The following is a 113,072-nucleotide window of genomic DNA, read 5'->3' on the forward strand; positions in this document are numbered from 1 at the left end:
TAAACTTTTAACAGCAGCGGGACAGGAGGAACGCAAAGATAAATGGGCGAAATGCACCCCCAGGCCTTCTGACATTTCGTGCTTTAGGCATGCTCTGTCTTCCTGAGCGTTTTCCTCTAAACTCCAAACAGCAATAGAGCGGCAGGCTGCAGTCTTGGGGAGCGTCCCCGGCTGTGTCCTGGGCTGCGGCTCCTGTGGGCAGGGCCGGCCCCGAGCGCTGGGCTGTGCGAGCCCGGGGCCGCCTCTTCGGAGCCTGCTCTTGGTCTTCAGCCTCGCCGATTCTTTCTGTAGGCACACAGGGCTTTCTGCTATACTGCTGTGAAAAATGCGTATTTTATAATCGGCTTTTCACAAATATAAGGATGAATATTATATGCGTTATGTTTGATAGTTATGTTGTGTTAAATTTTTTAGTAGTGTGTTAAATATAGTTTTAGGTTATAACATAATGCTAAAATAGAAACTATGTACGCGGGATATTTTTTTAAAGAAAGGAATTAGGTACTCGCACCAGATAGCAGCCACAGGGCACCTAATCTTTCAGAGAAAGAGAATTTATTGCTCCATTATCAGAAGAAATGAACTTCTTCCCACCTTGCTCAGCTCTGAAGATGCCTTCAGGATTAAGAGGAAGAGTTGACACTGACCAGACAGAATCCTTTGTTTGAATGGAATTTATGCATCATGTATGAGGTGTATGAACATGCAACAGGCTGTTGCTTTTAAGGGTTAATCCTCTGTTAACGTGTGTCCTTTTTCAGGCTTATTTTGCCCAGAAAAAGGTACCCGGACCCTCTGTAACTCTTTGTTTTTATTGTCTCATATTGTCCTAATCCAAATTGTCCAAATTTTTCTTCCTCGTAATTATATTGCTATTTTTATAATCATTTTATTACTATTAAATTTTTAAAATTTTAAAAACAAGTGATTGGCATTTTTCACTTTGCCGCCATTTTTCCTGGACTTTGGTTTAGCAAGTTACAAATATCAGCGTCTAACTGATTGTCCTCAGACTCAAATCTTCATTAACATTGATAAGCTAATGTGCTAGAATATGGAAGGATCTGTACTTGTGCCTTTCTAAACCACAGCATCACATTCAGCCCCTTTGATATCTTTAGTAGGAAAATACTATTAAAGGGGTTTGGGGTTTTTGTCCAGTTTACCTGCATATTTATGGTCTTACAGGACTACAGAGTAATGATGGTCTGTTGTTGGATCATGGAAATTTATTTTTGGCTCCTATGTGCTAAAAATATAATCCATTACTGACAGCAGCATTGAGTTTGTGGTTTGATCATGAAGTACAAGCTTGAGTGTTTGTGTGAAATCCTTTTGCAGTCTATGTGAAGGCTGTTGGGACCTTAAGGTTCTCCACCAATATAAAACTGTAAGAATTAAAACAGGGAAAATTGTCAGCAGTTAGACTTTGCATAACTTCCTTATTAGATGCTGGAACAACACAATATTCCAGTTATAAAAGTTTTTATTAATAGCTAATCAGTCCTGAACACGCAGATTAAATATAATAGTTTTATTCAAATACAAATTCTGATTTTGAATTTTGTAAATTTTGCCATTCAAAACTAGTAAAGCCAAACACTGCTAAAAGTTTCAAGAAATTTCATTCTCTAGGAAAATAGGAGAAAAGGGCTTACAATCCAGTGATCACATTAATCAATAATGAGAGAGGTCAGGGAAAATCTCCCTCACTCAAGGGAGAGAAAAACTGCTGGGTACATGCTTTGGACAGGTTTTAACTCAAATTCTTGATCTCTGTCAGATATTCTGAAGTTCACAGACTCGTAGAATATCCTGAGTTGGAAGGGACCTGCACAGTGATTCAAAGGAATGTACTCCACAGCAGGTACTGTAAAGCACAGCACACCTTTACTGGTGCCCAGAGAACCTGCAGGGGTTAGCGCTCCATGAGCACGTCTGACTGGGGTTCACTTTGCACAGGCTTTTATACTTTACAGTTCTGGCATCCACCCTTGTTTGTTTCCTTATCTAAAAGCTGCAGCTTTAAGGGTTGGGGTCTTACATAACGTGTGCTTTCTTTATCCTAGGGCTACAAACACAGCCCACAGTTCCTATCTAACACATTCATCACAGTCACCTAACTGCTGTTATGCTTTTCTATAACTGTGCTTTATTGATTACATCCTTCTATCTATCCTATGACTTTGCATTTTTCCAGCCTTTTGTGACAGCCAACATGCCTCTCCTTTCTTACCACCTTAGCCTGCCAGGGCTAGGCCTCTGCCTGCAAAAGTGGTTACAGTCAGACACAGCAGATACACTTAAATCTTTTGCTAATTCATATTTATGCTAAAGTGCTGATGTCACTTATGTCAATTGTTTCAACAGGACACCCCAAGGGTCACACCATGTGCCTGAGCACCCTGTCCAAATGCTCCTTGAGCTCTGTCAGGCTGGTGCTGTGACCACTCCCTGGGGAGCCTGTTCCAGTGCCCAAACACCCTCTGGGTGAAGAACCTTTTACTAATGTCCAACCTAAACCTCCCCTGACACAGCTTCAGGCCATTCCCTCAGGTCTGTCACTGCTCACCATAGAGAGCAGATCAGTGCTGCCCCTCCTCTTCCCCTCACAAGGAAGCTGCAGGCTGCAATGACATCTCCCCCCAGTCTCCTCCTCTCCAGACTGAACACACCTCAGCTGCTCCTCATAAGGCTCTTCACCATCCCTGTGGCCCTCCTTGGATGCTCTCTAATAGTTTATTGTCTTTCCTGCATGGTGGCACCCTGAACTGCACTTGGGACTCAAGGTGAGGCCACACCATCTCAAAGAAGAGCAGCACAACCCCCCCCCCCTCAGGCAGAGAACATTGTGAGAGACAGTTTTGAAAGCTTTACTGAAATACAAATAAATTACATCAGCTGGCTTCCCTTGATCAACTAGATGGGTTACCTTGTCATAAAAAGAAACTAAGTTTGCCAAGCAGGACTTTCTCCTCATGAGCCTGAGCTGGCTGTGATTGCTGACTGCATTGTCCCATTTTCTGGGGGTGGGTGGGTGTGTGAGCAGAGAGTACTTTTATGCCAAAACCACTGCTAATGCAGAAACAACCAACCAAAACCAAGAACCACAATATTTAGGTATATATTGACTTCATGTGCCCTTTGATCTGTTATCTACCTGACCAAAATGCACCTATTACCATTATAGAGTTGCCAGTTCCATCAGGTGTATAGTGTATACAGACATGGGTAAAATTGCGTCTCATAGTGTTGATTTTCCAGGTTTTAATAAAAAACCCAAATTCAAATGGATTATGATGCTCTCTCTCCTTGACTAACTACTTATTTTATAACTAGTAATTTATGTTATTCCACAGTAGCCATCTGATTTCCTTTTTCCTGCTCTGCAGAAACAATGCATACATTGAAAATCAAATAGGTCAGAGAGTAAGAAAATAAACGTATTCCTTAAATGTAGAGTAGGTAACATGCTCTCAGTCTCAGCCTAAAATTATCTCAGGGTAATGTGTTTTGTTGGAGGTTTTTTTTATCTGAAACCTTATCCTAATCATCTCCTTTCAACTTGGCCCTTGATACATTAATCAAACCATAATCTTATATCAGATTGTCAAGTGCTGATGTCAGTGCCATTTAAACATTTCCTCTGCATTGTCACTGTCTCTTGATTTATTCTTTCTCTGCACTACAGCAGAATCTTTCTGCAGGGTTGGTGAAAGGTTTTATTGACCTTTCAAAGGCTTTGGCACAATTCGACCAATAATTTTAAAGCCAGAAGGACCTATTGGGTAATTAAGTTATTTGGGTTTAGTCTAAGAAAATTTTCTATTAAATGTTTCCCCATTTGTACATACATAGGGCAGAAAAATGTGAATTAGGAAATGAACACAAGTACTTCAAATAGCATCTGCTTTCCCTTTTTTTTTTTTTTCCCCAGTCCTTAGTGTAGGTTTATTTACAGAAGGATAGAAGCTTAATCAGAATTTGCAGTCTATGTGAAGCTCTCATTAAGATAGAGAAAAAGCATTTTTGTTCCAAAGGGCCTCTCCAAGAGAGAGGGAAGTTTAACATCAGATGTTTTTGCAAAGCACAAGAACTGTGTTCCTTTCACGTTACCTTTGAACAAGAAGTTTCTGATTTCTTCCTCCTCCTCCTGCAAGTGCAGGATGAATTTAGAGGGGTCGAGTATTCTGGAGTGTCAGCTCTGTCCAGTTATCTCAGAAATAAAATTACTTGGCCTCAGGTCACAGTGGAAAATTTGCATCACCAAGTAGCCTTTTCAGAAATATAAACAAAGTCTTTCCCAGTGACACTGATCCAAACCCTCTGGATGTGATATGGACACAGTGCACTGGGATCCAAACATTCCTTGGTGAAAAAATTTATGACTTGAGTGTTTTGTTTTACAAGCATGTGTTCTCTTCACACTAGTTACTGTAGCATTAGCAGGATGTCTGCATTAGCGTGGCTTGGAGCAGTAAGGCAGTTTTCAGCCAAATCAAGATCTGCCTAAGGTTGATTAAGTTCTCAGAGCAGTTTTGAAGCATAGCTCTGAATGCCTTTCAGAGCAAATTAAACTGTGCCCTGTGCTTCAAATAAGCTTAATGGGGGCATTGTTTTTGGCTTTGTTCTGTCGGAACCCACCCAGTCATGAGACCAGCTAGCTTGCACTTAAGACTTATTTACTACTGATGGGCTCTGAAACCCTAGAAAGCCCCATGACATGCTGAGGAGCTCATATGCTATATAAAGAGGTCAGTGCTCTGTGCAGTGTGCTCATTTACACAGCGTTTATCATTCTTTTAAAATCAGCTTTTAAAATAACCTTGTACTCATAAGTGTCCAGGAAAACAAATAGACCTTGATAATATATTTTAATCACTTAAGCCAAATACTGACATTTCGTTGTCATAAATTCTACTCCTGTTTAAATGAAACTTTCCCAGTCTCCCATATCTTAGCATAGTTTGTCACGAATTCACACAGCCAATTTTCATTCAAGTTGTTTTACAGATGATTTAGATTGACACTGCTGAGAAGAGCAGCACTCCTACTTCCATCTCTCCCCTGCCTCAGCCTTACTTCCACTGCCAGAGGTGAATTCTATCAGAAGAAAGACCTGGATTAATACTGTCCTCTCGGGTCTGGGGGTTTTGTTGTAGTTGAGGCATGTGTTGTGTGTTTTCTGCACTGGGTTTAGTCTGGATCAGTTTTTCAATTTTTTTTTTCAGATGTTGTGCAGTGGGGTTTTTGTTTGGTTTTTTTTTTTTTTTTTAATATATTTTCAGATTATAAATCATGCGGAAACATGAAATGAAATTTACATTCTTGAAAAAGAGTTATTTTATAATGGTTCTGTGTGAAAGGCGAACTGAAGGCGAGGTTGTTTCAGTCCAATTTAAGGTAATTCCACATTGCTAACAGCATGTATTAGCAGCAAGAGATTAGGAAAAGAGTTTGCACTTAGTTCAAGCCATGATTTTACTGAAAATGTAGGTCACGCTAAATTTTCCACGTAATTAAACAAAATGAAAAAAAACTGCTTAAGATATGTTCCAAGTAGCTTTGAATAACATGCTGATAAAATGGGATTTGTTTTGGAACTCCCTGGAATTGCAAGAATATGAGAGACTACTTAGGTGGGTATTGGGAAAACAAGATTTCTCAGCCAAAAATAAAAATCTTTTCTCTTTTAACAGAACAGAAATGGCAGTCTTTGCAAACTGTGTGTTCTTTATTAAAATAAAATTCTTGCCTATTCAGGAGAAGAACAAGTTGAAAGCATCCATAAAGGAAAATGGTAGAGCAGTTAATTTTGTGCTGAATAACAAAGGTAAGTGCTATACTTATCTCTGAGATTTCAGAAGGAAAATACCAAGTGGTGCAAGTGTTGTAGAATTTTGCCTTCACATAGAGAAACAAGAACTGTAGAGATTGTATCTTGATTCAATGTTTAAATTAAAATATTCCATTTACACTTTTAAAGCATGTGATGCTGTAGTAGTGAAATGTTATATAAAGAAATTAAGAACAATGTTCTCTCTCCACAAAAGAAACAGGGAGGGTTTTTTCCCCTGGCTAAAATTGCCATGCTGTTGTTCTCTCATTGTTGGAGAGGGGAAACTGAATAAAAACCACATCACTGAATTGGGTTTTAGTTATGTTATAGTTAATGTAAGAACTTGGGGTCTGCAGAAACTGGTGGGGAAGTGCTCAGCCTGCTGGGGAGGACTGGCAGTGGCTCTGGTCGGGCAGGACCCAGACAGGAAAGTCAGAGCAGGTGGCCGTCACTGCTGGTGACAGCAGCCACCGTCAATCTCTTTGGCCTCCTCATGGTGGCTCGTCTGCAGGTCCAGATCAAACCAGGAACTTGAATCCATGAGGATCTGGGACAGAACCAGGGAGGTGCAAGGCTGGATGCAGATGTATTGGCAACATGGTTCAGCTAAGAGACCATGGGTAAGAGCCCAAGCTCAAAGGCACATGAACAAAGGAGAGGCAGGTGTTTTCAGTCTCCTCACAGCAATCTTTCAAGGCTCCACAGCTGTGCTGACAAGGCTGGCACTGAGCCCAAGCCACCAGGCCCTCTGGAGAGGTGACAGTCAGAACTCTAACAGCTACATCATTCTTGTAAGTACAGAGGAAACAGAAATTTCCCTCTTTTAATGCAATTACAATATAAACTCCATAGATCCTGCCAGAGAATTTATTTTTGGCAAAGGATATCCAGAAGTCTTGCCTTGCTGACAATCAAATAAAATCATTTCAGTCTACAATTGGAATGGAACTAGTCCAAGAGAGCAATGACACAGAGCCATTGTCGTTTTACATTTACAATGTCATTTACAGTATGCAAGTAAGAATTTTTTTGTTTGTATATTGACTTGCCCCTTAAGTTTCATAAATGCTTCTCATTACCCTTTTTTGAGTACTTGTTTGAAGCTAACATAAGAAAAAGTAATTTGTCATTTGTTTGCAGATGCTACCAAATCACTGGTTACCATGTGACATCTGTGTAGCATCTGATTAACAGAGTTCCTACAGGCATAATTACCAACAGCAGTTGCAATCCTGCCACAGTACATTTCAAGAGAAGCAAAGGAGGTACTTCTACAGAAATCATCAAATGGTCTTTAAATAATTCAAATATGAGGTTCTAAACAAAGACCTTGTAAAGCTTAAAGAGCTATCCTGAACTCATGATCCCTTAGATGGACAGCCTACAACAGTGCACAACACAGAAACGGAGTGTTACCTTTGTGTTCTGAACCTCATAAATAAATGTGGGCCATTGATATAGGATTAGTTTCAATCATTCTTCCCAAGTGTATATTTCAAAAAATAGGTTTTTAATCTTTCATAACTCTTTATTTTGCCTATGCATTACCAAGTGCAAATCTTTCAAATCCTGTATATCCTGTAAATACTTCAGGACAGAGTGGGAAATGCATTCCCTCTGGAAAGTGTTTATTTTATGGCAAGGATAATAGGCTTTGTAGCCCAGGTAGAGTATGCTATTTATTGTCCTTTTCCATAACTCAGCCCTGAAAAAATAATCTATTTGTTAAGCAAGTTTTTTGTAAAAATGCTATTTAGTATTCAGTTAAATAAAAATTAAAAAAAAAAAGGGGGATGCAATTGCAATTCAATCTGAATGAAGACAGGTACTGAAACTGAGTAGAAATAGTTTTTATTCTTAGAGATGTATAGTCAAACAAATACATTAAATTCTTTGGTCAGTGAAAGGTTTGGCACTATTTTTAAGTCTCTCTTCTGCCTGTGTGTAATCAAGTGACTGTTGTCAAGAAGCTTTCTGCAGTAGCATAACATTCTGTCCTCTTTGAAAGATCTTGGCTGAACTGTAAACCATGAGGAATACCTAGGATGATAAAAGGTTTCTGGAAATGTATTTGTGTTTTGATTTTGGCTTTGATTGGACAACCTAAGTTAGCTGTTACAAGTAAAACATCAATCACTCCAGAATAAGTTGCTATTCTAACCTGAAAAAAAGCTAATAAAAGTTAGCCAAGCAGGCAAACTTGTTTACAAGTCTTTTCCAATCCTGCAACATAACTCCACAATCTTTTCCCTTTCAACTACATCCTGCCCTAAGCAGTCTCATCATGCTGGTGCTGTGGCGTCACCAAATCTGTCACATGTGTCTCTGCACAAGGATCTCTATTCAAGGGGTTTCAGTGCCAAAGGAGCCTCATAAAAGCACATAATGGTTTTTGTATATTATAGACATACTGCAGCAGTGACTTTTGCAGGCAATAGCTTGACACCTCCAGCTCTGCCAGTGTATCAAATGACTATTAGAAGGCCATGCTTTCCTCTTCTTCTGGAAGAGATTTGATCAATGATTTAGAGATTAAAATTCTACAGCTCCTTATATATTTCTGGAGATGATTATTTTTCAAGCACTGATGAATATTGTACCTTCATTTCTAACGTATAAACTGAAGTTCTAATTGTGGCATGCTGCTTGACATTTTGTAGTGAAAAGCAGCATTACACTGAAAGTGTTGATGTTTTTATCACAACTTAATATTGCACAAAAAATACTCATTTCAGGTAGTGATGTTACAGCCTTACAGCAATTAAAACTGTAAATCAATTGAAGCTAAATATATCTTTCCTTTGGAGGATAAAGCTGTTGTTCATGGATTTGACGTTTTTATCAATGGAAAACTCATCACTGGAGAGATAAAATATTATTGTACTTTGCCTTCGATGTAGTTCCTTCAATCTCAAGATCTGAAACCACTTAATTAGTAATGAAGATGTACAATGCTAATCTTAGTTTCATGTTGTTGCCACTTAGTTCTTTTGTTGTTGCCACTTAGCAGTATTTCAATGTAGTCATGTTATTTAAGAGAATATTGGCTAAGTTTTCTGTCTATAGAGATTAAATTATTTATTTTGGAAAAATCTTTCATAGGTTAAAGAAAAGAGTGGTGAATCAAAAGAACAGGTAATATCAAAAAGCTATTAGACAGGGTGATGGAGCTTAGCAAATGGACCAAGATGCACCAGTATGTTCAATATCATGGCTTAGTGCCTACCAGAAAATTTACAATTGTCCAGTTATAGATTCCTTGCTGAGTCATGTCTTTATTGGGAAGAGGACTTATTTGATACCATTCATCGGGTTTTGCCAGAAATGAAGGAATTATGAAAAGTTTGACATTTCATATTATTCTTATCAATCCATTATCAATTCAACACTTCTTCAAACACAAATTTTAATTTCTGGTTTAGCTTTTAGTTTCAGTGCCTCTAAACACTAATTAGATTATTGTTTTGGAAAACATCGCCTTTAATGAGATATTAAATCTTGTTTCTTGTTTTTCTTTTGGGGTTTTCTTAGGATATTTTTGTAATAAGTGTTGGAAGTTAATTTTCATGTTCTACAGTTGTGATCTAACCACCTATGTCCCTGCACTGAGTTTTCAGAATGGCTGCAGCTCCTTTCATGTGCCAGCTTCTGTGTCACTATGGCAACAGGACAAAGCATTGAATGAAAACATGCAGGTTTGTTAAAACACAGTCTTAACATACCCTCTTGTTAAGAAGCAAAAGTTCCATGCCTGGAGGAATACAGTTGCACAAGAGACTTAAATAAGCTTATTATTGTTTTCCTTTCAATTTCTCCTCTTTTGTCTGAGGATAATTGTTTGTAATCAATCTTGTCATAAAGCAACTAAACCATAAATTTAGGCTTGCTGTGATTGGTAGAAGGCCTTGTAACTGTCTCTGAGGTTGTATTTGCTCCTGTAGGACTTGGAAAGTTCATTTGTGTTGGCACAACTCTTTTGAGCTAGCTGCTGTTTCTCCTTTGGCTTCCACCTCTGTCTGCAAAATGGGAGGTGACCCTACAACATCAAGTGGTATCTTGGGTCTTTTTGTATCTTGAGTGTATTATTAAACCTAGCAAATTGATTTTTGTAATGCTATTGTGAAAGTAAACTAAGAAGCAAGGTCTGCAAATTAAAGCTAAAAAAGAAAAAAAAAGACATGCAATTTTACAGTGAGGTTTGGAACAGTTAGCCGGGGAAAATTATGAACTCACCTTTTTTGAAATCCAGTCTGGCTGGCTGTTATAAAGCTTTGCTTTAGAAAATAAATGTAATGTATTATAGAGGAGATCATGCCAAACAACCTCTTGATCCTTTCTAACCTTTCAAGCTATGAATACCCATAATGAATCAATGGGGTTATTCTTTGGGTAGCCTAGGAACAGAAATTTGTCTACCAAGTTTGGTATTCCCCACTTGCATTTAAAGAGTTAAAAAGGACAGAAAACATAGGTCCTTCTCATAGGTATGTCATGGCATGCAGATTAAACATCAACTCTCCTGGAGTCGGTTTTGTTTTTTCTCTTTATTTAGGGAATTTTCCATACCCGTTTCCATACCCATGGATATGGGTATTGACATACCATTCCATATTAAAAATATACATGGTTGTACAGATAAAGGCAAATTCATTTCACTGTAGCCATGCTTCTGCCTTGGAAGTTCTGTTGTGCATCTAAAATGGAAGTTTTATCCTAGGAAACACTTGTGTCTCATCTCTTTGGCTTTACTGTTCATTCTGGAAGCAGCTTGGTTCTCTGTTCTTCTCAGCTGAAAATTTCTGTTGTGCTTGAAGCCTTTCTGGTTTATCTTCTTATCTAAAAACACATTGGGGAAAGTGAGTGATATTTTAAAGAACATAAAATGTAAATGGAAACTGTACCTTGTAGACTTTCTATAACCTCTTTGGGAACAGGCCTTGGGAAATACCTCTGTTAAATCTACTGTTGCCATTCTCTGTCGTAACAAAATAATTAATATTCACTGTCTTGTTATTAAATAAATATTTAAATGGGGTTTCTTTTCCTCTTCTAGAAGACAAACTGCCAGGCTGTAGTTACATTTGTTAATGAGGTTTTGTTCTAAATATCTAGATTTCTCAGGTGTACCTGCCTCAAAAGTGGGTAGAGAAGCATCCCAACAAAATGAGAGATATAATGCATAACTTGTACTGTTAATAATGTAATAATGAATATGCTAAAACATCATAAACATGAACAGCTTCGTTTTGATGAGTATTTTACACCACGGAAGGGAATGCATTTTGATTAATTTTCCTAAGTTGAGCATTCTCCAGAAATTAATTTTCTTTTCAGTCACACAGAATCTTTTGGAGGATTTTATCCTTTGCCTCATACAAGTAAACCGTTTCAACACAGTGTCCAATCATTTCTCTTAAATCATAGTTTTTTCCCAACTGTTGTGCTGCTGTTTGTATTTCCTAGAAATGTGACTACAGTGTTTGATACAGATGTTGCATCTGGAGCAGTGGATATGAACAAACAAGTCACAGCTGAGGCTGGAACTAAGTGGCATCTATGAGTCATGTAATTGCTATACTAATTAAATATAAACAATTTGTTAAACCATGACATTTTTAGGACTGTATTTACAATTTACACACAAATATTTATAGAATCTGTCAGTATTTTATTCTAAGGCATCTGGCCTTCCTTGATTTTGCATTCTGCTGTAGTTGCTGCTGCTGCAGTGATTTTTCTCAAAGGTATTTGAATCTTTTTGACTAAAAAGTGAAAAGGCAATAGGTGGCACTTCTAGCACTCTGAAGCACCCACAAACAGAATCCAGGTATAGCTGTGTTACAGAAAAGCTCATTATCACCACTGGAAAACATTAATAAAAGGTTAGGTAGGAAAAGAAAGATCAATTCAACCCCTCTTACTTTCACTCACAGAAACTCCTTGCCTGAAAAAACCCTTAAAACTCAAGAGAATATCTTAAAATGTGTGATTCCAGGTTATTATTGTCCCACACATTTATGAAGTCCCTAACACTTTTAGTTCTTTTCAGCTCCTTTTTATATATTTTTTCCTTACATAAGATAAAATGCTGCAGAGGTAAAAGGCAAAGTCTTCACATGACTAATCTGTCCATCCGCTATTGAAATTGATTAAAATAAGTAAGATGACGGATGATATTTTCTTTCCATGATGTCTTTTCTTATTCTTCCTTTTCATCAGTGTTGCTTAGTTCAAGTGTATTAGTTTTGGGACTTCTTTCTGATGGCTGCAATAATACAGCATCTCCCTCAAGGAAAGGGGAAAGAAAGTGATTCCTATTTATGCAAACCTTTCCTTCCCTAGTGGAAACACTTTCATTCTTCAGACATTTCATTGTTCCATTTTTGAAAACCTTTGTTCTTTATAGCATCTCTGTTCTTAGCAAGGACAGTATGCACTTCTGATTTACATAGTCTCTTTAATTTTAGTACTTCTCAAAAACTGATGGTGGCAGTGATGACTAAAAGATTATATCTGATTTTTTAAAGATTTAGAATCAGTGCTGCTTGCAGAAGAGTAAATTGGATAAGAACATGAAACAAAAAAATTCCTTTTTCAGTTTTTCATGTGATACCTGGGATATAGGTAAAGGACATGGAATTTTCACTTTTCAGGCATTAGAAGTAAATGACACATATATTTGTTACAACTCTAAAATATAGCTGTATTCTGCTCTTATTCCAAAATAAGAATAATGAAGATGTTTGGGCACACTTGTAATGAAATAATATTTGTCCACTGCCCTGATGATTTTGCTTCTCCTCCTGTAAGCTTGCATGCTTCTGTTTCAAACAGTTTGAAACACTTGAAAAACAGCTGTCCAATGAAATAATTATTTTAATATATTGCTCAAATTTTATGGCAGGCTCAGCTCTACATCAAGCAAAGCCAATTGCTCTACATGTTTTGGAATTTGTTTTTTCAGAGAAAGAATGAATACAGTCAAATTTGGCACAGATGAGTTCCTCTATTTCCTTTTTACCCAAGAGCCAGCTGTTACTTCTTGTCATGGCCTAATTTTATGCACATTGTTATTATCAAACCAGCAAAACACACTGAATCACAACCAGGAATGTGTGGCAGTTTGTAATACTTCTATTCTGATATTCCAGTCATAAATCTTAAGCTTGTGTTTCCATATCATTGTTCCATGCTTAATATTTTAATGGCCTTATAATCAGTCTTTCCTCACAGATTTCACAGAATTTTCTTCATTTTCAATGAACATCATACATGAAAGAATGCTTTTTGTATGGAATGCTTATCATTGCAAGACTCTAACATGCAACTTTTAATATTTTTTTTTCTTTAGGCCAGCTTTTAAGATTTTTCTGTAATTTAGTCTATTTGAAGTAAATTTGCCCTAATAACAAGCACAGTCACATCTGAATATTATTTCCCCCTAAATATATTTTTTGGAATCTTATGCCTCTCATTGCTTGCTCATAGCAGAAATTACTTGCTTTCTTCTGAAATCTGTAATTTGTAACTGAAGGCTGCACTTAGACCAATGAACATTTGGTGAAAAGGAAAATGCTTTTGCCACCAAAGGATCAGATGTAGACTGCTTAAGGCAGGAGGTTTTGGTTAGTGCTGTATTACATCTGTGCCAGAAGTAGATGAGAACTTAAGCAAACACAAACTGCAAAACTCCCAACAGCCCATTACCAAGGTTAGTGTGAAACCCAGGAGCATGTTTGACAAACCCCTAATGTGAATTCTCTCCCTAGTAGTGGTTGCATGGCAAAACAATTAACTGGCATTAGGCAAATGCTGGTTTAAAGGCATTGGCAGAAAGTACCTTTATTGTTGTCAAGAACTCATTTAAACAGTAATGTTGCTTCCCTTTTCTTCTTCCCCAGGTTCCAAGTGGAAAGGAAAAGCTACTGCCATTGATTGCTACTGTTCTTGTGCTACAGTTCATACGATGCACAAAGGAATTAAAAGGGATAGTTTTCAAAACACTAATGAAGTTGGAAGATTCATCTAATTGAAGGTGTGCATTTAAAAAAAAATCTATAAATCCTCCCAACAGACAAAGACTAATATCATAATGGAGATTCAATGGCTATATTAAATAATATTATAAGCAATATATAATAGATTCCTTGTGCCAGAAGAGGAAGAAGTATACACTTCATACTTTACTGGGCATGTAGGAAAAGGATACAGAAACAGTCAGGAGAGGCCTGGAAATCTTCCTTCCTCTTCTGAGGAATTATATTACTCATTCTGCATCAGATTATATTTTATACATGCTGGAACATCATACTATAGAAAATTTTTCTTTAAAATAATTATCATTAGAAGAAATTATTTTTTTCCTGCTCCTTTGGTGGACTTATAGGATTTTATTAAAATGAAACTTCATTTCTACTCACAGTGGTGTTCATTGGGCTTTTGTGTTGATGAAGAAAGCAACAGAGTTGGTAAGAAAGCAATTTCCATCTATTTGCTATCAAGCTGAATTTGGGAAAGACTGGGATTCTGCTACCAAGAAGATAATGGGTATCAAGTTTATCTAACATGAGTTATCCTTCTACATAAAATATTTAATGCCATCATTCTTTAAGATAATAACAGAGTTAGCTTTCCTTGCAGTTCAACATACAATGTTTCAATTAGGACATATGATCTTATATTGTTACTAAATATTAACTTTCACAGTCACACACTTTAAGGTATGGAAACAAAGGGTCTTACAGTTATAAAGTGTTGTTTTTACATATATGTCATGTTTTACTTGCCTGTAACTGTTAAAAATACCTTAATATTTAATTTTTCATGCCAGTTTCTGGTTTGTTGCACATTGTAAAGTACTTTTATAATATCTTTGTTTTGATTTCTGCTAAAATCTCATGTACTTGGATGGCACAGTAAAGAAAGCATAATGTAGCAATTCAGTGAAGTATGGCAGATGTTTTGGCAGTGTCCTGGTTTAGGGCAAATTTGGGAGAGAATCCCCAAAAAGGGCTTCTCCAAAAAAAACAAACCCACACGCCCCTCCCCCAACCGGTTCAGGAAGAATTCCTCGGAGAGAAGTGGAAAGAACCTGTTTATTTTATAAGCACAGCACCCCCCAGCACACACAATGAACAGTACCGGATGACACCACTCTTCCACTGCTCTGACAAAGATGACAAATTCAGAAAAGTCTCTCCTGGGGGTTTGCTCTGTTATCAGTCCCTCCGGCGCTGAGGCAGCTGCTGCAGTCACAAGGTGCAAACTCTCTCTCTCCGTGTTCCAGATCCCAGTCCGGAGCAGTTGACAGGTCCAACGGGGTGGGGGGAACAGTCCAGAAAGGAATTTGGACTGTTTAGCTAAATTAACTAATGGCGGGGGGGGGAAAAAAAGCAAGAGCAAGCAAAGCAGAAGCGAAGCAGAAGCAAGAGCAAAGAGCAAAAGCCGGGGCAAGAAGCAAAAAGCAGCAACATGCACTGGTGCTATCTGGATGTCCCGCCGAGTGGCTGATAAGAGGCCAAAACAAAACCTTCACTCCACCAGTCTTAAAGGCACAGAACATAATATCCAGCATAAATTACACACACACGAATGGGGATAACAGTCACCCTAGGACAGGCAGATACAAGAGTGTGATTAACAAGGAACTAATATCTTTATAACATATCAGTGTTCTTAATTGGGTGGTTTTGTGATTCCTATAGTGTGCCTCGAAATGCAAACAGCAGAACAGATATTTTTCTACTGCACTGCTTTTCTTACTGATCATAGGTTTATTTGTGAATACACAGGTCAGTTTTGTTAGGAGGAAAGAGTTCTCTCTTTCCTTCCTGTTGTTACTCTGTATTCTGATTTTATGCTGATTCATTAATTTTATTTTATACCAGACCAAACACTGTAGCATAATAACAAAACCAGACTAACATTTATTTTAGTTTAATGGGCTTTTCATAGGTGTTTAATGAATACACTACATCTTCTAAATTAAGGAGCTGCACAGAAGAACAACACTTTGGTACCTTGTGATCTGATGAAATGTAGTTGGAGACAGCACAATGGCTTGCACTGAGGGATCAAGTGGTTATGGAGCATATGCCATACTTGTTTGTCCTTTGAGAATATTCAGAAGCAGGGGATTCAACAGTACCATAGGTAATGCCTGATACTGCCCTTGCAAATGAAGAATGCTCCCCAGCAGTTACAGAGAACTAAGAGGTTACTAAGGAAAACTGCAGAACCTTTTCCATAGAGGTTTTCCTGAGAATTTAAGCAAACAGGCTATCCTTAAGCAAACAGGTGGAGTAGATACACTTGACCATGTGGAGGACCTTGCCAGGGGGGATATCCCGATGTCCTTCTGTTTCTAAGGTGCTCTGAATCCTTCCTCTCAAGATGGAAGACACTGGCTCTTTTTATTAAAAATACAAAGGAAATAGTTGTACTACACTATAAGAAGAGCCAGGGTATGGGTTTCTTAAAAACTAGAAGGACTCCTTAATAGAGTCAATGACAAACTAGCTTCCAAATCTGCTGTTCGGTCTTTGCATGGTCAATTGCTCCATTACTAGAGTTACCTTAGAAAGCGAGTGCTGGCAAAAATAGGAAGACTTTTTTCTTCAGTACATCTCTCACTCTTGCAGCAATACATCCCACATGGATATGTGTGTTTGGAAGATACACATTCACTAAAACCTGAGTTTTGGATCAGTGACGTATGTTCCCTAAGGATCTGTTTCTGAGATCCAATATACTAACAGTCTGGCTCTAGCAAAAGGCAGTGCAATAAGCAAATAGGGTGTGATTTATTTGCTTTTTCTTACAAGACTTCTTTTTCCTTCCTCCTACATGTTACATAAAAAAGCTACACTTGCCAAGTGCTTTAACATGCGAAATACCATGAAATTAAAAGCAGTTATTTTTCCTTAGTAAGAAACCCTATCAATGCCACAGCAGGACCTTGTCCTGAGATGTCCATGTACATCTTTCTTGTGCATTTCTCCAAAACCTCATCCAGCTGAGGGCAAAGAATACCTTTGATCCAACAAGGCCAAGTGGAAGACGCTGCATTTGGATTGGGGCAATCCCAAGCGTGGGAGAAGAACTCCTTGAGAGCAGCCCTGCTGAGAATGACTTAGTGATGCTCGTGGAGGAGAGGCTGGCCATGAGCTGTCAGTGTGCTCCCACAGCCCAGAAAGCCAAACTGGGCTGCATCCAGTGGTGGGCAGCAGGGCCAGGGAGGAGATTCTGCCCCTCTGCTCTGCTCAGACCCCACCTGCAGGGCTGCATCAGCTCTGGGGTCCCAGCATAGGGAAGACTTGGTGTTGATGGAGCGAGTACAGAGGAGGGACACCGGCATGATCAGAGGGATGGAGGAAAACAGGCTGAGGGGGCTGGGATTGTTCAGCCTGGAGAAGGCTCCAGTGAGAGCTCGTAGCACCTTCCCGTACCTAAAGGGGGATTATAAAAAAGAGGAAGAGTGACGGGTAGAGAGCGATAGGGCAAGGGGGGGGGGATGCTTTTAAACTACAGAGAAGAGATTTAGATTAGATGTTAGGAAGGAATTCCTCCCTGTGAGGGCGGTGAGGCACTGGCACAGGCTGCCCAAAGAAGCTGTAGATTCCCCATGACTGGCAGTGCCCAAGGCCACAGAGAAGCCGCGGCTGCCTCATGCCCGGACGTGCCCAAGGCCAGGTCGGACGGGACGTGGCTGGGAGCCCGCCGTTCCCGCGGGAGTTGTCCCTAGCCCTGGGCGGAGCTGTCCCTACCCCTGTCCCCAGCCCCGGGCGAGGCCGCACCGGGACGGTCCCTGAGGTCCCTCCCGAGCCCCGCCCGGCGGCGCCCGTGCGGAGGGCACGCGGCCCCGTGCGTCACGGGCTGCGCGCGCGGCCATTGGCTGGGCAGGCCGCTGCCCCGCCCCCTGCGCCCGGCCGCGGATGTCGCAGCCGCTCTGCGCCCTTGTCGTTTGAAACTCGGCCCAAGATGGCGGCGGCGGCCGGGAGCGGAACCGAGGCGGCGGCGGCGGCGGCGGCGGCCAGGCTGGAGGGGGCGGAGGGAGAGGAGGAGACGGCGGCGGCCGCGGCGGCGGAGGATGAGGAGGACGGGGAGGAAGACGGCGGCAGGGCGGGCAAAGCGACGGGCGCTGCGGCAGCAGCCGGCGGGGAGGCTGGCGGAGGCGAGAGCGAGGAGGACGAGGAGGAGGAGGGGGAGGACGTGTTCGAGGTGGAGAAGATCCTTGACGTGAAGAACGAGGGGGTGAGTGCGCGGGTCGCTTACACCGGGCCTCGAGGAGCACGTGAAAAGAGTAATCCCGTTCGAGGTGCGCTGTGCAGGGGGGCTCTCTGTGCCTGGTTCCGGATTCAGTCTCCTCAGCTAAAGATTAGTCTTTACTAAGTTGTTGGGTTTTGTCTGCATTGTTAAACTGCTCTTGGCCCTGAACTGAGGTACTGTTTTGGTGTGAAATGTTCTAGCGCAGAGATGGGCAGGGTTGAATAGAACTGAGAATTTAGAGGTGTTTTCAAGGTGTCTTGCCAGGGACCACGTTCACAGACAAAACGGGCGAAGGCCTCCTGAAGTAAGAAAGTCAATTGAAATAATAAGCTGTAGTCATCTTGCATTGTTTAAAGTGAAATACCAGGCCTTGATTTGTTTTTTTGGAAGGAACCTAGACTGGTTGAAGTTCTTTAAATATTTTTCTAAACCTAAAATAGAAAAAAAAAATTAACAGAGGGGTTTTTAATGATTTTGTGCCTGGAAGATTTTTATTTTATCTAATTGATGTTTTTTATTTTAGGCTTCAGTCAGGTACATGAAATTATAAAAATCTGTCAATTTCATGTAAAAGATCAGAGTCTTGAAACCCTGAGGTTGGAGAGCTTTCAGATCAGCATTTTCTTCGCTATTTTTGATGTTATTAAATTGTACCTTAGCTGAAATATGTTGATGTCTTAAGATTATGTTGTGCTTTCAGGGTAATACAGTATTTATAGAAGTGAAGTGTTGGTCAGCATAAGTCAGGCTTGAAAACAAGAGGATTCCTTTTTTTTTTTTTTTTTTAATTTTTATTTTTATTATTTTTTTTCTGCCCACCCCCAAGTGATGGAACCTGAAATCCATAGGTGGTTGTGGTGGTGAGACATTAAAGAGTACTGGGATACATCATGTACCATCTCTTAAAAATGGCATTGGCACGTGCTGGTAACAGGGTGCCTCTTTTCCCTCCCCTCCAAGCAGCCCGTTCTGCAACACATCCTGAGCTCTGTGTGCCTGAGTTTTCCAGACTGGGTCAGGGCAGTGAGCTCCAGCGTGTGGCTGTAGCCAGCACATGGTGATTGTGGCTTTGTGGCCTGAGCTCCAAGCACATCAGGTGCCCTCTCAGTTGCTCTGCTGCAGGGCATGTGCTTCTGGGCTTCACAAGTGCAGGGCAAGGCAGGAGCTCGTACTCAGGTGTAACTTCCAGAAGGGCTGGGAAGAGCCCTGTGTCACCACAGAGGGAGTCAGCCACTGGGCAGCGTGGCGTGAGGCAGGTCGGGGTGCTGGGTGGCACAGAACAGAAGTGTCACAGCTGGAGAGCCCTGCAGGGAGATGCTTTCCCACACACAGTACTGGTGTCGTTGGGCCTGGCATCCCATCATCCCTAGTGATGGGATGAGAGACAGCACTCCTGGGTTGGGATTGGGCTGGGGAGTTAGAACTGTGCATAAATAAAACATTAATGTGACCTACTTAAGAGAACAAGCAGTGAAAGTTTGGAAATGTAGTCTCTCAGTGTATCTATAAAACTTTTCATACTGCACCTCAGTTATACTACAACAGCAGGCTCTGTGCAAATCGTGATGTTCCCCAGTGGAAAAGGGAAATTTTAACTGTGCTGTTTAATGACATGGTGGTACCCTTTTCCATACAAGGTGGTTCTAGCTCATCACTAGTTCTCACAGAAGCTAGAGCAGTATAAAAATGCTTGGAAGCATTCTATTTTTTCGAAGTGATAACAGAAGGGAAAAAAAAAAAACTATTGAGTGAGGGAGTGCTGATAGCTGAGTGTAAAACTGTTTCTCTTAAGTGTCAGAATCAATCTTCTGCCTTCACTTAAGCTGAATTTTGTAAAACTATACTAAGCTGCATTTTCCTGTCACTCTCCATGTACAGGATACAGTCATTCAGCAGCCAAATAGTTTTGCATTTGCATTAGACTTCATGTAACTTTCTCAATTAATGAAAAAAGGACTTGTAGCTTATTTAATACCTGAGTTACAAGGATGTTCCTAACTGCAGCTAGCAGAAGTCCTGCATCTGAAAGGGAATAACCCTGTGCCACCAGGCAGGTGAGAGTCCAGCTGGCTAGGACACAGATTTGCAGGAAAGGAGCTGGGAGTCCCCACAGGCAAGTAAGGTGAACGTGAGTCAGCAGTTCTTGCAGCAAAGGAGGCCAGCCAGCAGCATCCAAGAGTGTAGCCAGAAGGTCGAGAGATGCTTCGTGCTCTCTTCTCAGACTGCTGAGAAGCATCCCGAGTAGTGTGTGAAGTTCTGAGCTCCCCAGGACAGAAAGACATGTACCTACCAGAGAGAAGGGTAATGAAAACAGTTAGGAAGCTGAGAGCTGGGTTTGGTTTGCCATAAGAAGAGAAGAATCAGGGGAGATCAAAGTAATACATGTATCTGACAGAAGGATGTAGAGAGGACAGAATCAGATCTTTCCTGGGGGTGCACAGGGAAAGGATGAGACAGACAGAGGACACAAGCTGAAAGACAGGGAAACCTGGGCAGATACCTGAGCAGCCTGATGTAGGCAGTCCTGCTCTGAGAGGGCATTTTACTTGTTAGTTCTGGAAATCTTTTATTACCTAGCGCACTTTGTGACTGTAACAAGGAAGTTACTGGTTGCTTATTTTGTAAGTAACCGCAATAAAAGAAAGAGGAGAGGGGAATATGATTTTGGAAACTTAACTCCTAAATCAAGAGAGATGGGTTAAGCTAAATTCTAAGAGAAATGTTAAACTAAGGTGTTTGAATACTGGCTGTTTGTTTATTTATTTATTTAGATGTCTGTGAAGCAGACATTTTGCTTCTGTGAAGCAAAATACAGAAGATTATAAATAGAGTTGGTTAGTTGGTTCCTGAAGTTTAGTGGCATGTTTATACACTTGGTCGAAGCTTAATTATGCTCAGGCAAAAATTTATACATAGACATTTAACAGTAAGTGCCAGTTGGCAATTCTTGAAGTTTTCTTTCTCCAGGCTTGGTTAGTACTGTAAGGTCTTTCAGAGCATTATCAGTTCATGTTTGAAGGTGGGAGGTACTATTTTGCCTCTCCAAAGGTGCTTTCCTAAGTACATTGCTAAAAAAAATTTTTTTAATGGTAAAGAACTTTGTAATTTAGTAGAAAAATCTAGATAGAGACTGCAAGGTGCAATTTTATCCCTCAGTGAAGTTCAATAATGTTGAAACAACAGGTCGCAAATTTTTGTATGTAATCTACCAAAATCTTTGTAATTTGCTCCACTGAGATGCACACACTCAGATTTTTGTCTAGGTTTAACTTGATTTCATTGCTGGTTTTTGTTTTTCCTTATTGTTGGTATTTCAGTTTATTGAAAGTAGGTTTGATTACAAGTATAGCATGAATTCTAAATTTCATTATGAAACTTGGTGAATGGTGGTAATTCATTAGAAATGTTAAGGGTTTATATCAATTTATTCAGCAAAGAGAAGACAGTCAATCTTGAAATTTTTATGGAAGAAATATTAAAACTTGAAAAAAAAATTCATAAGTGTCAGAAAACCCATTTTGATAAACTGGGAATTTATGATACGTACATTGTAGCTGTGGTTCTGAACAAATGTTAGATACTGGAAATATTTTGGATAAAATTATTCCAACTACAGAAATAGTGATTTGTATATACACAAAATTGTATATGCACTGCCATCTTCAAGAACTGACTAGCTGATGCAATACTGTGCTATATTGTGTTAAATGTTGTGGGTTTTTCTTACAGGGTAAAACTCTGTATAAAGTCCGGTGGAAAGGATACACCTCTGATGATGATACCTGGGAACCAGAGGCTCACTTGGAAGACTGCAAAGAAGTGCTTCTTGAATTCAGAAAAAAGATTGTGGATAATAAGCCTAAATCTGTTAAAAAAGAAATACAGGTGTGTTTCAACTTCCAGTATCTTACACTGGAGACATAATCCCAATCTAGACTCTACTAATGAGAAGAGGGGAGAAGGGAAGGCATTTGAAACATGGAATTAAAAAATCTCATCCAAAACGTCTTTGTTTCTTGTGAAACTTAATATTGTTGCTGTTCTCTGGTAGGGATTTTTTTGTTGACAAGCTTGCTTATAGACTGAATCCATCTAAACTTCAGTTTCATTTCTAATGGGAGTATATAAGTAATGTATGGTCATTTTAGTTTGTTTTTAACAACATAAATAACCCCATTTCCCTACCCACATGCATATTGTCTTGTCACTGAAGCAGGGCACAGTGTTCCAATCATCCTCCTGCTTTCTGTAGGAGATCAGTGAGTTTCAACGTGGAATCATTTGGTAAGATACCAGTTTGGTAAGAGAGGAATACAGAAAGATTAGATGCCAGAGGGCAGAATATAGCTTTTTCTTTTCTTTTTAACAGCTCAGTTAGCCTGAAAAGGCAGTATAAGGATCCTTTTTGAAAACTGGTACCCTGCTTCTGGGAAACCTGTAGGTAAATCCTACAAAATCAAATCAGTTGTTTTTGATGTAAAATAGCTCAGATTTGTTCTGTTCTAGAATGTGGTTGTTGGATGTGTAATTGGTTTACTTGAATTGTTTGTGTATTGATTCTCATCCAAGCAGTTAGTAATGTAATTTAGGTAAGTAAGCTAGAATTGTATTATCACATTTTGCAGTTTGGCAATGAGGAATGATCTTGGCAGGGATCAAAAGATTAAAGTGCTTAAAAATTTTTCCCAAGCACAACCACTACCATTTTTGTATGCTTTGTACCAAAGTGATAGTTTATTGGAAAAGAAAAACTTTTAATTTTTTTCCTTTACCTTTTAGAAACCACTTCTAAATGATGATATATTTGAAGCAGAGTCTGACAGCGACTGGCAAAGTGAAACAAAAGATGATGTTTCACCAAAAAAGAAAAAGAAGAAGTCAAAAGAGGGAGAGGATAAAAGTTCAGATGACCTGAGGAAGAAAAAATCCAAGTCTCCAAAAGTCAAGGAAAAACCCAGAACAGAATGTGAAAATTCCTCAGACACTTTGGTTTTAGACTCAAAGCCAAAAAAAAGGACTTTAGAAACTAAGGAGGATTCAAAGGACCCAAAGAAGCAAAGGAAAGAAGATACTAAAGACATCAAGAAAAAGAAGGGAGAAGATTTAAAAATAAAATCTAAAGAAGATTCTAAAGAAAATAAAAAATCACAGAAGGAGAAGCATGGAGATGTTGAGTTGGACTCAGAATCAAGCGCTGTGGATGATTCAATTCCTCAAGGAACTGATAATGAAAATTCAAACATAAATTCTGAAAATAAAGATGAGAAACAAAAGGTAGAAAGTGGAGAAGAGAGATTGGAACAAGAAATTGATGAAAAAGATGCCATTCCTGATAAATATCTTGATGGATCAGCAAGTAATGAAGATGACGGTATTGATACTAGGGCTAAAAGAAAGAAGAAGAAAATTCAGAAAGCAGAAGACTGTAGAGAAGAAGGTGGAAAAGTAGAAATTCAGGATACTCATTTAGAGAAGAAGAGCATGCACAAAAAGCAAACAGGTCAAGAAAAAGTACCAGGAGAGTTGGAGAAAGTGTCACCTACTCCTTCACCAGTGCAGAAGGGTTTGAAATTGAGTGCTGATGAAAGGGTGTGCAAGCCCATGGATTCCCCTGGGGAGGTAAGCACGGTTAGGATGGGGGCTGGGGGTAAGATCAGTCATCTTCAAGGTACACATACCTCAAACCATGACTGTTCATGATGGCAAAGAGAAAAGTACAGATTGGAAAGGTACTGAGCTGCATGAACTTAAAGAAACACCCACTGCACAGTGTATAACAGAGACTGGGAAATTTCTGGATTCTGAACACGCTGAGGGGGGGAATGCTTTAGGAAAGGAGAGCACAAATGTGAAAGGATAAATGTCTCCCATATACTGTGTGTTCTTAGAATGAAATTTCCTGTTCTTGCAAGGCATGCTGTTATTTTTAGCTTTGTTCGTGCCCACCTTCAAGAGTTTCCTCATCTGACTTTTTTCTACTTGTGTAGTAAGGCAGAACAGCGTTGAGCAACACTTGATCTCTCAGACACTGGCCATTCCATCAGGCATTACCTGCGGTGGCACCTACCTGAGAACTGAAATGCTGAAATCACCTCTAAAGCCCAGGTCTCCCAGATAATTGTGTAGCAAGCTTATCTTGTTAGAATTCCTGGAGTGCTTACAGCAAATGCTTAGTTTCACAACGTGGTTTCATATTAAATAGAAATAGAAATGCTGTACCTGTTGTAAGAAATGAGCTGAGCAAATACCAGGATATTTATTGTTCCTTATTTAATTCAGTAGTGCTTTTAGGAAGGCAGTATTGTAAAGGCAAAAGAATAAAATTATGACCAAAAAATTTTTTTTGTAATGTTTCTGGGAATATAATTTCTTTCATCTGCTTCAGCCTGTTCTAATACAGTTTGCAGTTCATAAAACGTTGTCTGCTCAGAGCAGCCATGTTCTGATTTAACAGGATTGCAGCCATAACATGTTGATACTTACTGGACTATATCCCACTTCTGAGACCATAATTCCGTGGTGAAAAGTTACTTCTGCAGGTTCAGCAGTGGTCCTCTGCTTGTGATTGTTCTGTGTATGGAGTAGGTCACCTTAAAGAAGTTATTTTGGGGATAGAGAATTCTATGGCATAATCTCAAAGTAGAGCTACACGGAAGAGTGTGTTTGCAGGATCATAGTGTTGAAAGTTCTGGAAAACAAAGAATTACAGTGAGGCATAGGCCACTTTCAGAAGGCTGTTTAATTAGTGGAAGTGATATGGTCCTTTATTACCCAAATGTTTTACTTACAATTCAAGGCTATAGTGTTTGTGAGAGAGAGACAAGAATAGAAAAAATCTTTGGAATTCTGTTCTATTTACCAGTAGTGTAAAAATCCGCTCACCTTGACCATGAATAAATGAACAGCAGAGGACAGTGGGTTTGCTTGTGGCTCTTCAGGCAGCATTCTCAGTGAGCTGTCTCTATGCTTTTCTCATGGTCATGCTCCAAGGTACCAGCAAAGTATGGAAGGTGTTCTGCTCTCTGCTTCTTTTGAGTGTAGGAGGCTTAAACAGTGTTTCCTGTAACTGGCTATCTGTTCTCTGGAGCAGCTGTGGACTTGCATGGGTAGGTTTGGTGGAGAGTTCTGCAGGGGTTTTTTTGTTCACTAAATTGTTGGCCCAAACAAGGTGATACCTTTCAAAGAAAGTCATCACTTATATTTCAGGTACCTGTCTTTCCTTATGTAACTCTGCTTATGGAGCACCAGCCATGTCAATTTATAACATAAATAAGTATTTTCTGTTTGGGGTCAGTTTGTATGCTGACCCATTCCTTCCATTTCATTTGCCTCCAAAAAAAAAGGGTTTGTTCTGCATCTGATCAGCAGTAGAAATCTGATGTAGAATTCAGGGTTACTGATTTTAACAGCCCCACTGTAGCCCATATCTGGTAGTCCATTTAGTAAGTTATGGATTTCCTCTTAAATACTGAGCATCTGGCAGGATGAGCAGCTGCCTGTGTTAGCATTAATCACGTCAGTGATCAAAAGCCGAGGTTTGTGGAGGGAGGGGGGGTGGTGAGGAAAGCAATTAAATGTCTCAGCTCTGCTAATCCATAATGATACACCAAATTAATCTGGTTTAAATAAGGTTTTTGCTCTGTCACATGGTAGCATATATATAAATTTTTGTGAGGACTTCTTTTGGGGCAGTTTTTCAGAAAGACAATGCTTTTCCCTGTGCCAGGTTAGTGTCAGAGACTGATACAAAGCCATCCCAAGGAGCCTTGTCCAACCTACTCTGCAGTGAATTTGGTGAGTGTGGAGAGAGGATTACAGAAGGAGAAAGGCAAACTTTGGTAGAGAAAGCTGGATTCCATTTTGGCAAATTTGATTGTACATCTACGTCTACAGTAAATTTCTTCTGTGATAGTAGATATACTGCTAAGCGTGGACTTCTGCAGGGATATAATGAGTTTGGGTGGATTTTGCTGAGTGTCTGTTTTTCACAAATAACTGTTGCCATAACATTCTGTTTGTGTGAATTGCAAAACTTGGAACCTTTTCTGTCCAACTGTCAAGTTTTCTCAGTTGAGGTTCAACTCAGTGATATCATAATGGTTCAAATATGGTGCTACAAAATTGTTAAATACTCTGAAATAATTACATTCTATTCAGGTTTACTGTTTGGAACAAACAAAAAGTTTCTAATTTTGAATTTCCTTCAAAATGCTGATTTTGTCATATCTGCAGCTCTTCCATAAGGCAACTTGAATGGCTGGGATGCAGTAGAATTATGAATTGGAGTTACTATGTTCAGGAAATTAGAACAAACTTAACTCCTGACTCATCAGTTTAATTCAGACTTAACTCCTGACTCACCAGTTTCTTAGGAATATCTACAAGTCTGTTGCATACAGGTTTCAGTAGTATTAATTGTAAATATACGTTATTGTTGAAGTGGTGAAAGGAGTTTATTTTCCATTTTTTTTCTCCACCACTAAAATTTGGTCTTTGCTTTCAATTTTAGGAAAAAGAAGTAAAGAAAACTGAAATTAAAGAAAAATCTCAAAAAAAGGAGCCTGAAAAAGAAGAAAAAACCAGAAAAGAACAGAAGGTCCTAAAAAGTAAGTGCTAACTTCTTGAAACAAAGAAGGGAATGACCCTTCAGGGCATTCTCTTCTTATTTCTACAAGGGCAGATATTGTGTAGTTTTGTAACACAGACACACACTAGAAATAAGGAACTCTGTATTTATTTTAGGAAGCAAAAGTCTTGTGGTCTATGGCTTTGCTAATACATGCTTCATGAGAATGTTAATATATGCTTCATGTATGAAGCACAGAAGTAGATAGAAGTCTCTGACATTTTTGTAGGCAAGTCAAGATATTGCTCTTTTTAATTTAAGATTGACAACTGTGCTCCTCTGGCATGTAATAGTAGCTTTTTTTAGAGGAATTCATCCAACTATTGGCTTTTTTCAGAGGTGTTCTGACAATATTATGCGTATATACTTTTTATACTTGGAAAAATTAGTAAGGGTTTCCATCAGACAAACATCTTGCCTCTTGCTTTAGCCTCAGAGACAAGTTATGTTATACAACCTTGGATGATTAGATACACAACCAAAAATGTCTAGGTTCTGTTTCTGTTCTTAATAGTATAATGGATTATTAGTATTACTGCTCTTCATCTCAGAACAGCTCTGGATCACTTTTTTCAGGATAAATTCCTTCACTAGAGAAGCACCTTTTTCTGAAAGTGGCATAGATACTTAGAGTGCTTAAGAAAAATAGTAAGAAACAGAATGATTAATGATTGTTTCTGTGCAGCACTTGTCCTTTGTGTGGTCATCACAGATACTGAACCATACTTCAGAAGTAGTAATTTATGCACAATTCTAAACTGCATTTTTTAAAAGGAAGGTGGTACCATGTGTAAAGCAGCCAGAAATCAGACTTGCCAGGATAGGTTTAGGTGGACTAGCTCTCCCTGACTTTTGTCTTATGCTAAGCTTGCTACTGTGCTCCAATACCTTACAGAAAAAGAACAGATCTCTTTTAAATTGATGCTGGTCATTTACTTAAATTTTGTTATGTAGTAGTCTTTAGTGGCTCAAGTAGTCACTCCTGGTAATTGTCTTAATATTCTAGGCTTTAAGGTCATCAAAAGTGCATTTGAGTTGTTTAATGTAGCTTCAGAAGAAAAAAAACCCTGAATATTATGAGAATAACTGCAAAAGAGAAGAATCTTTGTTAGGATAGAAGTTCATAGAAGAATTAAAAAAGCAAGGTGTACAAGGAAAGGAGAGATATAAGGGATGAAGCAAAGAGATGGACTTGCATTGCTGCAGAAGGTGATTAAGAAATAGTGGATGTGTATCAAATGAGCACTGGTAGTTGAGATTTTCTCCATTCCTCTTTGCATCTCAAGTGCTCCCAGTCTTGTCTCTGCAGGGGGCTGAAATGAAGTTTTCTTTTGAAACTCACTGGTACCTTTTCAGTGTGTTTCCAGTGCTTCTTCTACCGCAGTGATGGAGTGTTCACCTTCCCATAATCACTTCAGCCTTATTTATTACAACAAATTGGCAGTTTCTTTCAAGTAAAAGCTTTTTATGTTTGTTTGTAATACAGCCTTTGCTGTTGAGAACCATTCCATGCTGACTGCCTGGGTTAATTTGAATGAAAAGTAGCAGTAGTCATTTGTTAAGCTGCTGATCATTGAAGCAAGGGCAAGCATTCATTAGCTTGAAAATTTACAATTTATTACTTATTTTGCCTTTTTTTTTCCTTCTACAAAATTAAATACATGATAGATGGCAAGCAGCAAGTCCTGAGTTTGGGTATGGACATGCAGTTAGAATGGCTGACACTAGAAGAATTCCAGAAGCATCTTGATGGAGAAGATGAGAATCACGTATCAACAGAACCAATATCAAGTGGTGAGTATTTTCTGGCAAGAAGGGGTATTTCTTAGCTGACATTTCAAAGGGAAATATCCTATAACAACATTGAATTTATTTTCTAGCTCTCCTGAGAGATGCTGTTAAAAGTGGAGACTACATGACGGTGAAAATGGCGCTTTCTTCAAATGTGGAATATAATTTGGATCAAGAGGTAATTTTTGTACATTAGAAGTATTGGGAGACAGTAGGAGGGCAGAATACAAATTTTGATTTGTTTGAAAAGCTTTCCCCTCTTACGTTGTAGCAGATTTCCATCTCGCCCAAGTGAAAAAGCACAGGGTGTTAAAAAGGAGTACAGACTTGGAAGTTTCCATTTGTATTTGTTATCTGTTTCTTCCAAGAAAAAATGAAGTTTGATAGAACCATCCTATTAGCTTTCCAGCCAACTTGCCCAGTGTACTTAACTGACTAAATGTGGAACTTTGCATGGTATTAGGAACAATAACCATCGGTACAAGTGGCTAAACTGTGTAAAACATTGTATATGGGAAACAAAACTCTGAAAAGCCCCAAAAACCTGCAAGTTGTTTGACACACTGGGACCACTTCACTTCATTAGTTTTCTGCCAGTTTGTTATCAGCTATGTTCTTATTTGGTTTACTTTCAAGGATCTATTTTCCTGTTGAATAAGACTGTAGTTCCATTTTTGAGTTTTAAAATCTCCAGTATTGGTACTTTCACTGGTGATCTTGTGTAGTTGTGTTATGTAGCATTTTGAGAACTCCACATTATGCTAAGTCTTCTGAGGTGTCGTAGGGAAGATGAGAAATAAACTACTGAGGCCAGCATGTGTTCTGTGAGTTGTAAGGTCTGGTGAAAAATGCAGGAATGAGTGAGGAGACTGGCTGGTTAGAGTGTCTTTGTACTTATACTCTGATAAAATCAAAAAGCAGTGTTGTGGGAGCAGCTGGCTTGAGCCATAGTTGTTTTTCTCCGTGGGTGCTGACAGTCCTGCTGTCTTCCCCACCCTCAAATACCTTACAGCCTTTCTTCCTGGTTCATTCTGTTTTTTCTGCTTCTTGTTCTGATCCTCAGATTGTTACGGATTTTGCAGATTATGGAGCTGAGAGTGTGAGACCTGTGGACCAGAGAAGTGGGAGGTGATAGTTTGCTGATATTTGGCAGCCATGTATGTGTGAATTCTTCTGCCAGGGAGGGAAATCTTTGTGAAACATGTTGATGCACTTGAAATTTTTGTCTTGCAGCTTTGATTCATCTTGAAGTATATTTTTATTGTTATTTTTCTGTAATGGAAATGATTTTTTTTTTCCCAGGACCCAAGTGGAATGACCCTGGTAATGCTTGCTGCTGCTGGAGGGCACGACGACCTTCTGCGGGTGCTGATCAGGAAAGGAGCTAAAGTTAATGGTAGACAGAAAAATGGAACAACTGCATTGATACATGCAGCTGAAAAGGTTGGCTTGGTTATTGTTCTGTTTGTGGTTCTGAGCTCTTTTACTTATGTTTAAAGGTGGTACACAATTTTTTACCTTGGAATGAGGCCTAAAAAGTAGTTAGCGAGATACAGCAGGGTGACTAATAATAATTTCAGCAGCTGTGGTTATTGTAGTATAAATAAGTTCTGATCACAAACCCTGCCCTGAGCAGAGAATATCGTAGGAGGAAAAGTGGACGCAGAGGGTATCACTGAATTTTTTTGTCTGAGAGCTGAAGTTCTTGTGGTAGAATTGCTTGTTATGATATCTGGCTACACAGGATCCAAACTGGAGACACTTAGAAAGAAAATCTCTGATTAAACAGGATTTGGTATTTTAAAGCAGTTGGGCAATGTACACAGTGGCAAGCTCTTCCTAAACTAAGACCAGCTAAAGCAGTAAGTTAGAGCAAGTCAGGGTTTCATGGGTGCACTCCTCTGTTCAGGTGGGTCCATGGGCTTTCCCGTGTACAGTAGATGGAAAGCCAGCGGGGAGCCTCATTCCAGTTTGGTGGAGATGCAAATACACTGCTCCCTTCCTGTGATGTTTATTATTGCAGGATTTAGAAAAAGAAATGTAAGAACTGTAAATAATTAGGGCTATCCACTTGCCTAAGTCTGAAATGCTCTTTATTAGCCATGGGAGAGAACAGTGTTAATTGTGCCATGACTCATGTTTTGAATTCTATGGATGAATTTCAAGTAAATGTCATTTTATATTCTGAAACAAAACCAGAATATTTTTTACTTACTTGTGTTGTGGGTTTGGTTTGGCTTTTTTTCCCCAGAATTTTCTCACAACAGTAGCTATTCTTCTGGAAGCTGGAGCATTTGTGAATATGCAGCAGAGCAGTGGTGAGACTGCCTTAATGAAGGTAAATTCTGTGTTTGTCCTTATGTGGTTTATTAGGAATACTTCTGTCAAACTAGTAAAACAGAAAAACCTATTTGTAGAATTCATTTCAGCAACACATATCCTATTTGAAATAAAAATACCATTAATAGTTACTCTAAGCAGAGTTCTAATCCATTTATTTGATGTACTGTAATATCCAAACAAGAAACACAGATGCCTTCAGCATGCAGTGCTAAATGTGGCTCATCATTCTCTTCTGCTGTTTGGCTCAAAGAAATGCAGATGTGGTTTTCCAGCTGAGATAATCAGATTGTCAGCAGGAAGAGAAAAATTCAAATTCCAGAAAGGAAAATCTTTCACTTGGGTGCTGCAGTGATTGGCACTTGCTGTTTTATTGCAGGCCAGAAATAAAATAGCCAATTTACAGTCTGATTCCCAGTGCCTGTTCTGCACCATTATTTGCCCAGTCACAAAGGAAATCTTGATTTTTTTAATTTTTTTTTTTTTTTTGTAATGGGAAAATTTTAATACTCTTAAAACTGTCTGTGGTTTTAATTTATTTTTTTTTTAATGTGGATGAATTTCACCAAAGTACCTCTTTGGATGAAATTGCTGTATTTATGTGTAGGCCGTTTGTGTAGTTTGTTTGCCAAAGAGGTTACAGAAGCTTTCCTGCCCAGACAATGTGGTATTGTTTCTGTTCTGCCCTCTGTGAGGCTTAACAAGTGGGGATTTCACATTTTCTCTGAAGACAACAACTCACTTGTGGTTTCCTCAGCCACTTCAATCCAAAATCTCTTCATAATTTGGCTACTTCAATGAACCTCAGTCTTGACCTTCTTTAAAGTTTTTATTAGTCTTTGATGCACACTGTACAAACCAGTCAGCTGCCTACAGTGACTTATTCCAGGTGTTTGTTTTGCAATGCAGATACAAAGAGTAGGATCTTCATTTCTAGTAACTTACTGGGACAAAGCTAGCCCTCTGTGGATGATCTGTCAGTGTGTTTATCAAGTCACTCTTAGGAGTTTGATCATACTTTTTCTAAAAGGAGAAAAAAAAGATCTTAGCACTCAGTTCCTTTCTGTCAGGTGGTATGAGACTTTTCTTGGTTTTTTGGTTTGAGGAAAGCAGGTGGCTTGTTCTGTTTATGGAAGATGATGGATTGAAGGCACAGATCCGAGTTCAGAGTAGAAAGAAGTTTCAGGAGCTGCCTTTGAAAGGTCTTACAGTGATAAAAATGTTTTATCTCTTGTGCCTTTTTCTAGTTTATCTGAGTGAAGTGTTTGAAAACAAGTGACCAAGAGCATGTGTTTGCTTTTTTCAAAGTAAAACTTTTTTTAGATTTTCCTTTTGTTTGTGCTTTAGTTAAATTTATGGTTGATGTGCCCCGAAATTCTTGCTGTAAGTAACAGTGCACCGCCTTGAACATTTATGCAGAGGATAACAGTGGCTTTCTGACATAGCTACCTACCAGTCTGAGACAAATTCTGTAAATTTATTGCATACCCAACGTACCATTTTAAACTGAGATGCATAGAAAAACAGGCACTTGGAAATGTTACTTCAATAATTTCTGAATAGTTCTACAGAAACATATTTACTCAGGTAAACAGTTGCAAGAAAATTTACAGTTACTGAACTCCAGCAGATCAGATGTTTTCACAGAACTTCTCGGATTTGCTTTCTTTATTTCTTTTTTCTAATTATGTCTGCTTGGTAATCCTGACTGTTGCTGCTTCTGTAGGGTTGGGTCTGTAGTATTGCCTGGATAAAGATAAAATATTTATGGAGTGTGTTTCTGAGTTTCAAGCTATGTTGCCGTTCACAGAGCAAATAATTAAAGTTCTGAATTGTAACTGATTTTGGATTTTAATTCACTTCTGCAGTTCTGCTTACTGTCTTGTATGCTCTGTTCTGAGGGGTTTGTCATTGTTTTCTTTGTCATCTTCTCCCTTCCCACCCAGGCTTGTAAAAGAGGGAATTCTGATATAGTGCGGCTCATGATTGAAAGCGGAGCCGACTGCAACATTTTGTCCAAGCACCACAACAGCGCCATGCATTTTGCTAAACAGTGCAATAACTTACTGGTGTATGAGCAGCTCAGGAGCCACTTGGAAACGTGAGTAAAATGTTCTTGGAAGTTTGTTCTGCTGAAGTTTGCTGTGCTAGGCATGTCATAATTCTGGTTTAAGTCAAGGAAAATGTCAGGAAAGAAAACAGATCTGATTTGGGCAGAAAGCTAACTAGTAAATCATGTGAAATCAAAATTATCTGAGCTAGCAGAATTGGCATACACTAGCACAAACACTGAGTAAAAGCATGGAGAGGAGGAAAAGGTAATTCCTAGAAGAGAAAGTTTCCTTTAACTTAAGATACAGCAGCAATGAAAACTTAGAAGTGTATAAGCACTGGACCATTGAATGTAAGCTCTTAGTAGGGCATGCCAAATAAAATACCTTGCTAGAAAGCATAGGAGAAAATCAAACAAAAGAACACCAAGCAGAAACACCGTGAAAAGTCTGTGCAGGGGTTGTGTTGCTGTGGTGTTTGGACCTTTAAACATCAGCTATGAGCTGAAAGTGCCAGGGATAAAGCTTTCATGCCAATAGGTGATGGAAATCATCATCATTATCATGCAGCAGAATGGCTGAATGACTGAAGAGCAGTGCAGTGTATGTGACATGTAAAGCATTGATGTCATATGGTCATGACAAAATATACTGAGCTAAACTGAGACAAACATACAGAGAAGGAGCAAGCTCTCCAAATATCCATTTGGAGGAGTACTGTAGTTAGTATATATAGGCAGAAAATTGTAACCAGCCATCTCTAAATTTGGGAAAGACTTAGGGAGGCTCGCAGGGCTTCTGCAACAGGTGAGATTTTGCCAGGAATGCATAGTTAGTGCTGGAAGAACACTGTCTCAGTGCAAGATTTTTTTTCTTGTTTCATGATGATGTAGTTGTTGTGATTCATCTGTGTAATCTAAGACAATCTATCAAGTAGTTTGTAATCCAAACTTAACCTCTTCCAGTGTATAGAAAGCCCTGGCTGTTTTTTGCCTCATATCTCTTGTGTTTCCCATCAGCTGACTTTTTAAGTCTGTCTTTACAGAAACTGCCTTGTAATGGTCAATGTGTATCAATCAAAAAACACCTGAAGTGACAGGGTTAAGGGGATGGAGTCAGGTCATTTTTAGTGGTTCCCGGTGACTGTGCAAGGGGCAGTGGGCATAAACTGGAACACAGGAGGCTAAGCATCAGGAAATTTTTCCTTTTGAGGGTGATGCAGCACTGGCACAGGCTGCTCAGAGAGGTTGTCAGGTCCTTGGAAACCTTCTAAAGATATCTGAACATTGTGAGGTTTATGTCAGCCCACTTGTCAAGCCTGTCAAGGTCTCTTGTGGATATCAGAGGCTATCAGCCACTCCTCCCAGTTTTGTCTCATCTGCCACAGTGCTGAGGGTTTGCTGCACCATCCACTGGGTCATTAATGAAGCTGTAGAACAGGACCAGACCCACTGTTGATCTCAGAGTGCACCAGCAGTGATTGGTTTCCGGCTAGATTTTGTGCTACTAATATTTGCTGAAGTAATGTATTTGGATCCAGTTTCATACCAGGAGGAAAGTATTGTGATGCCACTGTTTTTAGTGCCCTGTAAAGTTTGTCCGAAATACTGTAGATCACGAAAGGAAACTTCTGTCCTGAGGAGAGAAAAACTATAAGGAATGTTTTTCTCTTGTAGAATGCGAAAAGAAAAAGAAAAGTGCTAAAAGCATAAAAGGTAATAATTATTTTTCAGAAATTAGAAACCTGTTAAAGTGAGCAGGGGCAGCTGAAGTGGGTGAATGGAGTATGCTGATTCTTGCCTAGGGAAGCAAATCATGACTTTGTTAGTTAAAGTTTTGAATTCAGCAGCAAGCATGCAGGATAAATAAGTGATCTGGTATCTGCTGTTCAGTGTAGTGAGACTTTGTCACTCATTAAGTATTTGATAGCTTTCCAGTTTGTTTCCTATTTGACATCTGCCACCTTCAGTTTTGGCTAATCGAAATAATGAGTTTTGGAAGATCTTGACCATGTGATTTTGCCAGTCAAGTGGCAGTTAAAATTAAATATTGATGATTGCAAAGTCATGTCTGGGGGTATCGCTGCGCTGATGTGAACTGTACGGGGAGTAACACAGCTCTTGCAAATTCAAGAAGCTTTTAGACTCACTACCTGAAAATACCAGTTCAGTGCTTTTTGTCAGTCAGAAAGGAGGACAGTATAGCAGTAGTGAAGCTGAAAATAAAATTAATAAAAGGTCAAAATGTGAAATCAGGAAACAACAAAAAATAACCCACAGCCATGAGACAGATTCTGCAGGCCATCCTACTAAATTATCTAGTGATAGGTTTGAAGTGGAAGAATATTTTTGCACAGCAAAACTGAATCATGGATCTCGTTGCTGCAGAATGCTGTGGTCACAAATACATGGGATTTTAGAAGGGATTAAGCAGACCTAAGGAGATGGGATTTGGCTGCAGTTTCTAGTTTTGGATGGCTCTTAATCAGATTGCTAGAAAATAGGACAGTGTACCAAAAAAGAATTGCTGTTTAATTTCTCATATTTAATATGGCTTTGTCAAGCATCTGGAAAACAGGCTACATGGGCTTTGGGGCTTGCTTAGGCATGGCAGTTCTTGTGGTTTCTTTCCAGTGAAACATCGAAGTTTTAGATCCTGTGGATGATAGTCCCAGTGAGTCCCAGGGTGGGGAAGTGTGTTCTGAATAATAACTGGAAAAGCCATAAAGCTGCCAGAGGTGGGACCTCTGCTGTGCTAAAGCACTTAAAACCCATTTCTGACCAAACAGCAAGAGGATTACTGAGTAATCTGCCTGCAAAGGTGCTAGACACCACTTGGTAATGTGGTCTCTCTTTGAAGGCTGGGCTGCCATTCCACCTGCTTCCCTAAGCCCCCAAAAAAACAAACAAAACCCCCCTTTGCCTGCCTTTTAGTGGTAGAATGGCTACCTTTGCACTGTTTTATTCACAGAGTTTAACTAGGAACTGCATTTTTCTAGTAGTACTGCCAGTAAAATTATACAGGGATGTTCTTCTTTATTTTTACTTGCAGGCAGATTGATAATTCAGTCAGGCTGGGAAAGTGGGGATGTCTGTTTAGCCACCAAGTATATATTGATGTCTCTGGGATTTCTTTCTGTATATAAAGCCTTCAAAATATGTGGCTAGTAAGATCTTTTTTTTTATCTACTGCAGTGTATTTGTATTAACTTTTTTTTTTTTTTTTGACCTGGTAGTTGAATTTCACTAACAGATTGCTGATAAAATATTTTATTAACAAAGTACTGGGATCTGTGGTTTATCTGTGTATAAATGCTAGTGAGGAAGGCATTCACTCCTGAAAATCAGGAATCTAAAAAGGTGATCTAGAATCCTTTTTTTTGCGCTTGTGTGTGTCAGCTCTCACCATGCCTATGTCTGGTAAAATAATTCACTGTGTGAATCACAGGCCTCACTTGTTTGGTCTTTCAGGCTCTCAAAAGTAGCAGAAGATACCATCAGGAATTATTTTGAAACTTACCTTGTTTTGCTGGAGCCAGTGTTCCCAATTGCATGTCATCGTCTCTGTGAAGGGCCAGACTTTTCTTTGGACTTTAACTATAAACCTCCACAAAATGTGCCAGAAGGTAGGGAAGGGTTTGTTGTGGTGGGGGTTTTGTTTGTTTAAATAAGGTAGAACAATATGTTTAAAGTATGTCTTAAATTATTTCCTATGCAAAATTATTTTTGTGTGATTTTGCAGTACATCACATTAAGAATGCTCTGATTGTGGAACATAGGGAGAGCAATTATATTTTGATATATTATGGGTAGGGTTTGTGTGTATTTTTTTAAAGGCTTTTTAATTGCCACGTACAGAGTGTGAACTTCTTTCTGTTCATGGATTACAGTGACATGCATTATAGGAAAGGAATGGTTTACCTTTACCTTCGAATTAATGATTCAGGAAAATCTAGGCTTACTAGATTATCTAGAGAAGATCTGGCAGTGGATTCTTTAGTTTCATGGACAGTAGGTCATGTGCTGAAGGCTTGGAATGTAGTCCCAGAAGTGCCCTGAGACAAATGCAGTCTAGAAATACTAGGAAAAGGAAGCAGCCGCAGTCAACTTTGTTTTGCCCACAAACCCTTTGAAAAAGACAGGAATCAAATTCCCAGTGTATTTGGGAATATTTTGTTATTTTTCCAGGAATTCAGATGCTATTTTCTGCTGCTTGGCTTATCTAAGTCATTTTTGATGAGTATATCAGGGAAATATCTACTGATACTGATTTTTCTTAAAGTGACAAATCAGTGTGACTATTAGAATCCACTTAAACTGAGATTGAAGTTGGGTATGTCTGCTGAGTTTTCTGGTTGATCAGAGTTGTTGGATAAGTCTTCCAGTTCTTATTATAGGTATCCAGTCTTTTAGAATTAAGAAACTTAATGTAAGTTTGTGTATTAAAATGAAACATTTGTGGGTATATTCAATAAGTTGCTGCTTATTGAATTCCAGTGCGGTTCATAAAGATCTATAATGTCTGGGCTCAGTTGTCTGTTCTCTTGACTAGACCCAAACCACACTAAATTCCATAACTCTCTTTGAGTAAACCTGAAACCACAGAAGTGAACTGTGCTGAGGATTGCTGTTTCCATTTTGCATTCCTTTCTAATAGCCACATAAAATTATTTCTGTTGTGAAAAGTCCTTAACTTAATTTGGTGACCAAGCCAGTTGTTTGCTGGATCTACTGGTTTGTGAAATGGGATTTTTGCATGCTGGTTTGTTTATATATATATATGTGTACCATGTGATGGTTTTTATTTATATGTATTTGCACCTGTCTTCAAAGGTCTAGTGTACACAGTTCTAGATAATGGATCTGATTTTAAATTCATGTAACTGAATTGTCTTCCCTTTCAGGATCTGGAATTCTTCTCTTTGTTTTCCATGCAAATTTCTTCGGTAAAGACATTGTTGCTCGGCTCTGTGGACCATGCAGTGTACAAGCTGTGGTTTTAAATGACAAATTCCAGCTTCCTTTATTTTTGGTAAATCTTTTCATATAGCTGATTGACTGTAAAACTACTTCATAGTCTTTATAGAGCAGCCTGGGAAATCTCAGTGCTGTAATTTGAATTTACAGTATTGTGATGAAGCATACTTTTTATCATGATGATGTTTTTCTAAAATGAAACTTAATTTTCTTTGGATATGGAGAGAACGATAATGTTTGCTTGTACTAGGTTCCATAAAAATGTATGATTTAAAAATTAGGGACATAATGCTGGACAACCTGATTCTAGGTGGCCCTGCTTGAGCAGGGGGTTGGATTAGATGCCCTGGAGAGAACTTCTCCAGCCTCCAGCCTTCTGTGATTCTGGGACTGAGGCTTCTTCTCTAATTGACCAAGCCTCTCATATTTTTGACCCAAGTAAGTTCTTAAATATTTTTTAACAACCTACCTCAAAGTTCTAACAAATATTTTCTAGTTTGTTTTTTTTAATCTATTAAATACATCACTGCACAATTTTGAAGTCTTGTTTTCTCAGTCGTTGCATCAAAGGTTCATACACAATGTTCTTTCAAAAAAAGCATAGTGAAAATGTTATATTGTTAGTCCTCTTACACAGCTCTTTCAGCCATAACCTACCATTCACTTTTTCCATTTTCTTTTTCCTTGTAGGATAGTCACTTTATTTATTCCTTCAGCCCTACTGCAGGCCTTAACAAGCTTTTCATACGGTTGGTAGAAGCTCCTGCTGCCAAGGTACAAAATGTTCTCAAAATTAAATGTGTGTGTTCATTTGTTGTACTCTTCCATAGTCTGAATGCTTCTAGCTGTATGTTGCAAGTGTAAAACTTAAAGATTTTCCTCTGTCTCCTCATCCCACTTTCCATCAGTTACAGTTACAATCTGTGAGGTAGCCAGCCCGAACTTGGGAACATTGCCATGTGTTAGTTCTGTTATAATTAAACATTTTTATGTTGCAGTGAGAATAATTCATACTCTAGGATAAACTAGTGTTCCAGCTAAACATCTTCTCCATCTATATTGTGAATTTGATGACTGAAAGATATATGGAGTGGCCACCTTTTTTTTTTTTTGCATATAGATGTTTTTGCTTGTATGTTGGAAATACTTACTGGGATATGCACTCTGCTTTTAAATAGTCTGTTGCATTTTACAGGTGGTTTGGGCAGTATTCCCCACTACATGTTGCAAGATGAATCCTGTTCTGGTAGCATTTATTTTATCCTAGAAAGACATAGAAGTATATTTTCCAGATCCTTAGATTTAAAAGTTGCACTGAAGTTATACTCTTAAATGTTTTATTGTACTTTCTTTTAATTTTTTTTAAGTGGAAAAAGTTGTATTCAGATGGAAGTATATGTTTGTCTGGTTCAGATTTGGGGATGACTTTTTCAAACACCACCTGATGCTGCAGTATTCTACTGGAGTCCTCTAACAAGCCATCCATATCTCAGTAGGGCTACTATAAATTGATTTTATTAAGGACTTTATAATTCCTCTTTTTTCTTTCTTAGTCAGTAGCAATTGCCTTTTCTTGTGCCACATTAGGAGCGCTTAGCACATCAACGCTGGCCACAGATGATTACTATGGAAAACCTTTGTTTTCTTTTACAGGTCAAGCTGCTTATAGGAGCTTACAGAGTGAAGCTGCAGTGACCTCTGAGCATGTTGAGTGGACTGACACTTTTTTGGATATACTTCTGATTCCTCTGTTCAGAGACTGACAAAGCAGTTTGGAACTTTTTGGCACCACATTCAGAAGACTCAGTTCCCAGCTCACCACTTGTTGACAGTCACAGGAAGTGTGTGTTGGAGAGCAGTTGATTACGCTGCACTGGTGGGACAGGGTTGTCAGCTTTTTTTACTTTGTACAGATGTAGATGTAAGTATTTGTGCCAATACATATAACTCTGTTTTTCTTTAACTTGTGGAGTCCAGACTGCATATTTCAGCTTTTCCACAATGTGGAATGGTGCATATAAGAACTATTTAAGGTAATTACATGAAATGTCTTTTTTAAAGATCTTCATTTGTAAACTAAAGTTTTCTACTTACTCTAACATTTCTATGTGAAATGCAGAACTGTCATATTATTGGAGCCATGGGCAGAAATTACACTTTAAAATTACTGCATTAGGTTTAACTTTTAAGTTGCTGAGGGCTGCGTTCTGTTTTAAAACTGCTCCTGTTCCTGTCTCTCAATGAGACACCAGTTATGCTTAGAGTGATTCCCTTTGAACTTACAGAGTTCAGTCTGCTGGCGTGAACAAAGACATCTGAACAGGCTCCATTCACAGAAGGGTTGCAGTCAGGTTCCCAGTTAAATCTCTGCTTTAACCTGCTTTGGTATTAGAGAAGCAACTGGTAGTTTTACAGACATCTTAACTTTTGAGGTCTTAGGTGACATCTGGAAAAACAAACACAAGCTGAAAATAGCAAACCAGAAAACTAATAGCTACCTTCAGTGTCCAGGCAGTGCTCTTTGTAGACAAGAAGATACATAGAGAACTTCAGATGTCCTCAGCCTGACAGATGACAGAACATGTGTTGTCCTTTACTTCAGAAATTCAGTTCCTCAGTGCAAAAAGCTGCTATCTTTTTATTTTATTATTATTGTATTATTATTTTATTTAAATGACCCATTTTATCAGATGACAGCAGTTTTGTAATGGTCCTGTGCTGTAAAATATAAATGTAATACTTCTGCATGGAGTATAGAATATCTTTCTTTGTAAATTAACCAACATCTTGAAATGTAGGAAAAACCAAACCAGATCGTGCCTTTGCTGTTCTAGTTGTCATGTGTAGTTTACATGCCACTATGTGCCTATATTATTAGCAAAACTTGTGCATAAATTCTTGATTTTAACTGCTCACCATCAAAATGGTGCAGCTGTATGAAGTATCCTTTTAAGAACTGTGATTTTTTTAATATAAATTTCAGTTAACTGGTTTTTAATTTTTGGTTCTTGAAGTTTTAAATCTTTCCTATTTAAGAGATGCCAAATGAATAACAAAGGACACAATTGTTGTGGAATGTCACATTAAGCTATATAAAACTAGAACAGCAGCATGACATAGAAATACTCATTTCTGTTTTGATTTAGAATAGTTGCTTATGTTTTTGCACAGTATTGATGAAATCTTAACAAATTTGGGTTTTGAACAGACTTTATACCTCCACCTCTCTGAAATATGTTAAGATACCTCACTTTGCTAAGTGTGAGCACCTGAGATGCATGAAAAGCATGGGCTGAGAATCAGGTATGTCACTGCCAACACTTGGGACTTTGTGTAGCTGAAATTATAGTCACTGTGCATAAGCCTGGATGATGCATAAGGAAAGGGGACACTCGTGTTTCCTTATGCTGCAGTGCCAGGTTTCATCTGTGTGGCTGTCCTTCACAGTCGCTCTGGCGCAGGACGTGTGGCAGCACAGTGTGTCTGGGACGAGCTCTGTACAGCACCTGCCAGTGGGAAATGCTGGAGCTGCTCCAGGTGGGGATAAAAGGTGTTTTGAACAAATGTCCAAATGATAGAGATGCTATTTAGAAACTGTTGTACAGTCTAACCTAAAAATGTCTAGTAATGCTCCAAGAGTTGATAGAACAAGTAGTTTGTCGAAGGCTGTTGATTTGGGAAGTTGTTTTGTTTTTTATCTTGAGGCACTTGGGAGAGAGGGAGTAGTTCTACAGAACATGGAAATGAAATCTGAGTTTCATGATGCTTTTATTAGGGATGGATATTTTGCAGCCATCTTTCTCTTTTAGTTGGCAGTATAAATTCAGAATCCCTATTGAAGATGCATAAGAAGTGTATGAAAAGCTGTTTGAACCTGGGTTTTGTCTGTTTCTATTGTATGGGTTTTGTCCGACTGCTGAAAAAGGTTTTGGTGGACAAAGGAAGAAGAGAACGTAGCTACAATAAAAAACAATTATTTAGGCACTGTGGAGAAATACCTGTGAAGTACTTGCTCAGTTTCTTCTTGCTGCAACCAGCAAGGGCTGCAGCTGCAGTTCCCATGAACTGCAGTGGTAGCAGATGGTTCTGAAGGCTCAGGATTCTTACCTTCGCTGCTCCAGCACCAGTACTGCTGTTCTGGCTTCTTTCACCAGTGCTGAAGGTTGGTGGGTGATGCAGCTGACCATGTCACAGGTCTTCTGTGCTTTCTGCACCCATTTGCAAAAATAAGATGGGTATTGATCAGTCTGAATTTAAGAAAGCTGTGTACTTTTCACCTTCTGAGCATGTCTTTAAATGTTTGAGTGAGGGACAAAGACAAGTTTGGAAAAAACTACCTGAAAAAGACACCACACACTACAAATTTGAGCAGAACTGAGGCAGCAGGAAAAATTAAGCTTTAAAAGGGGTTCTCAAATCTCAGATACCTCAAGTATAGCAGCCAGCAGGAAGGGACCAGGCAGATGGTTCTTTCTGACTTCAGGTCACCTGTTTTTCCACAGCAAACCAGTCATGTGTGGTAGCTACAAATGAATCTTTTTGAATGTCTGTAATACTTCCTCCATGATCTGAAGATTAAGTTCTCTGATCAGTTACTGGTGGGACTGGTGCAGTTATAGTAGAGAGATCAGACCTTCCCATTGTCTCCCTCTGCTGTTGTGCCTCTTGCTCTTAAGGGAAGGCACAGCTCTGCTGCTGACACCCAAACCACGTGTATGGGAACTGAAGACACTGTCACATACCCAGCGAGATGAGGGTCTGTTTCAAAACTGGATTCACTGAATCGGTGTGGGCATGGGCCACCAGAGGTCGAGGGGAGACAGGATTACCCATGTGGTGACATCTGAATCTGTAGCACAGACTCCCACTTCTTGATGAGAAGTCTTGCATCCTGGAGCTGTTACTTGTATGGACTTTCCCTATCCAAGAACAGAGAGATGAATTTGGGAAGAAAGGCAAGAAAGGCCTGTTAGAGCAGCTGCATGTCTTAGACTGAATACGGTCCTCCACTGGGGGAGGGGGGAAGGTGCTGTCCTAGCCCCTCCCACCTGTAAAGGTGTGCTGACAGTTTTTCTCAAAAAGGCTTTACAAGGTTGTGTGGGACAACCCATATGGAAAAGCTTGCACAGGAGACGTAAAAGCTTTGGATGTTCCCTCACCTTTGTAGATCTGTCAGCTCTGCTGTGTCACTATCAGAGTAGTTCTTTCAGTGACTAGCAGGGTTAAGATCCCTGAAACCACAAGTGAACCTCCAGACCAGCTCCCCTGCATCCACCCTTCCTGAAACCAAATGATTCCCAGGAAGCCCCCAATGGTTCCACAGTGCAGGGAGTCCCGGTAAGTACAGCCACACACAGTACAGCCTTGCACTGTTTTTATTAGTGGTATATGCAACATTTCCATGCACTGAAACAACGGTACAAAACTGCCATTCTAGAGTGCACCACTGCCATGAGCCTGGCTCCACCTTCTCTACGCACTTGTCTTACACAGCTGGATTAATAGGATCTCTTAACCACCCCTACCTCCTGTTCTCCAGCTGGAAAAACCCCTGCTGCCTGGCCCCATGGCTCCTGTGCTCCACAGCCTTCTGACTGCCCAAGGGCTTCCATGGGGTTTGTTCCCACATCTTGTCTTCAAGAGCCCAGAACTAGGCACAGTGTTTCAGCTGCAGCCTCAGAAGTGCTGAACAGAGAGATTGCTCTTCTGGCCATGATCTTCTAATGGAGCCCAGCGTGAGGGTGGACACCTTCACCTTCACTTGTCCCTCAGGACCACATCAGCCTCTGCAAAGCTGCTTCGCCACCAGGATCTACAACTGCAGCAGCTTAGTTCAGTTCCCACTGTAGGAATTAACTGCGTGAGGTTCCGGTCAAGTCTTCAATTCATGTCCACTGCATTGCAGATTTCAGGAAATAAAAAACAAACATCCTGTTACTCATTTAATTTAAACCAATTTTACAATAACTATAGAATTTTGAAAAAACCCCTCGTGGTATGTTACACGCCAGTGTTCAAATCATATCACATAAAACTAATTTTTCATTCTTCATGTTTTTTCATCTTTTTATTGAGCTACATTAAGACAGCAGGCATTTGTAGCATAACTTCCTACTCAACAGCACACACAACTTACTGCAGCTGTAATCTCCCCTATGATTAGCATTTCCTTCCAGTTCTTTTCAGCTGTCACTGGCTCATACAGTTTTTTCTCTAGGTAATTAATACTTTCGTATTCTTCTAAACAGCCTCAGCAGAAACACAAACCACGTTACTGCTTTTTCTTTAAACCCTACCACTTCACTATTTTTTTGTTATATATTGTAGGGCTTGAAAATATTTTCTTACTTTTAAAAGGCTTTTTTAAAGTCCAACAGCAATCAGCTAAACCAAGGAGCAGTCATTTAATATATCATTTACTCTTATTCTTGTAGAACACACAAACTTTAATCATTTTACTGACATTCATTTCCCTTACCACTGCTGTTTCTAGGAAGAAAATCTGCTTTTGAGTGCAGTCCTGATGAAAAGGGCATCAGTACCTCAGTTATACATCAAAGTAGTTGAACATCAGCTTTACTATGAAATGCTGGACTGGCACCACCTCGTGTGCCAGAGGGTGAAGGCAGTAACATCACAAAAGCTGTAACTTGTCTCCTCATGTAGGAAGAGGACTTGGAGCTCACAAGCAGATGTATTCACATTCTTCTCATGTCTTTTTCAAGCTGAGGTATTGGTGAGGGACACACCACGTCCAGGCTGTGTGTTCTTTTATGTCATTTCAAACAGCGCTTTTCCCTCAGGTCTGGCCTGCCTGCAAGCAGAGAGAAAACAGCTTAACTGAGAATGATCAGTTTGTCCTTCTTCTACCTTCAGCCCGGTGTGACGGATTTAGTTACTATTTGCCCAAAAGCACTGAGAGATACAAGGAAAAAAAATCATTCATGCATTAAGCACAAAAATAGTACTAACAAACTGAAAACTCAGTACAAAGTATACCATAACAGGAGTTTTAACAAGTGAAACACGATTATATTCTCACCTTGATGGTCCCTGTAACTCCAAGGTGCAGAGCAGCATTTTGCACATCATCACAAAGTAACAGCTTCAGTTCTGAGGGTGGGCAGCCACCAGCGGCTGACAAACATTTCCAAGAAGTAGGATTCAGGCTGAGGAGTTAAAAAAGAAACATGAGTGATAACCTCCTTGCGAGTGTGCTTTTGTCATCAAAGGAGAGCATTTAAGACTCAAATGGCAAATAACAGAGCAACACATCAGCAAATACAGTTGGATAAAGAGCTGAAAAATGCCAGCAATTTTTCAGACAGCCCTGCCCCCACCGAAGCAGCTGGAGCTCCCTCTGTTCAGGAAGCCCATCCTGGCACAATACTTAACACGAATTCATTAGGCCATTATACTTGGTCAGCCAGGTTCACACTGCAATCAGAGGCCCACACACACGTGAGGAGTGGGGGAAGAGGAAGAAGGTTCTTATCACTTCGTTGAGACAAGGAGTTGTTATTTAGCCAGTAAAAGGAACATTTGTATCTCCAAGGAACCTTGACCACCCTTTTTTCCCTCCACAGGAAGGAAACTGTAAGCTGACAGAAAAATTCTGAGATGCCTGGGAAACCTGCCAAACACTGAGGTTCCCAAATGGCTCTTGTGCACAGCAGCACTCTCATATGTAGTGACAAACAAGACTGAATTCCAATGGGTACATGGACAAGACAAAATGTCCTCTGGATAAAAAAAAAAAAAAAAAAAAAATTGAATCAAACTCTGAGAAAATTAGGCATTTTCTGTTTTACTGCTATTTTTCTGACAATGAGCTTTAGCTGCTTGTCTTTTTTAGATGTTGTGAGTAAATGCTTGTAGGTTGCTTATTTCAGTAGTCGATTTTATATTGCAAATTGTTGTGGGATAATTTTTATACTGTGATTTTACTACAACTAGAAGATAATGGGACTCCAGTAAAGGGCAAAAGCAGAACCACAAAAAGAGGTGTGTATCAACTTTCCCACCTCATAAGTGCCCTTCCCAGAACCAAGAACATGACAGGGTCCAGGTTAGGGAACACAAACTGGACAAGTCACACGTGCTGAGCTTGCTAGGATGCTCCCATGAGTGCTGAAGGAGCTGGCTGCTGGCCTCGCAAGGCCACCCTGCATTGCTGACAGAGTGTGACAACTAGGAGAGGTGTGCAAGGATCAGGGGAAAGCACAAATCGCTCCAGTCTTCAAGAATGGCAGAAAAGGGGACCCGGGGAACTACATGCCCTTGGAAGGTGATGGAACAACTACTACAAAAAAACACTTTCAGACCAAGAAGGGCAAGAAGGTAAGTAGCAGCAGTCAGCATGGATTTACAATGAGGTCATTTGCAAATTCTTAAGGATCCCAACTAGAGAGCCTCTCTGGTGAGGCGACCAGTTCAGTGGACATGGGGAGAGCAGTGGATATTGTCTGCCTTGGCTTAGGAAATCTTTTGACACTGCCATAGTATCTCCAGTTATCATTTTGATCCTGTCGTGATACTGACAGACTACTGATGGGCTCAGTGGACCATGAGGTGGACTAAAAACTGGCTCAAGAGATGGGCTTAGAAGGTTGTCAGTGGCATAAAGTCCTCTTGGACGGGAGTAAATAATAGAGTATCCCTGTACTGAGGCCAGTCCTTTTCAGGATGTTCATTTCTGCCCTAGTTGATGGGACGACATGTCCTCAGCAAGTCTGCAGGTGACACAAAGCTGAGAGGAGTGGCTGCTAAGGCCATAGTATCATGCCACCACCCAGTGATCCTTCGACAGGCTGGAGATACGGGCTTACAGGATCTCATGAAATTCAACAGAAGGAAATGCCAAATCCTCCTGGGGAGAAATAATCCCAGACACCAGGACAGGCTGGAGGCCAGCTGGCTGGAGTGCCCCTTTGCAGGTAAGGACATGGTGGCCCTGGTGAACACCAGATCCAAGAACCACCCTGAGCAAAGAGTGTAACCTGGCCACAAAGGCATCCAAATGGCATCCTGCTTTACAAAGAAAGTTGCCAGCACATGGAGAGAGATGATCATCTGGTCTGAACCCCTGCTATGGACAGGGACACCTTTTATATGTGATTATAAAACAGATAAATTGTTCTGATCCTTTATATTTCCGATTCTCTTATTTACTGTTAACACAATTACAGAGACAGCTTGGAGTCCTTTTGCTAAGCCTAACAAATAGAAGAATTAATACAAGTTTCTCTTGCTTTACCAGTAGAATTTGCACATCTTGGTCAAATCCCACCAGTGTTTAAATTTACTTTTATTTTATAAAAATAACTGGTATTTTGGAACTACCAGAACTATTGAACTTAGCCCTTTAAAACCTTCCTATCTGTCAGCCCCATTGAGATGCTGTCCACAGTCAGGGCAGATGGCACTACACACCTGTGTGCACACAGATCAAAGTGTCCCAGGCTTCCCAGAGTGCATAGACACCACCTTCCAGACCACAGCCCTCTGATTAATGCCAAAGACTGTTCAGAATCAGTAACTTCTGTGTTGGTTGTACAAACAATCAGGAGGTGGGGTGCAATATATCAGTAACATCCAGCACCTCAGATATGGCATCATATTAGTGTGGCACTATGGGGTTTGGATGGCTGGCCAGAGCTTGAGTTGTCTGCTAGAGGCTGTGTGCATATGCTTGAAGTCCTTTAAAAACATAACACATGGCAGGAATTATGAAAGGAATTACATTATCTGAAATCAAGTATTAGTTGAAGTGTAGAAACACAACTACATCAAATCACAAATCTGAACAAGAAGTGGGGGATTGACTTCAGTAACTGCTGGATAAAGCCATATACCTTAATACATACCTTGTACTAAAACCTGGTTTAGGATTCTCTTTTGTCTGCATAACATAGCAGAAGGATTCTGCACAAGCCATTCTTCATCTGCATTTTTAGATTTTAATAGTAACCTAAAAAAATAAAGAGACAGTAAATAACTGACATTTCAAGCAAAAAGGAAAACACAGTAGCTTCTCTTTTCAAAAACCCATTATATATGGAGAAATAAACCATAATAAAACTTCCCATTACCAAAAAAAATCCATTTATTCTCTACCCATTCTTACCACTTAGTTGTTTCTCCACAGATTTTATTTAAATTTTTACTACCTCAGCAGTTAAACAACAGCTGTTACAAGAACATTAACAAGTTCCTAGATTTTAATATTCCTGCTTGGAGTATATCAACTGCAGTTCTTATCCAAAGAGCCCCAAATCATTTCCCTTTGGAGGTTTTCTAAAACATATATATTTCATGTGACAGAAGACATTCTAGACATTCTAGGCCTGCCAAGGCACGTGGCAAAAGTGGCATTTCATCCTTCTAATATTAGTGCCACTAAAATGATCGTGATCCTTGCACACAACACTGAGTCATTAGTGACACTTGAGAACTAACAGCTCTCACTGCAGTCTCCTCTTTCTGCAGCATGTTGTTCTACAGACATTAATTAGGGGCAAAGTTATCAAAATAATCTGAACTGAGCGGAGTAAAAAACCATCTCACAACAGAACTGCATACAAGTATCATTAAAATACAGTTTAATACTGCAAGCATCAGAAATTGATGCAAAAGTTTAGGACTTCTGTAATTTTACAACTTCTGCAATCGATTGGCTTCTATTTGCAGTAAGTGGTATCTACCTTGCACAATATCTTCTCATAGAGTACACATGCAAAACAACTATCCAAGGTGTTTAAAATTCAACAGCTCCATGCCCCAGCCATTCAGGCTTCAAAACAGCTAAACGGCTCTCACCTGTAGACATAATCCCTCCTCCCAGAATTAAAATCACCTCCATAAATGTCTCAGACTTAAAGTAAGATGTGAGCACTGCAATGTTTGACAGGCTTAACATAATCCCTTACTCAGCACAGAAAGGTGTTTGCAGAGCCTGAGAGCCCTAAGGAAATGTCTATGGAGAAGACTGCCTGGAAAGGTCCTCATCACAACAGCACAAAGGGGTGAAGAACTCCCCATACTCTCAAGTAAAGACTTAAAAATGATTTTCCAACATCTTGAGGTCCTATTTTGAGAATCACAAAACTTAGCATACCCTGCAAAGCATTTACTAGAGAAAGAATTCCTTTGGAAAGCCACATGCAGGTTGCACCTTTCAGGCTAGCTTCACTTTAGGAGCGGTCCCAAAAAGCAATTCAAGAAGTGACATATGTGTAAATTACAACACACAACCACAAACGTTTACAATAAAGGTAACATTTACCTTATCAGAAACAGCTGAAAACAGGCTGAGATGTGCACCTCAGAATAAATACAATTTTAAAGTTGGCATGATTAATGTCTGAGTCCTATTAAATAAATTCTCCCATTTGGTTCCTTTTTATCTCCCCTCTCACACCATGGTGAAGCTTGCTATCTATCAGATTTCAAAAGTTCAGTTATCTATTCTGTACCAGATATTCAGCAAGATAGATACTTTCTTCATAAAGCACAAATGACAGAGTACAGCCCACTAACCCTTTCTAAATATGTTGATTCTACAATCATTTTGCAAGTCAAATGCAGTAATGTTGTAGGGATGAACTGTCAGTCATAGGGAGTTGGCTGGAACTCTCATCTGGACAAGTGTTAAGTGTCCTGAGACATTACCTCAACATGGTGCAATTAATGTAGCTATTGATAGGTATGTACCCATCTAACAGGAAGGCTAAAATTACAAAACTGCAGAGTTTTCAGTCTATATTTTATTATTAAAAAAACCCAATAATTACTCTCTCCCTTCCCCCCCCCCCCCCCCCCCCCAAGAAAGTTAAAGCACCAAAGGCCTAACAGTCTCTCCAAGTTTCTGTCACTGACAGTGAATATTACTTTCTCTTTCTTGGCCACCCAGATTTACTGATGAGAAAGCAGTGTGTCATATTCTTGGCAACCAGTAGATATTAGTGACAAAGCTGTAGCCAAATAAATACAGTCTATTTTTGATAACAGGCTCTAAAACCACCCAGAAAGACTGCTGGGAGTGTTAAAATGTCTATAGTTTCTACTCGGAATGTGCCTCTGCACAATTTATTCACAATTCTCCCTCTTTTAAGATCATTCCAACTTCTCTACCTATATAAACCCTACCATTTATGATTAGCAGTAATTACTTTGCTAGAGCTGAATGCATCCAAGCAGCCAGTGATGAAAAAAGTGATTTCTAAGAGTAAGCTGGAACACAAGAGAAAGTTGTTTTCAAAATAAGAGACTGAATTTTCATTCATATGATAAAGCTCTTCTTTAAATTAAAGCTCAAAGCAAAATGGTAAGCAAAATGAATCTGAACTAGTCTAAAAGGCTAACAGCATGATAAACATGCCTGGAGAGAAGAGAGGCATCACACACAAACGGAGTGAAACTGTGCATATACTGTGCCATTATGAAGGAAAACTGAAAACCAACTCCTAAGTGCAGCTATCTCAAGTAATGCACACTCAGCTTGGCTGGATATCTGCAGCAGAGACCGGTTGTGCGGGACAAGCTCCAGGCTGCCAGCCCTAATTCGGAGCAGGAACAGCTGTGACACTACAGCACCGAAGGACACTGCACATTCACCTTGCACACAGATGTGTGGCAGCTTCGCCAGCTTGACTGACAGAACAGGTTTTGTGGTTTGGTTCAGGTTTTTTTTTGGTTTTCATTTTTTTAATTAATAGGATTTTTGGTGGCTACTGTAACTAAGAGTAACAAAACCCCCCTAAGTTTCCCCTTTATTTTAGGTCTACTTTAAAAATTACCTAGCAACACACAACAGCAGCATGGGTAAATTTTGACTTCCACTGAAGTGACCATATGGCATTTTGCACCAGCGGGCACAGGTATGATTTTGAGAGTAGCAGAACCACTATCCAGCACACAGAAAGAAGAACTCCAATGCCGAGCTGTTCTCAGGAAAACACACAATCCCTTGTGGCCACTTATTTGGGGTTTCCAAAGGGAACCCGAGATGATCCGTAGAGCTGTGTTCATGTTTGCATTTGTTCAGGCTTACCTATCAAAAGGTAACAGATAACAATGTTGGCTGCTGACATACTAACAGAAGATACAGTGCTAGACATTCTTAAATGGTCAGGCAATCTTATCCTCCCCATTTTTCTCTTAGTTTTAACTTTAGTTTGGCCAAACCTGCTCATCTTAATTATGAGTAGTCCCTGCTGAGGACAATAAAACCATTAGAGACTAAAAGCAATTGTTACCTGGCATCACTGCATAGCTGCCAGGGATTATAGGAGACAAACTGCAACACAATTTTTCCAAATCTTGTGTTTGTCAAATTCTCTCAAGTGCATATTAAGTACTTGCAGAGAAGTAGAAGAAAGCAAGCATTTAAGGGAAAAAAAAATTGCTAAATTAGAGCTCAAAGGAAGAATTAAGTTCCGAGAAACAAAAGGGAAAATACTACTTGAGCTAAGCCAACAAGGCATTAAATTTCCTTTGCAAGATCATTAAAAATATTTTACATCCATTTCACAACTTTAAAGTTACAAGGTGTAGGGTACCTGAAGTTAGCATCTTACACAGAATGAGGAATGTGAATGCAGTAATATTCCTCTTCTGGGATCAGATTTCAAAAAAGGAACAAATGGTGGCAGTTACTAGTGGCCAGGCAATGAACACATGCCAGTGACAATCTGCGATCAAGGGACATTAGTTTCTGTTTTGCTTGGATTGCAGATCTTCACCATATAGAAATTAGATGATTTCTTCAGTATTTAGGGAATGATGAGCATGTCTGAAAGCATTTAAACAGAAGATACAAGTTTTCACCGGTACAGCTTCAGCAAGGTCTGAATTCAAAGACACTAAAATTTGTAAGCACTTCGTAAAATTAATAAAATTGTTCATTTGCAAGGTATTACATTCCTAGATGCAAGACACAATAGCCTCAAGTGGAGTTTTTTTATATATATATATTTATATATAGATATACACATATTACATTTTTTACAAAATTTTATGCATTGTGAGACAGTAGTCCAAATCATTAAAGTCATTCATTGTTGCTATGAAACAGCAACTAAATCCTGTACTTTTTAATACAGCCCCCTCCCCTCTATGATTCTCTCATTTCAAGCTGAGGAACCTGCAGCACCAGAATAGCTGGATCATCACTGATTTTTCATAATTGCCTATTTTACAAATGTTGTCATTAAAGCAGCAGAAATATCTTTCAATATTTAGATTTCTACTTTCAATGACTGTGTTCATGCTGAGCAACTTGGAAAAATATCCAATGGTGTTATTTTCTCCATTCAGAACTCACATAACAGGTTACACAGATGTGAAGTTCTGAGCATTTTGTGATACTTTATAATGAACAGCTAAAAAGTACAAAACTGTTGAAGGAACGAGAATAACCTCTAACCATCATCATCTCTTTCACCTAGAAATAATGATGTATAGGTGCAACTTCACAAAGAAAACTTAAGAAACCTGACAGATTAAAAGCATCTGAAAATGCTGCACTTGGCACTGAAAGCTACAGTTAAAATTTCACGAGACAGTTCTGCCAGGTTCTGGAAACTCTGAGGTCACCTATCACAGACACAGATTTAGAAAAGTCTGCTGTAACAAGATATCATCAAACCAGCACACCTAGCACAGAGTTAAGTAGGATCTCAGTACAGCTCTACTACTTTAAGAGAAGTCAGGATACCATTATGCTACACACAATGCAAACAAATATAAACTTAGGCAAGGAGTTAAGAGAACCACTAAGATTTTAGGGATGTTTAAATAGGCATACCTCTATTAAGACTCATTTTTTTATTTCAAAAATATTTTAAATTGTTTTAAACTAGCAAAAATGTGCAAATGCAAAGCCTAAGAGACAGTTTTCTCATATATTAGTTTTAAGAATACAGAAAATCAGCATAAGCTTTGTATTATAGAATAATTCTTATATATAGTAGTGATGACCTCACTAGTTTGAGGACATTTTCTATCTTCCAAAACCTAAAGGGGCATCTAGTTTCACACAAAACTTCCTATACTGTGCATAGTCCAATTTTCTCCAATTAAAAAAATAAAAAAACAACAACAGTACTCCTAAGGAATTGTGAAACTCACTAATACACAGCTTCTGAAGTGTTTGCAATTCTGCTTTACAGAACTTCACACAATGCTCCCCATTCCCTCCTGTAAGGTTCCTTACCTGTCATTTTTGCAGCAGGTGCCAAGTTAGGCCAGTGTCCTAACCTCCTCTTCCAAAATAATGACAGCAGAACTGATTATCTTTGTGGGGCTAAAATCTCTGAAGCCGTAAGACTGTGCTGGGGGAAGGGCAGGGCAAGACGTGGACACACAGTCTTTATTAACAACTCATTCACTCCAAGAGCTTTCTTCTTTGGCATGCTTCATTTGAAAATGTAAAATTTAACAATACTACCCAGTACATACATCTACATTGAAATGAAACCTAGTAAGGAAGGATTCAAATACCTAAGCATGTAATAGGCTTTAACTGTTAATTCATTTATATAACGTGTAATAAATTCAAAGTTTTACTTAGATGACAGAATCATGGACTTGTTAATGTCCCTTTAATGTCAGAAGGGATCTCTAGAGGTCATCTGGTCCAACTCCTCTGCTCAGGCAGGGCCACCTAGAGCCAGTGCCCAGGACCACATCCAGATGGCTTATAGAATCTCCAAGAATGGAGACTCTGCAACCTCTCTGGGCAGCCTGTGCCAGTGCTTGGTCACCCCTCACAGTAAAAATGTTTCCTGATGCTCAGAACTAATCCCCTGTGTGTATACCCATTGCTTCTGGTCCCATCAAAAGATCTGTGATTCTTTGTGCAATTAAGTAATTTCCTTTCTGTACTAACTCTACTAGGTGACAACTTCCATCACAGATTACTCTCTAACAAATGCAGAATATCAACTTCTGGCTTCCACCATAATAAAATCATAATTGGTAGAAAACAGAAAATCTTACATTAGATTTGAAATACAGGAAATGGAATCTGTATCTCAAGATAAAGACAACAAACGGCATTAATAAACTGCAGGGTATCCTGTAAATGTTCTACCCCATACTGGTATACTGACATAGACTTACCTGTTTCTGAAAAAACCCACAAAGCAATGTGGAATAAAGGAATCATTTCTCTATTTGCTACTCTCTGCCTGGCAAGCTGGGACTCAAACTTGGCTCTTTGTCCTTTCCTTGCACAACTGGACATATTCCTGATGCTGCACTATTAGGATCTATTTCAGCTTTATAGTACCATAGAATGCTGTAAATTCTATGTACAGCATTCCTTATTTTAGTAGAAGTCACTACTACCTGCAAGATAAAGCTATTCTTCCTACCCAAAGTGAAACAGCTTTCTAAGTTAATATCAAACATTTTTAAAAAGCTTTAAGCTCAGCTGTCATACATAGAGCAAAGTGAACACCTTGTGGCAGACGACTGAAAAGCACTATATTAGAAATAATTTCAAGCCTGAATAACAGATCAGGCATCTTAGTGAGTGTCAGGAATACTATTTACCATTCCACCATATACCCCCCATAAAGTCACTCCAGTTGATTACCATTTTCTCCAACTGAGAGCAAAGTAAAGGCCTCAGTGATGACACTCCTTTGCACAGGATTAGGCCAAGACCACAGTGTGAGAAGTCAGGAACTCCCTTTTGATATCATCTTATATACAAAGGCAATAACTTGGCATCATATTCAAAACTAAATATTTTTAATCAAAGAGACTGATTGCTGGTACAGTTTTTCATCATAGCTCATCCAGATTTCAAGATGCAAGCTTGCACTGTAATTCTCACATTAAAAATACTAATTTACAAACAAGCTATCAAAATTATCTTGGGTGCCAAATTTGTAAATATCAACACATTAATGAGAAAATGGTTACACACACAGACTAAAACATAAGAGTTGTAACTTCAGTTACCTGTTTGTGACTTTTGATGTACACAAGTAAAAAACATCCATTCTAATACACTACAAACATTACTTGCAACATCTTGAAAAAGAAACTCCACTTAAGCAAGCAGCAGCTTCTCCAAAGAAGTCTGCATTTCAAACTTAAGTTCTGTATCCTGATGCATCCATTTCTTTGAAAGATTAACAGAACTCGTACTTGTTATCAGATTCTTTTGCGCTACTTTTTACAGACCACCTTCAGAGCAGTTTGCTCTCCTATTCTGTTCAATCTTGTTCTGGTCTTCTCATAACTTTACTTCCATCTTATTCAACAACTTATACACTTACTTTCATTTTGGACTCTGCAAAATCTTGCATCTGATCAGCACCTGACTGATGAGTATGCCCTGACAGGAAATATTTATGCATTAAGTTTGAGGGACACTAGTTTACATCAAACTGTGAAAGCTAAAATAAATGCAGACATCCAAACAGTTTAAAGATGAACCTCAGAAAATAGAACAAAATCCAAGTACCTTTATTACAAACTTAGGGAATCAGAACCATCCACAAGATGAATTTTCTGTAACACATCTAGAATTAAAGGAATTTGTCTCATTGACAGTACAAATGTAACTAATTTGTATTTTCTTTATTTTCTTAAGTCTCTTCTCAAACTTGCTCAGATCAGTACCTCATTGAGAACACAACTTTCATTCATGAAAAGTAGTATTTGGAAGTGCACTGTAATGACTGAACAAGTATAAACTAAGCTGACTGCATCTGGTAGGAGCAAGTGCTGATTTAAGCACCCCATGACAGCACCACTCTCAACCTACAACTGCGGTGGCTGTCACTACCTGTTAGAATTTGCTCAGCAGAAAAGATGACTTTGAAAAGAATCTGTGCAGCCATAAATGAACTTCATTAACTGAGGCACATGAAGCAACTGCTGAAACAACCAAAGGCACTACCATATTCCAAGTCCTGGGAAGGCTGTGACAATCATGCAGCTGTACATATACCAACTCAGCAGATAAAGTTACCTAAGATGCCGACTCTTCAGCCATTCAAATTTATCACTGTGGCAAGACAACTAGGTTCTTAATAAACTTAAATCCTGGTAATCCTATTCTTGGTTTGTCACAATCAAGGCAAAGATGACATTTTCCTGCCATAAGAGCAGGACCAGATTTGGCAGCACCTATTTCTAAGCAGAAGCTCTCTTAAACTTGTGACAGAAGTCCTCTACTGGAAGCACTGATACTTAAGTTACACATATTTGAACTTCAGTCCTTTTCCAGGAAATTTTATTTAGCCTGTATATTTAGCCTTTCCCTGCATGTCAATAATTTCACCTCTATTCCTTTAAGGTTATGTAGTCAAAAAGTAAAGATACGAGAAAATACACCTAACTCCCCAATAACGTTATTCTTCTTAATAAAACACGGGCTTTCAGAATTACTTTTTCCATTAAAGCATGTATTTTATTTGAATGTTTACACTGAATTAGTTTTGTTTATAGCAGAACTCTGAAACAGCATTTAAGAATTTTAGATGAAGTTTATAAGAGTCGTATTTGGGATTTTTAATCCTATGGCAGTTCCCAAATTATTAAAAGCTGAAAAGTGAAAGATGAGATAAAGCCACGTTTTCCTGCTCTTCCACAATAGTATCCCCCTATCTCTAAATCCATTAAGAGGACTTATCTACTTTTACTTTTCTGTATTAGTATTTGCAAACATCTGTGAGTTCAGAAAGAGTAACTATCTATTAAGTTCTCATGTACTCTCTGTCACTTCATTATTGTGTAATTACAGAAAAGAGAAACAATGAAATTAAATTAATCCAGAATGAAATTTTTTGCTCCCTTAGAAAGAGACATAAATCCATTTTAAAGGCACAACAGATTAAGAAAACATACACGATACATACTAACAAAACACATATGAAGAGGTATGTAACAACTTGTCAAATCCTAGTCAAATCCTAGAACTGGTTTTTACTGTGCATCTGACATCTTTCCCTTGCTTTAAACCATCTCCATAAAGTTCAGTGTTAGAACCCCCAAATAAGGTTTCATACAGCTCATATCTTCCATATCATCAGGAAAACATAAAGCCTTTTACAACAAAAGAAAACCTAGAGTACAAAAAAGGAAACAAAATCCTAAAAGGAATAGTTTAGGATAACCAGAGCAGGCTGGTGACAAGCATCAAATATTAATAATTTGGCCCAATCCTACAGTGAGCATGTCACCTTACACCCTCACATCACTTCTAAAGCTTGGCAGAAGCTTGAACAATTTTCAATGTAATTGTAGTGTAAAGGTTAGAGTGAAGTCCTTAGTGTCACACCAGTAAATGATTTAGAGCTCAAGTAAGACCTCCATTGAAACAGTTTTCCCACATTCTTTTAAGATATATCATTTGGCTTCCTTCACACCAGACAGTTTTAAATATACAAGACAGTAAAAAAAAAAAAAAAAAAAGTAGATTTTTAAGCAATCATATAAAGAAGATTCTACAATACCACATAAGACCTCAAAACCAAGCAACACACCATAATCAATCCTTTACCCTCCTTCGTATAACCTGTATTTTTGTGATTATCACAGCAATAAAGCAGAAATGCAAGTTCAGCATCAAGGTTCTGGGCACCCAGTTTTAAGACATTTTATGCTCAGTATGTATCAGCTTTTATTCAGGCTTAAAGGCACAACAACATATCACCAGTAACTACCAACACTTGAATTACCCTATTTCTGATATCTATACTACATGCCATGATCTCCAGTAAAGTAAGTGTGCCTAAACTAACCAATTCTGATTTTTACAATGTAGCAGTGAACTTATAACTGGATGAAATATGATAAATGATATTTCTTTTAAATCTTTGTAACAAATGGGCCCAATGTAAAGAGTAAAAAATGCATGCCCAGGAACATAATGCAACTGAAAACTAGAGTATGATTTCTTCACAAATCTGTGCTTCCTCCACCCTCACTGCACCCCCCCAGGGGACTGGCTAATTCAGTATTTAAAAACTATGAAACTCAAACAAATTATTTTTCCTTATGTTTAATACAACTTGGGGAGTTAAGAGTACTATTCAGAGCAAACATTGAGACACTTGTGTTTAATTTACTGCCTTGTAAACACAGTTAGGATTAAAACCAGACAGAAATTAAACGTTTTGTTTGTAACCTTGAATAATGATCCCTAAGAGTGCTGTAAGCAGGGAAAAGTCTAGAATAATCATGCAGAAAGTATACCAAGTGATTTTATTCTCCTGAATCAGCTGTCATTTTACAAACAGTAAGAAGCATCCAGGATTTTTATTTACTTTCCTAATAACCAATTTTTCATTACTTGCTACTTTTTCGCCACATAAAGTAGAAAACGTTCATTTTGCTCAGAACATCCAGAGTAAACACAAGACAGAAAACAAGCTTATAAATTAAAAACCCTCCTAAACAAGTTACATAATACTAAACAATGTTCTGGTACCCCCCCATCTACAGACAGTTGTATTCATCAGTGTGAATAATATATGAAACTATGCAAGTGTGATGCAAGAAAAATGTCAAACATGCATTAAGTGGTATTACAAAAACTACACAAAGTATAACATGGCAATAATAAACTGACACATAGCCTAAAATAATGTTAGAAGTGCAGCCATCCCTGCTGCCAAGTAGACAATTTTCACTTTTAAACCAGCAATGCAATAGATGACAATTCTTCCATACACTTTCTTTCAAAACTCTTCAAGATTCAGTTTTTGAATTGCAGTAATTGTACTCTTCACACACTAAGGCAAAAACTTTATTTGTATGATTTGTCACAGCTCTGGTTCTGAAAATGTCAGATGTGGAACTGGAACTGGTACAGTGCTAAATTCCAGAAACACAATGTTCCACACTGAAACAAAACTGAAGATGAACTACTGTTTCATTATTACAGGTGTGTCTTCTGAGGAAAGCTTTTTATTTGAAGTTGATTAAAACTGCAGCTGTGGCTTACCTTTCACATGCTCTCTCCCTTAAAAGCAGAACATAATGTATGGAACAACACAGGGTTATCAGGTCAAAAATGAAGAATGTTAGCACTTTAAAAGACTGTTTTTCCCATCTTTGTAATGGCAGTTTTATATTTTCTTCCAAGATAAAGTACATGTGAATAGTCTTGCTTCTTTTTAAAGCAACTGTGTATATAATTTCTCCTGGAGAAATCACGAAGAACACTATTTTCCTTTTTTTTACTGGCTTGCATGTAACCTTCTTGGTAACTGCAGAAAGTGAACAGACAGATCAAGCTCACATAAAATTTGGCTCAACATTTTAGAGGACATTTTTTTCTTCACCACTTGAAATACTTGCCCTCTTGGCCAACTATCACCAAGAATGTAACCATAACCATGTTATTCAGACATCTCAACTCCTTGACACACTTCTTACCCATTTGTTCTAGGCTATGTATTTCTTCCCAACTCACTTAATGAGAACATTTATTGAACTATGCTCTGTGTCTGTAGCACTAAATACCCTATGGATGCACAGGTAGGAAGAGTCTTGCTCTACTGTCCCTTCTTGCTCGTCTTTCCTTCCACACTGAAATGAGCAGAATCAATAATTCTCACAGAGTCTCCTTTACCTGCCTTTACCTGTGTCTCCTGCCTGGGGACACAAAGGGAGCAGGACCAAGCAGCAAGGAGGGCAAAAGGCTATTCCTATCTGCAGTAAGGCATGTACTGGATTATTTTAAATATTTCAAATTTCCATTAACATAAAAATATTTAAAACATTTGTAAGCAGCCTGGAAGATCAATTCAGCTAGCAGTTCAAAGACTTCGTTCTACAGTACTGCAATAGCTGGTTTATGCAGTGTTTTTTAATGCAATTTTACACTATATAAAAATATTGAAAACTCAGTAACAATAAATAAATTTAGTAGAATAAATCCTTTTATAACAAATAATGAACAGTAATGGAACTTTTTTTTTTAAAAAAGCAACACTTGAAAATGACCAGAACATCAAGAGCTAACAGATGCAAAAGAAATTACAGCAAACCCTTTTGGTTTTTACATCTTTTTAGATTTATTTTCTCTTCCACCTTGCTTAAGTATACATTTTTATTTAAAGTGGGAAAACACATTTTGCTTGGGTTTGTGTTGTACACTGAGGTATTTAGGGTTTGGGGATTTCTTTGGGAGAGGCGTTTTGTTGGGGATTTCTTTTTTTCTTTCTTTATCTTTAACGGATAATAAAATTAGTTTCCCTGTCACACACAAAAAAAATTTATTACAGTGAATTAAGGCAAAAAATTAATGAAAATACCTTAATCCCATCCCATTACTAGTAATAGATATGTATTATTTCATTTTCCTTTACCATGGTCTTCTGTTTGGCGCTTCTCTGTCTATGATGCACTCAGGTTTAAGTCTGGATTCTCACTAGCTTGATGAGAGGCTAACAACCTTAAAATTAGCTGTTACATACTTACATGGTGTGTGTATGCTGTATACGGTTGCTGTATTCAGCCACAAAAAACAACACAGAAGAGAAATATCCAACTGCAGTGATCCCACCATACAACCCAAGAATTTTAAAATATTTTTAAAACATTAATTCATTTCAGTTTTTCTGCTATTCTTTGGCCACTTGCACAAAACTAAATTAGTTCCAAAAATCTAAGACATAAATGTAACTGGTATTTCCACATCTTCTATTAAAAATTAGTTGCTTTGTGGTTTTCATGTAGAATAAGACTTAAAAGTTATTTCTGTGAATCAGCTGTAGATATAAAATTAAACCACACTTTTCTCACTTTTATTACGTTACTTTATTCCCTCTCTCCCATTTTTTTTGTTCAAGTTACATACAGGACCCTCCACACTTATTCCTGTTCAAGGATCTATGCAGTTTTTACTTAAAGTCAAGAACAGTATCTTTATTCTCACTGCAATTCTTTCAAGTCAAGCACTTAACGTCCCGCATACAGTTAGCATGTAAATTCAATCAAATTATACAGCTATGCTTTACTCTACAGAAATTGAGACATAAAAGCACACTAGTAAATCGAGGAACAATGGAAGTTCTAGACAAATCATTTACCCAACCAAATGGAAAAATCTTATCCACATGCGTATAGTAACACAGTCCAGTTCCTTTTGAATCTCATACTTCTTATTATGAGCATTGTATTCTCCACTCAAGGGACCACATACAAATCACTTGAGTTTTTACCCACATTTACAAAGTTGCTTTTTTTCTTTCAGTGTGATTTGTGTATACAATAATATTTACATTAGAGCAGAGGGTTTTTTAAATAGTTTTACCTGTAAGCATGCTGTGCTTATCTCTGAATGATTTTCCGAATAGCTCCTTCAATTAGGAAAAAAAGGGCTGCTGTTCCAAACAGAAGAAACTTCTCGCACTACTTTTAAGAGTCAAGCTGAGGTCATTAATAAGGATGCCTCCAAATTTCAGTTATATAAACTTTCAGAGTATCTTAAGGAAGTTCAAGATGGAAAAGACCTATTAAAAATCTATCCCACTGAAAATGAACACATTGAGGGTTTGTTTCCATGCATTTAAAAACATAAGAAATACTGTTTTCATGAAAATTTCATGTTCACTTTATTTATTCTACAAGTAACATTTTAGACAATTTTATAACTAGCTCCAGTATTTCATGGATTACTGTGAAAACACACCTGAAATGCCTACAGCTACGATTTTTAAAATACTTTATGGGAAAGCACCTGAAACCATCAACAAAACACATTAAACTGGTGAGATTGCTAAAACTACTTTACAGTATATCTGGAAAGGTAATAAAAGGTAACATAAAAACAATCAAATGGAAAAAATTATACCTGACATTAGGTATTCCAAGTTTTTAGTCAATCCTTTTATTGTTACTAAGTTCTTACATTTCAGTAAGCTAATTTTTAATAAAGTAAATGCTTTCAGGTTACTACAGTTCAACATTTCCCACCAAATTAGCACTGAATAGCCAATAATCTAAAGTAGTAATGTCCAACCTCTGCATTTCTCATAGGACACACTCACTCCCTCCTTACCACTGATTAGTCGGGAAAGTTTGGACAAATATTCCCTCATGCTAGGAGTGAGTTAACAGCCCATGGAAAGCACCAAACTCCAAGATGAGCATCTTAATAACAGCACAGTGCCCGTATTAATCCTTTGAGCGCTCCTGAGAAGACAATTAGATTGCATTGGAAGTGTGCGCTCTCTGAAGTCCCCCACTCCTGGCCACAAGCACAAGCTAATAAAAGATGCTGCATGCAGACTCTAAAACTACTGGATATGCAACACTTCAAGTCTCAGGAATGGGATTTAGAACCCCTTCACATCTGTGGTCCAACATAAACTGATTTTAGTTGCTACCCTGCATTCTGTGCTAATTTAGTAGTTCCAATACGCTTTAGTTTGACTTAGGAAGGGAAAAACCATGACAATAAAATCAACTTCTTATACAAAATAGATAAATTAGGAAGTACACAAAAAAATTTGTTTCTGCAACATACTTAAATAAAATGAACTTCATGCCACCAGTGCACACCAGTTAATTGCTGAACATCTCACCTCCAAGCATATTTTCTCCCTTCAAAAGGCCTACAGGGTTTTGGTTTTCATTTGAGAATCTGCCTTTAGATTGGTTATTTCAGCATTTTTAAGCCAAGTTATCTTAAGGGAGATTGCAACTTGTTTAGCAAGACACAGTTCATCAACGTCATTGTGTTTGTAGTACCTTTCAAAGTATTTGTAATTACAAATTATTCTGTATCTGAAATCAAGAGTGGAAAAGAGGGAAATGAATTTGGTGAATATGGCGGCATACTTTATATCAGAATGATCCTCAATAAATGCATACGATAAAATCCTACTAGCTTATGCTTAAAATTAAATTAATTATTTGGTTCATACTGTCTTCTTGCCATCTATTTTAAATTTTATGCTAGTAAGAATCTCCTGTTTATATATTTATGTACAACTGCATTAAAAAAATGTGGACAACATATGAAACAACTGCACATCAGGAATTTTCTTTCTAGGTAATCCACAGTAGTTAGTGATTTTCTTAGGAAATTAATACAGTAAAGTATATTAGGATCGCCACAAAGTTTCCCAAGACATCAATGTGCTTTATCTAATGAGCACATTGGTCAGAACAATGTATAACTTTAATGGAATAGTAAAGCTTTAAGTACCAAAATGGTATCTCTCTGGAAAATTAGGTAGTTTAGGAATATGAAACTTCAGGAATAATGTAAAAGCTCAGTAAGTACATTGTAAAAGTAAGTGCACTGTAGTTGGCAGATTCACGTATATTCCAAGCCTACTTGTTTTAGCATAGCATATAGCAGAGTGTCAGGACTTCAAACAGTGCAAATGTAGTTGAGTACCACTGTACACAGAAAAAATGATAAACTGCTCCACCAAACGAGGATCAAGAAAAATTAATCACTTTAGCAGAAGGGCAGAACCTTCACGCAAAAACACTGGTTGGCCACATCTACACTTTTTTAAGAAACAATTTGTGACCATTCCTTTTTCAATAAAATTAGGTGTTTATTATATAGCTAGGATCAGTTACTACCACATTTGGCAAAATGAGAAGCACTGCCTTTAGAGTTAAGCCAAGCATCCCAAAGAAAACTTTTAAGAGATGAAAATAGCAGCATGTCATCAGCTACAAAAGGCATTCTTCATTAACTCCTTACAATCTGCCCAAAAATACATTTCAGTATTTATTTGTTAGGACTTGGTTCACAGACATTTAAAAATAGATTATTTTCTGCAGTAAGGACAGCTGACAAATACACTGCTACCATGCAGCAGAGCCATCCAAGTCAGAGATTTACAGGAAGGGCAGGTCACAACTGTGGAACAACAATCACTAATGTTAAATAAAATCTAAAATAATTTTCAAATACACGCGTATCTCCACTTGCTACCAAAACCACAGTGCAACGAACATGCACTTAAAATAGCATAAAGCTGGCACAGAAAGTATTAACAACTTCTGAAGATTCATTCTGAAGTGTATTTAATGTTCTTCTGAAATATATTCAGATATTATAAGGAGGAGGGTTTACATAGCTAAACAAATATACAGGAGCTAGCTAAAACCTCTGAACAACACAGCCTTTTCCTTTGAAGAAAATGAACTAACCTTTTGAATTCAGTTTAATTTGTACTTAAAACATGTTCACTGTTCACAAGTTCACAGCTTTACAGTTGAGACCTACCAATTCACCAATACTTCCTCAATCCCCTAAAAAAAGTCACGTACAAGGGCAGAAAATATTAGGAAAAAAGTAACCTCATATTTAGATGCCTTACTAGATACCAATGTAAAGTGTATTTTCAACTGCGTAAAGAACACTAGAGCAGAGAGTTTAACTAGTTGCCATATGCAAGCACTAGTTTATAGCAGTGAAAAAACAATTTTCCCAAATCTTGAGGTTTAGGACCAGTGTGTAAAGGAAAACCATTTGCAGTTTGGTTGAGGCTTACTTTAAGAATGAATGCTATAATGTGACACATATACCAAGGGGAAAGAGTATTCCAGACTAAAGGTAACTCAGTACTGTATTACAAAGTGTGGCATATGTTAAGTCAAGCAAAAAATGGCAACATTAAAGACAATATAAAGGAAAATGCTTAGCAGATGCAGATGTCCCAAGTGAGGACCTACATACTTAGTTTAACAGAGGTAACTCCTGAATTGCATGAAAACAGTATCTTAAGCCATATACACGGGCACTTTAAGTAACAGTGTATTTCCAAAATGCCAGCAATATGGCAATTTTCTTGTTAACCATTTGCTCAAAATTTAATCCACCAAGCCAATCACTGCCACATTAACAAGTAACACACAAGCCCTCTCAGCTGCTTGTATCCCATGCTGAGCTATGTTCATACCATCTGGATGTTAATAGGGCACCAGGTTATTTCAAATCAGTTTTTAACCAAAAGAGCATCACAATTTATGCAGATAAAATTTAGTTTTGTCTACCTCTGAAAATGCACATGAACTGATAAAAAAGATCACTACTATTTTACAACTATTTTGCACAGGAAAAAGAGTAATAGTAACCAATCAATATCCCTACTTATTTGCCATCACAGGAATAGAACCAATAGGTCTTTTCCATCATCTTCCGAGACTGAAAAAACAAAATCATAATAAGCTTCCTAATAGCTTTACTACCAGTTTTATCTTAAAACTCAATCAGCAAATCTACCCTGAGTTGTGCTCTAAATGGAATTTTCCAAATTCCTTGTTCTGTAAAACCTTTCTGAAGAATACTTGTGTAATCCTTCCAAATGCATATTACTCAACTATAACTGAACATTTATTTTCGCTGGAAAACATGTATTTGCTTCCTAAAATAACAGCTACTCATTGACAACAGACATGTTTTTATTAAAACCAACCACTAGGGAAAATGTATAATTATTAATAATGATGTGCAAACACAGAAGAAAGCTTTTGACCAGCGTGCAGAAATGTCTCCTTGCTAGCAATGGGAAATACTTTAACCATCAGCAGAACACACAGATGTCACAACCAATTTTCTCCTCTATAAATATGGTTTAGGTAAATTCACTCATACTGTTATGAATAAAGCACACATAAAGATTCCTTTTTTTGAATTCCTTTTTTGGTTTTTTCCCTCCCAAGTTAAATTTTCTAATAATTTATCTGACAGATAACCTCTGTTGATAAGCCTACTGTGACTAAGTTTGCAATGGTGGATTGAGATGCAAGGACACACCATCTTTGAGAACACTTTGTATAAAATCTTATGCTCTTTGAAAGTCAAAACAAAAGCAGCTGTGTTTTAAGTTTTCCATAATATGTACTGCACCATGCAGTTCAGCTAAACACTATTAAGAATGGAACTTTCTTGACACATAGTAGAAACTACGTAAAAATGAAAATGATGCCACTTATAATTAAGCATAAAATTATTCTTACTCAGTATTAGTAATAAGATTCCCAAAATCCTTTCCAGTGATTTTTGTTTTATTGTAATCAGATAACTGCACGTTTTACAGCATAGTCACACATTGCATTTTGCTAGTCACAAACACATTGCCTTACATAATGATCCGCATCGTTTCTGCTCTATCCTACAAAGCCTATGACTGAATACAAAAAAAGTTTTACAAAAGAAACTGTTTTAAAGACTACAATAACAATAGAACCGTTTCCAGATAACAGCTAAAATTATAAAGGCATATCACTGTATAATTTTACTGGAATTTCTAAAACAGTAAGGAATGAATTAAGGTTTAGTATCTGCGACGCTTGTTAGGTCCTTCAAAGTTGCCCCCTGGGTTTCCTCTACCAAAGCCACCAGGTCCACCACTCACGGCACCTACACCACTCATTGGCGGCTGAGGAGTCTCAGAGCCCGTTCTACTAACCAGAGGTGAACCCATCTGGGATGGGCCTCCTTGAGGGAATCTCTCATTATGCTAGCACAAGTCCATTTGGAACATGCCAAATGTGAGTTACAACAAAAACCACAAGTGATGTTGTCATGGAGTTCAGCAGATAGTCCAGCAGAATCAGGATCACACATAGAAGGAAGAAAGGAGCAATTCAATTAGTTATTACGGAAAAAGAGCTGGAAATTAAAGAGTGCTAATGTTATGCTCCAACTTTGTAAAGAAAATTAAAAATGAAAAACAATACTTAAGACCAACTCTGGTGCTGAATGTAACTTCATCCTTACAGGCACATCAGAAGCAATACATATTCTCTAGGTAACAGAGGAGACAGCAAACAGTTTTATATCTGAGCCCTACTGTGCCTTACATACCAAAGCTTCTCCTTTAAATAAATTAGACAGAGAAACATTGTCAAACTTGCAGGAGAAGAAATCAGATTTTGTATTTCTAGACACTGCATTTACTCTTTTAATCGCCTTAAGACTTCTATACCCACATATATATGGATAGTTCAAGTCCAGGCTACCTGGAGTTAGCCTTCTGTATGGCACTTAAGAGATCTTTAGTTAAGGCTTTTAAAACTCTGAAATTCCATCTAAACAAAACTACACTAGTGACAAAATGTGTAATTTTGGACTATTCCTAGTTTATAAAAAACTCTGTATGTAACTAAGGCTCATTCTGAAATATCAGTGTGAGATAAAAATCCAATTAATCTTCCATATTTACTTTCCTTGGCTCTATGCTTAATATTAATAAGGGTATATATCCTTATACATATTTATTTCCTTAATTTTTAAGTAAAAGTCCATCTGAGCACTTACAGTTCAGTATTTAAGTGTTTAAAAACAGAATTCCACATGGAGAAATTGCAACTCAAACCATTAAAAGCATAGATACACGGTACAATCAGATGTGGAAATAACTCATCATTCACCAGTTAATGACAGTTATGCTTTCAGAAGAAATTCCTTCTGCACAGAGATCTACATCAATTCCCCAGGTATTCAGAGTTCAATAATGACATTTAAGACTAGTACTTTACTTATATGCCTGAATCAGAAAAGAATTCTTCTGAAAGCCTAACTCCAGTAAGAGCAGTAGAGCTCAGCAGTTCTGGAGTCAGCTAATTCATATATATATATATATATATATATATATATATATATATATATATATGCATACATAACTAAAACCCTAGCATTTTATCTATATAGATAAAAGTACATGCAACCTAGATCATGGTTGTATATATGTGCATCATTTCAAATGTAACACTGTATATGAGAATGGTTACTTCAAGAGCTGCATAAAGATCTACAACTGAGCTAAAGCACCTTTAAATCTGTAGCACTAGGTAAAAACTGTTTTAAAATTATCTTAATGCATGCCAGCTGGCTAGCAATGGATATGAATTTCAACAAGTAAGTTATCACTTACTCCCCTCTTCCCAGTAATTAACTTCCTACACTAGTAAGTGGTGGAAGCTACTTTCAAAATGTTACATTCAAAGACAATTCAGGTTTCAAAAGACTGCAGTGAAACAAAAGGGAGATTGCTACAGCTTTCCCTTCAAGGTAATTAAAAACACTAAATTTGTAATTTATAAAGCATATTCTCCATTTCCCTCAGTGGCAAATAACTGTAACAGTGTTTTAGTAGATAGCCCTCAAAGGATCTTTAAAGTGTCATTCTAACAACAGCAATAATACAATAAGGCTATGCCTTTCTGCAGCGGCCTGACCTTCCAAGTTAAAAACCTTCAAAGACCAAAACGAAGAAAAAACTAAAATCTAATTTGTCCTTCAGAAGCATGCATAAGAAAATGAAAGGCAAAAGAATTTTTTTAAACATGCATTTTCAAGTGTCAGTATATTTCCTACATTTCCATACCTGGAATGACTTTTTGTAGAAAAACAACAGTTTAAGTTAGATGCTGTGATTTATGATACCATGTCCTTTCCCACACACCTCTTTTTCAGTGTCTATATAATCACAAGAGATGGTTCTCAAGGTGACCAGTAACACAGTGGTCTCCAGCAAAAGCATTTCCAAATCCAGTATTTTGTGAATAGCATGCTCTCCACTTTATGAGAAATGACACAACTGATAAAATGAGCTGGCTCATATGATGTGAAATAAGACCCTCTCCTTTTTATCTGGTTAAGACCAGACCCACAATGCATTTTGTGCAAAATCGAAATCTCATTTTCTTCTATGGAACAAAGGATTTTGTTTAAACTTCATTATACAGATTGTTCAATCACAGACAGATATTGTTGAGAAGGTACATCTAAAAAACCACAGCTACAAAATGCTTCTGTGTTCCAATAAAATTGTAACAGACTAATTGTTAATACCATGTATTCCATTATATCACACCACCACTAATCTAGTATCAGAACAGTGCTGAAAGATACGTAAAAGTCAGATTTCAAATTATATAGTTGTTTCTCTACATAAGACATTACAGCTAGGAAAAGTGACTGGCTATGAGAATAAAGCAAGAATGGCTAGTGCTTTAACTGCATCCCAATGGCCTATCTACTCTTGATTAAAAATCCTAGACATATAAAAGACATTCCTTATTACCCGAGGCAATTGGGCAATATTATTTTTCCTGTATTGATATAACAGTTACCAACAGCTGTTGGCTACTGATTTCCTAAGTGGCACAATTACTGTCAATTACATGCATTTAACAGTGTTAGAAAATAAATACAAAGAACACTTAATTATCTTTAAAAAATTAAATTGTTTACACAAAGATATCTTCACACTTTGCACCTTCCAACATTTAACTGTTCATCAAAAACCCCAACAAGCTAATTGACAGAATTTAGTTTTACTAAAGAAAAGAACTGCAAAAGTCCAAACTAACAGATTTTTCTTCCTAAGGGAAATAGGATTTCCACAGTAATATTAAAAAAAAATATTTCTCTTTCTGGTTGTAAATTATTTGGATGAAAAGGTTTTATCAATTACTTTTAACAGATCCAAAACATGTAACAAATTCTTACTCAGCGTGAAAATACCTTTGGTAAGAAAAATGGGCCATAAGACATGACAGCTATTCAAAGGAATTAAATTTGTGATACATTACCACTGTTCCATTATCTGGCATCATTGGTGTTCCCATATTTGCAGCTCCTTCTGGTCCCATGGAAGGACCAGGACCCATTGCAGGGCCAGGTAAAGTTCCTCTGTTGTTCATATTCATACCCATCATTGGAGGAGGGCCTTGGTTACCAGCAGGTGCTGGGCTAAACGCATCTATGCAAAACAATCTATACTTAGAGCTGTCCTATCTTAATTTTACAAAAACAAACAAACAATTTACAATATTTAAAAAGCCAAATGTACAAGACTTCAAATACTTGGAAAAAAATATATTCTTTGAGACTGTACATTTATCTCAATCATCTGCTTTTAAACAGATTTTAAATAATCTCTATTATTCTGCATTACATAATTTGCCTCATGTATTTGAAAATCCCAACTTTTACAGCTAAATATAGCTGTACAATTTCTGTGCAGGAACCAAAACATTCATATTGCATCTATATGGAGGATGCACACCACAAATTTGCAAAAATCTCAAGTGATTTTACAGGTATTGACAGCTATAAGGCAACTTGGCTCTTTAGGGATCTTAACAGATGAAATGTACATTTGCAAGAAGTCTTCTACCAGTAGTATGTTAATTGATATAGTGTACAGTAGTGGTGTAGTCTAAGGCCTAACAGCAATAACAGAGATGGTACTTAACTTCACAACAAATTATTTGCAATATGGAATAAATAAAATCTTGCATTTAGTCGTAATTTCTTACGGTCTGAGTACCAGAAAACTAAGTAGTTTTGTTAGAGCTTGAAATGACAGTACAATCTCCTCCCAAAGTCTGAATCAAAGAAGTAGAAGGAAATCTTGAAAACATATTCTGAGAAGATAATTTAGCTGTAATATTATACTTAGAAGCATCACTCTGCCAGTACCCACTAACCTACTGAACACATAGGTAAAAATGCCTTCATTGTATTTTCACATGTTGCTATAAGAAAACAGACTGATGATCTACCTCACACCTTACTATTATGAAATATCAACTTCAAGGCTGGTGTTGATGCATTCCTCCCATTCCCCACAAAAATCCATCCTCTTCAGCCCAAAGTATGCATTCAAAATTTGGTAATGAAAGAAAGCATACCTTCGGCATTTAATGTACACTTTAAGTATACATTTTCATAATATAAAGAAATATGACACGTTGCTAGACTAATGAGCCTGTTGTTTATATCTTAAAAATAAAATCTCTCACTTCTCACCACAACTACACTTTTTAAATAATGAATAAATAAATACGTATCATTCAAAGAAGGCCACTTCACACAGATTAAGTACTGTGACTATCCGCAGGCATGCACCATTACATCTCAATTATTTGCCTGGAGAACACCATGTCACAGCAGCCAGTGAAACCATGGCATTCAAGATATTGCTGCTAAAATTGAAAACCTGGGTTTGATCACATATACATCAGGCCAATCAAAAACTCCTTAGCAAAAACAATGCATGCTACACAGTAGCACATGAGAAGTGCCAAATAAGTTTACTACAAGTGACAGAAATCCTGTAATTTTGAAAAGCAGAAGTCTTTGAGCTTAGTAATGAAATAACTCCTAGACCTCTCCCTATAACATTAAGTCAAAGGTTGGATGCTTCTTACCTATCCATACACATGGGCAGTTCATGCAGCAGGTAGAAGACTGGGCTACAATTCAATAAAATTACAGGAGCATATGCTCTAAAATGGTTTTTTACTGTCACCCATTGAGTTAGATACAGAAGGAAAAGAAGTCTAGACTGCCAATCTAAGGAGAAACCTTTATTCTCAGAGTCTAGAAGCACTCTGCAGAACTATCATGATGGTAGCAGCACTTAGTGCATGCAGTAGTGCCATTAACTAAATGCTGAATTACTTGCTATTAGTTTGCTTATCAGCCTAATTAAACTGAGCCAGACGGGCACTCACACTGTGTGTCACTTATCTGTCAACTGCCACAAAGTTCTCATGCTCCATACCATACAAACGTAGCCAGGGCGGCAGATAGCAACTCATACTATCAAACCTAGAATTTTGAGCCTGTTTCAGGCAGTCAGATCTGAAAGGAGCAAAACTACAGAGTATAATGCAAGGAGAGATTGGGGCCCTGTATACTTTCAGCAAGAGGCCACTACAATAGATTAGCTGTAACTCAGAGGTCCTCCAAAATCCTCCTATCTCCAAAGCAGACCCTAAGAGACGCTAAGAGCTAACCACTTAATTGTCCTTTCTTTTTGGTGGGACACTGCTGTGAGGAGTTCATTTACAGGACTATGTTCAGCAACAGATGGAAAGCAGTTTTAGTGTTCATGCTACAATGCAGACACTAAAAAAAAGTCCTTTTCTGCAACGTGAAGGTCTGAAAAAGTCCACTCTAAATGTCTGAAATGCACCCCACAAGAAAGTCCCTCAATGCAGAGATGGTTCCCCAAAAAAGCCCCTTTTCTACATATTTAAGTTTATAATCTGCACTGAGCATTACAGAGCCAATTAAATGCTTTGATGAAGTATACATATTCTCTCAGAAATTGTTTGTCACAGAAAGCTGTAAAAATGAGCAGTTCTGCATAAGTCGGCACTTATTAAATCTGTCATAGAGGTACTCTGCTTTCTAAGAAAATTATCATTCAGGTATTTCAGTTATTAGAGATATTCCAACTCCCTCCATCCCACATTCTAAAAAGTTGCAAATGGCACAGGTTAAGTTAAAAATAAATGGCACAGGTAAGTTAAAAATAAAATTACAATCCCAATAGCTAATTATAATCCCAATAGAAATATTAAGAAAGGATGCTACTGTCAACAACTAAAGTTCTACTATTTAAAGGTCTACTGTAAGGTTTTGGGGTCAATCATTTTGGTTGTACTAACGGAGTTAATATGCTGGGAAGAAACCAAAACCTCTATGATGAGTGAACTTAAAATCCAGCCTCTGTAGAAATAAATACTACACTTATTTGCTATGGATATTTTAAAGTAGCAGTTCAGTGTTACTATAACTTTTTTGGGATTATACAATTTATTTCTAAAAGTATTAAGTTTAAAATCAAGTTGTAACACAAAACTTAGAAAGCAAGACCAATAACCACATTTTAAATCTGCACACAGAAAGTGTATTTTGTGGATCTGGACTACTGGCACAGTAGCAATATTTACAAAATCTTCTAACTAAATAAAATTTTCAAGTATGATGCAATCATATGCAAGAGTACAACTATAAAAAAAAAGAAACTACAACTCAATTTATGCTTCAGTTTAATATTTGTAGATAACTTCACAATGTCCTTCAGAATTATTTGTAAATAATTTTCATCATCCCTGAAAGCACAAGCCTATTTCTATTTTTCAGCTATAAATGTGTCTCAGTAAATGCAAGGAAATAATGAATAATGTGTTCAAAATTTGAAGCAGATTTCTTACTCTATAAATTCCCATTACTCAAAAGGTCAACTGAAATTACTGAGTTTCGTATGCACTTTCAATTTTAAAATAGATGAAAAATAGTTTCATTACTTTTCTTTTAATTACCACCTTAATTTATTTTAAACTACCATTAGGAAGCTTCCAATAGATTAACAGTTCACACAGTTTAGTTAGATTTGGTGGTTTTGAAGAAATATTTTAAGTTTCAGTCTTGTTTAAAAGCAGATATTCTGGGTAAGTAAGATTCCAAACTGTTTCAGTCTGCATACATGGAGCAAGCACTAATTATTATACTTTTCTATTACACAGTACTAGTTTTTAGTAGTAGATTACACAGTGATAGATTTTAGCAGTGACATTGTTTTAAGCTGCAAGTGCTAACAGAGAATATTTGCAAATAAGAGACTCAGAGGAAATTGGTAGAACACCAAGCACATTATTCATTTACCACACCAAGTACGTCAAGAAGAACTTGCCAATTTTAACCTCCACTATCGTTTCACGGCATGCAATTACAGTCATAATTTCTTTGAATCTGTAGTCCCTCCAAAATGATGCCAAATATTTTTAAACATAAAATTCCTCTTTTGTATCAGATAACTCCCAGAGCATCACTTGTCTCTGATTTTTGTTTCTCTTAACTTGCACATCATTTTTTTGCCATGTATAGTCAAAGCAGTAAAAGAAAGATACACCGGGGGTAGGGGGGAAAAGCTACATGAAAGCAATATATTTGTTGGGGTTTATTTCCTAATATTGCTTACTCCTTTTTTACCAGTTGTCAGTAATTAATAGTGCTTGAGTAATATGTACAGTCCCAAAGAAAAAAAAAATTACATTACAGAAGCCTTTTTCCTTCAGATCCCTACCTCCCATGTTTATTGCTCCACGAGGACCCATATCACCCATTCTCATTTCCTGTTCTCTCTGAAAGTAAACATAGTTTTCATGGTCAACCTAGCATTCTTAGAACTTAAAACATTCCCATTTACTCCATGAAAATAAAAATGTTAAAGTTTCAAAAGTTTCCATTGATCAAAAACAGTGCAAGGAAAGACATCAATTAGACTCCTGATTTTTAAAACATCAAAGGGATGAATAAGTTCAATGTAACAATGGTGTACATTTTTGCATAATAAAGATTAAATATCCCAAGTTTCATTTATCAGATGCAGCAGTCTAAAGCTCCCAAACAGTTATGTGATCAACCACTAATGAATCCATCTTTATGGAGTGTTTTTATTAATAAATATTTCTATTTTACCTGTAAACAAACAGGTCTTATTATAATACTCGCCTAAAGGCCACGGTTCAATAATAAACTGATTTCATGACTCAAAAATACTTGTGCTGATTGAAAAACAAATTCTGATGTATTATATTGTGGTATATAAATTCAACCTACCAATTCATCATTGTTCAAATAGTTTTGACTTAACTTGCTGGTGGTATATTTTTTTAATGAATTATACTTTGCTATTGATGTTAGTTCAGATACTGACCATCCTTTTAAAACCAGCATAAAACTGTAGTGTCACCAAAAACTGTAACATGCATTTACACTAAACAGACAAATAACACATCAAATTGATCCAGATTCAATTGATGGTCAGTCACCCAACAGCAAAAGATTTCTCACATTACTAAACATGTACCCCAGCCTGCTGTGAAACAATACTCAAAGGATAGTACCCAGAGTGGCAAAAAAAATCATCACTTTTGGGAAAACAAAATACTCCATCAGAGAAAATTCCAAGGGATTTCAGGATTATTGTTTACATCAAAAAGAACAAATTTTCAGTTCAAAAGAAAACAAAATGAAATTTATAAAAAAAATTCTCCCTAATTTTCTACAGGAATATTAAGAAGTGTTCTGCTTTTGAGTAAACAAACACACATGTGCTGAGAATAACAAAATTCAAAAAAACTTTACCTCATTCTGAAAAACCATTCCACTTATGATTCAAGAGCCTAAGTTCAGATACACTTTGAAAAGAAATCCACATACTAGGCAACTAAATCAGTCTATAAGTGACTTTTACATGGAAATACTAGTAAATCAAAATATATTCATCGTATCTGTACAGGTTCACAAAGTCTGGTTTGGTCAAATCATATTTGGGATGCCAAACATGAGTCTTCTATCTTCAGCCACTTGAAGCAGGAGACACTACTATTTGACAGAACAGAACCAACAGTTTATAAAAATATCCTGCTATAGGAAACTGCCATGAGATATATGATAAAGAGCTCTCAAGTCAACAATTTTGTTTGTGGTAACTCATATTAACCTGGAAAAAGTACTTAACATAAGAAGAGTACATACTATTTTCAAAAGAATATGGCTTAATGTGGAGTGGAAAAATAAGGTCTAGTAACTAAAAGACACAGGCAGGTTTTAAAGTCCAGCAAAAAAAAGGCCATTGATGGAACACCAAGGAGGATCTCTTCTTCTGATCCTAGAACCCACATTAAAAATTTATCAGAGAACATGCAGCTACTCTGACAGACCTTTCACAGTAACATCAATTGACATTTTAAGTAAAATCAGCAGCCCCATGGGGACCAACCGTATCCACAAACTGACATGAGTTATTTACAAATCAGCATACAACCATGTTGATTATTAGTCTGCTTGTACACCTCAGTCTTGACATCAGGAAGCAGAAGAGAAAGTGGTGTATCATACCTGGCCCAAAATGATAGGAAAACACTGTGGCTATCAGTTACACTACTCAGATTGTGTGCATCCAAGCACGCCTATATGGTGGTGTGAAAACCAGACAAACCATGAACAGTTGTGACAAGCTTTCACTGCAAAGCAAAGCACCAGACCTGACAGTAGGCACAAACCTTACTTAATTCATCTCAGGTTAAACTGCAAGTTGGTTGATATTTGTTTTTTTCATGTGACAAGTGCCATAAGGCAAAGCTACATACAATAATGGCTAGATAAGGATGTTAAGTACAGAGCTGTAAAGCTGCCCTACTTACTAGAACTTAACTTGTTTTCTTTGTAAAGGACAGAAGCATTTGCAAGCTCTGACCTACACTTCCTTTAAAAAAAGACACTAGTCTTCCTCCTAGCAATTAACCATTTTTTCCCTGTCTTGAAATGCTACCAGCCTCCAGTTAACTGAAGTACAGCAAAGATGGGTAGAATCTACTTTTGTTTAGTCTACTTCAACATTTGTAAGAAAAACCATGAAGTAATTATTTGCCATTTTTTAAGCTTTCACTTTAGTGTTGAATTATTACAGTATAAACAACATTTCAGGTATAGAATCAAGACCCTGATAATAAATAAATGTTCCTTAAGGTCTCTGCTGCCTATTACTTTATCAACACATCTGCAAAATTAGGATGCTGCTGCTGCTTATAATCATTCCTACTGTTGTTGCATGTACAAAACATACCATGTTCCCTTGACTTTTCAGGAAAAATTCTTCCATACTTGTAACACAGAATTAGCAACTTTCTGCTTCCTGTCAGAGAAAATACTCAATTTCAACCATTAACAAGCAGTATATACTATCATTTATGTCATGAGATGTTTGATGTATTCAAAAATTCTATCTGGAGAAGTCCTGGATGGTAGCAAAAATTCAGTCCTGTCACACACAAATCAGGTCCTAGACAGCTCTTTACAATGTGAACATAAACATGTTACTACAGGTAAGTCAAGTCAACTAGTCCATGGGTTTTGCCCAAAATATAACCGAAAGGAATATCAACAGGCAGTTTGACACAACAGCTGAACCACAGCTGGTTGGTAATTCCAGCCCACGTGAGAGGTTCATTTTCAGATACTCAAGCCTTTTGCAGAGCTTAGCAATGATAGTGTTACATTCTCAAAGCTTCTTTTCCTCACTATATGACTTCCCATTCTTCTGTTCAGTAGCAGCCTGCTTCAGACCCTTCTCCAAAGCCACCCACAACAGGGAGTTAAAACTGAGCAGCACGAGAACAGGGCTAAACTCTTAAGAGAGAAATATCTGGGTGATTGAGAACCTCTGAAGTCACCCATACCTGAGAAATCGATCTTAACAGGAAGAGAATAAGAAAAATGGATGACATGCTGTTACAGGGAGAAAAGAAATCCATTCCACAAAAAGTGTGCAGGAAAGCAAAAGTTAAACTTGGCAAAAATCTGAAAAAAACATTATCAAAAAGACTAAGACAGCAAAGAAAAAATGTCCTATTGTAAAAGCACTGTTTACACAACTCAAACTTTTCCAAATTATTTGTTGCCAGGATGTTTTTAAAATACTTCAGAACTCACTAATGCAGACGACCTTCAAAAAGGCCCAATTCATCTGATTAATCTTTTAGAAAAACTGCTATGATGGCAACTATAGGATTATACTTACTAATTACTTTAGACAGAAACATTAAAAATTGTATTTCTCACAATGCCAACCAATTTTAACATCAAATGTAAAAAGTAGATCTAGACCAAAATATTGAATACACTCAGTTTTCAAAATATGTATTTAACATGTAGTATAGTATGGATTCTCTCCTTATTACCAAGTACTTGAAACCAGTTTTCCAAAGTATCTGAGGTGTATCATGTGCTATGTTCTTACACCTCTTATCACACTGATACAGCAGTCTAAATATACAGAGAACAGCCAAGGTGATTCTTCTGAGTTTGTTAAATATATTACACTATTTTTAAATGTTCTACAAAAGCATGAAACTAAATCTTTTGAAAAACACCAAAGAATTGATACAGGTCACTCTGCAACTAAAAATACAAATAGTCATAAACCTGACTTTTTTAACTGACAAACCAGTGCTACTTTTTTCCCTTAAAAATAGGCCTTGCAATTGCAGCAACCCAGCAAAAATTAAGCTTGTCTCCAAGTGATGCAATATTCATGGTAACAAAACTGTCAAAATTATGGTATGAAGAGAATATGGCAAGGAAAATTTTAGAACAGCAAAAAAGGAAGACATCTCAGAAATGTTATGATGGCAGACCATACAGTTTTCAATGGTGGCCAGAAGAACATGCAACTATTTACTTACCTTTCATAGTACAGTAACCACAATAATGCTAAGACATGGCATCTAAAAAATACCTTAGCAAGAAGAGAACACTTTCCCTGTAAACTTGAAAATTAATAGTTTCATCAGCACTTCATCTAGGCTATGTATGTAGAGCAAAATTAACAGTGCTCCTGATTCTCAGTTTTTTTAATTAACATGAAAACTGAATTTTATTTTCTAGCAGACTATACATGTCACGGGTATGACATTTCTGTACCTCTTACTAGAATTTATTACTCTCTTCTAGTCTGGTTTATTTCCTAAAGTTCCTTCTGGAAAAGAAAAATTATTTCCAAAGACCTCTAAATGAAGCATAAACCTTACTTAAATTGCAACTTACTGAAAGACACCTATATTTTAATGGCATAAATCATACAAGTTATTAAAGCTGCTAGTTAGCAATCAAAACTAGAACCTGGGGGATACTTTTGATTATGCATTATTTGTTTTTTTCTCAAAATATTCCACTATTTCACTCCAATTAAAAGAGCACTGGAAGTTAAGTGGCAGTAAGAAGATAAAGAAATAAAAGGTTTCCCTTCCATCCACCCCTTCTTGTCACCCTTCCCTCTTCAGTTTGCTCCTCAATTAAGATCTCTATGTAAGATCCAAAAGTTACAATATCCCTACATAGTCCATATACAATAGCAGTAAGTAATTATACGTGAAAAATACTGATCTTTCAAAATCCAATATTTGTATGTGTTCTTGAGCACTGAAATCAAAATTCATAGTTGATCCCTGCTCTGAGCTGGGCATCATACCAGATGATTCCAAAAATGTCTTCCAGCCTAAACTACTCAAAACTCCAGGAACTGAGTGACAGCGCTCACCCAAGAGTCTAAAAAAATATGAACTCTCTTACTTCACATAAATCTACACAAATACATTAAACTAGATAACAACTATAGTAAATGCAGCTATAAAACACATAGCATGCAGTAAACTATATAGTCTTGTTTTTAAATAGGAATCCTAATGAAAAGAATTTTCATTAGGTTTAGTAACTGTCACAAGGACTCAATCTTTGAAAAAACATACTAAGAAGGCTAGAGGAGATAAAGGCAATTTACTGCTTTCTGACTCAAGTAACGAATAAAGCTGATGGAAATGACTCATTAAGTCCCAACACTAAAAACCCTCAACATTAAAAAAGTATCACACAGGTAAAATCAGGAAATACAGATTGCATGAAATACAATCACACAGACATATTCCAGTAAAGGTTACAAATTGGAAAAACATTCCTAATGGTAGTAAAAACTACAATTACAGAAAAAAAAAATTATTACTAGTCCAGCATATTTCTTCAGTATTCCCATCCCTTCAGTAAGATGGCAAAGGAAGTATCAATTTTATTTGAAGAGGGGAATCTCTTTCAAAACTAACGGCAAAAGTATAGGGATGTATTTGTGAAAAACCTCTATGCACTACATCTTTGTTCTGTTCTTTTAGTTCTGAGAACAAAAAGTCTTCAACTCCTATGGGATCTCATTTTCCTTCTGCATCAGCTGCTAAGGATAGTCCTTTACAGCTAAAACCCACAGAGGAAAAAACACCCAATTAAACAAATGCAATTAAAACTCCTCAAAAGTATTTAGCATTGTAAATTGAAATTATTTAAAATTACTTTTACAGTACACTGTTAAACAGCTGTGAACCTCCCAGAATGTTTTGGTTTTGTCATTCTCTTACAGCTGGATGCAAAACACAATCTGAACTAAAGTTAGCTTCCTTTCAATACATCAATACTCACATGATGTTTAAGTCAGGCCTAAACTGACAGTTTTGAAAAAGAAAGCAGTTTAATTGCACTAACATGACTCTCAATACAAGACCTTTAGGGGATACATCACTAACCAGGAACATTTAATAGTCCTAAATATTAAAGAAAAGGTTAATTCTAAAGGTTAAAGACAATACTATTTAATACACACCAAAGTAACAGCTTTGTTTTACACAAGAACTCATACTTTCAGAATATATTACAGCTCAAAATTCAATTTACAACCTAACTTGTTAACAAGAAAGAAAATAGTCTAAAAGAAGCGAAGATACACCATGGAACCTATTCTGTTGATTATAGAACTTGGTTCCATATTGCAATTTATATCTTTTCTGCTTCATTATTATGTCTTGTAGTTAACTTGCTCCTTCACTGAATTTTAGTATTGCATTCAAGCCACTGCTTTAATATAATTTGTGAGCTTTTCTCCCATCTCTCTTATTTCCATTTGTTAAAATACAGTAAAACATTGTATATACAAGACCTACAAAACTGACAAAAAATTTCATTTTCTCATAACCTGAGATAAAAGTTATTCATCATCTAAAAAAAAAGGCACACAGAGAGCAAAATCAGGCCCTAAACAAACTGCATAATATATACAGTACCTAGGACCAAAATCAAAATATTTTAATTCCATGCTTCCAATCATCATTACATCACCTGTTCAGGTAAAGAAAAATCCTACCATATCCCTTCACTGGATATGAAGCACTCTCTGAGGATGTAACTGCAAAGGATACTTTTTCCAAATGCATTTGCTGTTGATGATTTGAGAGAAAACAAGCACAGAGGTATTCTGGCAAATTTTCCCCTTGATTTAACAACTACAACTCACAAGAGAGGTAAAAATCTGCTTCTCAAAAATTTTAGGCTAAAATTCAGAAATAATTTTCACAAGACAAAGGTGCTTAGAGAAGGTAACCACCTTCAAGAGATTTGGAAATCCTTTGAAAAATGAGATCCCATTATATCAATTCCCTTAATAGCAACTTTTTCAATTCTGCCAATTAATCTGGTTCTGCTGTAGTCAGGAGCCACCTTAGATTCATGGAACCAAAACATAAAAAAACTTCTCCCATTTCTGTTAGCTTCTTTTTTACAGTAACAGTAGAAAAATTAAAAATATAAATTAAATACAGATCAACAGCTGAACATAATACAAATATTTTTTCAAAGGCACTTTACTGTTTACTTACCCACAAAAGTACTTTCTAGAAGAAATATACAGTATATCACCAAGTTAATGACTGAGACACGTAACAATTACACTACATTCACAATATATTCACAACTTCAGAGGCATATTAGAGAATTTAATCTTAGAATTATTCTGGTTTTATACGAGCTGAAGAAATGTCAAAAGAGTGCATAAGTATCAAAATAAACAACCTGGCAGGCTGCAAATGATTTAAGATGCACTCTACTATTTACCATGGTGGGGGTGGACTTGAAGGACTACTTAACTGGTAACAAAGACTGGGCTAACTCTACCTTCATGCAGAAATGCACTAAAATATTAAACTGAAAATCAGGTGTTACAGAACAATGCTGCATTTTAAATTTCCCAAATTGTTATGTTTTCTTTGCACAAATCCCAAATCTATACAAATATTTAACAGAGTGAACACTGGATGAAGTCAAATGAAGAGTTTTCCCCAAATGCAAAATTCAATGATAAGATGAAGTGAAAGTCATCAATGTTTACTTAGAAGAGAAATTAATCAGCCAAGAACACCCTTTATCATGGAATGTTTATGTGAAAATCTACTTCTTAGTTGAAGTGCCAACTATAAGACTGCAAAATCAACTTAAGAGCACCACTAGTTATAGCCACAGTGCACTAAATATGACTCTTTGCCAGACTTCTCTAATATCAATTTTCCCTTACCAAGTAGATACATGTCAAATAAATTATAACATAAAAGCCAGTACAATTGTAGTTGTTAACTCATAATTAATTTGAGTTACCAAGTAAATAGAATATGCAAGTATTTGTTAAAAGGAAGCTGAAAGCCAAGGTCTTTCAATCCTACAAAGAGGTCCTGTAGGAGAAACTTCTAGCACCCATATAGTGTCTTTTATAGATGCTTACAACCAGAATAGTTCAATGTTTAAGACTTCTCCATTTATCTTATGGCCTGTCCACACATACAGCACACTAAATCATAAGAAAATATAAACAGAGAAGCATCAGTGAAACTTTCTGCGAGAAGCCAAGCTCCACAGTTTTTTACACAACTTGTCAGCCATTTCCCATAAAACTGGTGCAACATGAGGCAACTTGAACGAGGAAGATGCTCGCCATTTGCACAAACAAAGTTCTGACTGATGAAAATAATACATTCTTCCAGGCAATTCTAGTATTTCCATCAAAGGTGTAAAAAACTGGTCATCTGAATAAATCTATACAGATTGAGAACATTGCTTTCTAGCTAAATATCCTAACCCAAGCTCACACACTCTTAAGCTACACTGTCTGGTTTCATCAAAAATATCCAACAAAAGCTACTATTTTATTTATGTACAATAGACCCAAAGGTCAGAATTATGATAGGGACTCAATGGGGACCACCCAATCATTAGGGACAAACACAAATAGCTGGTTCTTACCTAAACTCAGAAATTCCCCTATAGTTAAAACAAATGTTTAATGATTCAGAAATGGTGGGGGAAACAAACAGGAAAACTCCATAAGTAAATTACATTTTAAAAGTATTATAAAACCCAGAAGCATGAAGGAAGATAAATAAAACCTGAAGATAAACAAAGCCTAATTTCAACATCATATTGTCTTCTTCTTAGAACAGACAGCTACTACCTACCCTGTCACAAAAAGATAACCCAAACTGCATTTGAGACCTGTAGTAAGAGCTTCATGTCATGTACAGAACAAAACTAATGCAAACATTCTTCCATCCTACACAATTCTAGGACTAAGCTAATGAGCCATTAGCCACTGCAGGAAATCCTAGTGGTGACAAATGTTTTAGTAGGGCCTGTTGTGACAGAACATGGGGTGACAGCCTTAAACTAAGAGTGGGTATTCCAGCTAGGTGAAAGGAATTTAAAAAAAAAACATTTTTACAATGAGAGCAAACAAATACTGGAACAAGCTGCCCAGACAGGTGGTGGATGCCCCATCCCTGGAAACATTAAGGACTGGATGGGGCTCTGAGCTAAGTATCAGATTTAAACTCCATTTTCCTCACAGATGATTTAATAACCCAAAACAAGCAGTACTTTCAGTGAAAAGAAAAAAATACTTTGACAAGGAGGCATGTGAAATATTCATGAGAAAAAAAATAAATATTTTAATTTTTAAAATAACATCCTGGTTTCAATAGACAGGTAACAGCACTAAGTTAATTTATATCTATTTCAATCAGTTTACTGCATTACTACTATTAACATTTTCTGCTCTGTGAGAGCTACTGAAGCAAAATGCTAGAGGCTAATCAAAAGGTCACATTTAAGAAAAAAACCTATGCGGAAGGCACTGGCTTGAGAGACAGACACCAGGTCGCTAAACAGGCTTCTTCACACTATGCAAGAGACCCATCATCAGTAGGTTTTCTCGCATGCAAAAAATACTATTTCTACAGAAATCTCACTTATTGCTTCTTGGGTGTTTTATTCTTTCTTTAAACACAGATCCCTTGAGCAAAGACAAACTGTTCTAAGCAGAGGAACATATTTGGGTTGCAAGTCTCAGTACCACCAAGCAAGACCTCAAGATTTAGAGAGGTGGATGAGTCCAAAATAGGTACCAAGCAGACAACTGAAACTGAGAGTTAGTTTCTTCTTAGTCTGGGTAAATACGTGTACAAACTCCAAGTCAAACTTAACTCCAGTAGCTGAAGAAGAAAAAATGAAAATTATTAAGGCAAACATTAATTTCAGCTTCTTCAAATATATATGGCATTTATCAAACACAACAATAAATAACTTTTTTAAGTTATATATATAATTTCCAAGTAATCTTGCTTGTCAGAATATGAAAAACTGAAGAACTCTGTTTGAGTAACTTGAATAAGATGATTTCATTTATCATTTATCATTTATTTCAAATTGTGAGCAGCAACAATTTCCAGTAATAATAGTAAAATATAGAATACAGACGTATAAAATCTGCTCTTGATTAGATTTTTTCATTTTTATCCATCAAACAGCAAAAGTTAAACACGCAAATGGAGTATTCTATAAACAAGTACAGATGCATTTGAGGTCTTTCTATCAATAACTGAATAAAAATGGCATCTGCTACAGCTGAGGCCTCATGAAACACTGAGACTGACAACGACTAATGTCATTATGCCATTACATAAGCAGCATCTGGACAGTGTTATTTTAGCATCCCGATCATCAGTCTTACTAAGAGAAAGTAAGGTTATAAACAAAACCAGATAATCTAAAGAATACGGACAGAAAATTCTCTATCAATTACTGTAGAAAAGAACAAATTTGGGAAAGCTTAAAAGCAGTACCACAACACCTGAATTCATATTGGAGTTTACTGCACATTTGACAGCACAATAAACTATAAAAATTACTTGTAAATAGTCACTTGTTCTGTTTATAAGTACACATAAAGTACATATTAGTATTTTCCAAAGTAGTTTGTGCAAACGTTAGAGGATGACTGCAACAGAGCAAAAGATTTAGTCTCCTAAATATAACTCAAAAATATCACATTGCCTAAAAACTGTTACTGAAAAATTACTTTAAGTAGCATCCTTAACATACATAAAAACGTGACCTACAAAATCAATTATGAACCGTCCTAAAATGGTCATGAAATACTTACAACCAGAAGAATTTATTCCACAAACACCTTCATTTAATGCATATAAGCACATAATACATTACAAGATACCTGAAGATCTGCATTGATTTCCATGTAATGTCTTTTCATACTAAAAGCAGATATGATAGCTAAAGTTTTTTCTACCTGACAATGCAATTAAGGGCTGAAAATCATTTATTTAGTTGCTGAAAATAATACAAATTCAGTATTTTAAGGTTTGTTATGGAAGTATTCTTCTTGCCCAAAGCAACGAATTTAGTATCTGAAACACCAAGGAACAGAAGAAAGGCATGATTTAAGAATCTGTCTACTGATGTATATCACTCTTGAAAAAATAATTTAGTGCTACTGCCAAAACTAGGACTGCCCACAAAACCACAAACTGAGTATTTACAAAATGCCTGCTTAAAGGCCTGTCCTGTGTTGATTTATGCATAGGAAGAAACTTGACCACTGAAATAAAACCACTGCCAAGAAAAGCAGTATTTTGTCAGGTTGGTGTGTTTCAGTTCTACATTTAATGATTTGTCTTTTCCCAAACTAGTTTTACCTTAAAAAGCCTTCAAGGTGTCACACATGAACTATGTATGCTGGACTGCAGTAAGGATGCAATTCATCTCACCCAATCCCACTCTACAGAAGAGTTTTTATAAAGCAGCAAGAAACTGAGATTTTATTCATATGAACTCACACAACTTCACCACCATTAGCTTCATTCAGTATACGAGGCTGTCAGGATAAAATAACCAATATTAATTGTTAGGAAAGTTATCAAATTTGAAAAGATTCTTAGAAATGTTTCATTATTTTATTATTGGGCATCTGCCTTAGTTTAGAGTTAGTTAAGAAACAATTCACCATCCAGTGAAAATTCTAACTGCTTACATTACTGGAGCTTTTGAGCACAACACTATGAGAAGATAGGATCAAAATACAGTTCTGTTCACCTAAACATGCAAGTGCAAAAATCTAGTCCTGAATTACTGAAGTTCAAGGATATCTGACAGTCTTGTTTAAAACATGTCTAATGCTTAACTTGCAAGTGGACTTAGAAGTGAGGGGTAAGATATGCCTCCATAGGGCTCCAAATAGTAAGAAATGGAAAACTATATATATAGACTACTCCAAAGGACCAAACTCTTAGAACAAAAACTATGTTGTGATGGCATTCCTGAAGCTATAAACATCATTGCTTTTTTGCAATGTGCCTTCTTACTTTCTTGCTCTCATCTGTCTTACAGCTTTTGATCCAAGTCCACTACAATCCCTGCTGTTGAAGCATCTCCCCTGCTTTAGCAGTTGACATTTTATGTTGATAATTACTCAACATACTTAAGAGCAGTGCTTCTGCAAGAAAAACTAAAGGAAAGCAAAACAACATCTAGAAATAATTCCTGAAAAGACTATGAGATTCAAAGGAAAACTATTTAACATTCTAAGTCTTACATTAAAAAACCAGCAAGCATTCAGAAATCGAAACTGATGAATTCTCAGGAAACAGTCCCTTACACATTCAAAAAGGGGTTTTCCTTGGAGGGAAGTGGGAAAGGATGTCCAAAAATCTCAATTCCCTCTTTAAACTACCAATAAGAAGAGAAATAAGTTTAAGGCTGGTATTGCAGCTATTGTTTTACTAAGTACAATAACCACCCAACACTATTTCACAGTGTTACTACATAAGTTAATTCGTCCACCAAAACTAGGACTACAACTCCTACATATTTTTGGTCTCTGTTTTGGACACATAGAAACTATTTTAATGCACTAAATCCAAAACACTAAGTTCATGACACAAATCAAAGCAGGTCTTGGAACAGGAATTACTTTTGTAGAATGCCTCTGACTGAGATTCAACAATGTAAATCGAAGCAAGTCATCCATAACTGGATAATAACCATTGCACATTTGAGTAATTAATGTATTATTGGCACTCATTTTCTATTTTAAAAATATTTGTGCTGTTGCAAAATAAATCATCATCATCAAGCTCCTCTTTCAGCCAGAAGAATGTATGCAAAATAAAAATTAGCAAAATACTACTGGAAAATTAGTTTCCCAATTAAGCTACTGTGAAATCAGAATGCATGTAAATTATTAAGCTATAAAAGCACATTTCAACTAACTAACTTTTAGAAAGGAAGGGAAAAACCCGAACCAATATGAAAGCAGTTATTCATAATTTATCTAGTAGAGATCACACAAATAGATTAATAAATTGTTTAGGCATCATCAGGCTGCCTATCAGATTAACAATCAATGCAATCAAATTTTTAATGTTCATCAAAATGCTTCAGGAAAATAAATCCTGTCACAGAAAATATTTTATCATCTGTAATAAAATCAAGTAACTGCTAGCTGCATTAAACTTGATTACAAGATGTTTTTCAAAAGTAGTTATAATTTTAAAAAATCCAAGTTTATTGACTTAGGGAAAGGACACAGATAGAAACTTTCAAGAGAAAAGCCTAATACTGCAGCCTTACATGAGAGGGTCCAATTCTGGTTGCTATTGCACTTACCATTTATCTTCCTGTTTTAGATTGACCGGTAAAAAGTGATAGGATATAAATGAAGAAAGCTTACTTTTCAAAGCTTTTAAGAAACAAAAATAATGATTAGAAACAATTATTATTGTCCTGCTAAATACACTGTTGACAGAAGAATTTAATATGTTGTAAGTATAATGCCAGAAGAGTTTATCAAGACTTGATACAGGTAAAAAAACTATCCAACAGTATCAAAAAATGCAATTCTCACCAAGAGTCAACTTTTAATTTCTGAAAATAGAGAATAAATTTCTCAGTACATTTACAGTGGTAATCTGAGAGTAGTGCAAGATGGAATCTGTTCACAGTAAACAAGTATTAGTAAGAACAAATAAAAATTAATTAGTTGTATAAGAAATTCTAAGTTGAAATCAGATTTCATGTGTCATTTTGCAATCTCCAGAAAAGGCTTACAGTTTTTCTCTGCTGCAAACTGCAAAGGCTTTTTTAATTCCCATTCACACTATATAACTACAGCTATCTAAAAACATCTTTAAACAAGCATCTATAAAACGCTTAGTCACACAGCTGCCCTGATTAGAAACTGTTGCTAAAGAAAGTAAACTCATCACTCACCAGTTTGTTTCAATTTTTCCTCTTTTAAAGTTTAAAGAGCATTAGAAGTAAAACCTAAATCAAGACATAACCAGAATACTAAAGACTAGTCTTGAGAATACATCTTTTAATGTATTATTGTATATGCCACTTCAATTTCATATGATGATTAAAAAACAACACCTGTACTCTATAGTCCTTCATATTTAAGTTAGAAAGCTTTTGGTAGGGCTGTTACTGCAAAACTACATCTATATATTCTTGCAGTGTATTAATTAGGTCCAGATGAACACACAATTTCAGTAATGCATGAGAGTAGGAAGGCTACACTTTTCTAAAGCAGTCTTCCACCTTTTCCCTCCAAAAAAATTGATGTATAAAAGCCATAAAAATTATGTATAGTGATTGAAGTAGTTTCCATTTGAACCACCCTTCTTCCCTTTTAATCCTACATTTTTGCCAAGTCCAGCACAACAACTTTAACAGTTTCTATTCATGTAGAGTTTGGAATTTAAAAATGTAGACAGGCAACAAGGATGGACAAACTGGTAAGCAATTTAAGCACAGACACTAAATACACTTATCTCAAGACAGATGTAAGAATAAACCAGTAAAGGCTGTGGTGGCCAACATTATCTAGTTTTCCCCACTCCAAGCTGCAGAATACAGGCCACAGCTTCCCAACAGCAATGCAATGTGAGGGATCTACTGCCATTCCAGGGCTGTGGCTTGGCTCCCCAGCTTGCTACTACTGCAGCTCTCTGCAGCAAGAAGCACGGATCTCACAGAGGAGCCAGGAGGTTTTAACAAATAGCTTACAGGGTCAGAAAGTCAGACAACTCCAAAAGATGCTGCATCAGGATATTACAGTGATATGAAATTTCACATTTGGCACTACAGAAGCCATCAATAAGTGCTATTTCTAAATTACATGAGACAACTGTAACATGCTACTTCCCCAATTATGCTTAATAATATTTGGAACACACTAAAGGACAGTATGAGTTCTGAATCCTTGGTCTTCATTTCTCTGAAGAAAAGATGTGCTGAAACCAGTTTTAACAGTGAGAATATATGGAAATAAATTACCATCTACTTTTGGATGTGAGTCCCTCAAGACACAATGAGCAAAAACAAATTAGACCTGTTAACAAAATCAAAGGAACTATTTTCCTTCCTCCCCATCTTTACTAAAAACACTAAGGGGCAGACAAGGGGGAAAATGTCCATTTAGATGCTGATAAGAGGAAATTATTTATTTTCTAACATCGCTCAGGATGTCTCAGAACATATATAATAAATTCTTTGCAACCCTACAGAAAATTTCATGGTATAGAATGTAAACCAGGTTTTTCTTCCTGAAAGAAAGATAACCAGAAACTAGCAGTTCATTTCTCATTGATGTATGAAGTTGCACCTGTGAAGGGGAGCAAAATCCCCTCCTGCAGACTACAGTTGTTTTAATAATATAAAAGAGCATTGCGTGAATTGCTTATTCATTATTTCCTCACTAGGAATAGCTGTTATAGTAAAAGGCATGCTACTCAAGAGAAACGAAAGCATTTGCAACACAGTTTGCATTCACTGAATTGATCTGGTTGGTAGAAAAAAAGTCATACCCTTTGACCAAAAAAATTTAGAATCTGACTCCTCTGATAGCGCCATTTTATTAGTCCTGCAGGACGAGTCTTCAGAGGCAGAGCGTACCTAAATTACTAATATAAATAATATACAGATTATAGCGAGGACAAATTTTCCCTCATGATTATAATCTTTCAGTCTCCTTTAGTAATGATTTGGATGTTCTCCTCATCTAGTTTTACACAGGGTCAAAAGGGAAAGTGATTTTAGGCTCCATACGAAATTATTATTGCCCTTTTTGTTTCTGAAAACTTTCTTAGTAAGTTAAGAATAGATCAAAACCAGTAATTCAAACAGGCCTAGCAGCATTAACTGGCTTAAAATTTAAACCTTCAGGCAGAGTAGGGCACATCAGGATGGGTGATTCCTATCACCTCCCGCTTAGAAAAACTATTTTACTGAAATATTTCAATTCCCAAGTAAAAAAATTAGTATCTGAACACCTTCACTTGATGGAAGTGTTACATCACTAGCTTGTTGGAAAAATAAGAGTGAAGTCATCATACAAAAGAGTAACTACACTATTGAATATGTAGCAATTCACTCAGGGGAACAGTGAAATACTGAAATGAAATCAGCCAACAAGAAGATAGCCGTTCAGTAACTAGTATAAAAATAATGTAATGAAAAAATTCTTTTGCGATTTGGATTTTGACCGTAGAATTGTACTTACATTGTCCATAAAATTTGGCTTAAATCCCCCCTCCTGCTGTCGTCGTAATTCCTCCTGTTCCCTCTGGCGCAGCATCTCTTCTTCCCGACGTCTGTGCTCTTCTTCATGTCTAGAGTATTTTTCAAAATTATGTCAGCTTAGTCTTTTGACCTGTTCAGGCTTGCACTCAGCCTCAGAGGTAAGATCAAGCATATAAACAAAACTAGCCATTATTTATTTTTTACACAGTGCAAGGCACTAATCTACTCAACTTGATGAGTTTGAGTACTTTTAAAGTTTTGGGGATTTTTTTTTTCTGGAATACAAGTAATTTCAATACCAATATATTCTATACCTACTCTTCCAGCTATATATCAGTAAACAGTCTAAAATATTCCAGTTTTTAAGAAGCCACTATGGATTAGAACATTTCAACAGTGCCAAAAGACAAAATTTTTAATTCTGAGATGTGCTTGTGCTGCCTTTTTTATCTTATTGACATTTATTGTGATGTTTGACAAAAAGTATAAATCAATATGATGAGACTATGACTATTTTCTTAAACTTTAGAAGAGGCATTAAAACAATTATTTGCATGAATCAAATTCTAAAAGAAAAATTATTTTCAACATATTAGAATATCAAGTGAAAAAACTTCCAAAATCCCATGTCAGACTATAAGATTGCAATGCTATGATTCTACATGCAGATCGCCTGCCCATAAAATTTGGAAGCATGTTCCTATCTATTACAGCAATGCTTTGGTCATGTTAAAATAAATATGAAACAAAATAAGAAGCTAAGACATTTCTATGCTATTTAGGCATCCCAGAAATTTACAACAAAATTAGCAGACCTAAAATAAGTGAAAAAAAATCAAGCAACATTCAAAAACAATCTCTTATATTGCATTATTATTATCAGAAACATCATACATTATGCTTTTGAGAAGCAACTTTAGCTAACATATCTAAATTCATGCAGACCTACAGTGGCTGCACACCACACCCCTGCACAGTAGAAGACAAAATACCTCAGTTGTATCTGCTTGCGTTTTTGAAGTTCTTGGTTTCGAAGTTCTTCCAAGCGCCTCAATTCTTCCTGACGACGCATGAGATCTAACAGGATTAAAAGTGCATTTAAATATAAAAGCTGTCAATCAACCATGTGGCAACACAAAATTTGTTATTACTGTCAGATTACAGTTCAAATATTCAAGTTTTTAAACCAAATTTTCAATGCATTTAACTCATCTATTTCCATAAAGCTAAGTCTAGTACTTGAAAGAAACAGTGCATCTGTGGCTTACAAACACAGAAAAGTACAAAATGGGCAAAGCCCCCAGAGCAGGTTATAGAAACAGAAGTTTAAGTTCTCAAAGAAAAGGAAAAAAGCCTCTCTCAATCCCTTAAATCACATCCTGGTTTTACATCTAGGACAGCGCATCAATTTTCTCTCAACGTTTTATACTGCTAAAGTCACGCTACTAAGAAAACGAGTACAATATTTATGGACTTTTTTGCTCTCCACTATCTACTGCAGACCCCTGCATGGCACACATCAGAGCAAGAGAAATCATATGAACTTCAGGTGCATGAAGGAAGTCTGAACCTCCATGAAGATCTATCATGACTCTGCTTACTCCAACTTACAAATGACTAGACTTTTAATCCCACAAAAAAGGCACAGCCATAGCCTCCTATGAAGCACTTAAAATGTCCTTAAAAAGCAGGGCATAACTCACAGTAATTACTTTTGCTGACCAGTCACATTATTGATTTCTGCCTGGAAATCTATGCTTTCTTCAATGAATAATAATTTTACCATTTGTTAGAAAGCAGGTTTTTTTTTATTTTTTAACTACATAGGATATTGGCCACATGATACTATTTATAGAAATCACAAGTAACTTTTTTCCATACTATCCATTACATGCCTTTCATGCTTTAGTTCAATTGTTCTGCACATTTTCTCTATGCATTTATTCACTATACTAATTAAAATATCTTTTTAGTTATGCAAATCACTTTCCTCAAACTTGTACACAACACTGTCCACTATGGGAAAATAAGCTTCCTTTTTAGTTCTTTGTTCTTCCAAATCTATACAGCATTCCCTATTTCTTGTGCACACAGGACTATGATTTCCTACTTTCTCTCTACCACTATCATTTACTGTCCTTTGTTCTTAAGGTGCAGCACTCTACTTTTCTCATTGTTCTCCTAATTTTTCTCCACAGCACAGTTTATTGCCTTTCCTGATATTGTGAGTATGTTAAAAGTTCAACATAGCAAATTATGATTCAGTATCATCGGACAAGTGCCGAATCTTGGAAGAAAGCCTTACTAAGCCAGATGAAAACATAGATATAGAGGCTCAAACTCTGCACAAGAGCCATTCATGTTAAAACATCTGTAATGATGGTAATTCTTGATTGACAGGCCCTTTCTCTGAGCAGAAAAAATCTGCATTAAAGCAACTGTGGGAAAAAAAGAAAACAAACAGAGAGCATTGTTATTAGCCTCTGCACTTTCTTGTGCTTATAAGAAGACAAGGGCTTTGTTTTACCTTCAACCTTCTAACATAGCAGAAGGTGAAGGTGTTCTCTCACTTCAGAAGTTAATCCTACAAGCTGGAATATCAACTCCACTAAGACTTTTAAGCAATTTTAACTGCTGGTTTTTCTAAAGATAGAAAATTCTAAAAATGAAAACTAAATGCCAAGCTTCCATATAATTGATACAAAAAATAAGCTTCTGGTTAAATTCAGTCACATCTTCCAGTATTTTCATAATCTATTTAACCATCATTAGAAGAGAATATTTACAATTGTTTGATGCATACCACCAGTACATAGATCAGACACACCATGCAATTTACTTACATAGAAACACGCATTCTGCTTTACAAATTACTTCTGACTCAGTCTGTCAAAATATGACACTTCAAAGCGAAAAACTGCACATATCAAAAGAATTAAATCTACATTCAGAATTAATACCACACCACAAAAACCTGAGTACTCAAACCAACATGTTCTAGAGTTCCAGCCCTACTAGCTCTCATGGAGCAGTTTCAACACAACCTTCACCTGGCTAGAGAATATGGACCAGAAAGCTCATCCTTCCTGTCTTCTTTTTAACTCTTACACAACTAAAACATGACATTTCTATTTTATTTCATATTTCATAATTACTTCAATACATCTTCAAATTTGACTTAATGCACCAGGGATACAAAACTATTAATTCTAGGTTCTGGTGCCTTAAAAACTTCATTGCATCTTTCTACACAATCCTGTGATGTGTGGATGGCATGGGACAGAGAGAGAAATGGCAAGTGTTTCTCACAGCAGCGTGTGAGAACTTCCAGGGAGTTGTAAAGATGTGATAACTTGTTAAGTATAAACAATCTGCAAGTGGTGTTCTTCTACTTCATCTTCCTGTTCTTCTCTAGGGTGGTGTGTGAGGAAGGTGCTTTTGTTAACTAGCCACTCAAATAGAATGTATCGTATCTATATAAACCTTGTGGTTCTCTTGAATAAAGCCTTCTTTTGCTCTTTCTACAATACTGCCTCTCGCCTGTTCCTGTGTCATTCTTGGTGCAAGAATGACAGTGATGCAATCACAGGATTGCAATCCTGTCATGCAATTAATATAATCAATATTCTTGGCACCTTCAGAACAACAAGAGGAAGATATCTTTGAAAATAAATACAACTGAAAAAACCACCTTATTTTCATGCATACTGAAGCTGAAGAATTGAGAAGATTAAAATAGAAGAAATACTCACTAATCTCTAGAGCTTTGAAAATTAAATGTTGGCCGGTAACCAAGAAGAAACCTAACTATCTAACAAAATTCTGGGTTATCTGATACCAAAGAGGTACTCTCCTAACCAAACAGAGAGGGTGAAAGCCCTCCTCCTACACTAAAAGAAACTTATTTTCTCACTGGAATAGTAGCTCCACATGCTTTAATGTTTTAGCAGCTCTCTAATGAAAGGAATAATTCTCTCTTTTTCATATAAAATTGGCATTTAACAAATATTCAAAAAGCAGAATATCTTTTCCTTCATATTGTCCTTAAAAGAAACCCTAATATCCAAAAACATACCAAAGAGGTTTTCCCATGTTTTACCATTTTTTTCTATCTTAATGAAGAGGCCATTGTAATCTTGTCTCAGTTTAACACATAATTAAGACATGAATTTAAGACAAAGTATTCTCTAACCTTGCCCTCAAGTCCAGGCAACAGGTGAATAAATTCAAAGGAAATTAAAGAGAATGAGTTCTAGAACTGGACTATTAGCACTGTTGTATATTAACAATCAGTAAGTCAACAGTAGATTTTTCCAACCTGTATCTTAAGCACTGAAGCACCTTTACAAATCTCAGTCACGCATACACACAAAATTACAATGTGTGTCCAGCTGCCGAGGGAGGGCTGCACTGTGCATTGTCAGCAGCATTCCTGGATCCTATTAACATGCACATTCCTCACCTCTAATATACACCTGTGCTTAGAAGGGAAAGCAATGCTTCAACAGTTTTTCTTGGAAAATAAACCAAGAAACAGTTGTCATTTCAGGTGCTGCAGCAACTATCTGGCATTTCAAAACAGTTTTCTATGTTATTACGCCCTGTATAAGACCTTATGCTTTTCATGTTATTATATAGGCAAGCTTTTATGTTATTATCTTCTGCATAAGACCTTCTGCTCTGTACAAGACCTTACAAAAACAGCACAGCTCCACACTGGAAGCACATGTGCCTGTTCAGGACAAACAGGCTAAGTAAACTTTTTACTGAAGATAAATTTAGGAAGTGAAGAAAACAGACAATCACCTCTTTATTAGATTCTTAATTAATTTTTGCAAATCATCAAGGAATATGCACAGAGAATTATTCCTTCCTTTTTCTCAGTTAAATGCATTTAATTAAATGGTGATCAGCAAAAGGTCCAAGTATACAGCTCAATAGGCTACACAAAAAAAAAAACCATCTGTGACAAAACAAATTCAATATTGGTAGATGATCTGGTTTTACCTTGCCTCATCAGCATTAGCTGATGCTCATGTCTAGCTGCTTCCATTTCTGCCTCAAGTTTCTCTTTGGCTTCTCTAATGTTCCTGTCAACCTGTTCACGCTGCTGCTTTTCCATCTCATCAAGAGCCTTCCACCGTGAAGCATACTCAAACTCAAATGTTCCAGGCTGAGCAAAGCGTGGAGGCTGTTCTCTTTCCCTAATAAAAATTTTGCAGTAAAAACGTACAGGACACATTTAGATCAACAGCTGTAACAGCCACAGAATGTATACACAATCACTTCAAGCGCAGATCTCACTTTTTTATCAACCTGTCCAGATGACTACATTCTAAACCAGACAAAACTTAAATCAGACATTAAGTAAAAAGACACTTTTCCAAAAATTGCCCAAATAAAGATTCAATTTATTTAATTTTAAGATAAAAACTAAGCTGCAACACTAGATTAACAGTGTTCAGCCTTCTAAACCAAGCAGCCAATTCACTAAACCAGTTATTTAAATAAATATCAATGCTTACTAGACAGCCCAGAATATTAGCCGGAATCTGTAACCATTAAAATGAGCCCACATTTCCCGTTCTAACACTAATATCAGACCTAGCGGTGACAAATTTTTAAGAAGTGGTATTCTACAGTTTCAAAATAAACATTTTAGATTCAAGCAACATGAATGGCAAATTACGATATTAAAATTAGTATTTTCAGATTAGGGGACTTCTATCTCATGATTGAGATTCACTTTCTCATGTCATGTTCAAAGTTTTACCTCAGCTGTGGAAGCTGCAAAGATTTACATGCCAGGGAAGCTGCAAACAGTTCAAGGGCTATTCAGAGAACATAAAGATCTGTGGGTATCCAAAATCTCTGTAGGATTAGACCATACCCCTAATCCATAAAAGACAATCGTTTGTTGGCAACAAGCTCCTACTGACTGCAGCGCAGGCCAAGAATGTCTCTACTACACTGAATGCACAGAATGTTAAACTAACAAGCCAAGTCTGAATTTTACCATGATTAGGAAATTTGAGATGGTCTTGTTTAATCCTTTGACACAAAACAGCAGGACATACAAAAGCACTACTTCCTGCTACACAAATTCAAAAGTAAAAATCAGTGTATATTTACAAAGGTAGCTAAGCATGTAAATAATATTTTATAAAAAAAAGGCTAACCACAACTTACTTGTGGTACTGTTGTGTTTTTTGCATTAGCTTCTCAGGGAGTCCATCCTCATCATCAAATTGCTCCATTGGTTCTACAACAACAGGTCGAGGTGTTCTGGAAAACATTTTCAATTTAATAACTGAATCATTAAAGAAGCAGTTATAACTTATTTTAGCATTTTGAAGAACACTCCAGAAAGCTAACACGTAACTCCTGTGTCTTGTCTTAAATCACAGAATTTTAAAAATTACCTTCAGAAAAGAATTGCTTTTATGCTCAAATCCAGCTATTCTGCCTAGAAATCACAACTTACTTGACACAGTTCTGTTTACTTTTTTTAAAATACCAAAGCCATTTACCAATAATTACAAAATATTTAGGAAGCAACTACCTTTCTGTTTCTATCAGTGAGGCACCACAGAGGCCATGATTGTACTGGGAAAGCAACAAACCCAAAAGAGAGCAGCACAAACTATTCATATTTCTACTGACTTCTACAACTTAGTTCTGCAAGTTACTCTAGAACTGAAAACAGCTTGAAAATTTGGTGTTAATATTACAGCAATAATTAGAAAAACATTTCCACTTAAGTTATTTAAAATCCATTCTTTGAACAACCACACACTCACAAATTAGAATCCTGACTGAAAAGCTGAAAACAACTTCCTGGATATGTTGGCAAGCATGAGCCAAAGAGAGCAATGTAAAAACTCTGAATTGTGTAAAAAGCTCTTTGCATCAGTCTTGGGAGCAGAGCTTACAAAACACGGAGCACTAGAGACATGATTTTCAAAACACCAGCACTCGTTTATTGTGTTCCATGCCTTTATTTCACTTTGCAGATCTTCCCCTACTGACCCAGTCCCTAACCAGGAAAACAAAAAAAAAAACCACCAAACAAAACCAATGACCCCCAATATATTTTACTCTGTGCATCAAGTTCACATTAAAAAGATTAAGTCCAGAATCAAAGATCACAACTCAACTGTTTTTTCTGATGCCATCTGCATGGCAATTGCTGTCAGCTCCGCTATTTAAATGCAACTGAACTGTGGTGCTAACAAGTTAAGATGTAAAACACTAATGTTTTGAATGTCTAGTTTTGATACATTTAAACAGGAACTGAAACACATTCTGATGAGGCAGAGTTTTCAGCTAAAAAAGGTAAAACTTTAGACGCTGAAGCAAAACATCAAAGTAGATTAGCAACAGATTCATGCTAATTACCTTACAACTGTGCATTAGAGAACATGGCACCTAAGCAAGAAAACGATTAAGTGTTTTTTATTCACTCAGGACATGGTTAGATGGTCATTTCAATTCAACTGATCTATCCAGCTGGCAAAACAAGAATACCTTCCCCTCATGTCCCAGCTTCTTTTTCCCTGCCACATCTCTTATGCCAAGAATAGCACCAATGTAACACTGAACTATATTACTTCCCTTGTTTGGCTCACCACTCTTCCATTCAGTTACTAATGCCAAGAAAACCCAGGGAACAAGAACAAATTGCTGGCTTCTCCAGGTAACAGTAAAGATGTATTCAGATTAAATTTACTATGTAACCATCAAGTCAGTTCAGTAGCACACAAGATTTGGGAGTTCCAGACCCCTTACTGACAGGCCAACTCCTGGCAACATTCCTCCTGCCTTATTCTCTGCTGGACCTGACACCAGCAAGCACCTTCCTGTGCTTGAGCAGCCTGCAATGGACCCCCATACAAATGAACGCTTTTCTGTTGCTTTAGCAAGCACAAGTGGCTTATGGAAGTGTCATGAAATTCAAGAATAGCACAGCCAGGGCAAGAACTCCAAGCCCAATTCAACGGCAGCAAGTTTTCATGCTGTGAAACCACAGCCTAATTTTCCCAATGAGAATCACAGAAAAAAAAAGAAATCATAAATATGTATCATTTCACACCGTTTTTAAGAAAGCATTTGAAAATGTCACTTGTGACTGTGTAAAGTGCAGCAATTAACAACTCTCTTTGGCAAGTACAGAAATAGGAGACACAGAAGTGCTGCTATTTGCAAGCTTGCTTGTCCTTGAAATAGATTGTTTTCCAAACATCACTAGTATATATATCAACCTCTTCAGAATCTCAGTCTTCATTTTAAAACAGCGAGAAAATCCTGGCCTTACAAGCCACAGATAATTTTTGGGATATAAACACTTTCTTTAATCTACAGAAATATCAGCAATGTCGTGCACTGATTTGTTAAGAAACAAAGGAATATTATTTTGCCACTGTTACTAGGATCAGAAAGAGTGCAACCAATGAAAATAAAGTCTCAACAGAAAATGCCTTATTATATAGAGAAGGAAAACTAGTATTACATATGAACAAGAAAAAACGAGAATTTTGCTCTCAGACTCTCATATGGTAATAAGAAGTCTTATGAACAGTAAGCAGAGAAAGATGGTTTTCTTTAAAAAAAAATCAGGAGTATTTGTGGTATTTATGCAAAACACTTAAATTTCTAATCTCATGGCTTTCAGAATCTGAAAACAAAATAAGAACTACCATGAGTGCAATTTTTGCTCACATCGGGAAGATCTACTCAGAACTTCAAACAAAAACCTGTGAACTTACGTTGTAAGCAAGAATGCCCCATCACTGCATCTTTCTAGAGCTTTCCGTGCTGGAGGTTTTGCAGCAAACTCTACAAAACCTTTCCCTGTAGCTCTGCCACGATCATCTACTACAACAACCGCTCTTTCCACGGGCCCGAATTGCGAGAATGCTTGTTCCAGCAGCTCATTGGAAACCACGGGCGACAGATTCTTCACGGTTAAGGCAGCTCCATGGGTAGCAAATCGAATTCGAAGTGGTCTGCTCTTCAAAATAGTACCATCAAGTTCTGCCTTTGCTATTTCAGCCAAGGTCCTAGATTCCTTTATAGAGATAAAAAATATTTTATACCTTTTCTTTTCAAAGACAGCAAGTATCACTTTTGTGGTGTCCCGTCCCCGTCCCCCCCCCCCCCCCCCCCCCGGAAAAATGGCAAAGTTGTTTTCCTTCACTTGAGCATATTGGCACCAGGATCATTCAACTTGTTTCCTCCAACCAAAAAACCAAGCCAACAACAAACAAATCAACAAAGTCTCTGTCCTCTGACTGAAACAAAAAATGCATTCATTACCCCTTATGGTTTATTCTAAAAACAACACAGATGCAAATTTTTTGTTGCTCATTAGAGGATTTAACAGATTCTCATTATGATGCTACTGCTCTATAAAGGTTTTGAGTAGAGTTGGAAAGTTGATTTCCACGTCTACCTACTCAAATGTTTATATTCTGCATCGATGGCTCCCAGCAGCAGGAAATGGTACTCAAACTTTACACTACAGGATCTAAGGTATTTTGGGTTGGGTTTTTGTTTGCCTTTTAAATAAATGAAAATATCGCACTTGCTCTTAATGGATGTCCAATTCAAATTTCATCAACAAATGGTGAAATTACCTTCTTTGCTCTTCTATTCATTTGTCTCACATTAATGGGCTTTCTGCACCCACACTGTAAATCAACATTGATTTATCCACAGTGTAAATCAACAACTACCTTTTTTCTCACTTTAATAATCTTCACCAGGTTGGATACCTGCAATCTCCGACATTTAAGGAAATTCTTTATATATTTCTTTACACTTCAACTGGCTAGTCAAGCTGTTAAAATATATATATATATATATTCCCTAAATGTAATGGAAAAGGGAAGTTCATGTAAAAACTCCATCTAATTTCTATTACACACAAAAATGAGTAATGAGATGTAAGTATATCTCACTTCCTCCATAAAATTGCTATTTCAGGCCGGGGAATTCTCAGGGTAAAAGATGCATGGCAGAATGCCACAAGTATTTTAAGATGACAACCAAAAAGTAAAAAAACTCTAACCAGTAAAATATATGGAAAAATGAATAGACACCTAAAGCACTCTGAAGCTATTCTCAGAATGATACAAATCTGTGCATTTTAAACAGAGCAATCAAGAAAACTAATCTCGCATACAAAATTACCATTTAAATACAGTATCATAAACTTTTCGAATGATTCGGTTTTTTGCATGCTTAACTCGAGCATGTTTAATCAAATACTGTATTACCCTAAAAATCTAGTCTTTTCTGGGCACAAGTAATTTAAACAACCCGCGGTCCGCAACCTTTTCAATTCCGTGATTTTATGTTCCGTGTTCACGAGGTGCGAGCGGCTGTATTTCGAAACAATCCTGTCCATTATTTAAAATTAACTGTATTAAGTGCCATGGGGCGAGGGGGCTGGGAAGGCTCCTCTGAACGCAGGGGTCTGGCTTGGATGTGTAGAGGCGAACGGGGAGGGGAAAGAAGGAAGAAGAGGCGGGGGGACCTGCGCTAGCAGCGAGGAGGAAGAGAGGCAGATGCTGCCTTTTTTTACACCCGCCGAAATGGAGGGGAAGGGGGCGGGGGGCAAGGGACCGAAGCCTCTCGGTTTCAGAGACAGCCCCAGAGGCCCACCCGGATCCTCACCAGGCGGATGAAGCCGAAGCCACGGTCCCGATTGATGAAGACCTCGCTGGGCTCCCCGTAGCGCTCGAAAAGGCGCTTGAAATCCTCCTCGGTGATATCAGTAGGCAGATTCCCCACGAACAGCCGGCAACGCTGCGTGTAGCTCTTCTCGCCAGGTTTGAGAAAGCTCTTGATATCGATGGTGAACCCAACCTCCTGCTCCTCATCTCCGCCGCCTTCTTTGCTCGGCACCAGAGCCATGGCCGCCGCCGCCTCACTCTCCGCTTCTAGGCCGCGCAATCCTTTCAGATTGCCGCCGCCGCCCCCCACCATGCCCAACGGCACCGCTGGGGAACTGTTTTCGATCCGCACTTGCTTCAAATTCCTATTCGCGGCCATATCCGCTCCTTCCTCGCGGGTTCTCCCTCGGGGGACGCGGAACCCTGCTCAGCAGCCCTCGCCTCCGACCCTCAGCCAATTCAAAATGGCGCCGCCGCCAGCCCCGGCGAGTGGTGCCGTCCCCGCGGGAAGCCCCGCCCCGGCCCCGCTCCCCCTCACGGCCGCGCCGCCGCCCCTCCTCAGCTCCGGCGCACGGCAGAGCCTGCCCCGAACCCTCAGGGAGCCGTCTTTCCCCCACTGGAGACAGATGGGAGTCCGCGGCTGCGCGGCCGTGTTGTGTTAGAGCAGTGGTCTCCTCAGCGCGTCCCCAGGCCGAGGAGCCCCTCGCTGGGGTCTCTTCCGAGGGAAAGGCAGGCGGGCGGGATGCCCTGGGGGTGTCTGGTCGCTGCGGCAGAGGGAGGCAGGCGTGACACAAGAGACGCTGAGGCGGAGGCGAAGGGGACAGCCGAGAGAGTCACAAAAACCACAGAATCAATCAGGTTGGAAAACACCTCTTGAGGTCATCGAATCCAACCTGTGGCTGAACGCCGCCATGTCGACCAGACCACGGCACTGAGTGCCATGTCCAGTCTTTCCTTAAACACCTCCAGGGAAAGAAATTCCTCCACCACGCTGGGCAGCCCATTCCAATGTCTAATTACCCTTTCTGTGAAGAGATTTTTCCTGGTGTCCAACCTAAACCTGTCCTGATGCAGCTCGAGGCTATGTCCTCTTGTCCTATGACCTGTTGCCTGGGAGAAGAGGCCGACGCCAACCTGGTTGCACCCTTGTGTCAGGCAGTTTTAGAGAGTAATGAGGTTTCCCTCGAGATTCTTTTTCTGCAGGCTAAACAACCCCAGCTCCCTCAGCTGCTCCTCACAGGACTGATTCTCCAGACCTTTCTCCAGCAGCGTTGCCCTTCTCTGGACTAGTTCCATCGTCTCAGTGTCATTTCTGAATTGAGAAGCCCAAAACTTGACAGAGCACTCGAGGTGCAGCCTCATGAGTGCGCAGTACAGGGGGACAGCCACTGCCCTGGTCCTGCTGGCCACACCATGGCTGATCCAGGCCGGGAAGGGCTCTCTGGACATTGCTGTGCAGCATGGGAGGACCTGCAGACTGACAGGGCACAAAAAGCATTCACAGAGGCAGATGTGGGAGACAAATCTGAGTGAAGAGAGGCCTTGTTACACTCCTTCCAGGACAACTTCTTACAGAGCAACAGCTTTCATTATAAAAGGGGTGACTTTCTTCTGAGAGGTGTGAGTCAAATGTTTCCTTCCTCGGGCACGCCTTCTAGCAAAGACTGAGGATGTCCCTCATCTGCAGCACCAGACTGGGGTTTGCTCTCCCGCCAGATTTGTAGCTGCTTGGCTTGGTTCCTATGCTTCAATCAGTAGTACAACTAGCGCATGGTTTCTCAGAATTATTTGTTTCCTTAATAGAACTCTAGCACTGAAAAAGTCCAGACCATCTTATGAGGTCAGTACTTACTTCAGCTAGTGTAGTTTGGAAAAAAGCAATATCAAGCATGGTATTCAAGAACAAATTAATTCTACAACAGGCGTGAATGTGTTGCTTGGGGTTCACTTCGTCTATTGTGGAATATTTTAAGTTCCTCTGTTGTACCACTTGAGGTACAACAAAGGTCTGTCCCTTTCTTCCTATCTCTGAGCTTGTTCAAGGACCTTGAGAAGACACAAGTTCACAGCTTTATCAGTCCACTTCTTTCAGAAGCAGACTTGTGTGTGTAGGGCATCAAGCTAAATGCAGGTTTTAAACTCTGAAATTCAGAAAATACAGATGATAGGGGAAGGATATCTACTCCTAGAAAACGCAGGAAGTCAGGCAGTGTAGGAACATGATGGAGGCATTAGAGTAGCAGTTTTGGAGCCATAAAGCCTAATCATCTTGACTGTCCAAAGAACAATGCTTTGAAGTATATTTAGGATTCAATAACAAGTGCTAAGACATAAAAGGAACCAACTTACACCAAACCAATAACTTTATAAATAAAGCATGAAAAGGGAGTGAAATATATGTTAGAAATGATGTGACTATACACTGTAGATGTGTAGTCATCAGTAGATGGAAAAAAGGAGATACAAGGTAGTCTGGCTGTTTTTACCAATACAGTATAATAAAATTGTCATGGTTTTCAGAGATTTCCAAATCAGGTTAGTAGTAAAACTGCATCCATTTAAATTGCAAGCACAATTTCCTGTGTACTATAAAAATGTCAATAGGAAGAGAAAGGAGTGTTTACAAATTCCATACTATTCTTACTTTTCCTTAACTATAGCAATACCTCAATAAAAAAAAAAAGTTCAGTAAAATAGAACAACAAAATTCCACCTTCCAGAAACAAGGAAACATATCTGAAAATATATATATCCTTCATGTGCTCATGGAGCCATACATTATCTTAATTAGTCAGATTCACAGTATAACCATAATGCTTGCCCTTGTTTTAGCTTTTTTGAGAAGGAGCTATTTGCACATGCCCTATGGTCAAACATTTAAAGGTAACATACAGGCAGAACCTTATATCTGCCGTGTTCAGTCACTTCCTCACCTTCATTTACACATCACAATAATTTACTCATTCATCAAAAGAGCCCCAGATAGTTTATCTCCCTAAGTTCCCAGAGTGTTGGTGGCTTGGTGACTTCTACACCTTAGCACTGACATCAGTTAACCAAAAATTATTTTCAAGGGAGAAAAAAGGGTCCCTTTAAGTTCTTGTCCTTTAGCTATAAACATCCACTGAAATCTTTATGGCTTACTAAATCAAATTCATTTAATTGAAAGAGATATCCTAAGCTGTTCCAGCCACTTTCCAGAAGTCTGGTATTGTTATATTTAATGTTTTTAATGTAGTTGAATTACATGAAAGTGATTTCAGAAGAATGGGGGAGAAACAGTTACAATCACATGGTAATTCATTCTGTCATTCTTGAGGGGTTTGATGGAAGCCTGAATATACTCAACTTGGTGTTCAAAAGGCCCCAACAGACAGCCCTGATTTTGCCTAACAAAATTTAGTTTGACTTGGAATTTCTTTAAAGACCTTAAAACAGTCATGACTTCTTAAAGACCTTAGAAAAGTCACGACTTCTTCACTTCATGATAGGAAATGAAATCTTGAGATTTCAATGAAAATCATTTCATGAAGCTTCAGCCCACTTCATTGCACTTCCTTTCTTTCCATTCCACTTAATTGTTTTTACTTAATTTCGGAATTTTTGGTTTTTTCAATTTCATTTTATGTCATATTTCCTTTCCTGTTTTTTTCATTTCCCTTCATTCCTTGAATTCTCATTTAATTTCTTTTCATGAAATGAAAATCCTTCATTTCATGAGAGGAAATATCAACATTTCAAGCAATACCATTCAATGAAGTTCTGGCTCATTTCCCTGCACTTCATTTCATTGTATTCTATTTATTTGTTTTCACTTCATTTCAGAATTTCTTCTTTTTTTCACACAAACATTTAACAAGCTTGAGGCTGCAGCTGAGGTGCCCATCCTTGTGCATGGCCCTAAACTGAAAGGTGTTGATGCAGAAATGTTGGGGCTCTGCCATGATTCTCTTGGCATGTATTTTCCATTCCCAGTGTCCCTGGAGCTGGAGGCCCTTTTCCTCTCTCAACCCTAACTCTAAGCCTGATGGCATCTGGTCGCTGGAGCTGAGATGCCCATCACCGTGGGTTGTCCAGATTAGAAAGATGTAAGAGCAGCAATGGTCTTTGGGCCATGCTGGAACAGGCTTGGCAGAACTTCTCCAGCCCCAGTATTCCTGAAGCTGTAGGCTCTTTTACTCTCTCAATCCTAACCCTAACCCTTATGGCAGCTTGGCACTGTGGCAGAGGTCCTCATCTCCATAGGTGGCACGGACTAAAAAGTGTCGAGTCAGCAATGCTGCCGCCCTGCCCTGATGCTCTTGCACTGCCTTTTTGAGTGTCACTGTCCAAAAGCTGTAGGCTCAGCAGCTCTCTGAGCCCTAACCTGAACCCAGCTTGTGGCTGCTGCTGAGATCCACAGACCGTGGCTGGCCCAGATTCAAAAAGTGAGAGCAATCTTGGGACACTGACGTGTTGAAAATCCTTCATTTCATGAAAATAAATGAAATCTCAAGATTTCAATGACAAATCTTTTTGTGAAGTTTTGTTTCATTCCTGTAATTCCAATTCCGTTTAATTGTTTTCACTTCATTTAGGAATTTTGGGATTTTGCAATTTCATTTCATGTCATTGTATTTCATTTCATTTCATTTCATTTCATTTCATTTCATTTCATTTCATTTCATTTCATTTTTGTCTTTACATGTACTGCCAGACTTTCTTTCCTTACTCATATATTGTTTTGGATTATCATCTCACAGATGGTTTTGTATTTAAATTTACTAGCATATATACAATATTCTGCATATGCATGAGTATCTATGGTACAATCACTATTGCCCTATTGAGAAGAACATTTATTAGCTAAAAAAAAAAAAAAGGGGTGAAAATCAGCAGTACTTTTCATTTTGTCTGCTACAGAGACAGGTTATGTCATATTAGACAGTCAGAAGGAACTGTCCTAGCCTTTAATTTTCTAATAGCATTACTACTTTCCTACCAAATATCAGCATCCTGCTGAATACCAGGAATGCATCAGACCTCTAAAAGGAAGCTCGAGAGCTTTTTATGCTGCAAACTTGAAAATGCTACACACCTTGATCTGCAAATAAAGATCTGACACTATTTGTAGTTATCTTTGCACAACTTCAATGTGATTGCTCAGGTGCCAGCACTCCAGTGATGACAGCTGTGATAGGGCTGAAACTGACTTCTCAAAAGGCAACTGTAGCTTAGTGCTCAATACTTCTCTGGACTCCCAGGTTTATTTCCTTTTACTTCCTAAAATCTGCATTGACTCACAGGATCAGTACTTGTAACTCAAGCTGCAGTGGCAGGCCATGACAGAATGTATCAAGGAGCACTAGAGCTGAGAGGCAAATTAGGGCATGGAACAGGATGCTCTGTTTGACAGGAGAAAGGAAACAAGGGAAAACACAAAATACTGCACTGAAAAAGTAGGGAATGAGAGAGGCAGATAGGTTGACAGCCTGAGTCTGGGATCCTACTCAGAACTGCAAGGCCAGGGAACTGAAGCAAACCTCTGTGCATGACCTGACACAGGTGGGAGCTTCATCTCTTGCCATTAGAGACAGCGTTTGCCTTTAGTATTGCTCATGGCAATATCTGGGCAAATTAACTTTAGGCAGGTATTGGTCTCCTCTACCGAGCTTTTCTTGCCAAGTCCAGTTGGCCAGGAATAATAAAAACTGTCATAGCTGTGCTAGCAGGCCTGATGGGGTAAACACAAGGGAGTGGAGGAGGAGGGGCTTAATGCAATCTGAAATAGCGATGCGTTCTTTGTGATTGCCGGGGGATGACCTCATGGCTCCACGAATGGAGTAGGAGGAGAGGTTACGGGATCATGTCCTTGCAGTGCCATCTGGTGACAAATACTGGAATTATCACTTTAATGGAATAATTCAAGTGGAAATAAACATGACAAACCTACAATAATACCATCTCTCTGGTCCCAGATGGACAGCACGCGTTGGATTTTCTATTTTTAAACTTGATGGGAAGGCTGCCTTTCTCTGTTTTCTTTTCTTAACACTAGCAGAATTCAGCAATGTTCTTTCATTGTTTTTATATGAATTGAAGTGTACGTGGATCACATTTATAAAATCTGTACAACCTAACCTAAAATGGTTAGTAGTCACCTAAATTCATGCCATATCAATAGCTATTTTAATGTGAATGAAGACCTGTATTTTGGAATTATCCGTGTTTGAATAGTCAGTATTATTCTTGGAAACAGCATTGGTCTCAAGGACTGAAAACAGATGAAAATATATTATATAATATATAAAATATATTTTTATATTATTATATAATAATATTATTATATGTGTATAATAAATATTATTTATGTGTCTGTGAAGACACTTGTCAGATGGACATATAGGCTCAACAAACATTACCTGAGTTTTCCAAAGCTACTTTCTCCAGTAATATCATCAATGCATACAATGCACTCCTTTTTTATTATCCTTTCAGCATATTGTCTATATTGTCTTTACCTTTCCTGTAGGAGAGTGACAGTAAAGTATTAAGGCAAGCAGGAACTTAGAGATTTAAGGAAGCATTTCCCAAATATATTCAGCTCTTGATTTATATCTAAACAATCATTTGGTATCCTGTCAGCACATCAGGCAGTAGAGCTTCACTTGGGGATCCAGGAGAATATGGTAGATGGCCAATGGTTGGGGGTTTTGTTCTGTTTTACTCCAAATAATCTCTTTTACAATCTGTAGCAAGATGAATTTATTGCATTTGATTATTTATATCCTCTGTAATTAAGCTAATGTAGTCTGTAAATTTTCTTACATGATTCTTATTTGTTCACTATTTTTTTTCTTTTGGTTTTCCTTTCAAATTGGAGCATAAGACTATTCCTCTGTGAATTGACTTTTTCCACAGTGCCACTGGGACTGAAAATGTTCTGTAATCTGAACAGTGACTGTGATCTGAAAAGGTATAAGACATTTCTCTGTGGTCTCTAGTTCCAGGACTTCCAGGACTGAATTTTGTATTTGTCAAGGGAAGAAATTTAAACTAAATTAGGAATTTGTAAATTCAATTTTCAGGAGTTTATCTAATACTTTTCCCTAAACCTTATTGATTTCACTCATATCTGTCAATCACTCTTACAGCTAGAGAAGAAATAGTATTTACAATCTTTGAGCATTTTTTACAGGTCAAAATATTTTACTATCCTAAAAACTCAAAAACTTGAAAAATTTACCTAACAAAAAATTAGGACATGATGAAAAAATAAATTGGAATATTGTTTTGACACTTTTTTGAATAGTTGACTTTGCTTTTTTTTTAAGATGGAATGTGGTTTGTCTGTAGTGTAGCACACAGAAATTCAGGAACTGCCATATTAGAAAAACCTCAAGGCCTGTCTTATTAATCATATTATTTTTGACAGGTAGTTGATGCCAAATGTTTTAAGGAAAAGTGTTGACCTGTCTAGGAAGTAAATGTAGGAAGTAGCTATACAGTTTTACTGTTTAAAAAAAAATCAACAAAAAATAATGCAAGATATATAATCTCTAAATTGATAAATTAAAATTGATACCACAAAATTAAGTCTAATTTCATCTTATGTAAAAAGGCATTTAGCTGTTTTTAACTTGCTAATAGTTGCTATTCAGTATTTGTGAGTTCAGGTGCATGTGTAAAATTATACCATACATAGATCAGATTTTAAACATTTTTACTTTTTTCCCCTTTTCCCCCCCCAAAACTCTTGGAATCTAATTTTTGTGAGTGTGGCCATGCCCAGCAGCACCACTTACACTGCTCTGTAGAGTGTCTGCTCCATTCTTTCACCTGACATTTCTTATTGTCCCAGTCTTGTTTCTTACTGCAGGGTTTTTTTGACACATTACTCTGCTGCTTATACGGCCACATGTAAATGGGGTGGGGGAACTAATCCAGCTGAAAGAATAGAGGGAGAAGAGGAGCAAGTGAAAAGTTGTTTAAGCAAGCATTGGTGATTAATAAATGTGGTATTACCATTCCAGCCTCATCTCAAACAGCACCTGATAGAGGCTTCCTGTTACCTGTTAGGAAAGAAGCACCCCTTAAAGTACTAGTGCCTTCCACTTCTGGAATTTGGAAGTATCCACCTTCATGAGCGTGACAAAGTCCCTGTAAAAACCTCACCTAAGGCATTTGAGAAGATCCTGCTACAGCTTGAAGTTTTGCTATCCCTATGCCAGCCTTCTTTCAGGTAAGTGTTGCCAGCTATCCAGTCCACTGTTCATTAAAGTGGACTTGAGCTGAAATTGTAGGCTGGAGTAAATGAGACCTGAGCATGTATTTCTTGCTCCCAGCTCATCTTTGAATTAAGGTAAAGTTACCTTGTCAAGGAAATAGCTCAGCCACCAAGGAGGTAGTTGATGAATGTAACATACTGAATCATGATAGTAAAATTAACAAAAAACTTTGAGCAAAAACTTTTAATGTAGACTCACTTTTTTGCCCAAAGTTGTAGTCAAAAGTTGTGTAATATACTCCATTTTATCTCTTTTCAGACCAGAATAAAGAAGGCCACAGCTCCCAGTTAATCTCTCAAGCAAGATCTAATCCCAAAATAAATGCAAGGTCAGTTTAGCTCATTCAGCAAACAAATACAGTAAACTGCTCTACATGCCTGAAGGTCAGGCAGCCTTGCAGTAATAGTGTGACCTCAGAGAAAACCTCTTGCACTTAAAAACAGCTCTCCTGCAGCCAGCCAGCTTCTATTCCTGTTGGAATCCTGTTTAAACTCAGTAGCAGGGAACTGCTCCCTTGAGTGCTTCCCAGCACCAGTGACTGATCAGTTACAGGCTGGAATAAGTTGCTCCCACAGGTCCTGGTGGTGCTTCTCACATTGTGACAGTTCCTGCAAGTCATTAGTTAAATCTGTAGCGCAGCAAGATTGTTTTGTTGCCCAGCAATAAAGAAATCTGTTAGAAGTTGTACTCTCCCATGGAGAAATTTAAGACAACAACAATTTAAGTACATCTTATCAGCTTCTAGATGAGACACATATATGAGGTCCTTTTTGGTTTGGGTTGTGGTGGTTTGTTTTTTGTTTCCAGGTTTGGTTTTTTTTTTTTTTTCTGTTCTAATATTAAGGACTGTAAAGGGAATTTAAGAAGGGCTTCTCTTTGAATGTCAGACCAAAGGCAGATACTTGATGTGAACACATTTAACACATCATTCTGTGATGCAGTGCCATTTATTTAAGTCAGTATTTTCCAAAGCAGGTGACAAAATCTAGAGGCTAAAATCAGTAGAAACCTTAAGTACTTACTACCTTCAAAAATAAGGCCAATTTTTATACAGGTGTCTATGAGATATACAGCCTACAAAGTCTTGATCTTCATAACATCTCAGTTTCTGCACTGGGGAAAATGTTTACTTACTTCACATTGGTAGTGTAATGTAATATGAATTACATTTTAAGCACTGTGAATTCTCAAACGAAGGAAACTCTTCAAGTATAAATTCCCAGCATTACTAGTGTATTATCCCACAGAATCCCAGTTATCCTATGGCAGAAATGTGAGCAGGACATATCCCCAAAGCAAGTGATGTTCATTAGATGTTCCAATTCTGAGAAAAATTGGGACACTGTGGTATTTTTTTTTATAGGGCAAAGGACCAAATGTACTGCTTGTAGGGACAGGACTAGAAAGTCCAACCCAACCTTAAAGCCAGATACCCATACAAATCCTCTGCAAATCTGCTCATATGCTCACCTGGTGCTCACAGAGGCATCATGTACACAGCCTACTTTGCCATGTACAATGTACAAAGCAGACCCTGAGCAAACCCAGCAGCCTACAGTGTTTGCACAGTGGGACCCACGTGCCTGAGCCCAGGGATGAATGCCTCTGTTAGTATATATGGGATAATGACATTTGAAAAAACTATGATGATACAGAAACACCTGGAACCCAGGGTCCTGGGACGTCCTAAGTCCTGTGTCGAGTTCCTCTGGACATAATCAAACCTGGAACTATAAGGTCACAAGAACTCACTAATTCACCTTTTTGCTGATGAACTTACTTGGCAGATACTCAGTGGAGAACTAGCCAGAACACTTGAGATACTTTTTCTCAAACTAGCCCAATCATGACACACTATGCTGAGTGTGATGAATGCAGAATACAGTGAGGAGGGCATCCTCAGACATGTGCACACACTTTCTAAGACATGTCAGGTTTCACTGAAGCCCTAAAATAGAGAGGCCAGTTTGGGGAAGAGAGAATAGACTGGCCGCCGTCCAAGTGTGAAGAGATCTCTGAGCTATCTCTGAGCCTGTGTACAGAAAATAGGCCTGGTGAGAGAAGTTTGCTTATAATATCTCAATAACCTGATTACTTTTGCCTGAGCTCTCTGTGTCAAAAAATGTATTCTTTCTCAGAATTTCTCATGTCTCAAAAAAAAAAAGAAAAAAGGAATAATCACCTCCTTGTGTTTATTTTTACTTTTGCTTTCTTATTTAACCAAGTGGGATCTTTAAATGATTTCATCCTGAACTAGGTCACCTAAACTTGTCTGGCGGCCACACTTACATTGCATTGCAGTGGAATGTGAATGGTTTTGCACTGGAAAGAATTTGAGCACAGGTAAAATTGGCCATACAGACAGTTGCAAGACTGAGTATCAAAAGTGAGACCTGGAGTGCTGTTTATCAATTTTGAGCAATCAAGGTGTATTGTTTCAGGGATTAAACTGATTAGCTTTGATTAGATTTGGTTTTGTAACCAGTTGACTGACTAAAGAACAGATTCCCTCTTTTCAGTTAAGAACAGAAAAAGAAAAATGTAGATTATGTTTAAATTAAGAGAAGATAATGCAAAGGAGATTTTCTGCTATAGTAGGAGAAAGGACCTGATATTATGGACACATGATTAGGCATTTGATGAGTACAACCATCACTTTATTACACTGAAGAATAGCAACCTTTCCAAGCTGCGTTGTCATATGGGTGATGTAAGGAGGCTACAGATACAGGTCAATAATAGGAACAAAAAGGCCAAATCTAGAATACAGATGATAGAAAACCAAATGCAACAAAATCTATGAGGAACTAGGATGTGCCAACTTGCAAAGCAAGTGCACTGACAAGATGAAAGCCTTCATTCAACAGCATGGCAACATCACCATCACTGCTTCATACTTCTGCGTTTTGTGGGAGATGCCTAAGACAGAGTGTCTGGATGATGGGGAGATGGCTGGTCAAAATACCAAAATACACTGAGGGCTGAAACTATTATCTTTGGCATGGGTTGAACACTTGTATCCTCCACACCATTCACTTCAGTGTATGTTCTATAAAAGACAGAAGGATGAACAGTGTTAAAAGGAAAAAATGCTTTCGTCAGCACAAAAAATTGGCTGTATTTGAGTGAGCAGCAGATCGAGCTGGGAGAAGGAGCTGGGTTACACAAATAGAAAGAGATCTAGCTGCACTTGTAGTGAATGGCCAGGTTGAAGTGGAAATTCCTTTCCCGTGTGAAAAACACACATTTTTTACTATGTATATGGAAATTCCCTCATTTATTCTACATGCCTATAGCCTCACATAGAATTGCATCGCTCTTATCCTAATCTCGAATCTTTTAGCAAATATGCTGCCATAGGCTGATTTTAAAATGCTTATTTAGCACCAATAGTCAAACTCCTTGCTTAACTACCTTATTTTCCGATATAACTGGAGGCTTAGCAGAGGCAGTACATAAAGTCACCTGTGATGAACCCTAATGAATAATTAATCTCTTTCACAATGCCAGCATGTCCTGTTCTTCCTGAGAGCGCAGGCTGATTTGTTTTGATCTGCCATTTCCCAGGTGCTGTTTTTCCCAATGAACTGAGCTCACCGTCCTGCCACAGGGGCAGGCCCAGCCCACCCAAGGGCCACAAAACTGTCAAAATAGAGGGCGGGGGGCAACAGTGCATTCATTCCCTTTGGGAACTATTTGAATTGGACGTTAGGGAGAGTGCTGGTGCACTGTGGCTTTGCCCTCTGCAGAGGGCGCGTTTTCGCCTCTGGGAGTACTGGGAAATGGTCATTGATGGAGCACAGCCCCGTAGGCAATGCTGGAAGAACGCCGTGCTGGAGGTCCCAGTGGTTTTCAACAGTGTATGAGTCTGAATGATACACCTCGCTTCCATATTACGAAAAAAGTTAGGAGTCTAAGGCTTCACAATCAACATAATGTCTGCTAAGTAATTGATTTACACAATCCTGTAACTGATTTGTACTCAAGAAGTGAGCATTTAAATATTCAGAAGTATATTATCTTTATATATATATATATATATATATATATATATACACACACACATATATACACATATATATATAGTAGAGAGGTTCAGTCTACACTGACCCATCTGTTCACACCTGCAAATGTCAGGGCTGAGAACGGTCTCCCAAGACAGAATCCCTTCTGCCAAGAGGACTGAGCACC

The 113,072-nt window shown here is 37.7% G+C and overlaps 2 protein-coding genes across 12 annotated transcripts; one reads left to right on the forward strand and one right to left on the reverse strand.

Moving 5' to 3' along the window:
• The first annotated feature begins 17,803 nt into the window (after positions 1 to 17,803).
• On the forward strand, positions 17,804 to 41,887 carry MPHOSPH8 (M-phase phosphoprotein 8). The gene is made up of 13 exons (XM_059838682.1): positions 17,804 to 18,091; positions 21,836 to 21,991; positions 22,886 to 23,725; positions 26,616 to 26,712; positions 28,401 to 28,526; positions 28,613 to 28,701; positions 29,826 to 29,966; positions 30,775 to 30,861; positions 32,810 to 32,964; positions 36,385 to 36,539; positions 37,818 to 37,945; positions 38,581 to 38,664; positions 39,544 to 41,887. The coding sequence occupies exons 1-13, from the start codon at positions 17,819 to 17,821 to the stop codon at positions 39,583 to 39,585; spliced, it is 2,373 nt and encodes a 790-aa protein (XP_059694665.1). The 5' UTR covers positions 17,804 to 17,818; the 3' UTR covers positions 39,586 to 41,887.
• A 1,364-nt stretch (positions 41,888 to 43,251) lies between these two features.
• On the reverse strand, positions 43,252 to 101,093 carry PSPC1 (paraspeckle component 1). Of its 11 annotated transcripts, none has more exons than XR_009485343.1 (13): positions 100,616 to 101,093; positions 98,704 to 99,005; positions 96,128 to 96,223; positions 94,946 to 95,142; positions 90,931 to 91,015; positions 89,919 to 90,027; positions 73,725 to 73,782; positions 69,433 to 69,602; positions 50,688 to 50,941; positions 47,757 to 47,860; positions 44,933 to 45,059; positions 44,433 to 44,704; positions 43,252 to 43,784 (listed from the first exon to the last, which is right to left on the reverse strand). XR_009485343.1 is itself a non-coding variant. In XM_059838683.1 (9 exons), the coding sequence occupies exons 1-9, from the start codon at positions 100,991 to 100,993 to the stop codon at positions 66,168 to 66,170; spliced, it is 1,581 nt and encodes a 526-aa protein (XP_059694666.1). In that variant the 5' UTR covers positions 100,994 to 101,093; the 3' UTR covers positions 60,655 to 66,167. The 11 variants fall into 11 exon arrangements, 2 of the variants coding, with proteins under 2 accessions (XP_059694666.1, XP_059694667.1); XR_009485342.1 differs by having other exon boundaries at positions 44,369 to 44,704; XR_009485344.1 differs by lacking the exon at positions 50,688 to 50,941 and having other exon boundaries at positions 44,369 to 44,704.
• Between the last annotated feature and the right edge of the window lie 11,979 nt (positions 101,094 to 113,072).

Source organism: Haemorhous mexicanus, chromosome 2 (assembly GCF_027477595.1).
Source record: "Haemorhous mexicanus isolate bHaeMex1 chromosome 2, bHaeMex1.pri, whole genome shotgun sequence".
Taxonomy (NCBI): domain Eukaryota; kingdom Metazoa; phylum Chordata; class Aves; order Passeriformes; family Fringillidae; genus Haemorhous; species Haemorhous mexicanus.

Bases quoted from the DNA above. Each gene is read 5' to 3' on its own strand.
- MPHOSPH8 (XM_059838682.1), top strand. From the start codon at position 17,819: ATGGCGGCGGCGGCCGGGAGCGGAACCGAGGCGGCGGCGGCGGCGGCG. The intron at 37,946-38,580 runs GTAAATCTTTTC...TTTTCCTTGTAG, and splicing joins TCCAGCTTCCTTTATTTTTG to GATAGTCACTTTATTTATTC. The intron at 38,665-39,543 runs GTACAAAATGTT...TTTCTTTTACAG, and splicing joins TAGAAGCTCCTGCTGCCAAG to GTCAAGCTGCTTATAGGAGC.
- PSPC1 (XM_059838683.1), bottom strand. From the start codon at position 100,993: ATGGCCGCGAATAGGAATTTGAAGCAAGTGCGGATCGAAAACAGTTCC. The intron at 90,028-90,930 runs GTATTTTGTCTT...AAAATACTCTAG, and splicing joins CGCAAGCAGATACAACTGAG to ACATGAAGAAGAGCACAGAC. The intron at 66,354-69,432 runs GTAATGTATCAC...GACTTGTGCTAG, and splicing joins TGCCAGATAATGGAACAGTG to CATAATGAGAGATTCCCTCA.